Genomic DNA, 116,616 nt, shown 5'->3' with positions numbered 1-116,616 from the left:
AACACTCATACGAGATTTCGGATGAGTCACAACAAATCGCATCGGAGCAAAGCAAAAACAACCGAGAGTCATTCCATGTTGGTACGTCAAACGGACAACACAGTGCTTTCAAATCAAACGTTGAACGAGTGATACAAAAAAACGATCTTGCAAAATGGTGACGAAGGACAATACCTTCAAAGTGGATTTCAATCCAATGCCACAAAGGCCGAGTCCGGGCTATGTGATACAATTTATTTTGGAAAAAATTGGAATAAAAAAGGAGAGTTTGCTGAAAGTGCAACTTATGACGACAACGGCTATTGCAGTGGTGCAAATAAAAGAATCGGGAGAGGCTATAAAAATAGTTGATAACCACGATGGCAAACACGCGGTGGAGTACAATGGGGAGAAATATTTCATACCCATAAAAATGGAAGACAACTCGACAAGAGTAATAATAAAAAACTGCACGGATCAGATAACTAATGAGGAGATTAAAAAAGCCATGATGAAATTTGGAGAAGTAAAGAAAGTCATTGACTGTGTATGGGAAGCGCCATCCCCGATAGCGGGAATAAGAGATGGTAACCGAGAGGTAACCATCGTAATAGATACACCAATACCATCATTCGTATCTATAAAAGGAGAAAAGGCGCATGTACAATACAATGGACAGCAGAGAACGTGTAAGTACTGCGAACTCAACATGCATTTAGGCATGACCTGTCTCCAGTACAAAAGAACGGTGACAAATAACAACGAGGATGAAGGTACGTATGCCAATATGGTACGGAAGGAAGGGGTAAAGAGTTCGGTACAGAATAGACTACAGTTAGAGAGAGAAGTAGAGGGCTTGAACTTAGAAGGAAAAAAACAAGATAACACTTTGTTCAAAAAACCGGTTAACACAATAAAAGAGCGACGATCGTATGAGTGCGTAGAAGAAGCTCCTAGCACTAGCAAAGCTAATGCTCAGAAGCGCACAGGAATAGTGGACAGCCACACTACAACAGAAACTGAGGATGAAAGTTGCATGGAAACAGAAACCGAATTAAAAAAACTAAAAGGAAGACCCAAAAAAACAAAAACTCTGTCACAGGAAACAAAACAAGATATTAACACAAACTAATAAACTAAACAATAAAGAAAAATTAAATGAAAATAAAAATGGCGACGATAAATCAAAAGGAAATTAGTCTATTACAGACTAATATAACAAGTTTAAAACGAAATAAAGAAGAATTAGAGAGGATGATGAACGCAAACAAAATTACTATCGCGTGCATTACCGAAACATGGATGCAAGAAGAGGAAATTAAAAAAGTAAACGTATCAAATTACAATTTAGTTACCACCAACAGGGAAGATGGATATGGAGGATCAGCCATATACATTAGAAAAAATTTAGCATACAAAGTTATCAAACATAACATAACAGATAAAGAAGTTCAAATTACAGAAATAAAATTAACCAGGGAAAAAATAAATATAGTAAGTGTATACATGTCACCTCAATTAAAAATTAATAGATTTAGAGAAAATGTTAGTAAGTTACTACACAACAGATCAGGGAATCAAAAACATATAATAACAGGAGATTTGAACTGTCATCACAAAATATGGGGGAACCCAACAAATGACAGTAAAGGGAACTTTTTATTAAATGAATTAAATGACTCAAATTTATGCTTATTACACAACAAGGAAAAAACACTAATACCCACCGATAGAAACAAAAGAGAAACAGCTGTTGACCTTACTATCATATCAGAAGATATAATAGATAAGTGCCAAAGAACAGTTACAGAACATCATATGGGTGCAACAAATCACAAAACCATAATAACAAAAATAAATGAAATAATACAGGAACACACAGTAACATACACAAATAAACCAAAATTGTTCAAAGAAATAGAAGCAATAGAGGTAAAAGAAACCACAACAGCATATCAGGTAGCAAAACAAATTCAAAAATTAATTAAATCTAACAAAATAACATCGAAAAAAAAACCAAAAATACTGGAATATAGAAACAGAAAAAGCATGGAAAAACAAAAATGAACTTAGAAAAATTTTCAACAATGACAAAAGCACGGAAAATAAAATTAACATGAATAAAGGAATAGCTGAATTTAGAACGAAAAAAAGACTTAATAAAATAAAAAAATTGAGGACAAACTAGAGAAAGTAGATTTCAACAGAGATCCAATAAAACTATATGAATTCTTACAAAAAATGGAAGGGAAATTCAAGAGTAAAACAAAAGCAGGAAACATAATAGAAACTGACAGGAAAGCAGCAAAAATTTTCTTAGACAAACATTTTTTTAAAAATAAAAAAGGAAACAAGAAGCCTTATAGAAACTTTAAACCTAACAAAGATATCATAGATATACATAAATGGAATCGCTTATTAAAAAAGAAAAAAATACAGCACCAGGTCACGATGGAGTATCATATGAAATACTAAAGAAAATAAATGAAAAAACAAGACTTGTAATGGTTAATGAAATAAATGAAATGTGGCACAAAGGAATTATAAAAAAACATTACAAAAAAATGAAAATAATAACATTCCCAAAAGCAAACCTAGATAAAAACGATCCACTGAATTATAGAGGTATTGCTCTTATACCAGCTATTATCAAAATGGCCAATAGTGCAGTGTTGGAAGAAATGAACAGGTATTGGAATATTAATAAAGTAATTCCAGGAACAACATTCGGATTTATCAAAAACAGGTCTATAAACAATTGCACAAATTACATAACGAATCGAATAGGACAAAATAAAAGAGATGGAAAAGCAACAGGGATAATTTTCTTAGACCTAACGAATGCATATGATAAAGTAAGGACAGATATACTTATCTCTAAATTAGAAAAATATCAAACACCAAAAGAAATTATTAGATGGATAGGAGCTTTTTTGAACAACAGAACTATAGAATTAAACACAGAAGATACAATAATCAATAAACTAATATCAGACGGACTTCCTCAAGGAGATGTGCTATCGCCAAGCCTATTTAACATATATACTAAAGACATACATGACAAAATAAATAGGTTGGGAATACAAATAATTCAATATGCGGATGATTTTGCAATTATTACACAAAGTCATAGTCATCACATACTACAAACAAAATGCAGGAGATCATGAAACAGTTTTCAGACATAACGGATGAATTAAAACTAGAAATTAACACAGAAAAAACTAAATTCATGATTTTTGATACGAAAAATAATAATATAAAAATAAGGATAAAAGGAAAATCAATAGAGAAAGTTAATAACTACAAATACTTAGGATTATGGTTAGATAATAAACTAACATTCAAAAAACAAATAGATGCAATGAAAACAAAAACACAAAAAAGACTAATGACAATAAAAAGAATTTGCAATTACCGCAATAAATTAAATCCTAACAAAACAATACAAATTCACAGAAGTTTTATTAGAAGCAATTTAGAAATAGGAACAGCATCAATAAGAAATGCAAAAAAAAGAACTACTGAAACAGTTAGATACAATACAAAATCAATCTCTAAGAAAAGTTACAGGATGTACCAAAACAACTCCTATACCCTCACTAATGGCCATAGCGGCAGAAATTCCTTTAGGCATAAGAGCAAAGTACCTCGCGAGCAATGAGCAAGCAAAAGAGATTGCACATTCAAAAATTCACAGAAATCTACTATGGGACACAAACCAAAATCACAACACCAGAAACAACAATAACAAGTACAAAACATATTACGAAAAATTGTATGAAGAAAACAAAAACATCATAAACAAAATGGATAATATAGTAATAAATGATAACACTAAAAGAGTAAAGATAATATACAATACCCGGATAATATAACGAAAAATCAACATACAAACAAACAAATCCTCAAAAGACATTACCAACAAGAAATAGAGTTTTTAAAAAAACAAACACAATTATTTACACGGATGGAAGCAGAACAGATGATGGTTGTGGTATAGGTATATACATCAAGCCACACAACAACAAAAATATGTACTGGAGCTACAAATATAAATTAAAAAACAACACACCCATTACCTCAGTAGAACTGACTGCAATAGACAAGGCATTACAAATAGCAGTGGAAAACAACATAATAAATCCTATACTATATACGGATAGTAAAGCGGCTTGCAGCATCATAAAAAGGGAACAAGATAACAACAACATAGAGGAAAGTACATACAATATTATTAAAAACAGTTTAAAAATAAATGCTCAAATCAGATGGTTACCGGGACATATTGATATCGAAGGTAATGAAAAGGCGGATGACTTAGCAAAAAAGGGAGTAACGACAGACAACATTATGGAAAACAAATTAAGAAAAAGTGACATCAAACTTATGTTTCAACAAAGAATGATTTTGGAAACGCAGGAATGGTACACAACGGAAATACAACATAAAGGGAAAAAATTCGCAGAATACCAGAAAGAATTCAAAAGAGATAACTGGCATAAAACGATAAATATAAATGCAAATGAAATAAAGACTATGAATCGGATACTAACAGGACATGACTTCTCAAAATACTGGCTAAAAATACTTAAAATTGAAGAAAATGATATATGCGATGTTTGCCAAGTACAGGAAACGGGCAAACATCAAATATTTCACTGTACAAAATACAACAATGAAAGACAGAAATACCCCAACATCCGAGAAGATCTATTTAGCAAACACTGGAAAAATAATGATGGAAAAATAATAAAAGAAATAATTAGATTCATACAAGACACAAAAATCTCCCTATAATGAAAAAAAAAAAATAACTGCAAATTTGAACAGCACACAAAAACATAGACAACATGATCATATGAACTTTGAAAGATAAACCATAAACACAACATAGAAATGTCAAAACCATCAGCAAGTAAACAACACAAATACAACGGTACCAACATTGGAGAGGTATATGACTAAGGCAGTCGAAAACCTAAGAGCGGTACGTCTTTGAATGTGGCTTTATTAAGCATAGGCTTTATAAAACATAGAAGACTATATCCTGCTCCACAAAAGAAGAAGAAGGAGAAGAAAACAACCGAGAAAATACGGCAGTGATTCAGAAAAGTTGTGCATCCGGAGTGGATTTCCTCACAGTTTGTCTTAGCCACAGCTAAAACACATCACGTTCCTCAACGATGGAGTGGCTGTTCGGGAAGCGCATGTCGCCGGACGAGATGATGCGGAAGAACCAGCGGGCGCTCAACAAAGCGATGCGCGATCTGGATCGGGAAAAGATGAAAATGGAACAGCAGGAGAAGAAAATCATTGCCGACATTAAGAAGCTGGCGAAGGAAAACCAGATGGACGCGGTGAAGATCATGGCGAAGGATCTCGTCCGGACGCGGCGCTACGTGCGGAAGTTTATGCTGATGAAGGCCAACATCCAGGCGGTGTCGCTCAAGATACAGACGCTGAAATCCCAGAACGCGATGGGCGAGGCGATGAAGGGCGTCACGAAGGCGATGACCAACATGAACCGCCAGCTAAACATGCCACAGATCCAGAAGATACTGCACGAGTTCGAGAAGCAGTCGGAGATTATGGACATGAAGGAGGAGATGATCAACGATGCGATGGATGACGCGATGGAGGACGAAGGCGACGAGGAGGAAACCGATGCCATCGTGTCGCAGGTGCTGGACGAGCTGGGCCTACAGCTGAACGACCAGCTGTCCGGATTGCCTCAGGTAAGTGCTCGCCCGAAATGGTTCCACTATCTCCGCGGGTTGCGTTCTAAACCGCGCATGCATTGCATTCTTGCAGGCGTCAGGTTCGTTGGCCGTGTCCGGAGCGAAAGTTCCTCAGGCGGCAGCAGTGGGAGCGGCTGGTGGATCGGGTGGAGCTGGATCTCCCGTGTCGGACGCAGATGCCGATCTACAGGCACGATTGGACAATCTCAGACGAGAGTAACCGTGTTTTCGGGCTGGCATGAGCGATCGTTACGTCTCAAGTGAGCGCGACGCGCAGTTCGCGCAACGATCACGTAGCGGATTGGTGAATATACGCTCCCGTATGTTGTAAGTCATTAAGGACGATAATTTTGTTTGAGCTTGTTTTATTTTCCTTTAAATCGTAAGTTGTACTCCCCTTTTGATGCTGCTTTATTTGGTCGCAATCAACGCGAACGTGAATGTATATATGAGAATAAAGTACCGAAAATGGTTTGGCGCGTCCCAAACCTGGCAAAACCTGTTGCTCTCGTAATTCATTAGCGGTACGTTGCTCATACTGCTCTTTAGATGCAGTTTCTACTTCTATTTCCATACAATTTTGCATCGAAACGTGTTCACAAAGTGCTTTATGTGAGTTTGAGGGGTTACTTAAATACTTAAATACTAGAAAAAGAAAACACTCCCACCAAATGGTTGATTGTGTTGCAATGCAGAACATTTTATTCGTATCCTTTCTCTGAATGATGCTTTACCAATCGCACTCGAGTCGTAACTGGAACCTGAAGCCGCTTTCTCCCCCACTCCCGGTCCAGTTCTGCTCACCAGAACACTCAACGCGCTAGCAAATAAAGTATACAATAGTTTGAACGCGCCAATAAAATATCTCTATCATAAAGTGGAACAAAAATAATACACAAACTTTAACATATTTACCTAGGCTGAACGAGAGTAAAAATAATGTGTTTCATCTGTATATTTGCGGCTTTGCGCGTGCTCTACTACTACTAAGTGGTGTTTTGTGTTGTAAATGTAAATATGAAATATGAATGTAGTAAACGCTATTCGCTTAGGTTGTACCGTTGTCTTACAGGACTATGTTAACGATTGTCTATCCTTGCCGCGTTCTCCTGGCCCTGAATCCACCCCCTTGTGCGGCAAGCGCAAGCGGAGGAGTGGTCAGAGGACGGATTTATGGTTTTAAATAAATTTGAACTAATGCGAAACGAAACGATAGCCTTAGAGTAGATTGAGCGCGTGTCCGTCCGTCCACACTGCGACGACAGGATACACGCTAGGCTGTGTTTTAGCTAATGGTCCCAAAAACACGCACACACATACACGTATTTACAGCTGATTGTGGAAGCGTTTTGTTTGTTTGTTTGTTAGTTAGTTAGTGTTTGAGCTTTGAGACAACAACTCAACAGAATGCTTACAGGAAAAACACAAAAAAAAAACAGTTTAATCTCTTATAAGACATCACACTTTCAACGGATGAAAAGCGTTGAACTTAGCTTTCTTCTATCTCCTATGAATTTGATTCCCTACGAACTAATGGCAAATTTTGCGCTCGATTGCAAATAGCTAGCAGTAATTGGGTTATCTCATCAAATAATCTCATCAAATGAAGATTGAACAACGTAACAAAACGGAGAAACAAATCAACAAAACACATAAATCTCAATCCTAGTGGAGCTTTCTTCTAACATTACTTCTAACACACAGATAATATCGGTAACAATCTCGTTTTTTGTCTAGTTTTGCCATCTTTTTTCATTTTTTATAGACAAACAATTAATTTTAACAAACAATTTTTAACAACCATTCTGCTATTTCTTCCAAAAACACTAAACATTTTGGCTCAACAAACTAAAATTTGGACAGTGAAGGAAAGTTGGGAACTAAAACATAAAACACTTATGGGGAAGGAAACTGAGGCAGGAAATGGGGGGGGGGGCGAGGGAAATTGTTCTAAAATAAACAAAACAAAACACGTCTAACGAAACTCGTTGTCCAGACAAATAAGCAATAATTGTCCTAAGAAGAAAAAAAACATTCGCTAACCTTATACATTACAGTATCCTAAGCAACTACCCTTACAAGCCTACTAATTCGCTGCGTACGTAAATACAAAAGTAAGTTTCCGCCAAACAGAACGGATTCGGCGCTTACACACTATACACTTAACGGCTCCCGCAAACTATCCTTGTACGTGATCAACGGAGAGAGAGAGAGAGAGAAAAAAAAACAACAGTAAGTACTCTGTGGCGGCAGTGACCGTTTCCGGCAGCGTCATTACACTCGGGCTTTACACACTTAAACAAAACTACAAAAAATGGCAAGAATGTCGAATGATAAGAAGAGTATCTCTGCATTTCCGGACTGTGTTCCGGACTGTCTTCCGCGTGCTGCCGGCATTTTCCGACCGGGGATGGGAGGGGCTAGGCAGCGTTTATCATCACAGGTAATTTTGAGTTGCAGAGTTCCGAAAACAAAACAAAAATGGCCCCTTCATCTCCCCCCCCCAACCTAATAATCCCAATGCGCTATCACATTCCGACGATTGCGTCCGCAAACGCACCCACACACACACATACACACTTGCGTAAATACACATTAAAATAGGAACAAAGTAAAATTTGTTTAGTAGGCGGCGACGGCAATGGCGGCCGGCTGAGTGTGCGTTCACCTGCTGGCGACAATCGTGGCAGTGTTGGTGTTGTTGTTGTTGGTGGCAGTGGCGGTGAGCAGCATCGGCGGTGATTGTGCCTGTGGGATCACCATCGGTGGCAGCGGTCCGGCCACGTTCACCACGGACAGCGTGACGGGTGTGACGGAAGCGACCGGCATCGATTGTCCCGTGCTCGGGTCGCTGCCCGCGGCCGACGCCGCCAGTGGCGTTGACAGGCGGCTCTGCTTGCTCTGCTTCGTGACCGTGCCGCCGGGCGGGTTCTTCTGCGCCAGGTGCGTCTGGTAGTGTTTGGCCAGGTGGGCCTTCTGGCGGAAGCTTTTGCCGCAGAGCGAGCAGGCGAACGGCTTTTCGCCCGTGTGCGTGCGTATGTGCACGTTGACGGAGTACTTGTCCTTGAAGCCTTTCGAGCAGATCGAGCAGTAGTGCAGGGAGCGCTCCTTGCGCTGCCCGTTGCCGCACTGGGTCGGGCTGGTGGTGGCGGTGTTTGTCGTTGTGCTGGTGGTTGTAGTGGTGGCCAAGGATACGGTGCCGTTCGCACTGCCCGGACTCAGCATCGCACCAGCACCACCACCACTGGCAATCGTGTTGAGGTTACTCATGCTCGTGTTGTTGTTGTTGTTGTTGGTGAGACAGTTCAGTGTGGAACCGTTGTTGTTGTTGTTGGAGTTGGCTGCTCCGGCCGCACTGTTGCTGAGAGATCGCTTGTAGGACTTCTTCGCCCGGGGCGCCTTCGGCTTGGTCGAGGAGGTCGTCGTTACTACGTCCGAGGAGGTGGTCGAAACGGAGGGCTGTCGGTTGAGGGTCGAGCCGACGGTTCCCGTGGGAGACAGTACGCCCAGCGTGTGATGTTGATGGTTGTTCGCACTCGGCATCAGGGCGTTGGGAGGGACATTGGCACTGCATCCGTTGCCCATGGCGGGCGCTTCCACGATGATCTCCGTGTAGTTGTTGTTGTCCGTGCAGAACTGCTGCACCTCCGTCGCTATCCGTTTCAGCTTTTCGTAGTCCTCCGGGAAGGTGGTATCGAGCGTGAAGAACATGTCGTCCACCACCACTGTTCCGGGACCACCTGGTCCACCTGTAGCAAGATCCGTCACCTGTCCAGTGGATGCGACCAACTGTTGCTGGTGTTGATGCTGTTGATGCTGCTGCTGCTGCTGCTGGGAGGTGGCCGATTGGTTGGTGGAAGCGGGCGAGTGTAACACCGACTCGTCGTACATGGTGCTGGCCAGCGTGGAGTCGGCATAGGCGGCGAGCGAGTCGTTCGGATCGCCGCCCGAGTACAGCACCCGTCGCAGCTCCTCGTCCTTCATGTGACCGGTGGCGGGTAGCACGGTGATGGTCCCGTTGGGCAGCGGCAGCCCGGTGCCCTTGGTGTAGCCCTTGCCCTGTAGCGCACTGCGCAGCAACGACTCCGCCGTGTCCTGCTGTATCACGTTGTGGTCCGACATCTGCCAGTCGTTGTTGTTGTTGTTCTGGTACGCCAGCACACTGTTGGGGTCAAGCAGCTGGCTCGACAGGACGATGTTGCTGGACGTAACAGGCATCTGCTGCTGCTGCTGTTGAGATTGTACTTGTTGGAGTTGAGGTTGTGTGTGGGCGTGGTGGGCCGCATGTTGCTGAACTAGCTGAAGATGTTGATGTTGCTGCTGCTGCTGCTGCTGCTGCTGCTGATGGTGCGGATCTTCCTTTGCGTGATGATCCGTCCCGAAGCCACTGTCGTCGTAGGAGAAGCATTCCGTCTTGACGTAGCCCGGGAATCCGCCCAGAATGGTGTCGAGATCGAGATTGGAAGCGGGAGCCGCTGGTTCCGACCCATTCGGGTCCTTCCGTAGTACCCACGGTTCCGGCGCTCCATTTAATACTGTTAGTGTGTAGATCTGTAGTGGATAAGAGGAGAAAGGGTCGTTTGGTTGTAGCGAAGAAGGTTGAGAGCGACTGGCAGTGTGTTGGAGAAGTGCATGCCTCATACCTGTCCATCTGTATCGGCAACTTGGTTGTTGAGTGCTCCATTGTTGCTGTTGTTAGTGTTGCTGTTGGTGGCATTGTTGCTGGTGCTGTTGCTGGCCGGTGCGCTGGCAGTGTTGCTCTGCTGTATCCAGCAATAGCGATTCAGATCCTCAAACATGGCCGGATCCAACCGGTTGGCATCTTTGTCTGGACCCCAGAACTGGTAAGTGGAAACACACACAAAAAAAAAAAACAAAATACATAAAACCGTTATTAGTTTGATGGTCAGGCGGAGATCTTAATCTGAGAAACATTTCCAAGTAGGGAAACAAAACCATGTCTTGCGATTAGCGATTGTTTGCGGGAAGGATTGAATTAATTAAAAACGAACGCCACCAGGTCGCAGGTTTGATCACTTATTGATTTATGACCGTGCGAGATGTACCTTGAACACCTATTTATTGCACATATGCCGGATGAGCGATGCATTCGCTGAAACTAAGGGGAATAACGGAAGGATTTTACGACGATTGGTGCTGCAGGTTGTTGCATTGCGAAACGGTCACGATCGAGGCTCGTATAAATATGCTGATGAGTGTGGTGTTCGGAATAAAATAAAAACGGCACATGGACTAGCAGGTCGTGAGCATTAGCCAACCTGGAAGATGGCGATGATCGTACACGTGCAAAGTGGTTGCAAAGAGCTTAATTCGGTCGCTGGAAAAAAGCAACATCGCTTTGCAATTTCAACCACTGCTCTATAAAGCCCGTGCATCATACAATTTGAGCAATATGTAAAATTAAACGTGCTGCTATCTATTTTATTAGGCTTTACCAGGTTCTGACCAGCGATCGTGTGCAACCGAGAGAGTAGCAATTGGCTTGAACGGCTTAAGACAGCTGCAGACCGTTTCGGAACTACCGCCAGACTGGTCGTGGAAGCGGTAAATTACAGACCCACTGGAACCGTCCAATAACTGGGCGCAATTTTTACAACCCGCGTGCAAGGCAAGGGGAGGGATATCGCTTTCGAAAGGCTAGAAATTGAGCTTCTTAGTGGGAGGCATGGGGCGGGAGTACAAAAATCGGGACTTATCGATCAAGATAGAGGTCGGCTCGAACCGTGGTCTGGCCTTTCGTTGACGGTGAAAATGTATACTAAAACGATGTTATCGCTGGCCACATTAGGCCTCGGTGGCAGAAGAAACCTCTGTCTTCTGTGCGTGCGTGGAGGAAGTTGAGATAGTTAAAAAAAACATAGTAAATCAAGTTAAAAATAGCAAACGCTAAATCGTTAAACTTTAACGACAATTTATTCGCATTCGCATTCCACACATTGGTGTAGTAGGTGTTTGCGGGAGCAAGGTAACCTGATGCCTCACTCACTACGAGGGTGGTCGTAGCTGGCCGAGCGCGGAGCGGTGCGGGAAGGAAAGTGCTTTAACTATCCGCCCGCCGTCGGCAAAGCGCGTTTCCTTCGAAGCTAATGATCGCGCGCACCGGTTTGCCCCGACGAACCCCGCGTTTAGTTTCGCGTTGCTGATTTGCTAATAAATCTTACCATCCTGAGCCTCCACACCACCCTCGAGGGCACCATGGACTCCGGACGAGTGGTCGAGAAACGTCGTCGAAAACGGTCCACGGACTTTCAGTTTCATCCAAAAGTCATTTCGCGCTGCCCGGAGTGGAGCGGCGGAAGGCAGCTCGAAGGGGGAAAAAACGGTCGCAGGCAGGGGGGTAAGGGAGGACCGCTCTCGGCAGACGATTATACGGCGGTACAGCAACGCATACTGCGCGTTAATTGATTGACGAATGCGAACGGATCTATTTGGGAACGGGTTTGCGCGGAACGAGGATGCTCTCTCCTGCCGTGCCGTGCGTCGGCGGTTGATACGAGGCGGCTGATTAGTTGCTGGTGCCGGTCCCCCTGTATGCTGCCAGTTGGACAGTTGGGCAAAGAAGTCGTGCACTTGCAGCGCCGCATCGGCTAGTGGCCCTGTGGCCTAATGGCACTAAATCATCATCACTCAAGCGATCTGGGCGGGGGAAGGGACAGGGCGAGAGAGTGAGTGGCGAAGACGAGCGTGTAGATAACGTCGCTGCATTGCGTTCGAGTGAGGATCGCAAGACAACAGAGAGTGAGAGAGAGATAGAGAGGGGGGGGGGGAGAGGATGCTAAGAGCCTGTTAGACCTGTTGCTGGATACTCAGTTCATCGTAAACCAACATCATTAAGGGCAAATAAAGCCAAGGAACCACGGTCGGCACGGTTTTTGCGGCCCAAAGGACTTGGGTGCGTGCGTGGGCACGAACCCGGCCATTGCCGGGGCGTCCAGGATTAGGCGTTTGGGTGTACATGGCGAAGAACAGGGAGTTGATAGCGGCAGATACAATCGCCAAGAAGCGCCTGTCATACGTTTCGGGGGATACGAAGGGGAAATGCCATGCAGTGCGCTTATCGGCGATCTGCGATCTCCGACCCATATCTTGCTCACCGATCGCACGGATTTGTAACGATCGGTTGACAATCGGTGGCACCGTGCGGCGGTCAAACGGGAAGATGTCTTTACTTCAGTTGAGGCCGGAGTGACACTACACGGATGGGTCATTAAGTGATGGTGGACATGTTAGGAAGCGTCATTTGAAGATTGAGTGTATGTGTGTGTCCCGTCCAGAGAACGGTGAAATGGAGTCCAGATGGTTGATGGTTGGGTGTATTAACTGTTTGACGTTCGTTTAGGGTTGGCTGGAGCCTTCCAAGTGAAACAAATAGCTCCCTTACACTCACACACTGTTTGTGCCACACGGAGGGCATGGCTTTGGCTTTTTAAATTGGCAAATAGCTCCCCCGCCACACGCGTCCGAACCATGAATTAAAGCACAGCTACGGAAATAATTAATTTATTCATTAGCAGACACTCTCAATCAGCTGCGATGCGAGTTTTGCACCGCTCGCGAACGCTTGAGCGTTTTTGATGAAGATGACATAACGCGCAGATGCAATCGGATCGGATGGTTTTCCACCGCTTCTGTCATTTTCCGGCGAATCGATGCGTTCAGTCGTAAAACGGTGCCGAGGCCCTATTAAAGCAAACCCGGAGCGGCATAATAATAACGATCGTTTCTGTTACGAAAAGCATTTGAGCCCCCCTTTGCGGAGCGGTACACTGGTCAATAATGGTTTCACTGATGAAGAGCCGTCGGGAAAAGGGAGGCGAGGTGAGTTTCGTTTCAAAAATCGATCACACACCAACTGATCTTATCTTGCACTGGCCGCAGATCGCCCGGGGGCTTCGCTGGACGCACGCGCGCGTACCATGAAAGCGCCTCTGGCTCTGGTGTGCGAGAAGCGTTGGAAAAACCTTGTGCGTTGTTGTTTTTTTTTTTGCTATGTTTCGTGATTAAGATTAAAATCGTCGTGCCAAAAGAAGGGGAGCAATTCGGGCATGCAAGACACGACGGGGCTCTGCGCAGAGGAAAAATTGGCCACAGCAACGAAACCTCCAAGGCAGACTGTTTAATTCCGTCCCGAACGGCGGACGATGACGAATGCCCTGATGAATTTGAATCTGCTCTGTGGCCCACCGAGCTGGAGGGCTTGGGTAGCGAGTGCCGCCCGGGTAGTGAGGAATGGAGCAATAATTAAATTAATTAAACTGTTAACGATCGGCCCGAGCGATGCGGCTCGGTGCGTTCTATACTACGCGGCCGCCGCGATCGAGACGTCCGATAAAGTTCGGAAAGGGTCGGACGTGTGGAGCATATTATACAACGCACGCACGGCTCTAGAACGCATGGCAAGAAGAAGCAAAAAAAAAAACGCACCGGAGAGCATATTTTATGCTCGCAGGTGTGAACTATGCGCTGCCGTACGTTACAACGCGATCTAGAACTCGAACCCGGAGCGTACTTTTTATACGATCGCTTGTGAGCGAAGCTTCGTGTTGTGGGCCACCGTTTCGTGCGCTTCCATCAATCAACGCGTTCGTGCACATTTCGTGACTGCAATCCATCAGGCGGCGTACAGGTTGTGGGCATCGCAACATCTTCATTGCCTTTACTCTTTACGAGCCGCCACGATCGTGCTGCCATGGTGCGGCGGTTCGTTGCTGCTGCAAGCTGTCTGGTGGCCAATCCACCCACCGGGCCGCACTCAAACAAATTACATCGCGCGCGGCATGTTGGTTGATCGTGTAATGGTCGTCGGTCCGCTCGTTTTTTTTTTTTTCGTTCATTCCCATTCCCTGAGCCAATTATTATATTAGTGTGTACTATTGGGAAAAGGAACCACAGCCGCAGCCACAGCCGCACTCCCGGTTACATGTGGGGTAGAAGCGAACTCATCCTCCTTTCACCGGCACAAATCCGCGAATTACACGTGTATGGGTGTGTGTGTGTGTGTGGGTGGTAGCGGGTGGATGAGGCGCGTGGTGTTATTAAGTTTCGCTTTCGTTACAACGATCGTGTTCGGGGCTGTACACGGTTGGATTGCGCCGGATCGCATGTGTGATGGGAACGAATGTGATGTTTGGTGCGCGCGGGATAGGGTTAGGGAATTTTATTTCACCGCGAAGGAAAGGGATCATAGCCACCGCCACCACCACCGCCACCCGGTGCCTTCTAAATAATAATAATTTCTTTATTAACGATTGATCATTAAGCTGTGGTCAAGGGGTTTGTGAGACCGGACCAGTAGCAGTAGCCACGGCGTGAAGAAGGCTTTACGACGATGCTTTGCCGCCAGGCTCTATGGCAGAGAACCCCCTTTTTTATGAGGGATGATGATTGCACTCGCAGGCCTTATGAATGCAACATTTTACATTGCCCGAGCGCTCTCGGTGAGTTTATTATTTACCGTCGAGCAAGAATATTATTCAAAGTGGTCGAGCGGCTGGAGCGGGCAGCACACGTGAAAGAAAGGGAATGAACCGTGCACTGGCTCTGGACGCAGGGAAGGTAACTTTCAAACGAGCGGCAGATGCTTCTTTTTGGCCAATAACTGTTGGAAGCGAGATACGATGGAGCTGTTACAGCTACAAGGGTAGTTCGCGGATGAATGTGGTCCGAAAATGCCACTACAAGATCCAAACTTGTTCCGTAAGATTAAAAGATAGATGAAACTTTGCCGCGATGTCTTTGGGACATCTAATCAAGATCATCAGTATGTGAACAGACCTTAGGCGATCCTGAAAAAGCTAACGAAGACATCTCCCAATATCTTAACCAATAATTGATAGTCTGAAAACTATATGGCGAATATTGTAGTCAACACCTCTTATCTGTTTTTCAGCTTAAAACTAAACCGGGAAATTTCTATATTGTTGGCCACAAATGTGAATTTGTATGATACGGGAAAATGCAGTCCGAGGTCACGAGGAGTCATAGCATGTCCAATCGCACGTGGTTTAATGTCCTGATTGAATCAGCTGTGATGTCTGAGACATTGAGTTTACAAGGAAAGTATGAAGAAAGTGATCTCTCACCTGATCGAATCCCTGCAGCGGTTGATCGTTCGCATCGGGCACGGTGCTGCCGGCCACTCGGTTCGCGGGTGCTCCATCCATCGGTGACCCTTCGCCTCCATTTCTTCCACCGGGCGGTCGATCGGGCACTCCATTCACGCCCATGCTGGGCAATCCACCCGCCAGGACACGGTTGCAGGTATTGCTGTTGCTTGCGGTGTTGCTGCTGCTGCCGCTGCTGCTGCTGTTGTTGGCACCACTCCCGCCACCGCCACCTCCACCGGGGCCGCCGCTGCCGCTGTTGCTGCTGCTGCTGCTGCTGATGGCCATGTCCGGTGCGGAGCCGGTGACAAAGTCGAAAAAGTCCGTCTTGGACAGGTCCTCCGTGCGGAAGGGTTCGCTGATCTCCATCGGGCTCGACGACGACGCCATCGCGATGTCGGTGATCAGCTCCAACATATGCATGCGCTCCGAGGCTTTTCAGCACCGCGTCCCGGGACCGTGTGAGCGTGTGACCACCAACCTTTCAAGGGGGAGTGAAGCAGGGCTGCCCTCACACACACACACGGTTAATGCGTTTCCGATACCACTGGTGCGTCGGGATGTTTGAATGATTTTTCTTTTCTTTATCTCGCTGTGTGCGAGTGCTGTTTTTGTGTGTATGTCTGGTACACTGCGCGCGGTCCCGTCGAAAAGGGCGTCGCACTGGCGTCACGGGATCACGCCACAGTGGTTAAGCTTTGCTGGCTTTGGCTTCGAGCAGTGGTCCGTCTGTGTGCTTCCTTCACCCGAAAGTCGATTAACACGCACACACACACACACACGCGCGGTGCAAACGCCAAACGGCGGTTCAGGGCTTGCGGTGGCAATTTAGTCGTGCGCATCAATCGACTGTCGATCCAACGACGCGTTTTTCGGTGCGCGCTTCGAAAGGGTGGCGCGGGGTGAAAAGTGCAGGTGCATTCGGCGTCACATCGATGGGTGTTGCGTGGTAGAGTGTGCGTGAAGCTCGTCGCGTCCAACCTTTGCCGGAATGTAGTGCAGCCGGGGTGCCGTGTACCTCAGGTTATTGACATCTGGAATGAAAAATCCCAACAAAGTAGGAAAGAATCACACACACAGGATGCAGGAGATCAGTTAAAAAGCGAAATAAACACATTTGGCTAAATCGAGGGCTCGTTTGGGGAATTTAAATACGGAGGCACAACAGAAGAAAAAGAAGAAGCAGTGCACACGCATGCGTCAAAGGCTCGTCGGTGCGCCGACAGGAAGAGGCGAAATGTTAATGGAAATGCTAATGAGAATTTTGCGGATCGATAAAATGCCATTTCTTCTGCGTCTTTTCGCCTTCCATCGGTTGGCTTTGGTGGTTGAATCCCGGACCGTTTATCCTTAGCTTTTGAAGTTCAGTTTTTTATCGGCAGCTTCCGTTTGTAAGGCTCTTAATGTCTTAAGCGCTGCCGGACTGCTGGTTGCAGTGCCCGATGCACGAAGAACTGAACTTTTTGATTGAAATATGATTGGAGGCAATGAAGAGGGTAAAATTTGGTCGTAAACATAATCCTCTTTTACAACCGCGATGAGACGGCCAAAAATGGGCAAAGTGCAGAATGACTTGGGGGAATTCTATGGCACCAAGCTGCTCGGAGGGCTTGGCAAAACCGATATCGGCCATTTTTGCTGCCAGCAGCGACACAACGCATTGCGTTATCGCGTAAGCAGGGAATAATTTCATAATGTAAAGCAGCGCTAAACAGCAAGTGAACACTACTAATCCCCTGACAGCATTGTTTAGCGCCTGACATTATTACGACATGCGGGCCCGTGTATGTCACTGTCGCGCACATGCATTGCCGACTCGCCCAGCGCAGCCGATCGATAGAGGTGCAGAAAATCATAAATTTCATGCACCAAACTACCCCAACACACTCCCTCCGGAATGGGGCGTGCGGAACCAATGAAAGCCTAACAAAGCGCTTGGTGTGTTGCGCAGCGCCGCTTTTTACCTCATGGGAAGGGCCGCGGCACGTTAATCCGACCGCACGTTCGTCCAGTGTGTGTGTGCGGCGCACGAGAACGTTTGCAAACCGTGCGCAGCACCGTGCGGTACGTAAAGCATTAAAAGTACCTTTTAAAATAGATTGTTAAATTCGAGATAAAGTTATAGAAAACGTAAATTATGGCAAAAGTATGCACATTCTAACAAGGGGCAGCAGCACGAAGGACACAATTAAACGTAGATCACACGGCTTTAATGGATCGTCTAAGCGTCGTTCTGTGCCATTTCCAGTGCGAGTCAACCGAGCTTTTGCGGGCTCAGCCGACGGCGGTCCGACCTGTCGATGGCTTTTGAGACAAAACGATTCATAAATTCGAATCGATGTACACCCCATCGTTGTCTCCCGGCTCGACCTCAAGATCGCTCGTACCAATAAATGCGATGCAATTGTATGCCTGCCACAGAGATGGAGGGAGAGAATGAGAGACAGAGGGTTCATGTGTGTGCCTGAATGTGTTGATTGTAAGTACTAGACATTGTTATGCACCCTTTAGCTGCCGTTTCAGCCGCAGCACCATAGGCACCACTACCCAACAGCTAGCAAACACATCCAACTAGCAAACAAACAAATCGAGAACAAATGAAAACAAAAGTCCCACCAAGTGGCGGAGCGAACCGTCGTTGGCAAGTCGTGCCAACCTGCGCTGCCCTCTTGAGGAGTCCGCAGCCGCCGCTCGTTTGGTGTGCACGTGGGAGCGCCCCTCAGCGCAATGCAATGCAATGTGATGATAAAATATTGCATGCAAAGTAGATGCACTTTGCGAGTTCGCGTACCTCTGCATCATCATCATCATCATCATCGTCGTCGTCATCCTCTTCGGTTTTCAAGAAGTGCAGTGGATGTGCAGTGCGGTTTCGCCTGCGTGTTGCGTTGCGCCTTCGATTGTGCAGCTTTTGCTGGTTTTGCGCGCACCTCTTGTCGCGTATTGTTCGTTTCATACACAAACACACACATTTACACGGCCGTGTACGCAGTCGGAAGCGAACGAACTAACGCTAAATGCATAATTTTCCGAATGACATCGCATCGCATTATGATAATTCTCGTGTTCGTGTCGCTCGCGTGAATCGAACGCGCGAGTTTGTTTTCGTTCCGGCCGAGCAATGGTCGTGGAATGGGGCGCTCTTTTCCACAGGCAGCTGGGGCGCTTTTCCACCGCGAGAGGTAGACGCGCGAGCGTAACAAAGCAAAGCAAACACGCGGGGAAGATTACGCGCCCGCGCCAGTGACACCTCCATTCGCAGCGTTGGTTTCCATTCAAATTCAAATTTCGGAATTCAAACGACAAGAAAGCGCATCCGACTGGGGTGGAAGCGAGTCACACGGTAGATAAGAAAGCACTGCTGGCAAGAGAGGGTGTTGGGGGATAGGGGGAGCTTAAACACGGGATGTTTTGAGTGGCTGGAGCTCGTCCAGGTGCGAATGCTTGAGCAGGTTCAGGCTCCGTTACCCACGGTTAACCCGCAATTGACCCGAACGCACGAGGGGGTCGTGTGGAATCTCCATTTGTGGTGGCCATTCTTGGCCCGCGGGCTCGGTTCTTGAGGGATGAAAATTGACACTTTACCCCCTTCTGCTGCCGCATGAAGCGGGCAACAAAGCAACCAGCAAACCCAGACAGCGCATGGAGGACTTATTTTGGGACACCTGACCACCACTCGAGGCGGCCCCCGTAGCACTAATTCACAAATTAACTAATGACCTCCATCGCAATCACAGCTGGCCGGCCCAGCCACAGGGGTCTTCGGTCCGTTCCGTCGGGTCAACTCACAGTCGGATGTCATTTTCTCACTCTCCCGCTCCCGGAATGGGCGCAATAATGGGTAGCAGCGGGCCCGCAAAATCGACTACGAAATGGACGAAACTACGACCGATTAGCTGCATTGGCTGTAATTCATTAAAATAACAATGGCCCGACCCCGGCGACTACCGGCGACTACCCGAGGCCCGGGCTAAGCACAAACGTTCGCCATCGCAGCCGGGTTCGTCGCTTGTTGCTGCGTCGTTGAAGTCATTCGTTCTCGGCTTGTGCAATTTCGAACGATTAGCGTGAGCCGCTGGTCGTGGAGGAGAGAAATTTTGGGACGACACGGCATGCACAAATTGATATTTAATAACAAACATGCGCAAGCACAGTTGGCTCGATTGACCGCAACGGATAGGTAAATGAGTCGCCGGACGGGGGCGATGAGTCGCAAAGCTCCTCACTCGCCGTAACAAATTAGAAAGCCCCGTTGCGTTCGGCACACGCACACACTTCCCGGAACAAAAAAAGCATAAGTTAGGGGAGGGGTTCGAGCACTGTTGAAGCAAAGGATAAGAAAGTGGAGCAAAACAAACTCTAGACAGGGGCACGAGCGCTCGCGCTCTTCTCATGCCTCAAATGAGCAGCGACTAAATGTGTGTGCGATCGCGATGCACCCGGCACTGTCCGGTGGACAATCAATCATTTCATCGCGGGACACATTTGCGTGGTGGTCCCCGCGAACTCCCCCCAAAAAAAACCCCTCAAAACACCAAATGCTCCACACGCATTAGAGCACAGTTTTGGGCTGGCGATGTCGGGAGGTGGTATATTTTTTCGTCGCATCGCGCCCCGCATCAATTTGTGGTCGGGTCCATTTTTCATTCTCTACGCAAACGCTCTCGGTCGCATTTTCCTCGGACGCGTCGCTCGTGTGGAGCGGTCAATAACAGGTTGGCTGTCGTTTAGAAATCAGTCACAAGCTGACAGGGGGACAGCAACAAAAAACACACGGTCGAAAGGAATATTGTATCCTACCAAACCTAGGCCTGGGAGGAGAAATTGGGTCCCCACCAGCACCACCCGGTCCCGCTGCCTTTTTCCCGCGCACATAATGGGGGTTGCGGGCCATTGTTCGTCTGTTCTGGAAGCAGAAACGTCAACAACGCATCAATAGGAGGAGAAAAATTGATAATTATGCACATACACAGCTCGAGCCGGGCGGACTGCGGACCCAACCGCACAACCGCACTGCCCCATGGCCAATGGACAATGTTAATCTCATCGCCTTCCTGCCCCGGATCAATGGACACTTTCGTTGCGATACTGAAGGAGGAGGAGAAGGAGGGGGAGGAGAAAGGGTGAGCGAAGCAAAAACACGGCCACAGAAAACCCACTCGCGGTTGAATAGAGGTGAAATTAGATTCATCAAAAATTATGATTAATTACACGGAACTTGGTCCCGGAGTTGGCGGGGTAGCATTTTTACTTCTTCTTCATTTTTGGGTGTGCTCGTACGTGCGAGTGTGTGTGTTTGAGTGTGCAGACCCTGGTTCAAGGGGGGGGGGGCTTTGGCGACAGGGGGTCGTTCTCTGCGGGCGTAGGTCGTACCGTTGCAGTGGAGCTATTTTTTATTGTCAAGTCACTCACTCGGCAGCACGCACGCACCACCCTGCCCGGCGCAGTAGTAGTGGTAGTAGGAATTCCATCACACCAGCTTAACCTAGATTGGACGGTCAAATTAGCCTTGACCCGGTCGACAGCGTCGTCAGGCAATGGCAACGAGCGGCAGCAGCCGAAATCGCCCAAACCATAGGCTACTTTGATTGTTTAGTGGTTCTTCATGGGGGCGTTGGACGCTTGGGAGAAGGATTTCGCATCAAATCTGCCCAGTTGCTGCTCCAGTTCTCCAGTGTGTGTGTGTGTGTGTGTGTGTGTGCGACCTCTAGCACATTTTGGGCAGCGGCGTTGTTGGAGCGAGCCAGTGAAACCGTCCACCCCCAACTCGGCAAAGCGGACTTGGCGAATCGCCATTTCAAACTCCCTCTGGCTCAACAAGAGAATCGCCGAGAGTTTGCGTTTGACGGACGACGCCGTATGAAGATCGCTGTATGGAGCGGGAGGCCACACAGCGCAAAACCGCGGTGGGGTGAATTATGATGGGCAGCTTTGATAAGCGAAGGCACGCAAAAGGTTAATGGATTTTGTGTGCCAACACCCACACCCACCCACCTTCATTGCGATGCGGTGCAGTACGATACGACGGGCCACTACGGGAGGCGAGAAGAAAATTCTTTTCAATTCACTCTGCACCCGCCACCCGGGATCACGAATCACCAAAAGGGGAGGTTTCTATTTTCCCGGCGGCTCCGTCCACCGGTCATCGGCACCGGGGCTTGGTTGTGGCAAATTATCGCAAAACTCATAGCGGCACTAAAACCGGGAGGCAGATTGGATTTAGGACTCTCTCTCTCTCTCCTCCTTCTCATCCTGTCCGCTGCCACCATTGCGGGTCGAAAATTGACGTGGCGAAAAATCGCGCGTTGCCGCCCGGGCCGTCGCAACAAGCGGGACTCGTCTGCCGAACGGTGCACACACATCCATCATCATTCCGTCCGGATGGGGTCGGCCTCACGCGCCACCCGCACGCTCACTTTCTTTCGATCAATCATGGCGGTGGCGACGGTGGTGGTGGTGGTGGTGGGTTTTAATATTGTTTCCCTCCGGATTGTGTACGCCAACCGGGCGGCCGACGGGATGGTTCGCTCGTTTGCAGGCTGCGTTTTGGACGCGGACGGGCATAGATCGCGTTATGTTTTGTTCGAGAAATCGTTTTTCAATTAATAATTCTCCTCCCATCCACCCCTTCCCCCACCCCCTGGGATGCTTTCGGAAAGGTTTCGGTTATGGAGAAACAAATGTGGCCACCAGCTTTTGCCAGTGCCATGTCGTCCCACGTGAGGGAAATGGCGCATGTTGTACCCGTTCGGCTGGGGATTAATAACAGCACCAACCGATCGAATTGATGATCGCTCGCACACATACACGCAGCATCCCAGAGCGTGAACCGATGGTGATGGCAGTTGGTCAGGTCTAGCCTGTACGGCTGGCAGGATCCCCCTGGTGATGATCAATTTCTGTTCCCGAGGGACACATACCTCACGTGGGTGATCGAGCGATTGGGAATGAATTTCAATTCTCGCACCGTTAGTGAAGGAGATTAATTTAACCGGATGTACACGCCCGTCGGGGGGAAATTGAATCCCTGGCCGCCTCTGACTCTGACGATCGGACATTCCAGTGCTAATGATGCAGTTGGCTGGACAAACTACGCGATCGATTTCAATTTTCGGGAGTCCTATTGATTGATCGTTGGACAGAGTTTTTCGGGCGAGAAGCTTGTCCAGCCATTGTTAGACCCAAAATGAGGTTACCCGAGGGGCTAACCGACACCGAATTTGGGACCTTTGTTCAGGGCAGTTGCGGTTGCTGTTGTTGAAAGGGCCGCTTGTACCGCAGTGGGCGATAACATCAATTAAGAAGGTGGTGGCAAAGTGTCAGGCGCGTATTGTTCCACGGGCCGCGGGTATTGATTTTGGGAAATATTGAAACATCCTCGCTAGAAGAGAAAGTGTGTCGCTGGCGGTGATGCAGCATTCACTTCCTCAAAAGGGCAACCGTTTGAACCGAAACCGTTTCAAAACCAAACAACAATTTGCAGCTGGACATTCACGGGCCGCCGCGATGGTGCCGAAACCTAAAAGCCGAACCCGTTGATGAGAGTAATTTTGTGTTTTATTTCGTTTGCTTCCCCTCCAACTAAACATAATTGCAGCACGGGACGTTCGAGATGGTGGTGAAGTGATTTAAAATAATTTTACTAAAGCACCTCACCGCAGCGTCCGGAGCGTTGACATTTGGAAAATTAGCAAGCCGTTACGCGGGCCAAACAATGTGTTTTCAATTTAATAAATTTAACCGAAACTAAATTATGCCCATTTCATGGACAGTCTGGCTTGAAACAGACAATCCCCGCTGCGACATTTCCAGTCGTGTCACATAATGACACGGTTGTGGCCAGTTCGGACGGTCGCTTCATTGGAGCGGGCATTTGGGCCAGCACTTAGACTTGGGGCCAAAAACATTACAAACGATGGTTAGAGCACATCATCGCGGTGGAGGATGGAAAAAAGCGAAAGCCTCGAAATAAAAACGAGAGCAATACCCAATTTACCCCATCTTGGGGGCCACCACACGGGTTGCCCTCGCGTCCTAATGCGCATCTGACGCGGCCAGCCGAGGCAAAAGCAGGGCGAGTATTAATAAAATCAACAACAGCGCGCACTGACTGCAGTGGGCCAAACGGGCGCGTACGAAATGGTAATGGCTATGATAATTTTACAACCCGATCCGTTCGGCTGTGTCTCGGTGTGAGCGCGTGCTTAGGTGCTTATGAGCGCTGGTTGCGGCCCTCGGCCCGCTCGTTAAGGGCGTCGCGAGCGGTGGTCCGAGCGCCTGGTCGGAGGCGGAGGAGGTTTGGTCGTGATCTAGAAAAAAAAGGCATCACCGCGGTGCGGCTACACGTGATGCCCGGAAGGTGCGAGTGCTCTCATTATGGCGAATCTCGGGCTGCGTTGTGTTCGATTTCGTTTGTGGGGTGGATGAAGCCTTTGCTCCGTTTCCAATAGGTCCTCCCGAAAGGGGCTCGTAACGGTGTGTGTGTGTGTGTGGAGGAGCTGCGTGTTTAATGTTTGAACATTTCCACCAGGGCATTGCGACGAACAACGAAGAGAGGGAACTAGTTGTGCGAGCTGGCCGCGTGCAAGATTCCTTCACTTGAGTGGAGTGAAATTAAAAACATTGAAGTCTGTCTAACTTTGAAAGGGAAATTAGAACAGTGCACCGTTCTGTGGTGTGTCACGATTTGGCCGTTTAGCGCAGCTCGCCGAAGAAGGCGTAACGAAAGCAGTGAGCCCCATCTTTATCTCACGCAAATTCGCTGTGGGGACGGGGTTTTCACATGCTCCCTGTGTCGAAATACATTGTTGCACATGCACTTGTTCCAGGCGTCCCCAGCGCGCTGCATGTGTTGCTTTCGCAAGGAAGGCATGCAGATAACGCGGAACCGATAGCTCGTTGAAGCTAGGAATCCGATCAGCCCATGTAGATAATGCTAGGTTTTATCGCAAAATCACTTACCGACAGCAAAGCCGGTCGCTACTTTGTAGAGGTGCAACGAAGCGATCGGGCGAAAAAACTGATCCTATTCATCAATGAGCCACTTATTAGAGACCCCAAAGAGGCTGTGTGTGTGTGTGTTTTTGCGCATCACAATTTTGCCATGATTTTTTATCGATCGCCCGCGGCAAAGGATGAACTTTGCTGCCGAAGCGACGCGCGGACTCGCTTTAATTTATGGTCGTGTATTAATGTCAAAATATGACTTCGCACATCACGTTCACGGGGTTGCGGGACGACGGGAGGGGGATGCACCGGCGCTACCACACATTCTTGCCGTCCACCGTGAACGCATCGGTGGTGGCAAGAGAAATGATGCAGCTTTGCCGCGAAAGGCTGAGCGCATAAATTATGAAACATTTCCCCCCCCTCCGATGGGTTCGTTCGGTGCGCGTAGTGCGAAAACCGTGACAAACATTAAACCTACTCCCTACGCCCCTCGGGTGCGCATCGTTCGGGCTCCCGAGGGCTCCGCTCGCAAGACGCTTCTAATTAAGCAGCTCTCCCACAGGACCTAGACGAGCTGGTATTATCGAAAATAAATCTCTATCGACTTCCGTGCCGTGGTGTGTCGCTGGCTGGCACGATCGGTTGGGGTGCTCTCGTAAAGCAGATGATTTAGTGCCACCTGATTGCGAATGGACGGTTGAAGAGGAAACCCCATCCGCGCTTCAGCCGTGGAAATCTTGGGCAGTAGATAAAACGCTTCTTCTCCCTCGATTGGCAGAGTTTAGCAGCAATGGATCCGTCAGGCGATCGATCACCGATTGCAGGCAAATGTCGAGCAAATGAAACTGTGTTCGGACGCTCATAAAATGCAAAAACCGATCATCATCACATCCGATCGCATCCGTTTGGTGCGGTGTGTTGATGTGACGGCGAGACCGCACCGATTCCGATCGCTGGCAGGACACGAACCCCTGAAACGGTCTGCCATATGCAAATGAAAGCGTAGTTAAGTTCGATGAGGCATTGTTGTACTACTTTGGAACGCGGCTTTTGACACCTCGCGATCGGGAAGCGTGGTAGCCCGGATTGAAACCCTCCGGACAGCTTTATATCACACTGCGAGCTAATAAAACCGTCTGATAAACGGTGAGAAACCAACACCTAACGGGACATTTACGTGCCCGTTTTCGAATGGAGAATGCGAGTGGGAGAGGAGGGCGTTTGACGATCGAACAAGGGAAACGCCGAACCGAACCCAATCTGTGGAGTTCCTCCCGAAAAAAGCGCTCCCCGTCGGCCCGGGGTCGCTCTAATCAACTCGAACTCTTCGGGGCTTGGGAACGCGCGTAGCGATCGAGAAACGAAACGGCCGGGAAGGACGGGACGATAAAGCGGCTTGCCCGGGGGAGTGGTAGGCCTCCCGGGGCCCGTTTGAAATGTGACAGCTGAAGCACGATTTGTTGGGGTCTCGCACGTCGCACGGCGGGCGAGCCGCGCACTACCGGTAGGCGACCGTTTTGACGGCGACCAATTAATTATGAGTATTTCTGCTGTTTACAATTTCTTTATCTCTCTCCCGAGGTTCGTCGTGGTGGACGTTGGACGGTGTCGTGCCATCGCCGGTTACGGAGCGAGGTAGGCAGGGGGCAGCCGGCCTGTTCGCTGCTGGGAAACCAGCGTCCGATACCGAGCGACACCGACGGCACCAACGGAAGCGGGCTGGTGAAATATGGTGACGCGTACGAGTCCTCCGGTGCGCAAATGATTAAGCCGGCTAGCGCCGTGCGCCGTCCACGCCGGGAAGAAGATGAGAGCGTGCCGATAGGGCCGGTGCGGTAGCTGATAGCGCCGATGAATTATTCAACGAACGGAGATGTGAATGAAGTGGAACCAATTTTACCTGCAGCATGGGGAAAGATACGGCAGCTCGCGCAACGAGATTCTAAGTGGCGCCATTTTCAACACGTACACCGACACCAGCGCGGACATGGTCGCGTGTAGGTGTAGGACGTCTCTGTACGCCTCCGACAGCTGGGTACGTTTTGTCTCCGTAATCGGGTCGCTGTCACGCGATTGGCAAACACAGCGCGAAACGTACGCGAATCTGGAGCTGATCCACGAGGGCCGCCCCGAAGAAGATGGCCCAGAAGCTGCCGACAGGGGTTACGTAAATCACGCTCAGCAGTGTGCGATCTGATACCGGCAACCGGGGCCTCCTTCTTGCGGAGCATCTCTTTTTGTTCGAGGGCCTCGCTGGTATCATTAACCATTGCGACTAATAAGTGTCGAGTGCCATAAATAAAACCAACATCACGATCTCACATCACACATGGCGGTGGCTGCAGAAGGGGCCTGGAAGCTGTGTGCCTGGAGTGTGCGCGCACCGAGACAACTTGCCGATTCGTTGTGTGGCAGTTGTAGAACGACGAATCTCGATTTGTGTGTCGTGAGGAAGCGCGGGAGCGCCATCCACACACACACAAACACAAACACGGACAAACGCTGGTTGTCTGGAGGCCGCGCGGGGTGGAATTGTGCAATTCGGGTGTTGGATTTCGAACGTGAGGCAGTAATTTGATTTAGGTTCCTGCGAAACACTCCACCAGCGGAGATCTATGGGAACTTGCCGGGGTCTTGCGACCTCTGGTGGCAGCTCGCGAGTCATCGGAGGTTCACGGTGGTCCCTAAACCGTAACTAGACAGGCTGGCATGTGTGTGTGTGTGTGTGTGTGTGTGCAAGCGCCAGAAGCAAGGTATGCGTGATTTTCTTCCACTGCTCTCCCTCCCTTACGTGTTATGCCTCTCCTCTGTCCTACCGGTAAACATCTCCGTGTCATGCCCTCGGCAGCGGGCAGCCCTTAACGAGAGGAAGCGGACACACGACGATCTTTAGCGCATAAATAATGTTGCGCCAAGTGTACCGGCGGCCTGCTCGGATGTGCAAAAGTGGGTTGGTGGGTAGGGAAGCAGAAGAAGAAGAAGGGGAGGAAGAGAAGAAAAAACAGACGCAATTACTGCCGAGTTCCTCGGGGCTGCCTTGCCAATTGCGCTGCAGCAGAGCAAGTACCGAGGGTTCCACTACCGGATGAAATGAAATTGATCTTTGCTGACTTTTTCTCATCGGCGAGCGGTGGGGAAGAAGCGGGCGGCCGACTAGAGCAAGGTCATAAAGATGCACGCACATGATTATCGCGCGCCTGCAGTTGACTGCAAAACGACCCCGGCGGTGATGTTGCCCTCCGCGCGCGCATTGATGCGTGTGCACTGCGTTTGCGTTGCGCCTGTAGCCGGTGGGAAAACTTTGCCGCCTCTCTCTCTCTCTCTCTCTCTCTCTCTCTCTCTCTCTCTTTCTAATGCATTACAAGCCGCCATCGCCTTCAGGGGTCGCCAAGGTAGTTAAAGGTGCGGGCTAACGATGTCGAGCTCCAAATGGTTTGGCACATACCATTTGCAGTGACTCACAGATAGAGAGAGGGAGAGAGACATTTTCAGCATGTTCTACAAAATGTGCGTGTAATGTATTGGAGCTGGGGCGTTGCCGGTCTGGAAAAATGGTCTTTCCAGTTGTCTGCGAGGGCTTGACCATCGTACCACCATCGTACCGGTGGTTGGGGCGATTCCGATTACGTATGCATCAGCGTTCACGATCGCCATTGATCGCGGCCAGATTGGATCGCGATCGCTCCAACCCGGGACCACCCTGAAGCCCCGAGAGCGTACGAACAAGAGTGAGCTGTTGGTGCAGATCAAAATAAATTGATCTCACAGTCGGTGGTGGAGGAGGAGGAGAAAAAGGAGGAGAAGGAGGTGTTTCGCGTACTACCAACGCCCCTGCGCCACGTTTAGAAGCACGGGTAGAAGTTAATTAATAATGAATCATAACTAATGTTTTGGCAAGTCGCTTGATCGCTACCAGGGCCACGCGGTGAGGAGTTGGAGGTGCGCGGGCATGCCATCGGGATTGTTTCTGTGCAGTCAACAAATTGCCCCTTCATGCCGAACACCACATGCCCAGCTGGGACCGGAGGGGAGCCGCCCAGTCTGGGATGCTTCTGGGCGCTGGTTGGACTGTCAAAATTGTCGTGTTCGGGTAAATACCAAACAATTTTGTACACCGCGCCCAACCTGAGCGCGGTCTTGGGTGCATTCTTGGTTGCATGTACTAATTTAACCCCTCCCTTCTCCCCCCCCCCCTTCCCCCCGTTTGCTGCAGCTCCAATGAGTGGCAAAGGTGCCAATCGCACGTCACCTACCGCGCTCACGACCTTCCTAATGAAGCATGACTTTTTGACATAATTGGAGTCACCACCCACACACACCCTCACAGTGCCTAATCTGCGATCCGAAGGGCGTGATTCACCGTCGTCTCATTGACGATTCGTAACAGCTCCCAGCCTGCTCTATCGGATCCTCATCCTTCTGTGTGGGGAAGCGCGCCAAAAGGCACGCAAGCGAGCGCAGGCGACGAACCCCGCTCGCGTCGATTGTAAATTAATGTTTATTTTATTCGGTGTGAAGTTGAAGCGCGCTTGGTCAACAAAATACGAGCTGCCGAAGACGAACCTCCACTCAACCGGATTGGAATCGGATTGTATTTACATTTACATTTCATTTCCATATGCTACCGATCGGTCGGTGGGGATCGAGGAGCGTGGCTTTTTTTCGGGCCCCTTGTTAGCATAAGCATGAATGGGGAGGCTCGGCATGAATGAAGCAAAACAGATGATCTCCAGTGAACGGGGGGAGCAAGAGCGAAAGAGCTAGACATTTTCCGGATGGACGAATGGGGATGTCGCTTTATCACACAGCAGTTCTTCTTCGCTCGTTTCTCTTTGTGCAGCGTGGAAGCGGAAACTGGCGCTATTTATCATCACGGTATTAATGTCGGTTGAGTGGCATTCTGCGTGGAGTTGATTAAAGCTGGCGATACCTTAAAGTAGACCAAACCACGGGTCCGTGTACTAAACCGCGCTGTTTATGTTTTCGCGTGCAAGCGCGACTGATTTAAATCGTTCGATCGATCGTCTAATGAAGCAGTGGAAACGTTTGTTTCAACCGTTCGGCAGGGAAATAATTCTTTCCCTTGATGGTACATGCTTCCCGGAGCAGGGGAAAGAGAGCGAGAAGGAGAGCTGCTGTATATCAATGCGAAATTATTTCATCGCAGCGTTCGATCGCAAAAGCGTGTTTTTGCTAATTTTATTCGAAAAGCAAACGAGGTTGCCCTTTGGCAGTTCGTCTCGTGCTGCTCGGTGCTCGCGAGCATTCCCACGCTTCCCCGGTTCAATCTCCGGTGCTAATGAAAAACTCCACAGTGACAGTGACAGAAGCGAGGCGGAGAGGGCAGGCAAGCGCGAGATACGATCAAGCGTTTCAATGTCGCCTAATGAGGTGGCTTCTGACGGGGAAGCTTTTCACCCTGTTTTGATGTGCGTTTGCGTTTTCTCCCTGCCAAGCCAGGCCGGCTGCTCACTGTCACTGGGCGGTTGGTGCCCTCGGGCGGGAATCTGCAAAACAAGGCGAGAATCTCGCGGGGTTGGGTGGTTGGGCGTTGGGAAGATGTGAACGCTGTGTTGAAACATTATTACTCTGCGAAAATTTCGGCTGCCGTCAAAAATGATCATCCGCCACCACCACCACCACCACCGATGTTGATGGGGCAGAAATAATGTTGCATGCACAGCAGACAGGATTAAAGCGTTCACCCCTGAGGGGCAACATATTCAGAAGCCATTTAATCTTCTCCCCCCGCGGTGTTGGACATCTTTTCGTGAAGGAGCGCGAGGAGTTTCGCATCAACGCCGCATCCATCATTGTCTGGGGCGGGTTGCATGTGTTGCAAAGGGTCGGGATGAAGTTTATTAACTGAATTTCCCGTCTTTTTCTGATGTCTGTGATGCTGTCAAAGTTTGGCGATGATTTTGGATTGCTGATGGTGCAAGTGATGGTGGCGGGTAATAAGCTGCCGTCGGGTTGGTTCTGCCTGAATTTCCAATTAATACATCACCAGGCTAATAGTTGTCGGATGGCGCAAGTTCACGCATTTATCATTCCGTGTGCCGTGTTGCCCGCTGTTGTTTGCACACATTTGCACACATAAAATGTAGTGAAACGCCACCAAGCCTCTTTGCGACGCGCTGGGAGAATCCTGTTCCCGCGCGGATGTGCCGCATGCATGTTTGGAGGACATAACAATATATCATATTTGCTTCTCCACTTCTGTACAATCCGCCGCGTGGGTTTCGGGTTTTTGGCTGGCTCGGTTTTGCTCGGTGTTTTTCGCTTAAAATGAGACCACTTTTCACACTTATTGGACAAAAAAAAAAGAAAACGAGGCCAGGGAGGGCCGACGAACACCGCCAAAGCGAGCGCGTAAAACGCAGATGCTCCAACGACACATTCGTGACTGTGGTTTTTTTTTTTGTTTGCCGGTGCATCCGATCCCAATTCTCGGTGCACTTTCCTGCTACCCTTGGCTGGCTGCGCTTCCTTTCTGAAGATCTTATTTATTTTCGATGTTTGTTTGTTTGGCCGTAAGTTATTGCCACCGCCGGCCGCGGAGCGTACCGTGGCGTGTGTTGTTAGCTTTTGTTAAATTGATTGCTTTTATAGCGTGTGAAAACATGCATAAAGAAGGCAAATGGAGTCGCTTTTGTGGGCCACAAAAGGAAGGCAGAAGGAGCCAAAAAAAAAAAAAACCGCACCCCAACACGCACTAAATAACAACTCAAATGCATTATGACACGACTCGTTGCTTGTTGTTTGGGTTGGTGGTGCAGTTTGGCGCAGGTGCAAAAAGGAAGCCAGAACGAATTGATAGCCCGCAATGAGGGGGAAGGGGACTGTTTCGCAACAGCATCGTTTCGCGATTCGTGTATCGATACTGCCAGCGAGCGACAAAAAGGGAAGGCGCAAAGTTTAAGCCAGACTTTCGGTGACAGGTTTGTCCAATTAATCATCGCGCGCCGGCCAGACCGCGCAAAGGTGTTTGTTTGCGCAGACCGCGCACCGCGCACCGTGCCTGCTGGAGTGCGGCGTGCGTACAATAAACTTCAAATGCAAATGAACATGTTAACTTATAATAATTACATACCGCCCGCCGCACACAGGCGCGTAGGTGTACATTTCGAGCAAGCGAGCGCGTGTTTGGTTTTTTTTTTCGCTTTTCGAGTGTCACTACCCCGTTCTCGTCACAGCTTGTGTATTATTTCTCCGTATCAACGCAGCGCCAAATCGAAAGCATTGGGCATTGGGGAAAGGGGCATAAGGATGGAAGGGTGTGTATCGACGATGACGACGTCGTATCGCTTAATAAAGTGGGGTCCGGCTGCTGCTGCTGCTGTGCAGGGCTTATTTATGGCATGTAATCTGAAGGTAATATTTCATAAGTAAAATAGACACACTCAGCATCTAATCGACCACCGCATCGGAGAGGGCTCTAGCGGCGCGGGTTGGTGGTACGGTGCAAGCTCCCTTTTTTCGCGTTGTTGTTGCAGCAGCAGCATGCATGGAGACCGCTTTGCGCTGCGCATTGGCAAGTGCGCAAGGTGTGCATTGCTAAGGGCAGTTTTATAAATCATGCCGCATGCCGGCTCATCTAGCATTAACTCCTTCTGTTCTGTTCGGGATCTTTCGCAACATAGTTATGTGGCGAGCCGCGTTCGACCAGCGGCAATGGTCCCCAGGGAGATAAAGTTCATTTTTATTAACCTGTCGGGTGCGGGAGCTCGACCAATGTCGATCACAGCAAATGGGGACAAGTGTAAAAATAATCCTACACAGAATGTGTAACAGAAATGTTGCGCAATGTGACGATTTATTTTTTTGAAATTGATTCGAAAAATGTTGATACGAAGGTAAAATGCATTCTGCAGTGGTAATAATTCTTCTTCTTGACCCCTTGTTCACCCTTCAAAAGTAAACCTCCGACAAGGGGGATAAATCGTAGCAGCATTTTATGAATATTGAGTTTTGATGTTCGCTGGATAGCAAGGTCGAGGGCTCGCAGCGTCGTACGATTAAGACGCCGTAATGTGTTGCTGCGTCGCGTGCATTAGCCTCGATACGATTTTTATACGCTCAACCGCTGCGATCGAGATGCGAATGAAGCCCCTCGAGCCACCGAGGGGCAATATACGCACACGTACACACGCGGAACACACGCGGAACGCTTCGGGTGATGAAAGAGGATGCACCGAACGGCCGGCGAACGAGCTTTGCGCGCACGAATCCCGGAGCCTTAATAAGAGATGCAAAATAAAATATTGTCCGGTGGTCACTAAATGATCGTAAATTATTGGTTTTGACGGTGGCGGCTTTGCCGGATGCTTATCGGATGTGTGTGTGTGTCCCCGGATGCTGTCTTCTCAGATGGAAGATGGTAACAGCAGCAGCAGCAGCCGCAAAAAAATCAATATTATGATCGCAACCGCACTTTTCGTTAACGATTATTGGCACTGTTTAAGCGCAGCACAAGCACAAACCAGTAAGGTAAGCAGGAGCAGCAGCAAAAAAAAAAGTTTTATAAATTCGAAAATAATTGCCATCATATTTCCTCGCTCTCCTGCGTGTGTGTGTGTGTGCGTGCTTGGATATAAGCGATCAGAGGCAATCAGTTTGTAGCCGCCAGTCAGCGAAGACAAACAACAACGCATTCCTTTTTAGGTTTGGAGCGGTTTGCGTCGACCGACGAACACAGGTGATAATTCGATTTTTGGAGAGGATTCATTTCAAGGGTGCAGGAAAGCTGCCATGAAGGGCTACCGATTTGAGAAGCTTTTATCCGTAATCGGTTTCTTCCATTGGTACAGCGAGGCAGCGAAAGAGCGAGCGAAGTGGGACCGAAAATTGCTCGGCAAAGATTAAAATAATAAGTCATATTTCACGCGACCCGTGTTACCGTAGGGGTTACTTATCGCGCGACGCATATCAGGGAGTTGCTTGCTTTCCACCTGCACTACGGGTAGATGAGTGATTTGAACCTTGTGTGTGTGATCGACGCCAAGGAACATTGCGCCATAAGTGTCATAAAGAGATCAGTTCCGCTCGTAAATCATTTCAACTGCGTTTGGTACCAGCTGAACACACACAAACACACACACAGTCCCTTGAAGTAGGCCACGATCGCATACGGTGCAACCCTGGCGGGCCTCTTGCGGGGTCTTGCGCAGTTCCAGTGGCGCACAACGCAGCATAATTCAGATGCACTTTAAAAGTCCATTTAATTAAAATTCACCAGAACACACACACACACACGGGGGAGGGAGGGGGAAAGAAATTTGTCCATTCGCAGGAGGTACGAGAGGATGGAGGGCGGGTCAGGTGGTGACCATTTCGCCAGGAATTGCTATAACCATTCGTTTTAATGCACCATGCGGTCGGGCGGCGAGGGCCAGGGTCGTTTGTTTTATCTTTTGCGTGCTTCCTTTGAAGGTTGGGCCGCGGTCGGCGATGTGTCTGGTTGTCTTTTTTGGAGCCAGTGTGGTGGCAGGACACTTCCCGTGCACACCGCCCCGCCCCGAGGCGGGGAAAAGATTTAGTTGTATTTCTGCGAACCGAGAAACCACGGCGAGATATTCGCGTCCTGTCTGTGGGTCCGGCTGTTCAGCGAGTCGCAAAAAAGCAGCATGCCCGTACCGCCCGTGTGGGTCGGTTGCAGGTTGCAGGTGATTTTGTGCCGACCCCCGCAGAGTTTACGCCACCTTCCGGATGGGGTGTTGGTTTTGTTTTTTCGGTCGGTGCCGCCGGGCATTCGGTGCGGGGACACACCGTGGAGTTGGCAAAATTTATTGACCCGTACCGGTACCCACCGACGAGTCGATTGCACACGCGCCACCCAACGGAAGTCTCCATTGCGGCATGCTTTAATTGGGGATGATTTAACGAAATCGGAATGAATTGGCTTCTGGTCGTCGTGGTCGTCGTCGTCGCACAGCGTGTTTTCGTGTGAGTCAGGTGGAGCCATTCAATTCGCAACCGAAGCTCCAAACTCGTGACCGAGCATTGTGCTGTGCAACAAAGTTTCGAAATAGATTAGAGGTCATTAATGGTGGCCAAACGGAGCCAATTAAATAGAACCCGGAATGGTAGCGACTCATTCTTAACGACACACACACACACACACACACATACGTAGACGCAAACGTGTAAAGGCCATTTGATCCTGCCAAGAGGTCCCAGAGGCGAATGGAAAGAGCTTTCGGTATCGATAGATCGGGCAACGCAAGCAAAACGGGCAACCAGCATTGGGAAATGGTTTTAATTGAATTATCAGCACCGAAAATCGTTTACCCACGGAGATTTATTTCGCGTCACTTTTGGGGACGGTTCGGCCACAAAGGCCACAAACTGCAATTGCACCTTTTTAAATTCGATTCGGTTGGCAGCCAAATCTCCCGCTCCGGGTCGAAACGGACGGAGAAAACACATTTTGACATATTGCCTGATTATTTTGATTAATATCACCGTCCCCAGGGCAACGGTGGCAGCGGGGCAACGGTGAGGGCCCGTCGGGCAGTTGCCCCGGGGGCTCATCCAACCGGGGGCCAGTGCGCGAATGTCGTCGGGTGTCGTTTGCACATAGGGCAAAGGCATCGAAACCTGATACATTTTTAATTACGAGCGCGCGCAGTTTTTGTGTGTTTGGAGTTCGTTTTGTGCGTTTTGGAGGGTTGTGGACGAAATGGAATCGACGATTGGTGGATTGCGATGAGCGTGTTTTGTACTGTGCTGGTCTGCCGCTGCCATCCACCACTCCCGAAAGGACCTGGGGGGCCGGTCGTTGCCGCGCCGTTTGAAGCGCGCAAATCGCGCTCGGGGAGCGCGCGATCCTTTCCCGCAGCACTTGCGAAATAATTAATTTTAATTAACGTGAAAAACAATTCGCGAATCGTGAAAGCGTTGCAGCGACGCGACCTTCGGCTCAAATTGGTCACATTCCCCCCCTCTGTATGGGGCTGTGAAAAATGGGTGCCCAATGTCTTTGCGGGGCTTTGCCAAAATCTCGCCAGAATCTGATCGGCCGCAAAACTTATTGATTGCTATCGCAGGTGTATTGCTTCCTGTGGCCATTTTATGGGACAGCGATGCGTTCTCGGTGTGCTGATTAATCAACGGCAATGTTTTACTTTACGCCGTACTGTTCGGTTCGGGCGCACTGCGACTTCGGCGCGCAAATGAGTGCTACCGAATTTTCAATTAAAAATGAGAATTTTAATTATCACCATCGATTTTACATGACCGTGATCGTGATCGCAATGGGAGGGCAGGGCAGGTAGGTGCGATCTCGACGGTGAGCCTTTCGACCACCTGCAGTTTATCACAATCGCGGGCTTTAGCATGCGGGGCTGTCGATCGGAGCGGATTCGTTTGGCAGATTAATGAAGACAGAAACTGTGCTTGGCTTCTGGCGTTGCTGGGGAGGGATATTGTGTTTGCTTCATTTCGAGATCGTTATCAATCGGCTCTAGCTAGTTTATGACTGGTGAAGGATGGTAAGCTTTTACATGTTAACATGAACTAAATATTGCGCAAGTATTTCCCTTTTCATTAATGTTTCTGCCAAGCGACGAACCTGCCACAAGATCATGCAAAACACTGACGGAATACAGTCGGACCATTTTTTGTTGCTTTCGTTGCCGTTGACTGCTCCCCATAATCGAGCATAGAATGCGGAATGCGACTAGACCGACTGGTTTCAAATGGCATCATTCCACACCGATGGGTGCGTGTGTGTGTGTGTGTGCACCGTCAGCATTTGGATGCAAGGGTGCGTGCGATGTTTTTTTTTTTTTTGCTACGATGCAGCAAGTTTGTGATTCCATTCCGAACGCGTCGCCTCGAACGTATAAGGAGGCGCAAGAAAAATAACAGACTCGAGCAAAGCTCTTCTCGAAGCTCACCGGGAGCGCGTTGGCGGTGCATCGCGCAAATAGAAAAGCAATCAAATGGGTGTACAGGATGGGGGAGACGCGTTTGGGTGTTGGTGGTGGTGGTGACCCGAGTCGCTCTAAAAGGTGAGATGATTAAAGGCCGCACCGGTGCCAGGCTGCGGCTGCATTCGCTTGCAGTTAGCCGCACGGGTACATCACTTAATTAACACAATATTCCAGTTTTTTCTCTCTCTCTCTGTCTCTTCACCCTTGCTCGGTTTGTTTGCCCTGGTGTGCGCTGTTTTTTGCTTCACCGTGTCTCGTGTCGTCTTCTTCTTGGCGCGGGACGCGTGCGATTCACGCATTTTCTGCGATTTGCGAAGATTGAACCCCGCGCACGGTCAGTCCGGGCCGTTTTATTGCCGTCTGGCGATCGGCTCTAATCGATGTTCGATTTGCTCTTTGCTCTCGCGGGCCGAGGAACTGTACATAAACCGAAGTGTAAACGAAGGGCGAGGGAGCGTCTATCGGGTGCATCAGATCGAATTGCACGACTCGGGGAAGATCGCAGGCCCCGGCGTGGAATGTTGCTACGATTTTTTGCCCCACTCCGCTCTCCTGTTTACTGTTCCGATCAAAACGACGATTAAATCGACATTTAGATGCATAATTCATGTTTATGTTTCTACGGGACCCGATAGTTGCTGGTGCTGGTGGTTGGAGGGCAGGCGGGAAATGAAATGTTGTGGAACTATTGAAAGAAGAACACATTTGCAAAGCGCTTATTTCGTAGCTTGAACCATCAAAACGGTTCTTACAGTCGTATTCAAACGACCGATATCGTTTGAAGATTGCAGCGCGATGTGCAATGTTGCACTTTTAACCTCTAGCGAAGCATTACTGAATGTCTCTTTCTTAGCTGGAGCGGAGTGGAAACAGCAATCAATCAAAAGTCCTGCAAGGGGCCAAACGGTGCGAAAGACGTCGGCTTGAATAAATTAAGGTTCGTCGCTCATCCCTGTGTTCTTGCCAGCAAATCACTACCGATAAAGAACGTCGGGGCTCATTCAAAGCGAATCATTTGCTGTCGGGTGGCGTCCGGGCAAAGCAAAGGCACAATTTTGCTTCACAAAGACAGAGGATGAAGAGAGGATTTTTTTAGGCAACGATTTTAGTTGGGAGCTCGAATGATAAATGAGAGTGCCGTTTTGCAAGGAACGGTTTGCAGCTACCTTAAAGCGATCCGCAACATTAAGGGAAAGTGTGATCGAGGATTTTTGTTTTTGTTATTTCCAGCCGTGTTGGTACTTTCGTGAGGCAACCAGAGCGCTCGCGCTCCCTTTGAACCAGCGTGCGACAGGGCGCACTCACAGGAAATAACTAATCGACCACGTTCAATCATCGCTCCCTTTTGCTCCAATTTTCAAGGACCAAATTTTGTGTTTCAATGTTTCGCAATGACATGGCAAACATGGGAAGCATCTCCATGCTCGAGCCCGCGGGGCGTGAAGAAGCATTGTACCGACGGCACCGTTGGCGCGCTTAATGCAACGCAAATCACTTTTATCACGATCGAGCGCGATTTCGGAAGGCGAACGATAAATTGTGGAACGACAGCAGAAACGATCGCGATAAATCGTGCTTAGGGTGTGCGAGTTTTGTCGCAACACGCCTGTCAAAGGGTGAGGGTGATTGGTCGCACACTCCCGGTAGTAGTGATGCGTCGTGCTGCTGCTGCGCCTGCAGTTTGCGCTCGACGGGTGCACCCCATGTACGATCGCCCAAACGATGATCTACTTTGTATCGACGGTTTGAGTTTGATGCAATCGGCACGTTAATTTGGCGTGCGGATCAGTAATCGGGGACCGTTTTGGGGCAAATGGAGCAGCTTGGCGATACCGGGGGCATGTTGAAACTCACGAAAGACTTCAACGCAGGTAGCATGAAACGAACCCCGCGCTAACTGTGCTAAGAGTTTACATTGGAAGTTTGCTCAATCATCCGTATGTGATTTCTCTTCCCTGCTTTAATTGTTGATCATGGTCGAAAAAGGAAAATTAGTCGCAGCTTAAACATTATTCATTTTAAAGCAAAACTTAATAGCTGACTGTGTTATTTATGCTTTAGTGTCAAGAGTGACACTTTCTTAGGATCATTTTAAATTTTCCGTTTTCTTTTCAATCAACCACTGCCCCGAGGCGCGCATCGTCCCAGCCCATTTGTCACGACGTAAGGACCCATCCAGTCATTCCGTCCGGTTGGGATCGATTATCGAAGAATTAAGCCTTCCTCCAAACGGCCGATTCGGGAGTATTTTTTGCAGGTTTTATGAAGGCCGTTAAGTTTTACTCCGTTCCTAAGCTGTCGGCCATTAGTCCCCATCCGCTCGCAGTACCACGAATTAAGACCGTAAGCTCGGGCGACGACATTATATTACCTATCATTTGCCCTCCCCACATCGGTTGCCAATTTCTTCCGCCGTACTCGATGGCAGATAAGGCTTCCCCGAAGATGAAAATTAAGAAAGAGGGCTGAAATGCCGTCACTTTTCACTCCCCGAAACCAGTTCGACCGTGTTGGCGTGGGACGAAATTGTCTGATCTAAAGAATTGTGTGGTAGAGGGGCGGGGGTCATTTTAGCGCACATTTGGATATATGCCGTTTGGGTGGCAGCGATAACCATTAAAAGTAAATGAAAGACCGAGCGGAGTAGGTAGTGAGAAGGCCAGCGAAAATAAGTCCGACGAAAAAAAAAAAACTGTCATACAAATCAGGTTGTTTTTATGGTGCAAATATCGTAAAACTCCGCATGCTTCCTTGGGTCTGTTGCAGGCTGGAGACGAAACAGAAACAGAGGGAGCGCAGGCTCGGTGGGCGCAGGCGCAGACTTGAAGGCGTGATGACGACAAATCTCCAGCGAAGATTTCATTGGCCCGAAACGTAATCGACTCCTTGAAATTCACCGCACAGTGCGAGTGGGGCGGGTGACGATTAAATTCCACTCAACATATCGAAAGATATGCTTTCGTGTGAGTTCGTGCCGCTAAGCGCTTTTGATACGGCGCGATAAAATGGCAAAACTTGATATCTTGGTTGTGCTGGGTGATAACCTCCAAGCAAAAGCTCTCTGCCCTTTTCACTTTGCCAGAAACCGGGAAACACACATACACACTCACACACACAATTGGAAGCATACATTGGAGAGCAAGTGATCCACTCAAAGGGATCGTCGCTGTGGTTTGAAGCTTGTCGGCCACAAGAACCAGTTCCTGGCTTGTCGGCAAACGAAGCGTCTCGAGCGAGTGATTTACGGAGCAGCAGCCCGGCATTGCTCGGTATGTGTCTATCTGTTTGTGTTGTTTTTTTGTGTGTGCTGTTGCTGTTGTGTTTTTGCCGTTTGTCTACTTGCGCAAGCGTGCGCGATCTAACCCGCGGTGATCGGGAGAATCGATCGAGCGACGAGCATTAATTGTGGCGTCGTCGTCGTCGTCCTCCAGCCTAGATGCACCGACCGATTCCGAAGAGGATCGTGTGCTCTCGATCAGAATGCGATAATCTTGCACAATCGGCCGTTCAATCATGCTCATTACACACACTCTCTCGTGCGAAGGGCTCACACAAGCCCTCGGGCACTGCACGCGGCCGTTTCGTTGCGCCCGTTGTGTACCGTTGGACGAACGCTAGGTGTTCCAGCGCGGGGCTAGGGTGCAAGTGACTGGGACGAGGGGGGGGGGGGGGACAAAATATCGTTTGCTCCCGTTCACCGCTAGGACCAGTAGACGAGCCGGTCTAGACGGGTGCAAGATCGAATGCGCAATTTTCACTCCTTCTCCTCTTTCTCGGCAACGGCAACCGAGCGGGGCAAACGTTGATGAGAGTGCGTTTTTCTCGCTGCCTGGCTTCGCCTAATGCATCACCGCTGCTACTGGAGTCTTCTGCCCCGACGAGGTTGTCATCGGACGTGTCCGAGTGCTTACCGAGCTGCCTTGCCCGGTCCATCTGGTCAGTCCGTCCGTCAGTCAGTCAGTCAATGAGTCAGCCAGTCAGCCACATAAACATCCGGAACCAATTGACCCGCAAAAGTGGCAGCAAAAGACCGGGGGAGGCAGCCAACGGTCAAATTGACAGAGTGTTGAGGTGGCAAAGAGAAAAGCATCGGCATGATAATGATACCTAAGCATGTGCAAATTGCTATGCAAATATGTATTTTCACGTTTGGCGTTTGGTCTCTTGAAGGGGGGGGGGGGGGGGGGGGATGATGGGTTCTTTTCACACATTTTCTTCGTCACCGGAGAGCTCGCACCCCGGGTCGAGCTGTGTGTCCTACGGTCGCGGGCTGCGTTCTAACTATCTGGAGACCGTGGGAAAATGGTGACCATTCACAGTGGCTTCGGTGTGATGATGAATGAATTGGTTCATTCATTTATTGTGGTCCAATTAACGCGTTTGAGCGGTTTATAATTTCCTGCATGCTGGCAATGGGAGCTGGCAGCGTTGGCCAAGCAACATGTCATGGGATTGTTTAGGCAATCCCGTTCCCGTTCAAATGTGTAGCTCTCCTTCAATAACATTTGTCTGTGATTGATTATTACCAATAGCTTGTACAATTCGGGTTATAATTGTTCCATTCTTCACTTTTAGAAAGTTGCGACCTTCGCGCGACGACAAACCTTTTTGAAACGGCACAATTTGTTAAACATCACTCAAAAAGGAGGCTGTAAAACGTTTCAATTTTAGGGCCCGATGCGTTCTCAAAGGTCACAATTGTTCGCAGCGACGCACGCGGAATCGGTACCCATCCGTTTAATTGAGAAATTTGTCATGAGTCGTCCCTCGACGTCTTGGAGAGGGCTCGTGTGCAGACTTTGAGCCCGCGTTTCTGATGGCAAAGGACGGAGGTTTGGAGTGTCCCGGGGTCCCTGGGTGGTCAATGCATCACCGTCATCAGCGAACAATGATTAATGGAGTCATATCGAACGCTCTAGTCACCCGCGTCACTAGGCGGGCTGCGTGTCTCACTCACCGCTGGACGCGATGTTTCCGTCCGGCTCCATCTCTGCGCGGACGGGCATTTGGTCACTTTTTACTGAGCGTTTCGGGCACGCGGGAATACCTCCAAAAACCCCACAGAGCGCGCGCCCGATCGGGCCCCGAAGAGATTTGCGCCATTTGGGGCTATTGATTGACTTCGTGCGGGTCAACAATTTGATAAATGACGGAATAATTGAAATTGATTATGATTTTTCCCACCACCACCACTGCCACGAAGGATGGGTCGATTCCGGCGCAACATTCCACATCAAACATTGCCTTTCCCATATTATCGTCCATTTCGAAGCCCAAAAAGTACCGACCCCAAAACGGGGGGGAGATCTTCCACTCCTGACCGGTGATCGACGAAGATCATTTGGAATCAATCGATGGATTGCAAGCTACCTCGAGCCGTGAGTGTGTGTGTGTGTGTGTGTGTGTGTGTGTGTGTGTGCGCTGTAGCAATCTGTTCGGATAGGTCCATCCCCAAGGGAGGCCCGCTTGCTCAGGACGGGTCGGGATGGCTCGCGAACCGAAATAGCCAATCAGTGTACCATCAGCTAGGCCCAGTCTCGATCAAGGGCTTCGATCCCATCCCATTCGAGGGAGAAAAGTTTGGTTTGGGAAAGCAGGAACCAAAAGGGGGATGAGGGGAGAGTGAGAGAAAATGTCATAAACAGTAATTGCGACATCGTGAACCGGAGGCACGCGCGTGATTTGCGGACTTTATGGACGGGATGTATTTTTTTATTATTATTATGCTGACCGGAATTGGCCGTTTCGGTGGGCACACGCGACCCCGCCGACCGTTCAAGCACCTTCGATTGGGCTGGCTGGCTGGCTGGCTGGCGTTTGCGCGAGCTTTATCAAATTATGGAAATTAGGAAAATTAATAATAATCATAATCGTCTGCTGATGATCGAGACGGCGTACGGTGGCCTCCGCAGCGACCCGCCGCTGAAGATGATTATTAACAACTTTATTGCTATCGAGAGCTTCGAGTGGAGTGCGAACCAAAACGAGGTAGGTTCTGTCCGTTTGTGAATTGCTCGACGGTCGGACGGTTTCAGATTCTCGCCGTGCGGGAAGATGCATTTGAATGGTGGCACTTTGATGGCACAGCACAAGAGGGTGCCTTAGCTAGTCAACTAAGTCATAGCGCATTCAGCCCAGGTGCCATTCGTCTTCCACTCCTGCCTGACAGGTGTGTGAGTGAGTGTGTGTGTGTCCGTACTTGAGGTGTGCATAATCGCACCAGTCCCGGAACTTGCGCGAATGTTTGAAAAGCAGCTCACATATCCATATCCGTCAGCTGGCAGACGCGCTGGCAGACGATCGATGGAGCCAAAGGGGCCAACAATGTTGTGTGCCGAGGTCCCGGGCAACTACAAATTGATATTCGACCGGCGGGTACGGCGGGTGTCATCCCGGGCAGCGTGAGAAAAGTATCGTCTCGCCGCCTTTTCAGCACGTGAATCGACACGAAAGATAAATGATGCCCCGAGTCAACCCGCGATCCATCTCGGTGTCGGCCGTGTGTGTGTGTGGCTGTGGGTCGTCCCAGTGTGCATGTCGCACGCATCGTGCATGCCGTCACGTTTTTGTGTCTCCGCGCGGGCTACATCCCTCGTGTGCCGCTTATCGCCCTTCGATACCCCCCCCGAGAAACCGGATCATCCGAGGCGTCAAAAGCCATCATAAATAGTTACAAATCCTGCGGCTCAGGCCGGGCCGGGGCTGTCGATCAACGAACGAGAGCAAATAGATGGGGGGGTCCTTGGGCCGACCCGCTGCTATTAACAGCAGTTTGTAATTCTGCTCCTCTAAGCCCGAGTGCCCAAGGCCCGACATGTACCTAAAAGTGTTTCCGATCTGCTGTGCCGACTGTCGGGGGCCACCCCTTTCAATCCCGACTCGAGTATTTGTCCAGCTCTTCACTGTTCGGCCGAGGTCACTTATGCAAGATCGATCGAGATCTCGGCTCGCTCGGCCGGGGGAAAAGGCAGCCGTAAAGGTGCGCTCGCTAACATAATTCGTACTTACCATCATCATTACGGGCTTAATGTTATCGCTCGCTGTCGGTGTTCCAGCTCGATCCCGCTGATCTTGCATCAGTCGGAATGGTTTGTGCACACACTGCAGACCACCGGCAGCCGGTCTCGTGCGAAGTGTTCTGCGAATGAAATGGTGGGGGAAAAGAGCGGAGAAGAGCGCAATGGTAAGATTTTAATTGAGCAAAAACTAAAACCATACAAACCCTGATCGGGCAGCACGGCAGATAGCGGGAAGGAGAAAGAGCTGCATAAATTCCCTCCGTCACCGATGGTGACAGTCTAATTAAATTTTATTTCAACTATCATCTTCATGCGATCGCTGCTCGACTATCGCGTTAGGGATAGAGCGGCACCGCGAAGAAGGTGACTTTGTTGCGCAAAAAACAACCGACAACAACTGCAACCCGAAGGACCCAAACGGGGTTCTTAATTTATGGCCGCAACATACGCAGCTAGAGAGGGCTTCGCCGCTGAGAATGGGTTCGGGGCGGCTTCGAGCCTGACTGGAGATAATTGATGATATTGCACCGACGATCTTGTTCGATCTTATCTGTAAACACCCGTTCGGTATTTAGCAGAGTCCGATGACCACCGATCGTAGATGTCACTGCGAGAGAGAAATGAGGCCAGAAGGAAGGGTGATTTATAACAAGATCCGATCGGTTGGCTACTATAATTAGTAAAACTGTAACTTTAATAGATTAGTTTCCTCTCCGCATCTCCTTGCCAGCGAGCGTGCCGTGGACGATGCATGGTGGAGGAAATATAAATTCCATGTGAACTGGTAAATACAGACTGGGATTGGTTGTGGAGGAATTTTCCCGACTTGAGATCCACCCAGCGACACCAGTTGTGAGAGAGGTGTGTTTCGTTTTCATCTAATTGCTACCCAATACGGTTTCCCTTTCATTTCCATCCGGTTGTGGCTGTGGCGAGGTTTCATCACCATCATCATAATAAGATTCTCCCGGGCGCTTGTTTGGCCGGCCGGCCGCAGGAAAACATTTATTTAGATGTTATGCGTGTTCCGTTTTGGGTGTGTTTGATTTCACTCGTCGTCGGATGTGGGCCCGCAGAAGACTTCCGGCGGGGAAAAGCTGCACTGCCCGCTGAGGTAACTCGCGGAACGGAACCGGGCCCGTCGTTAGCTTGTAAATCAAAATCTAACCAGATTAGAGGGCTCGGCCGCGCTCGTAATAAAAGGATGATCGATGGAAAATTATAACGTTTCACTCGCTTACTCTTCGACTTTTAGCGGTCGAATCTTGTTAGCGCATCGAATGAATTCAAATGACTGCTGAATAAAATGAGACAACGCAGGGGGGAGGCCAAGCCATTTGCGCCGGTTCACACCAGACCACCGATCGATAGAAACCGAAAATAGCGCTTGCTTTTGTGTCGTGCCTGAAAAAGGTGTTTGGGAAGCATGTTCGTGGGCCAATTCTCACGCAATTTCTCCCTTCCAGTTCAGCTTGTTGCTCCGGTAAAGATGTACGCAAAAAAAACATCGCTTTTATTTGTTCATACGAGCCAGGCGAGCTAATTTACTCTTCGCCATTTCGGATGATCGAGATTTATGAGTGGCAGAGCGCATGACATGCTCCACTGATGAGCGCCGATGTCTCTCGCTAATGGAGCAGAAGATCTTCACCATCACACAAACAGACACACACACACACACACACACACACACACACACACACACACACACACACACACACACACACACACACACACATTACCCCTAACGAGTCGAGCAAGAGCTCCGAACTCCCACCCGTTTTCCCACCTGTTCAATCATTCGGCGTCCCACGAGTGTGCGAATGTCGCTGCACCACTTACCACCTTTACCTTGGGTGACTTCGACCCGATGGCGAGCAAATGGAGACAGTTGGCCATCGGCACACGATATGCACTTCCTAGATCGTCCTCAGCGCAGGTTGTGGCAAGAGTTTATGAGCTTTTCTCCTCACCGTCGTTTGCCGTCGCCAACGTCGTGCGGTCGGGAAACCTGTCGCAATGCGAAAACATAAATTTCCAGCTGATTTAAAATGGCATCCAGTACGCGGCATCAGCCGGATCGGATCGGCGTTGTTCTTTGCCCATTACACTGGCCGTCCGGATGCCGAGGTTTATTGGTCGGGAATTCGTTCGCCTCGTTCGTCGGCTGCTTTATGACAACTCGTAAATCGTCGTACGGGCTGCGGCCTGTCCACCCAACGAACGGGCGGCGGCAGGGACTGACCCCAAACGTTAGGTGTTTCAATTAGGTGTACTATTTCCGCCATCGGAGCACGGCGTATGCAAACGAGATGGCCACCGCACGATGCCCAACAAATGGACGGACAAGTACGCAATCAATTAGCTCGTCAGCCAAAGACGGGCAGCACCCAGCGACGAGGCGTCCGGGGCCTGGGCACGAGAGACCTCGCAGCCACGACCTGGTTACGCGCACTCCCGGGTGCAATAAATTGGACATGCTTTCCACCTGCCACGCCACGGGAACAGATGTTTTCACTCCGATGGTTTGGTGCGATTGGATGCGATGAGAAAAGTCATGTTCGGTTAGACTGGTCATTGCAGCAATGCGCCCGTCCGGGTCGGGAAGATCACTATCGAGCGTTGTTTCTTTATTGTTCATTTGACAAACGAAAGCCACTTTAGTGAGCTGCGACAGTAATGTTTTTATGATGAACTAGTAAACGCGCGCTGTCTGATTCGCTGGATGTCATCCTCCACTTATCGGTTTTTTTCTTACAAAAAACAAGGGTTGTAAAGTAAAGTGAAGAAAGTTGTTGAAATGTATTCAGCCCTCGGCTAACCTTTGCTAGGATTGGAGAAAAATTGTGCAGACGGCATCTGGGACGAGTTTTCGCTGCCTCAAATCGTACCCAATCCTTTAAATATCATGAAGGCAATCTGTGCCGGAATGATGAGCGAAAGGGGAAATAAATATCTGCGCGTTGATTGGCGAAACGGGAACGATACTGGTCGTCGCTGCATCTTCAATTCCATTAGGCAGGACAGTGCAAAGCCGGGCTGATCTATTCGCAGAAAATAAAAGCCATTTAAGAGATAGCAGCCGACAGCCGACCGAGCGAGCGAGCAAGCGATTGTGCATATTCTCCCATCTCGACCCGCTGAGTTGCCACACCGTGAGTTGAGGGCCATAATTTCCTTCCATTTCTCGTCACCTGGCAGAACACGGTGCAGCTGTGTTGAGCGTTGATGACGGGGGCCCAAGCTATCGCCAAGATACCGGCGCTCGCCGGGCACAGATCATCTAATCGCAGCGAGCGAAACATGTTTTATCATTCGCTAGTGAATGAAAAATGATAAACAAAACAATTTAACATCAAATTACCGCAACATTAGCTAGCGGACTGCCTGTATTTCATCGTGCCGGACGAGCCGGACGATCCGCGACGGGGAAACAAAACGATCGTGTTCCATAAAGCACCTTGTGCGATTGGAAAACGATTGGAAAACGTGGAAACCATCATCCTTCCCTCACAACGCCCGACGGTCGCAACGTTTGCTTTATTGAGTATGTTCTTACGAACAGAGCTCTGCTCTCGGGCCCGCGCTCGATTCGGCGAGGGAACAAATAATCATAAATCGTGATTTTATCATCAATAGAAATTGCCTCCTAATGTGCGTCCTGAGCAGGAGGCAGGGAAGGAGAGAGAGAGAGAGTGCGGGGCAGCAGCTTAACGGAATGAATACATCATAATCGACGGTTTGTGTGGTGGGTCCCCGGAACCAATACCGATCGAATGTCATTATGATGTAGCGGCGGTGGCTGGATTTACGATTGGCTTCGCTCGAATACACGACACACACAAACACACACACACACACACACACACACACACACACACACACACATCCACCAAACGAAAAGAAACAATCAAGCTTTCGTGCCCAAACCAAACCGGGAGTGGAGTATAATGATAAACTTCGACCGGATCGGCGTACAGGTGTGTTTGGCCGGAACGAACGAAACTCCCGGCCTAACTATCGGGTTGTCACCGCCGAGGTTGGTTTTGGCATTTCGCCTTTGTCCAGCAACATTCCTCCTTCAATGAATCATCTCCGCTTGCACGGTTGGTGTGGTTTGTTGGCAGCTACAAAACGTGAACTCGCTCTTTTGAGACCATTTCTGACCGGATCGAACGCGTCCGGAGCCCCGGGGCGTAGATATTTGCATTATTCATGAGGTGGTTGGCTTTGGCTCGGTTTGGCTGAAAAATCTGGAGCAGCTTCGCGCGGACACTTCCTCGACGTTGGTTGCCGGAAGCCATCGGTTTGTCGCGATGCCTGGAGGTATGGGACGACGTTGACCGTATTTCGTGGTCTCGTGGAGTTGCCTCGGGACAGAGCGACGACAAAGGATGTCCGGAAAATTTGTCGTAGCTCAGACAGATTGCGGGAAGTTTTGGCAAATAATCTAGATGGAGCTTTGAAGCACAGAAACGGAACATCAAGATTGTCCTGTTCGATTGGATGGGTAATTGAATTATTAGCAGTGGCAACAATCCAGAATGCTCCGTTGCAATGCTACTCGAGCTAGTACAACGATCGCTCGGATACGAATCGTACATTGCCGCGCTTTTCACGTAGCGATTCGTTTCGGGAAGCAATGACACGCAAACACGAGGCACGAAAAATGACTTCCGACAATAACCCGAGGCTATTCGCCGCAAACAGATCGGTGCACCAGGGCACAAATGTGGTAGAAATAAATGAACGCTGGATGAGATCATGGATGCGGTATGTGTAGGTGCGGGTTGTTTGCAACCCGTCCGCTCCCAGAATCGAAGAAGGAGTGTGTAAGGTCTACTTCCTTTTATCGTCCCCAATGCAGCCAGGTGTGTTGGGGATGGGACGAGCGGGAGGCGATGGGGGGGGGGGGAACAGTTAATTTATTTAATGACTTCACAAACCATTATAATTATGATTGTTACCGACGAGGCGCGGGCCCCGGAGGTGGTTGCGCCGATTGTATGCAAACGCGCGCGCCACACTCGACAGGGACGTTGGAATTTTGCCATGAAATTCTTTCTCCCGTGGGGTGTCCTAGGTGCGCGAGTGCTGCGGCTTGCATAATTTTTTGTCGTCGACGCCGCTAGATCTCCGTTTCGGTTTGGGTGCCATTTTTTGTTGTGTATGTGTGTGTTGGTACCGTTTCGCGGAATGATTCCGAGCGGCAAAGGAGCGCACCCCGTTTGTCGCTATTAGTGGTGCCATATTTGGTGTAGCAGCAGCAGCAGGCATTCGATCGCGCGCGCGAGCTTGCGAGCAATGAAAATGCACCCCGACTTGAGCGCCGTCGGTATTTCTGCGGGGGACCGACCAAACTGCACCCAAACGACGCAGAATTTCTACCACAATCGGGGTTTGGTCAAAATTCGTCCCAGTCGCCGACGAGCGGGGACGGTGCCGCGCTGTCCAATTACTCCACCGACCTTCCGGGGCTCCTCGCCGCGATGATGCTGGCAAAGTTGGCAACAAAAGATTGCACGCAAAGGCGCAACCGTATTTACATACACGTTGGGGTCGCGTCGGACTTCTGCCCAAGTCGGGAAAGTGGGTAGTCGAAGTGGACTTCCAGCGATAAGGAGCGCTACAGTGACGCTACAGGACGGCTCGGCAGTGCACGCAAGCGCACGAACCGGTGGCCGATTATCGAGTGCGAGCAGCTCGGCTCGGTGCGTTGTGCGGTTTATGCAAAGCAGCTTGCAGCGTGGAGGTTGAGGTTATAAATATTGCATGAGTCATGAGTCTGCAGTCGGTTGCCAACTACCTGCCGTACTGGGCGGCAGGTGAATATATACGTCGCGCCTGTGGTTGTGCTGCGAACATACCGTGCACTGCATCTGCTGGATCCTGTTGCCCCGCATGACCGCAAACTGGGTTGACCTCTTACCGATACAAACCCAAAACAAACCACAAGTTGCGAGTTGCACTGCGCCATCACGACCCAAAACGGTAGGGACTCTGGCGAGCGACAGTTCTCGGAAACATTGTAGCAGTTCGGTGTGGTCTTCTTCGGGCGTAGTGGCAAGTTAATTACTCCGGCTGTACGAGCTTTCACGCTTCACCGGATTGGTGATGTGATCGAACAGTGGACAAGTGAGTTCACACCGGCCCAATGCGATGTCGGTTCGCGTCAAGTGCGTGTGCTCGCTGGATGAAGCAACGGACCCTCCACCGAACGTACCGAAAAGTGCATCGAACGAGGTCGTCTGAAATGCTGAAACGAGAACTGCCCCGGGTAATCCAATATCGCAGGATCCCGAGGGTCCTCGTTCGGCCCGAGAGTGATCAGTCACAAAATTTTGTCAGTGTCATGTGCATTTAGCCGGTTTTTCGCTGGATGGTACCTCCGGCTGGCTATGCTTATGCTGGACTTATTCCGCCCAGACACGGTCCGTTGGCAGGACACATGTTTTAACGCTCGGGGCCGTGTTGTTCCACCTGATTGCATCCCGGACGCGCCAACCGTACACATCAGGGGAGAGAGACGGGAGAGGTGCATCGTGTTGCATGCGGTTTGTTGTTGGCAGATCGTCCTGCATCCGCAAAACGGCACAAAACCGCACAAAGGACAAACTCCAAAAAGTAAAAATGCATCAACCCCACGCCCCGAGGCACCACAGCATCCCGGTAGAGTGCCAACGGGATGCGGTGGAGTTGTCCGAATGATGAACTCGTGTAAGATGACTCCAAATTGGTCTTGTCAGGCCGAGGGGTGTCGAGGGCGAAGAGGGAAGTGTCTTGGGTTTTGGGAAATCTCCGCATCGGTCCGGTGTCAATCTACGTTACCATTTCTGATCCACTGCACACACGGCAATCGCGGCCGGAGATGGTCGCCTCATCTCGCTTTGTTTGCGCCGGTGAGTTGGGCGCAAGGTGAAGCGAGGAACGGTTCACACGCTGCACTTAGCATTGGTCAATAATTCTTTGTCCATTTTCTTCCCCCTCCAAGAGTGGCCCTTGCAGCTCCATGTGCCTTATGCCGTGAAGTGTGACCCAAGCGGACGTGACGCACCGCAGCGTGCCATAAGAATTTATGACCAGTGAACTCTTGCGGCGGCAGGGCATTTCCCAAGCTCCCAAGTCGGGGGTGCATCTCCAATTTTTTCTCCAATCCCGCGACCCACGACCGTGACGAATCATTGCCGGCGTGGCCGGTTGACCATTCGCGCACATTTGATTGATTCTAATTTACCCGCGCTTGCGAGCGAATGCGTGTCCGTCGTATGCAAACGAACCGCCGCAGTGCCGTGGCGTTAGAGAGATAAGGCTACGCCGTCTCATATCACTTTCCGACGCGAAGCATCTTTTCGCTTTCCCGCTGCAGCGGGGGAAAGTCCGGCGAAAAGTATGGCACTTCACGTGCGGCAAACGCAAGGGAACGGGCTGGGACATACACAAACTTACATGGGAGGGATGGTGCTAACACGGCACGATCTCATCCGCAAGATTGATCGCCGCTGATGATCAAGTGCACTACAGGTTTTGCGCCCGAACTTCATTTCCCTTGCCGCTCCGCTCCGTGTGAAAATGCGCCAATGCGGAAAGTTCGTGCAAATATTTACATGCACACGCCACCTCCGCTACCCTCCGCGTACGCGCATCATCTTCCCATCATTCCCCATCGCACGCTGCCAGCACGGTTGAAGAGATCAAAGCAGCAAGATTATCGGAATATTTCGCCCAAGCAGCCGCCCCCCCGGGAGTGTTGTCCGTCCGTCGGTGTGCGTCTGAATGGGACGTGTTGTTCGTTTGGCCAAACCGCTCCACACACCGAGGTCCACTTAAGCTGACCTGAATGTGGTGGCCTCCAGCCAGAAACAACGGTCCCAACTATGTTGCGCGCCTAGTAGCCGCTTCGGGGGAGGGAAATGTAGTGTTTCTGGTCCGAATATGGGATCCTGTCCGGATGATCGTCGTGCGCTCCGCACGCTGAAGATCATCGCTCCGCCATGTCGCGGGATGCCATCGAGATGTCGCAAACCGCTGTATGCCGCTTGTCGAGCTGTCGTAGAGGCCGCCTTCCCAATTCTTAGCCGCGGGCATGAGCATCTAACATCCTCCTTCCCCTCGCTGGACAAAAGGCGAGGATGGTCTGTCGTGCACTGATGAGGATAGATCTCAAACTGTTTGCACTTCCCAGGAGAACGATCGTCATAGTTTTACAAGTGGTCATTAAGCGCTCCCCGTGTGCGTGTGTGTGTCGATGTTCTATGCGTGCCAGAGAGCGGGACCAGCAAAGCACACCAATCGTGCGTTTGTTGCGAGCCACGGTTGCTGTTGCTAACACAGTAAGATCACTCGGGATGAAGGTGCGCTCCGAAGGACTCCTTAGCCTTTGACACGCACCAGCGTGCGCAATTCGGAGCGCGAAAGCGAAATCAGAGCGCCACGCGGTGGCCAGGGCCTATGGCATGGAGCTCCGGTGCATGGTGCGCATGATGCATGGGTCGCAATTTGAAATCGTGATTACGAAATAAATGTACTTCTTTCATCATGCCCTCGCACTGCGTCCAATCGCATGGGTGCCGCTGCTCCCTGGCAAACCGGTGGTCCTTTCCATCGCACCGGCGGGAGGGTCGCGTTGGCAAATAAATCGACACGGGCCCGCAGTCTGATGGCGAACCGGTGGCCAATGAGAGTAGGCCGCCAAATCGGAATGTCCGGCCAGCATCAGTAAGTTGCGAGTGATGTTTTTTTTTTTTGCACTCTCCTCCCTTCCATTCCCGTGGTGGTGCTGTCCGAGTTGGTGCAAAAGCTGGTTGAAATCTGCAGTACCACGCCTCAGTTTTTGTGGTTCACGCGTGGTCCACACCGCGCTCGGGGTACGACACTCGGTGCAATTTTTCTTCTTTGTTGCTCATTAGTCACCAGTCATATCCAGTTGCGAGAGTTCGGAAAAACCCCGACCCCGACGGCTGGGGGAGAAGGGGGATTTCTCGGTGCGATCCGCTTCCAAGCGAAACATCACGAACGAAATGCGATCGGTTTGGCTCCCGTTTGGCTGCGGGCCCGCGATCGATATGGCCCCCCGAAAGACCCTCCGAGACACTGCGGATGGAAACTAATTAGACAATCGTTTCGGAATCAGCTTTGCAAATGATAAATGCTCATTGCTTGATACCTTTTGCCATTGCCCTCGTTGTGTCAAGCTCGAGTGGGTTCGATTTATCACGCGGGTAATTGATTTTTTCGGAGTGCACACTTTTTAAAAGGCAGTAGAAACACACACACACATACATGAAATCATCTTGCACTGGGATGTAGTTAAGGATTTTCGTAAACGATTTTCCTCTCCACTGCATACGCGTGTCGTCACGCGCATTGAAATATTTCGGTAGCTAATTGAGGTGAAGGCAATTATCGCACCTGTGGATGTCCTTTTGGGGTGATGGCAACGATTTACTCTGCTAGACGAGCTAATCGAAGGTGTTAACAAGCGCATTTACCAAGCTATCAGATATGATGGATGGAGGCAGGAAAATGGTGCATAATTGTAGACCTCTTCGGAATGCGAAAGAACGGTGCTTTTACTTGTTCGTGAGAAAGGTTGCAAGATGGAACATGAGGTTTGATAATACAGACACAAAGATAAAAGAATTAAACGCATTATATTTTGTAGACTTTCAAAAATGAAGTGTCGATGAACAAGATCAATGAAACAGAATCATTTTCAATTATAAATTGACTCTTTCTGTGAAGAATTCCCATTTCATATGCTTTGAGACAAGTAAGATGCAGCGACATAAGTACAGCCAATAATTATACCTTAGAGCTGAAATTTAAGGTACAATTCTTGTCGGCCATAAAACTCCCTTTGTTTTGGCACTGGTTAAAGCACTCGAGGCTGTATATTATTAAATTATTTGTGTTATTGTGCGATTGAGCTCTCGAAATCATGTTTAAGTATGATCACGAAGAGCCTGTAAGTAAGATAATGTTTTGTAATTAATACTAGTAAAAAGATTCTCTTTACGACAATAGCTTGGTTAAAACAATATTTTAAGCTAAGTAACGCTATCATCCATTTTAATGACCATTTCCAGAGCAAAAGTTCAACATTTTCCCTTGCGGGCCATGTGATCAGCCATTCGGTTTGCCCTCCAGTGGTGTTGAGATGTTCACGAATCAAATGCAAGTCATTTGGTGCCCGAAACAACAATCACAAATGGAACAAGGGAAAGGGGTATGCAATAGCAGTCTGAATAAAAGTGAACACGAAAAATCAATGCCAGATCGGGTGTAGAGCACGCAACTCCCGCCAAGAACCACACTCACCGTGACCTTTAACACCCGAATGCCCTGCGGGATGGCAAGGGTCTGTCCTTTTGTGTTGTTTTGCCAGCTGCAGCCGAGAAACTGCCGAGGCGTGGTGGATACAGCAGCACGTATCCGCGCTGTTGTTCGTACGTAAAACAAAACAAAACCAGCGCCGTGAAAGAATTAATGGAGCTTTAATACACCATCGATTGCGCCACGACCGGAGAAGCGTTACAAATGTGGGAGAAAAAACACGGGACACTACGCCCGTGTTCATTAATGTTTGCGGAAAGATTACCACGACGGAGGGAGGTTGGAGTTGGATAGAGGACAGGACGGACTACATAAGTACGCTGCAGGAAACGTTCCGTGAGTTAACACATTTGCAATATTTGTGCGAGCGATGTTGTGAAACAAGCAAATACATTCGTTTCTTCTTGTAGATGTTTGTTCGTTTTCTAATGAAGGAATGGTTTGCAATATGTGTGTGTGCTTTCAAGGCATTTTCTTTTTGGGAAGAGCAGTTTTGAACACTGATCTTAACAGCAGTTGTACACTTTTTCTGGGAATATTTGAAGGCACACGAGCTCATCTTCAGCTCGCGTTGGCGCAGGTTAAAGATCACCGTTTGAATCAATTTGTTTATCGCGAGCAACAAAAAAAAACAACCCATTAATCCAAGATGGTGGAAACAGATTGCGGATTGATCGATCGCACACGAAGAGCAGCGGTTGTTTGGCAAATTAAATTCCCATTAGACACGTGTCGGACGGGTTAAACCCATTTCTTCTCGTAGCTTCTTCATTGCGCCCAGCCGTCAGTATCAGTCGCACGGAAGCTTTAATTGATTGTCGTGTTTATGGTCGGAATCGATTGGACATGCGGCAAAGTTCGCATAGGACGCACAGGTAGCAAAGCATCAGCGAGCGCGCCAAGGACTTTGGACCGAACCAGGGATCCTAACGGTGCGATGCTGCGGCTCGATTCCACTGTCAATCCCGGCAATTGTCCCGGCTGACAAGTGACCAAACCCTGAACAGCCGCTTGATCGGCCTCTTTGCGACTCATTCAGCTGCCATTAATCTTGCTTGCCGTCGCTAGGCCGCTTGCCTAGGCCTCGCCGGACGATCGTCGAATCTCGGCCAGTTGATCCGTGTAAATGGTTGAAATCAATTATTGTCACTTAGCGAAGCGTCGTAATTTATGTACTGCTGTGGAGCGGTCCTTTTTGCATTCCGTCCCCCTTATGTTCGCGTCCCCTTGTGCCATCCATCTGCAGACAACCGGTGGACGATGTGTGTAGATGTTGTAGGGTCCAGCCGCACCGTACACGACACACTGGACGCGTTAGTCTGCTACGGATTAGTTACGGCAAGAGCACTAAGCGCGCTGAGCGTGTGCGCCGATTGTGCCCGTCGGCGATGCACAAAGACACGCTGCCCTTATGCTGCTGCTCTACAGGCTCTCACAGGCTGAAGCTCTCCCAGCCGTGGTGCCGTTCGTGGGTCAATCTCAAGTGAGGTGTTCGATTTTATAGGGGGGGTACACCATCGGGTTCGCATTTGTCACACATTTCTAGCGGCAAAAGTTCATCGTTTGCCAACAACTGGTGCAATAACAGTGTTCCGGGTGTTCGGTTGTGTTGTTCGCCGGTTACTATAAAGCGCTACCGATGGGCGACCGTTTTACGACGGGGTGCAGCGGCCGTTTGTAATCGAGCTGAGCTGTCATAATCGATTAAAGCGTTGATATCTTCTTCGATTTTTATCACTCGCTCGGTGGTGAAGCGAAACGGATTTACGACCTGCAGAGCCGCGGATTGTAGGCTACCGTTTGGCTTTGGCTTCGGCTCGGACGATGAAAATGAAGCGGGAAATTATTCTTTCGCACCCGACCGGTGGCAATCGATCGTGTGCTGTGCGGTGTGTTAAAAGGGCATTTAATTTACATTTTAATTGAAAATTATCCTCACACCAGCTTCGAGTCGAGGTACCGCGCAGAGTGTCCTGCTTGATTAGCGGCAACGGCTGAGGGTAAATTGAAAGACGATTTGTGCGTCGCACGTGATAGAGATCTCGATCAAGCTCCTGTATGATTGAAAAAGTGAACATTGAAAAGAGTTTTAAGAGGTTTCCACTCAGTTAAAACTAGGAGGAAGGACTTGATGCCACCGTTTCAGTCATCTAGATCGTTGCCACAACACTGCTCGATCAGGCGCAGGAGCACGATCGAAAATGGCGCACGGTCACCAGTGCCCAGGACGCAATCGAGACCTGCGAGAAGTGCATTACATAATGCGTGTGTGTGTGTGTGTGCGACAAATAGTTTATGCGAACGCGCGAAGAGTGCGAATGCGAAAACCGTGACCACGCGCAAACGGTACGTTCGCACCACATTCGAGATGGAGTCAACAACAGTGTCCGCCTACTTTTCGTTCGCGGCTCGTAACGCCGGCGGGAGAAGTAGTAGCAGCAGTGGTCGTAGCAGTAGTAGTAGTAGCACTCGGGCAGCATGCAGCAAATGACGGATAGTGAGGACAGGTCGGCCGGTTGACAGTGCCGCAGTGCCGAAAGCGAAAGCGACACACTGTGAGAGCACTGTCGAAAATTGAATAGGCGGATCCGACCGGCTGCTACTGTGAAGAGTCGACCCCCAGGTAGGAGGTACTGGTACACTTGAACTCCTCCCGTTTTTGTTGCAGCCGGTCGCATCTCTTGAATTAGCATCATAATTAATCCATTGTATCTGACACCCTCGGGCGGTGGTTGGTGGGAGGTGGGAGGCTGCGGGATCGTGAAAAACACTTTGCGTCACACATCACATTATGCGTGCGTGTGTTTTTGCCTCCTTTTGTGGATCAAACACAGTCGCACGGCGCATCAATGGAGCCTCCAATTGAGAGCGAAATGAGCCAAGACCTTTCGGGCTGGCGGGAGCGGTTTTTGTTGTTTTGTCTAGTTGCGCTTTTTTTCGGAGCAGCGATCGGGTGACGCGATCTTCCGACACGTTCGCCTGCCCGTTGTGATCTTCGCTGGCGCTTTGATGTGGCCGCCCGGTTTTGTCTTGCCAGCAGCCGCCACACTTCTGGGATGCTGGTGCGGCCAAAGAGCTTTCTCGTCCGTATTCTAGTGTTGGGAAATGGGTGCTCGCTTTTGGAGGTTTGGAAGGGCTCCCCCAAAATCAGAAGCGATTGTGCGACGGGGTGTTTAGGCCCAGAAATGTGACCCTTCAGACACATACAGACACACACAGACACACAGGTAGGAACATCTCCTGCACACATAATGAATGGCGTTGATGCCGCGATGAGAAGGATCGGCTGTTTGATCGTGATGCAACCCGAGGACAGTTCCAAGGTAACCGTTGGAGGTTGCCTCGCATGTGTGCCCACAAAATGGCACAGCATGCTTCGTCGAGGCAAAACAGTGAAAGAGCGAAAGAGATCGAAACCGAGCGATTTGACTTGAACCGATCGCGCGGATCAGATTTGTGTCTCCTTCGAAGGTGTAGGCCGCTTTTGGGGGCTCCCGGGGCCCGAGATTGATGACTATCAATCTCAAGTTTCGCCGCGACGAGGACTGTGGCGTCCACTTTGCGTGGCCCGGCGCTGGCACGCAAGCATGACAAACACGCACATGTACGCAGCGCACCCCCCCCCCCTTTCGGTTCGGCGGGGTCGGGGTTTTGCGTATTTTCGAGGTTTGGTCCAACGCTTTGTCACAGCGAGCTGGCGGCGGGTGGACGCCGTCGAAATAGACAAACACTCGAAAACGGATCCGGAGCTACGGGGACAGCGGATTAGCGAGTCGCAGAGCTAAAAGGAACCCATTGTGCCGGGCGTGTGTCCGTCTGCTGGCTGGCGACATGTCGACTGCGGATTTCGGTGGTCTGCGACGACGACTGCTACGCGATTTGCGAGATTTCAATTGGTGAAAACAGTTTTGCCATCATTAATCTCGTGATTTGGCAGAAATGTCGTCCGCCATGGTTGAGAGAGGGGCCTCGAGCCAGTGAAGTGGTTCGCAAAAATCATTGACCGTGGTTAGTGCTGATCGATCTCGAGGCGATCAGTTTGACGAGTCAGCCAGCTAGCCAGTCCGTCAGTCAGCCAGTCGGACTGTTTTCGTGCGCATGGCGTACGATTCGTGGAGTTTGTCCACTCGAGGGCAACCTCTGCAAGACTCCAACAAAACACACTGCCCGAATGCTCAAGAGGGACAGATGGAGCGAAAGACTAAATAACTAAAAACTCGATGTTGTGCAACCCGAGACACATGTCCGAGTGTGTGTGTGTGTGAGTTGAGTCGATCGTGGAAAATTGGCAAATTCTATCGATCAAAAGCTCGTTAGACGATTGATGACTTTGTTTTACGGTCACAAACATGCCACGACACACACACACACACAGACGGTCGTAAGATTTACATCGCCCGAAACATGAAACGCGTTTGTCCATGTAGTGAATGAAACACTGTTTTGCATCGTTTGAACTGGATTGTTTGCGGGATGTCGTTGGTGCAAAAGTTATGTAGGTTACGGGTTTGGAAAAAAAGACGCAAAAATGTATGCAAATTAGTGGCACGAATGTCATTAGCGCATTGATTAGGGAATGCGTCATTAGTTGTGCGCTCTCGCAGCGATTACAGCCGTCACAAATGACAGATCAATCGTTGCAGATTATGATCGGTCGACACGCACGAAAAGCAAGGCAGGAATCTGTATTAAACTCGCTTGTTGCTCAACAATTACGCACCGCAGGACATTATTCATCATTCGCATCGCTTAAAGGTCCGTTGTTGACAATCAATTACCACCACGACCACGACACAACCACAAAGGGATGAGGAGGGAAAAGGGTTGAAACAATTGCAACATGTCACGCCGCCGCACATTGATCGACATTACCGACATTCCTGCGCAGGGGTTTTTATGAAAATTTGAATTGTGGGCTAATAAAATTAAATTCCAATTTACGCCGGGACCATCATTTGCCGGCGAGTTGCTGGGTTGTCCTCCCCCCTCCCGATGCTTAATTGACCTTTACCGAGAGCTTCCAAAAGCCACAAACACACACACACAGCCACATGCACGGTCGGAGCTCCGTGCGAGATAATCCTGTTTGTCACGTTATAATTAGGCATTCTTGATTGATTCTATTGATTTGTGCACCCGAGCCCGAGTGTGTGGCCTTCTGTCTTCCTCCGGTCGGGCCAAACGAGCGGGGCCTGGAGCACAGGGCAGGAGCGGAGGTAAATTAACTCATTACTTTCATCCACAGCGCGCCGTCCTCCCTAATAATATGCTTTTTACACAATTGTTGTAACTTGTTGCATCTGACATTTATCGCGGCGCGGACATTGTAGCACAACGTAAAACCTGCTGCATCGTGCCCTTTTTTTGCTCTCTCTCTCTCTCCTGTCCCTTCTTCGCACGCCACCGCAATCCAATCCGCTCGCCCTTCCACCCTGTGGTGGTGGTGGTCAGAGAGTGCGAGCCGGTTCTGGAATCTAAATTGAATGAAAAGTAAAACAACCATCTAAACACTGAATCGTGCTGCTCGTTGGATCGATCGAATGCGACCGATCGAGGGGGGTGGGGAGGTGAGGGAGTCGACTGTTTGCAGTGGAGTGAAAAACACACACACACCCAGCAACTTGAGGCACTTACCTCTTTGGACTCGCACCGTACTCCAGTTCCCCGGCTGCTCGGGCGTATAAATCTTTCCCTCCCAATCTCGTGCGCACTTGCGCGGTTGTTGTGCTGGGCTCGCGCGCGCACGCCCGTAGTCCTGCTGGTGGTGGTGTGTGTGTGTGTGTGTGTGCCCTCTACAAAAGGCCGATCCGCCGCGCCGCACAACTGCCAAGCGAAAAGCTCATAAATCAACCAAAAAGCCCTCCGAACACACCAGAGCACCAGTCCGCCGGGTCCATCTGGGAGAGTAAAAAAAGTGCACACACCCGGGCACACTCCACCGAACCCCGCGAGTGCAGTCCAGCGTCCTCCCAGCGCCCAAGCCAATGATGCTGGAGGCCCCGGTTGCTCTTTAGCGTAGCGCTTGGATTGGAAAACGGGCCACACCCCGAAAGCGTCGCATGAGAAGCGGCCAAGTGCGAGAACGTGTCTGCGTACGGCGAGGGACGGTTTTGCACGGGTTTTCCCGAGTTGGAGGGGCTCTTGGGCTGTGTGTGTTTAGTCCGAGTGCGCGTACATTGCGATCTTGGGCGTGCACACGCTGCATTTTGCTTTTCCCGATCATCTCGTCATGATGGGCCACGCAAGGGAACAACCACAAGGGAACAACACCGTCCGAAACCATCACGCCCGGCACGGTTTGGTGCTGGAAATGGGATCGAACGAAAACGAGGGAAAAACTGAGCACCAAAGTGTGGTAAACATCGAACAAAGTGCGTACGGCGCAGCAGCAGCAGGGGCCACCGCTTTGCAGTCTAATTGATAAATAAATTAAAATTGGCTACGAATCATAATTAAACCATTATGTAATTACGTGTCTGTGTTATGTGTCGTTTCGTTTTTCTCCTCTTTGGAGCTGCAGCGGTACTGTTGGACATACTGCTGCTGCTGCTGCTCCTTTTTGCTGTGCAGGAGTGAGTTGTTCCACCACAACCAGCGGAGGGCGTTTAGTTTCGATCCGATTCGATTCGGTGGTGCGTACGCTGTTCGTTAAGGCGATCGAGTTTGGCGTTTGGGCGTGGACCAACTTGCATCGAGCAGGCCGTACAGGACGGGGGGGGGGGGGGGGTGTTGGAGGAAAACTGTGTGAAAAACGCGCACGACTTTGCCGGGACCGATCGCGCGCTTGTTTGTTATAAAACCGTCCGAGGGAGTCGTAGGGCGGATTGCGTGACCGATCGCGTCGGCGGTGGTGCAAGGTTTGGCTTGGGCAAGTGGAAGAATGTTTTCCTCATTAGTACATTTTTAAGGGACCGTTGTTGAAATTCCTGCCCTAGCGCTAGGGGCCGTGGGGTTAGCGTTGGACAGTGCGACCCGCCGCACTACCATCCAGGGATACTACAATTATCCCATCTGTATTCAACGCATTTTCACCGCGAAAAGTGTGTTGCAAGTTTGTTTGGAAAATGCTTTGTAAATGCCACGGGCGTCTTTTCTGTGGCCTCTGGTTGAGAATTGAGAAACCGTCAAAGTTACCAAAACTTCGCTTCGCGGGTGCGATTGATTGACAGCTTGCTTGCGGGGAGCAAAAAGCAGCCAAGTCATTAGTACTCGAATTAGGCTTCTTCTTCCTCCTCCTTCCGTCCCTCGCTTCCCATCTTGTACCAATCAGCGATAGATTCATCAAAACACCTAAACAGTTTGCCGCCTAAATTCATCCGTCTGGTACGATAATTAGTAATTTACGTTGCCACAGGTGGGTACTGCCCTCCCACCCCCAGTGCCCCTGCCCGAAGCAATTCGCGTCCCCGGTATAGCATGTGTGTGTGTGTGTATCGTAGAAATGGCGACGAATTCCCACTGATTACCTTGAATTCCCATAACGAAGCAAATGCCGGGCCCGCGTCGCGCAATCTCCATCGGAAACGGGTATAAATTAGCTTGAGCAGCTCGGGGTGAGCGTCGGTGGGAGGATGGCACAGTTGTCGCCCGGCCCCGTGCGATGGCATGTGGCAAATTTCCTAAAACAGCCAGCAGCCGCCAACAGCGCTCCGATAGCCTTTGCGCGAGTGTGCGCGATGGGTCGCGCTTTTTTTCCATCGCTCAGTAGGGAATGCTTGCTCTCTCTGTCTCTCTCTCTCTCTCTCTCTCTCTCTCTCTCTCTCTCTCTCTCTCTCTCTCTCATTCTCAGTTTGTGTTTCTCTCGGGAGGAGCGCTGGGTGGTGGCCGCATTTTCCACCATCGCTAAGGGGAAAACTGCGAACCGGTACAGATCGAACCGCTGGTAGCACGATTGGCACCACCGCAGTCAGTTTACGGGCACATTCCGATGGCGCGCAAGGAAGGGCATGCGGAATTCGTCTCTTCACAAACTGCCACTCTCCCCTCTCCCCCGTCCACCCCGATCGTGTCAGTTTGGCCGCTCCGGACCGTCGTGGACGGTTGATTTTCGCCCGCTTAATTAAGTTGTACCGTGATTAGTACATTCGTAAATTGGAAAGTAACAGGTTTTAATCGATTTTTTATTTGAGAGCCCTTGCGGTGCTGCAGCCGATGCACTGCGGCGGATGCGCCAAGGATGCGCCTGAAACTAGTCCGTCTTCTAGGGAGAAGGTTTGTGATGGTTCATAGCCGTTGGATGCATGAAAAAAAAATGCGTAAATTAGTTTACGAAAAAAACATATTTCTGTGTCATTTCGTGCCTTGGGGTGGTCCTGTTGTGCTGCCAAGAAAAAATGGTATTAAACATTTGATGGGCACTTCGTTTCAACCGGTTAAACCGCTGTTCTTGGCAAAGTCGGGTCGGTTTTACGGGCCTGTTTTTGATGGCTTTGCGCTTATGGAATCGAAGCCGGGAAGAGTTGGTCGTAAATTCTAACAAGCAATTAATACGTGTATGACCCTCGAGCAAGATACGGTGCGGCGATGATGATGATGATGATGAACTGAACGCTCCGATGCGTTTGGTGTGATTGTAAAAATGAAGTCTACGCCCTTTTAAATCACCCATTCAAATCCGTCCCGTAATGCAGCGAAAAACAGCTACATCATGCAGTGATAAAATTAGCCCAACCTTACCGATCGGGAAAAGCGCCCATAATTCCTCGCTAGCAGCGCACACCATCAGCCCCTTCCCAGCCCCCCCCCCCATCTAGCAGGAAATGTATGCGCCGTGTTTACACAGATGCTAATCAATGTGCAGCACGAACTGCTCGGCGACGGCGGCGACGGCGGAACCAAGCATCGTGGCGCATCCAACGGCACCGTCATCGCCGGCTTGGAGGATGCGATTGCCGTTTAAATTAAGATTAGATATCACCAATGCACAAACCCCACGGCGCAAACCCATTACGCATGGAAAGCTGTTCGCCCGCCGAGCCTCAGCAAAAGCGGAGAGGAATTAGTCAGTCCAGCTGTGAACCATTTCCCTTCGTGCGTTGCGTGGCTACGCTACCTTAACCTGCTTCCCCGAGCAGAACCGATGCGAGAATTAGCAAATAAATTAGAAATATTAACGGGGCGCAGGTATTAGTGGCGGGGCGATTGCCGGGCGGAAGCACGAACCACGACAGGGCGGGGAGACATTAACGCGGAGACGTTTTCATTTAAATGCAACGATGAGTAAATTCAACTTTACTCGAGTCAACCACCGGTCACACTGCCCATTCATCGTGTGTAACTGGGTGACTTGTGTAACTGAGAGCGCATGTGGGGCCCGAAAACAATGATGCAAAGACGGACAAAAAAAACCCCCGAAAGCACAAGCAGTAAATACATTGGAATCATTTTATTTAATCGCTCGCCACACATAAATCATGCTAGTGTTAGCATAAATCAAAATCGATGACACACGGGGGTCCTTCGACGGGCTTTTGAGATCGATGGGCTAAAGTGGGTTGGCAGGAAGGGGGTTGTGGGGCGCCGATAAGCATCTAGGCTTTTGTCACAGTCGCATCATAAATCAAAACAACAAGGCCACATCACGGTGGGGAAGGCGCAATCGCTTCAAGGCGGTGTGTTTTTTTTTTGCCTTTTCTACGTCACAGAAGAGTCACATTTTTGGAGCTTTTAGTGTTAGTCACACTTGAACGATGGTGAAGCGCATTTTTTTCTCTCTTACAACGGAAAACAGTCCCTAAGTAGATCAGGCATACTGCTACCATTGGGTAGGGGTAGGGCGCTCGTTCGTCTCTTCTACCCTCCCGAGCACTTCTCACACACAAGTGGCGCGTCTGCGTGTCGGATGATGGGGAGGAGGATGATGATGATGATGAGCGAAACCCGATTGCAAGGGTGCGATAAGCACGAATTTATGATGCCATGTTAGCGAATTGAGTCGTTTCCATTTTTCATCTCACCTATCCGATGCGCCTGCAATGTGAACGAGGAAGGTGGCGGGACCGTGGCGGACCGGATTGGAGCGTGCTGATAAGCGGAATGCTTTCGCGCGTTTTTCGTTGTGAAATCATTTCTCACTGCAAAGCAGCCGCGCACCGGTGCGATGGGAGAGGGCTGCTTTTTATCTGTTTGGGTGCATTTTCTACGTTTTCTATTTGTCACTCGACGGGCCGGGCCGGTTGATTCCCACGCGTAAGTTGATTCGCTAATTGTCAATGTGGCGTCGATCGCGATCGCCAGTCGGTGGTGGGCAAAATATGCGTCCGCAAACCAGGTGACAGAAACGAATATCGCGGGCGTTCCCTCCCCATCCGAAAGCAACTGTCCGGCGTGACGTACGTATTTCTTTTAAAACAATATCACTCAACTGCTCAGCTGGTGGAGGGGAAAGGGCTGTAGGAAAGGGTGTGGGCTGGGTTGTGATACCACGCCGTGGGTTAATCGCGCAGCCTCGGCGAGCAATCTTGATAAGGGGTAAAACCCTTCGGGGGACAAACGTTTTCCTTCACCCCCTTTATAGCCGGCGGGAGGGCGTGTGTGTGTGTTTTTCTGTGTCCAGCTTGGAGCGTGGTTCATTTTCTATGCAGAGGGGGCTGGCCCCGGTACTTTATGGTTATGGAGCAGGCATAAAAGGGAGCGTGAGCGCGTGAAGCATAATTCCATAATTTCCCGTTTGCATTGTTACCGCTGCACTTCAAGATCCCCATGCAGCAGGGCCCCCGTTACGCTCGACACAATCAACCCTATGGATTCGTGGGGAAGACAGATAGAGCGAGAGAGAGAGAGAGGGAGGCTTTATCGTACCCCTTTTAAGACGATTTCTCATCGCATCGCGGAGAGGAAAGGACGTTTATTATGATTCATATCAACGTGCGGACAGGGATCGGGGCCAATCGCGCACCGCGAAGGGTCTCCGTGCTGACTCATAGTCCTATGGTGGGGGCCCTTCCTCCCAGCAACATGTCATGGTTGCTGTTCTATTTTACTGCCTCACCCATATCCCGGGTGGAGAGTGCTGGAGTGATTTTCTGTGTACAATACAGTTTTATGCGCAAACACAGCGGCAACATGTACGTGGGGACGGGCGCTGAGCAAGGGGCAGGGAAAACGCAACTTATGCTGCATGGATGGAATGCAAACACTGGCGTTGTTTTATAATTTCCATCTGATAGCAATCAAACATTCTGAAGCGAGAGCGAAACCCCCGCGACAGGCGGCAGCAGCATGAGGAGTTTTGTGCAAGATTTCACGCTTTCAACCAAACGAGCATCGAGCACGCGGGAAGGAAAGGCGGGGGGAGTGTAAATCGTGTACACCGCGGGTACACCAGGTCAAACAAATGCTTGACCAAACTGTCCCCTGTGCTTGTCCGTCTGTTTGAGCAGCAAAACCCCCGGTCGGGAGGGTGTGATATTGGGTGGGTGAAATTAAATCGTACCGAGCAAGGGGGAGTGTAAAATCGTGCATCAAGAAGCCATTTCGTTGTGGATTGAGCATTAACTGTGTAAACGATTGTGATCGTAATGGAAAACGTTTCGGACGCGGGGAAACATGCTTTGTGGCGGGCAGCTCGTACCCACTTGGGCAGCACTTGAAATGTGCCAGGTCTCCCAGCTGACTTGGGAGTAGTTGCAAAATACACTAGCTAATGTAGCGCCTTGCAGAACACAACATATTGCAGCCTATAAATTACAGAACCTCATCACCATCATCATCATCATCATCATCATCCTCATCAGCGCAGTGTCGTTTTTCAAAACCAGGCCAGAGACCTTGTGGCTAACCTTCGCAGCTCGGGAACGCTACGCCACGGTTCGAACGAGCTTCCTTGTTTCTTCCAACAAACTACAAACGATTTCAACGCACACCAAGGCAACGAACCCGCGTGATGAATGTTCCACTTCTAAGTACATCAATTGATTGCCCAGCGCAGCACCGTTGCTCCCTGCTGATCCCGGAGATCCATTTCCAGACCCATTCCTCCTTCCTTCCACCCGTCCTCCGTTAGCCGCCCTCCACCGCACGCTACACTGACCGATCGCAGAAAGAAAAGAAAGTGAACGAAAAGCCATCGGGGTTTGGCGAGCACGCGGTATCAAGGTGGAATCGATGCGATGAATTATAAATGGTATCAATTAAATGGTCTCGCGAATGCACCGACCGCATAAACGTTGCCATTTCGTCGAGCGCTCGACACGGGTCTTTCAGCGCAGGACGACGCAGTCGTTATAATTTATCGCCGTTACGCGAAATCGGTCCAAGCATTCGATGCCCGCTGCTAGACAAGAAGCTCTCCAACGAGGCGCTGGGTGTGCATTCTGGGTCCGGGGTTGCAACTAGGCCATCATCGCCTTGATCGGGCCTGGACTTTGTTGCGTTGCAGCGTTGGTTGCAGTGGTTGGGGCGAGCGATATAATGGACCCACCGTATCAATCGCCGCTGCTTGTGCAAAAGGGACCCGCTAGAAAGAAACCGTTTTTCCTTCCGATTCCGATTTGGGATTATTGCTCCTTTGTTTCGCAGTTATTACTCTTACTGCCGCAAACGAACCATCGTACCTGGGTCCGCCCTGAAAAATACTTTCCCATTCGATCGTCCATTATCGGTGCCATTTCTAGTCGCTCTACCTCCTTCGATACGGCTATTTAACACATCAAAGAGCGTCCAGAGTGCTTCCAGATTGGGAAGCATGGACAGACGAAGGGCTTGGCTCTCTAATGCTCCCTCGGGGCTCGACACCGACCCAACGGTGTGGCACCTTCTCGCACGGCTGCGGGAAGAGACACGTTGGAGCTGGACGGGTCTCGTTGCAGCAACGTGATAATTACATTACGGTAATGGCCGTATAATTCTGGAATTGTTCCGATGTAAACAAACATTTGAGTAATGGGCCCGCAGGATGGGCCCCTTGTGCCCACTGTCGGCCCACTATCGCGCGTAGGGCAGAATGGCCCGCGGGTACGTTTCATTCCCATTTTAAGCCACCGGGGGGAGATAAACACAGGGCGAAAACGGGGGTAGGCGTACTACAGCCTTTTGCGACTGTAAATAGCTGAAAGCAAATTTTCCTCCGCATTCTCAATGAGCTCCGGGGGGGAACGGGAGAGTAGAGTAAAACCGAGCGGAGCAAGCAAGTGGACCGCCCGGAGCTCACGATCACGACTGAATGGCCAGACGGGGGTTTTGCCCGGCAGGTCCCGTTAGTTTAATTAAAGGCAACAATATATCCTCGTAATGGCGATTTCATAGAAATAAACTAATCATTAGCGTAAGGGCGGGTTGAAGAATACTGCGAGGTTATCGGTAGATGATCGCAGCCGTAGTTTGTGATACGTTTGTTTTGTTGAGCGCTGTGGAATGCAGCTGGGGAATAATTCATACCAACACAAGAATGGGTAATTATCATTGTCAAATCGTATCACAGGCCGGCAGAGGCCCGGCGAAGATGGATTAGCGAAACGCGATCGAACGGGCGGCGACGGCGGGGCGGCTTTAATCGATTGCACATCACGTAAGTGAAATTTCCCATTCGCCACATACTCGATCATTGCGCGTGGCTTACAAATCGCTTCATTTTCACCTCGGTAGCATGTGGTGCAGTGCTTCACTTTCTACCACTCTCTTCCGTGCGACGGTTCCGACGGATTGCTGCGATCGGGCGCCACCGAGACTCATCTTGAACATCATCATCGGTAACGTGACTGTGACACGATCGTGATCGCGTCTCCGGAATCAAACATTGCTCCGGCGAAACGGGCGATTTGGGATTGGGAGAGTGAAACAAAAAAAGAAACAAAGTAGATTTAATTACTGTATGAAAATTTATGATCGCAACCGATGCAGCGCATTCGTTATCGTCGGCGACTGCGCAAACTCGCGTGCCATACGGTCGTTTCGCGCGCTCGAACTGAAGATCTATTCGTCGGTTTCGTTTCGGTTCTTTGTCCCGCAGAGGAAGCCTAATGCGCCAAATGATTCGCGCCGGCTAGCGTTCCAGTGTCTCTCGTCGGTCTCGCCGTGCAGTTTGAGCTGCTCCGTAAGGAGCTTCCACTGGAGCCGGAGGTTGACAAAGAGTAAACTATGCGCAGCAGCATGCAAGTGAGCCCTGCTCGTCCGAGAGCAAGCGTCCAGAGGGTTTGCAGTTTAATTGGTTTGCAGCAGACGCCACCGGCGCAGTGCCCGCGCGCTGCTCTGCTCCACCGCGGGCAAACGCTCGGAGGAACCACGTTTCGCGCTCGTTTGGTGTCGTTGGGAACTCCTTCTCCTTCCTCTTGCCTGATGCCAGTGAGCTATGGTGGCTATGGTGGCTACCGTTAGCGCCTCCCGTATGTGTGTGCGTGTGTTTGGTGGTGGTGAGGAGTAGAGTTTCGTTGACGCAGTGTGCAGACTTTTGCGCAGCAGGGTTTCGGAGCATAATTGATTGCTTCTAATGGAGGCAGGCCGTAAATTCTTAGAGCGTGTGAAATTCATTCGAGCGATCGCGCTCTCCTTCTCACTCGCTCACACTCTCAGCGGAGCGCTCTTACGACCGTTACGGGTTGACACCGCGGTGCACACTGGCAGAGCTCGCGAAAGCGAAAGAATTTTAATCGGTTTCCGAGTTAATTGAAACTGAAAACAGTTTTGCACCGCGGATTGCGACTGTGTGCGCGTTTGCTGTTACAGTTGCAGTTGCATTTGCGCTGCCAGAGGGCATGCGCTTCTGACACTGTGTCGTTTCCTCCCCCCGTTTCGCCGGCTCCGTTAGGGGAAGGGAAGCGTTCGAGTGCTTCGAGAGGAAGGCATGAACCAATTTACAGTAGCTCATTTTGCGACCACTACTGCGACTGCGGTGATTCAGGGTGATAATTGTGACCCTTTTTTTTCGCAAACCCTAAAGGTGGCTGGGGCTGGCGTGAAACTAGCTCGACAACGAGCTAGTGCTCCTTGTTACCGTTTGTTCCGCGAGTGGCAGCGATCAGTCAGAATTGTCAAAAGTACGTCAAAACAGCAGCCCGGTGCTGGACGCCAGTAAAATCAGGACGAGGTCAATGGAAATGATACGCGTGTGGCTTTCCAGCGGGGGGGCTTCAACTGGAATGAGCTGGTGTGTCATAATAATTGCTTCCCATTTGCCACCCGAACCGGAGCGACCCCGCACGCCACTGCAGCCGGCTCCCCGGCTCCCGGATGCAGGTGCACGAGGACGACGCGAAATGAAACTGCAATGTCAAAGTAATGACTCGATCAAGTTGATCGACTCGAGTGGCTGGCGAATGGTTTGCACACCTTCCTTATGTTTGCATTTAGGCCGCAACTGCTTATCAATCAAAGGCAGCGGGAGAGACAAGCGTCAGCAGGGAGTGTGTGTGTGTGTGTGTGTGCCCGGCAGGCTGTGAAAACAAATACCCAGTCCTTTGCTGCGATAATGATAGCGTTTGGTTTGCGGGATGGGAAAACAAGGGTTGCGTTCCTCGCTTGCCGTAGCATTGAAGTCTTGTGTGATTTGCGCCCCAGAGCCAGAGTCTTTACAATATGTGCGCGCATCGGCAAGGCTACAGGGTCCTGTATGCTGCTTTCCGCTCACTCTCGCATCACCTTCACTGTTCCCGGTGTCGGCACAATTACACCATTTGATAAGCCACGATGGAGGGGAGGCAGGATGTGGCGCAGCGGTAACGCAATTTTTCAAAGCTCATTTCATGACCGGCGGCGATGGGAAGCGATTGTTTGCAATCAATACCAGCAACACCCCGTCCCATTGTTAGGACAAAAATTGGCACTTGCACTTGTCCGCCCGATATTGCCAAACAGTTTACTTTCAATTACGCAACCGCGGCAGTCCCTACGCACCGATTACAGCGAAAGCGCCGGTGGGAATAAAATGTGTCCGTTTTTGTGCGAATTTCTTCCCCCCTCTACCCAGCTCCTGCGTGTGAGAGGTGGTCTTGCGGCAGGATATTTATCACGCCATTAACAGTTCCAAAAACAGGCAACAGTGCCGGCAGATGGACACGATAGGGCGCGCGTCGGTATCAGCTTACGCAGCGCACACACCGCCTCTTAAAAGCGATGCCGCCGATGGCGAAGGTTTTTGGGGTGCAAAAAAAATCAATTAACTGAACTTGCCGCAAAAGGCAAACACATAGCCCGGCAACGCATAAAACGCTGTAAAAAAAACCCCATCGGCAAAGAGAATCTGTCGGTAACATCTTCTCAGAAATGCGCTTGTGTGACGGTGGCGGGAGGATGCCGCCCGACAGAGGGACCGCATTCGCGCTGGGAGATCATCCTGCGGAAATGCGCGTGGCCAGTCGCATTCTCATCGTGGCCGTGTTTTCTCATGTCGCGCGGGTCGGGGCGAGACTTTGGATCTGATCGAAGAAAGCTGATTATTCATTTAGCCCCTGGGAAATGGAGCTCTTTTACCTTCTTTTTTTCGGGCGGGAGCGAAAGGGCGGCATTTGTTCACGCAGCCACGCAGCCGAGCGGTAATGTATCTTTTGGGCTCAGATTTGGAATCGGAAAAGAAAAACCCTTCGAGGCGAATTGCGATTCGCTTCCGACCTTCGTCTACGCGTCCGTCGCAGGTCCTAAGCTGCGATGCAAAACGAGCATGCTTTTACACACATCACACACACACACACACACACACACACACATGCCTCGGAGCGTATGGGACGGAGCGGAAACAGGGATGCCATTGTTTCCATTTGCGTTTATCGCGTGAAGCGATAAATACCATCGCAACGTTATGTGCGTTTGGTGGGGTTGCGTTCAGGGCACTGGCGACACACACACACCGGTCGGTATGGTTCGGCGGTTGGGCTGGAATGAGGTTTCCTTCCACCACCGCTCGCGGCCTAGACGGGGCACTTTGCGCGGCAGGATGATTAAACGATTAAAACCTTTCTTTTTGCGAATAAAACAGGTCGCTCGCGAGGGGCTTTCACACGGAGGTCTCATCGGCTGGCGGCGTTTCCCTTGCACACACCTGTTGCACTGTTATGCGATGCTGTCCTGCCACTATCTTAAGATGATGTGAACGTGAACAATAAACAAGGAACCAAGCTCAAGAGGCACGTCTCGCTGCAAGCATCGGTTTCATAGACCCAGTTGACACCGGGAGATTAGTTTCGGTCGTCAACACCACACCGCTGATGGCAGTGTTGAATGATCTCCTCCCCCTTCCCAGGTAAAAGGTGCATTCCCTTTTTCAAACACCGATCAATTATTAAAATTTAATTACTTTCCCATTAACGGTGCAATTCCGCTTGCGTGGCCGCTCGTCCGATCTCGGTTGAAGGTGAAACCGACCGCCGAACGCAATCTGCAGAGCTGGAGGGCAAAGGCCATCCGTCGGAAACAAAAGGCCTGGGTGGCCAATCGCCAACATGCCACCGCCTCTTCTTGGCACTCAATCAAGCGTGGCGGGGTGGATATGCACAAAAAGAACTCTTGTCCTCCAGCATTGTCTTTCGCAAAACTGACCCAGGCGCTGAAGGGAACGAGTTTTGCGAACCGGCGAGCTCAACGACAACGTCTTTATCGTAGCGTCGTCTTCTTGGCCGCCCGTATGCTTATTGCCTCATTTCACGCTGGTCTTGTGCAGTCCGGCTTAGCGCGGGATCGAGATGGGCGAACCAGCATTTATCACACGGGGGTCGCACAATGCGCGCACACCACCACCAGCTGCCTCAATCAACATTATTCACGCTTTTCTAAATTACGATTATCCCTCCGCCGCACGTCGAGCTGTCGAGCGAACGGTCAACAGGGAAGAGTGTGTTGGGTTTACATTTTTTTTATACTGGCTCGGATTGCGATTGAACATAATTTCTTGCTGGTTTGATACAAGCTTGGTTTGGATGGTGGAATACAAATATTTGGAGGATTATTTTACCCGTTTCGTGTTTTGACTTTCGCTCTGAACATCCTTTTTGAGTGATAATAGTGATGAGCAAATCCAAATTATCATCTTAAGGAACTTAAGCAATCTGTTCATTTACAAGACTTTTGGCGTTGCATCATGTCCAGCAGGGCACAGTTAAAATAACATCATCAATTAACGTGCCGAATGTTTCCCTTTCTGTAGAGGACTTTCCATCACTAAAATCCCAAACGACTGCAAACAACTAATTGATTTCCCATTAAAGGTGTCATCCAAGTGAGCCTGGAAAACCCCATTGATAAACCATCACTGTTTGATGCTAAAACCGGTTTGAACATAGAAACTAAACTTTCGTATAGATTTCTCACTAAACGAACTTATCGCCCGCAGACGATTGTTAACGATTCATTCCCATAGTTTGGAGAAAAAGTGCCGGAAAATCCCAACTTTTACGATAATGGTTTGAGTTTGCCACAGGCAAAAAGTTGGAAATATTCTCTCTATAAAATTTGTCTATTTGATAGCCAAAGTCCGAAGCACATTTAACAACAGCTTTTTGTTGTGCTCTCTTCGCTGGAACAGATCACTCACAAGACAGATAATTATCATTGAAACATGACTAAAATTATGCATCTCATGTTTTACCATGACTGATTGCTACATGAAACCTAATTCCCCAACAAATCTAATCATTTATCATGCGCTCAAAGGCACCACGGGCACCATCACCTTATGCACGGGCGAGGCAGGATTATATCGGAACCGCTCGAAGCGGCCGAAGCCGCGTTTGGTTTTGGGCATGCCGAGAAGCAGACACACCGATAAGTCCATTAATTATGCAAAAATGATAATTATGACCATTACAAACACCGGGAGTTAGAAAGTGGCAAATGTAATGACAGCCAGAGTGGACATAAATATGCCCTCTAGTGGTGCGGCGTGGCGGCAGCAGAAGGAGCGGGGCGAACAGGAAAAAGAGACAAGTTGTTGTACCACAGCCGCCTAAGGAGGTGCGCGATATCGGACCAACTTTTCCTCCTCATACCGATTCGTGGACCTAGTCGACCGATCCAAGCCGAAGCATTTCAACAAATGTCTCTGCAGCTCACTGAACATACGCATTCGATTTGGACATGAGTTTTCTCCCCGAAGGTCTCGCCTCCCCTGTCGTTGCTTCTTCTCCGTCCATGTCGCCGGCCCGGTAGGTTCCGCTTACTTTGTGTTGTCCCGTTGGAGCGCTGTGGACGGTTATCGAGGAGTCTTTCTCTCTCTTTCTCTCTGTGTGTCTCGATCGGGACGATCGCTGCAGAGCCCCGCTGGCTGTCGATTCGCAGGTGATAATTACATCGTTTTCTAGACTTGGATCCAGCAAGCAAATCCGCAAACACCCGTTGCACCCGTAACGAGATTGACTCGTTTCCTCGTTTGGTTCGGCAATGGGGCCCTGCCGAGCATGCGCTGTGTGTTGTGAGCTGCGGCTGCCAAGTGAAGCTAATTCCTTCTTCTCTGGCTGCCGAACGGCTTACCGCCCTCCCGTAGAAGGCCTTGCGCTGTTGATGGGGTTGCGGCCAGGGTTTTGTTTCGGTCCTGCTGAACCGATCCGGCGCTTCACCGAATCCGGCGACGGTTGGTAATTAATTTCGCTAGCCAGCCTTGGGCCGAGGGCCGTTCAGCCAGATAATCATCAGCATGTGCAGAGCCAGTGCGACGTCTGTGCATGTGTGTGTGTGTGTGTGTGGTGTTGCTGCTAGCGATGGGCACCATTTTCGGGATGCATTCTGGTGGCGAAGGCTGCACAGAGTTATCGATTGATCTGGAGATGAAAATCGGTGCGATAAGCTACGCTCGGAGTCGGGGTCGGATGCAGGCATCGCTGCAGGCGACTGTTCATTCGATATGGACTGGTGAGGCAGGGGGGCAGGGTTTCGATTCGATTTGTTCAATAGTTTGCTCACTATTAATGGTTAGTCTTTCGGTACGGCAATGGGCAACAGATAGTGGATAAAACTATTTTCCCATCGCATGGGCAGCGAAACATTTTCCAATCGCTTCGTCCCTGGCCATAATGGTTTTGGCACGCATTTTGCAAAGCGTTACAAAAATTACGAAAATTTTCCAATCAGCTAAAACTCATCAATCGAACTCTAATGGCTGCTAAATATGTAGTTCAAAGTTGAAGGCTGACTGGGCATCGGGCCATTCCCAGGCGAAATCAGCATCATTTGTTCGGAACGCTTTTCTTAATTTTCCAATCAATCAATCATCGGTTTCCTTTCGTGTTGTGGCATTTAAATCACTCGTTTCATAATCGCATTAGCTCGCCGTGGCTTCTCCTCCCCCGGTGTCTTAACTGCACGCTGGCCATTATCAATAATTCACCTTCCAAAGAAACAGAAAAACAGCCCGATGTTGTGATGATTTGATTGTGCTTTCCGCTTTTTCTGGCCGCCCGCACACACGTCCTGCAACCAGCCAGGCTGGTGTGCAGCTAGAAATTCCTCACAGCGTCAATCATATAAAATGAGAAAATCAAACGCTCACTTCTTCTTTTGTTTTCTTGCTTCACTTACCGGAAAACGGAGCGGCGCTGTGCTGGCGGCGGAGATCGGTGTTGAAAGAAACAAAGTGTAATAAGCTTCAAAACGATTGCTTAAGCTATTGTTTCTTCCTCTCTCACGTGCGCACACCTTCGCCCCCGGGCAGCAGCGTTAGTTTCGGCTAACACAGTGTGTTGCTGGGTGTTTGTCGAAATTTTAATTTGATTTGATCATCATTATTCCAGCTCGTGGCGTACCCTTGTCCCACCCCCCCCCCCCCCACGTTCCTTCGCTCCGCTTTATCGTTGTGAGGTGAAATTCCAGAGGCAACTACGGATTTGTAAATATTTGTACTTATCAAAGAAATTACTTATTTGACTTTAATTTCCCCCCTCTCTTGCCGGCCGGGCGGTAGCATGCGGGAGCACACGGGACCATTTCTCGGTAGTTTGCACATTTTGTCTCCGTGAAACTTTGCTCGTGGGACATGCACAATTAGTGCTTGGGATGGTTCGGTGGGTGTTTTTGGGAGGAAGAAGTAGATGATGGCGATAGAGAGCGATCGCGAACGAAAGACAAAAAACACTCCATTCGACAGGGGGGAGAGGTGGAAAAATTCATTAAAATTCATTCCATTCATTCATTTGTTGCACGCTGAAGCGTTGGTGCTCTCTGGCGGCTCGCGCGAAGGGGCGGGTGTGTAGGGCAGCTTTGGAACAAACGGAATCTTAAGAGTAAAATAATGCGTTCCGGAAAAATGCGATCATCGTTGTTTTGAGGGACGGGGGTGGAGAGTGGGCACCCCAAACGCACATACACGTACGTACGCGTCCGGCGCGTCCACTAAAGCATGACGGTGTGAGAACATTACGCGAGCGGTTTGGGGCGTGAAGAAGGTCAGGGGCAGGGGCGAATGGGAGCCGGTGGGCAAGGAATGGGAATCCACCCCGACAGTAATTGCCACTAAACATCGCCTTTTTATACGCGTCCGTCAAAATTAATCTCTGGACGGAGGATGAGCGCGACCCGATCGCGGAGTTCGCGAAGCAGTGCACACACCCGTGCGAAGGTGTGAAACGGTCGGCCACAGTAAAGGCCTATTACCGGAGCGGTGGATGGAGTGCCGACGGAGGGGGAAGAGAAACACCACCCCACAGAACACGGCCAACGGTAATTTTTCGTCAAGGTGCCAGTCAGCAAAAGGCAAAAAAAGAAAGAAACGCCATCATCATTGGGCCGGCGCGCTAAAAAAACACACACACACACAAAATAACGCACACACCAAATCAGCGGCATCTCACAAACAAACGTACTGAAATGGTCGTTCGGCAAGAGTAGTGAATGAAGCCCCAACCAAACAACAACAGCGAAAAAGAGGCGAGAGACTACCATTCTGATCTCCACCCTCCCAACCAACGGGCGAGTGAGAGATTTTTGTTTCAATGTCCAAATTTCATTAAACCATTCGGCTGGGATGGGATGAGACGCCGGGGACGGACGGTGGGCTGAAGAAAGCTTAATGCCTTACCGCCTTGGGTGAGAGGTCACAGCCGAGCGACACCCGAACCCGAATGGCCAAAATAGCGGCTTTCGATGGATGATGCGAGCTTTTGGACAATTTTGGGCTGCATCAGCAGCGTATCAGCCGGATCAGACGTGTGCAATCATAATAAAAAGCAAGATATTATATGTACAAAACGCGCACAGCCCGGGACGGCATAAAATGGTTCAAAAAATGCATTATCACTGCTCACCGGGGGAGGCTGCACATTGGGGTCTCCGCGGTGGGATAAGTCCACATTAAGCTGGAGTGGCCCGCACACACCAATCGAAGGAAGGGGAAAAAATAAAAGAAATGGGCAACGGGTGATGCTCCGATAGCGAAAAAGGAGTGATCGTCCGTTTGGGCCAGCGAAGACGCACCGGCGAACGAAGACGAAAGGAAGAAATGCTTGTCTCGTTCTCGGGGTAAATGTGCATACCATGTTGCCTGCCAGTCACCGCCGCTCCGGTGCCGCACATTTTGCATTCGAGATGGTAGTTTATTGATTTTCACGCTCATCCGGAAGAAGCGGCCGTGGACGACGACGACAACGACACAACGATACCGGGATATGCCTTACGCCTGTGCGCTGCCGACGCAGTCGTACAGTTTCTGCGGCCACAGGTTGTTGTTTATGTGGGAGATCTTTAATTGGCTCCGAAATTCGATGCACATATCGCGCTCCGCAGTCGGGCTGGCGTGTCGTGCAGCAGCGAACGAGCTTCTTCATTGTCAAGCCCGTAATCTTGCCATTGTGCCACCTTCCCCCTGTTGCGTTGGTTCCGAATTTCTCAGTTTCCTTTCCTTTCGCTGCAATCTCTTCCTGGTGCGCGCTTGCGCATTTGCATTCACAAAGCCCGACCGAAAGCGTGCACGCGCGTGGGAAGCGCCTCCTTTGCAGCTTTCGCTGCATTTCGCAAATTTGGACAGTTTTCTCAAATAAATAAAAGACCCCTTCGGTACCACCGGCTGCTTCCAGAGAAGAGGGTCCGTCGCTTTACGTCCTGTTGCGCTGTATGGTCAGCGATGATGAGGAAGCGATGCTGATCATGATGAAGATCATGCCGCCCCGTGCTGCATTGTTGGGCGGGCGTGTGGCTTGCCGTCCGTAAATGGGTTGTAGTGTGGCTCATTTTTCTCCCTTTCCCATCTCCCTCACTCTCTTCTGATAGCTTTGCTTGCGTAGATGGCAAATGGTATGCGAACGGACGTACACGAGCGGTGACATTTTACGGCGCTCGTTTGTTTGTTTTATTTTGGCAATCAACGCATCGCGGCTCGATAAGGATCGTGCAGATCGTTACCAGAACCTTAAACGAGGATGTCGCCTTGCAATCGCCGACGAGAGGCAATAAAGTTGCATAAAGCCAGCCTGCAACGGCAACCCCAGTCAACGGCACGTCAACGTGACTGGGCGCTAATTTTAACAGCTTGTTTTGCGATTTCCTATCGCCCCGCACGGGCGCTTTGCTTAGGTGGGCCCTATTTTTCCCGCAACAAAGTGTCCGCCTTTATCCTATTATGTGCGCCTAATAGGCCGCTTACAATGTAATAAATCTGCGACATTTGATCAGAGCGTGCGCCCAGCGGCGGTCCCTGGGAGGTACAGTCCCCAGTCAGCTATCGGGTAAAGTCGCGCGTGATCAATGGCACACTCGGTAAAGTGATCGTTTCACTTGTCTCGCCGACGCACACACACAGTCGCCGACGGTTGCAGAGGCGACGGAACAGCGCACTATCGGTCGGCAACAAAACTGCGCACCGTAGCGGCTGTAGCGACCTCTTATCGTGGTGGAACCATTCCGGTGCGATCGGCGCAGTGTCTTGCGCGTGGTTGAAACAGAAACGCCGGAGCCACGACAGGACCAATAGTACCAGCAAACGGTACCGTCCTGTGTGCTGCCGATCCCTACCCACACACACGCACATACACACACGGGCGCGCGCCCCCATACGTACGGTTTGAGGTGAATAATTTATTTAGCATTTGATAAAGCGTGTCCCAGCACGCCACAAAGAGGTTAAACCTCGGGGGTGCAAACCTGGGGAGTTCCGAGCGAGAAATTAGCTCTGCATGACTCCCCGGCTGCGATTGGGACGCGTGCGAACTCCGAAACAAACTAACAGCGACCGATCCGGGGGCCACACAGTTCCGCCGAGGTTGACACGTCGGTGTTGCACGAAAAATTGATTTCTCTCGGCGCGGGAGGCAGTCCTACATCCTCCGAATGTACTTTTGGGCGCTGAATTGCGACGTTTGTCGTTGTGTTTGCTTCAACGGACCCTTTGCGAGCTGCGCAAATGCATCGAGCGAGGTGGCGAGACAGAGGATACGCCAAAGTCATACGAAACCTTCGTGTCTTGCGCGGGACTTGCAGCCGGGGTCGGGGCAATGGGTGAGCAATATCTAGGTCGAACACCTGCAATTTGAGACCTTTTGCAGACACGATCGGTGAACAACGTTTTGGGGGGATGATGGGAGCGGGAGAGAGGGAGAGAGAGAGAGGCAGCAGAGCCACTTGGATGTCGGCGCGAAACCAAGTGGCCGCACCGAACGATGAAAAGAATCCGACGCTTGGGCGACGCTCCCCTCTGAACACATCTCTATGTGCCGGAGTATCCGCAGAGATGACGATGAAAGTGTATCATTTTACCGTATCGACTCCCTCCCCGAAGAGCTCCCGCTGGGGCGAGGAAAATTCGACGCTTCTATCAATCGGTTCGCTTTCGTTTTCCCTGTTTTCCCTTCCCATTCCTCGGTGCTGTTGCCGTTGGGGTTTCGTCCCCCGTTGCCCGACGAATAGGGTCAAGCGGTGGCGAATAAAAGGCGGCTTTCGTCGAACGAAAGAATGTCAGCCCAAGTGCAAGCAAGCAGGCAGTGGTGGTGGTAGGTTTCGTTACTTGATCCCACTTCCCGGTGAGCTATGATGTGTCTCGGGGTTGGGTTGCGGGTTTCACACAAGGCTGCTGCGGTAGCTTTCTTATGGCCGTTCGTGGCGGTGTGTGTTTGTGTGTGTCGGCAAAAGATGAAACCCTGTTTTCCCTGCTGCTAACACTTGCTTTCTGCAGCCTTTTGATTAAAATAAATAGCATTTAATTGAATGAAGTAACATAATTAATCTTTCCATTTGGAGGCCCTTCAATAGCGCACGAAGCAGTGTGCGAGTGGTTGTGTGATTCATCGCCACAAAATCACACACACACACACACACACACACACACACACACACACACACACACACACACACACACACACACACACACACACAATCAACCTAATCCCCATACCCATCAAGCCTTCCAAAATCAATCATCCATTAGCATTGATCTGATTCCGAGACGAAAGAATGCAAAACGAATCAGGCACAGCGAAAGAGGGCGTCCATGGAAGAGTCGACGCTACGCCACAATAGCCTCCACCTGCCAAATCCGACAGCTTCAATCTTTGGCTTGTCTTCCTCCCAAGGTGCACCCCTTCCCCAGCAGTGCGACATTGAACTAGGGAATTTCCCGGTCCTAGACCAACCGATTGCGGTGCGCAACGGGGTGAGGGAAGCGAACACATGAGGACAAATGGTAGGGCCTAGGCTAAGCTTGAGCGCGTCCAGAGGAATCGGTGGGCCCTCGCGAGCACCACCAATCGTGGGAAATGGACGACAAAATATTTGAAATGTGTCGCTAATTGTTGTTGACCTTGTTTGCCGAGGCGTTCCGTGCCGTGGAGTGGTTGGAGTTTATAATTTCGGTATTTCTACCAGCTCTCTTTGTGACTCGCAGTGTATTCTGCCGCTGACAAGGGGAGGGAATCGGGGAGCTGTGTGCTGCTTAAAAAATCATAAATTGTTGACAATTTATGTAGCGGGTTGCGAAATGGCACGCTCGAGATAATGTACTTGTCAGGCCCAACATTTCCATCTCGTCGGATCGTACAAGGTACAGGCGTTCCTTTAACCTCAAAAAAGGCAAACACAAAACTCACCACAATCCGTGCAAAACGTATCGGCAATTGGGATCGGGCAGCAGATTCGCCGGGTGGAGTATGGCGTCTGGAATTTCTTTCCGCTCCATTGCCCACCCAAGAAGGTGTTTGGGGAGCGGCACACAAAAACAACAAAAACTGTCGCTCCACACACACACATACATCGAACGGGGCCCCGGAAAGCCAGCCACACAAGTTCGATCGTGGCAACGGATTAATGAACTATCATTACGCTGATTGCACAGGGCCGCAGGAGTGGGACCGCGCGCAATTTTCGAAACCTTTCTATTTCCAGTAGTGACGTCTTTTCCGCCCCCGATAGAGAAAAGCGTTCGATGTGTGTGTGAGTGTGTGTATCGAAGGGCAAAACGCGACGCTGGAGGGCGACTTATGACGGTGTGGCCTCAACCTCGGAGCGGTTTTGTTGCTGTGTTGTCTGCGTAGTAAAGATGATGAGCACACTTCACTGATTGGAGTTTCAATCGTTAGGACCTACGACATTAGGGACCGAAATGATGTCTGCTGGTAGGATCGGTTTTCACAAAACAAGACAGAGACTTTGTTGCGGGATCGCATGATTGGGGTTTATACATGAAGACATTATTATCTTACCCAAAAGCCACGAGACACACGGCACAAGAAGATTGCGTTTATTTACCTGCAAGAAGAAAGAGAAAACGCAAATTATTATTTCTTCCCACACTTGAGGGCCGTGAAATGCAGCTAAACGCGTCCTAAACGGCCAATGTTTACCAGCGGCAATGCCACTCCAAACACCAGTAGCATAACGACGCACAGATCGTGTAATTAAACAAGCACTTTAAATCGCAACACTGGTCCCGCGTGGCGCGCGTGTGACTCACTGCGCCAAACAGCAAACCATCGCGAACGCGCACACTCTTGCCCGGTGGATCTACAAATCATCCAACTGCAATTGCAGTGCCCAACCCAGTCAATCGGGACCGTTGTGGCGTAATAGTGGTGGATAGACCCTCCCGACTGCCAGCTCATTTACGCCGGGGCCGGATTCTGGGCGCAAACGGAAGGCTCGTTATAATGGTTTGGCCGACCCGAATGCTGATGGCTCGTGATATTATCGTAAACATTCGACCACACTAAACAGTGTGCGCACGTTACGTCAATCGGAGCAGTAATGTCTCTATTTCTGTTTGCGGAGATCTCACTGGCCCCGTGTAAGCCCCTCGTTCCCCGGTGTCCGCAGTCGTGTTTGCACGGTGAAATAAAATTTTATTATCGTTCGTAAACATATCGCTTCTTGCGCTGGTGTGTAACCGCTCCGTCCCTGTCTTCCATTGCGTCGTTTTGCTCCCGTTTTAAAAAAAAGCGCACCACCGAAGCGTACGACACGATCGATCGATCGGCTACTACAGTGTGCCAGTTGCGACCGCGTGCGGCTAGTGCGTGGCCACTCCTTTTCGGAGTTGAATCGTTTGAAAATCGTTTACTTACGCCGGAGTCATTTATTTCGCCCTGCTCCTGCGAACCGGGGCACCGGAGGTACGTGCTTTATCGATCGCGATAGCTGCGGGCGTAGCGTTGTCGCAGCTACGTAGCCGGACTGTCTTTGGAATGATTACCCCTGGGGACAAATGTCCCGCAACTGGACGCGTTTGGGGTGTGTGTTGTGGCCTGGCTGGCTGAGATGTTGCGGAATGTGCCAACCTATTACAAAAGCCTGCAACTTATCCTTCCACCTCGATCAGGAATGTCGTGAGAAATATTGCGTTTTTAAGAAAGATATTTAAGTCCATTTTGTGTTTTGCCCGCTGTCCCTCCCTGCGTGCCACAAGCGAAGATCCCGCACACCATTGTTGTGGCTGCCAGCCCGGATAGAATGTTTGTATCCAATATCCGGAATAATGATCGACCATAGCTCATAAACGCACAACATAACGGTGTTGCGGAGGCCTTTTTTCTAGGAACTTACGCGTGGGCTCTGGCACAGCTTGGGCTAAGCGGGTTCGTCGCTGGTGCGGACGTACAATTCATGCTCGTGTGCTCACGGCCATAGCGCAGTCCTCTTCCACCCATATTCGTGGCTGTTCGATTGCCCATGATGAAGCACTGAATGGAAATACTCTCCAAAGCCTGCCGGGGGTTACCACCGTCGGAGCACTGCCTTCGATGTCCCAATGGCCCCAAAAACCGAGCAAAACCTAGGGATGGCCTCGAGAAAACCTGTCCACCCTGCAAAGGTTGTAAATAAGGTCCTGCATCACATGGGGCAGGGTGTAGCACAGGGAGCGGGGTAGGGAAATATAATACACAACACATTTCCCCCGGCTTGCAGCGGTGCATCCGAGCCGCAGCCAACCTCACCCGTACCGTTCGAAGGCGTGGGCCGTCGAACAGCGCACGGGGTGGAAAATTTTCCCTCTGCTCGTGACCATATGGTTAATGGGTTAACATGCTTTTCTTGCATTGCCTCCATCGTGCCGCTTCGTCTTCCAGCTGGCTGTTTGGTGTTGTTGGTCAATCGGCCCACTAGAACTCGTCGTTTGTCTATTGGGTTTCAAGTGAAGTTGTACGGGCTGAACGATCGACGATGTTCTGCTGCTCTTCCTTTACCGGGCGTACAATCGAGCAAACGATCGCAAGATCGTTCCCGGGAAGGGATGCATTCGTAGATGGGCCTATGTAGTATGAGTCTGTGTATGTTTGTGTGAAACATGAGTGCATAATTTATGCACGAAATGCAACAGGTAGCCATGCCCACCTTTTTCCCTCCTTTCTTCCTGCGTCACACAGTGATCGTACCGTGTTGTTGGCTTTTTTTTGACAAATAACATCAACCAGCAAACAAGCGACGAACCTTCTGGCAAACGAGGCAGCACAAGTAAAATGAAAAACATCTTTCCTGTGACATCTTTTCGTCGCAAATGATGACAAAAATCGTTGTTTTTATTTAAAAAAAAACATGTCCGTGTTGGAACGAGCTCTGGCTCTCGGTTTGCAGAAAACATCCCGACATGAGTCCGCGCTGGCTGATTGGGAGACCTTGCGCCCAGCAACAGGACGCTGGGCATGTCGAGTTGTTGGCGCCCTTGGGCCGTTGCTAAGGCCCCAACATGTTGCTCGCGACTCAAGGAAGGCTAGTGCGAAAAGGAACGCGATAGGAATCATGCGCTAATTGACGCTCGATACAGCGAGGAAGCGCACTGTTCCCCCTCCTCTCGCTGGAATGCATAGGACAAACCAGATCAGAATAATTGAGTCGTTTGTGCGCGGGACAGTCACGGGCAGGGCTTGTTTAAAATATGAAATTATACATATTTTCTCTTTCGCTCGCAACTTTCCAACCATCATCATCATCATCACCATCATCATGATCCACTGGAGCAAACAACAGTGTTTGGCCTCAAATACAAACAGAAGCTCGCTTCGCCATTGATAGCAATAATAGATCCAATAAAGAACGCCAGCCGTTGCGGTCCCGCTCCGGCAGGGGATTGGCGGTCGCGAACGATTTTATAATGGTTCAAGGCTACTTCTTTCTCACGATTACCCCGGTGATCGGGTTTGCTGCCGCTGCCGTTCGGTTGACGTAGTAGTACCAACCGGCGTTGTTGGTAGCCGCGTCAGCTCGCCCCTCGGGGGCAGAATCTGTCATATCAATCGCTGCGGTCACGATTTCTGTTTCCGTGGCTGACGCGGGACGACTAACCTGCGCAAAAAGGCATCCTCCGTCTTTTTTTTTTCGTCGATCTGTCCGCGTTAGTTGTTAGCCGGGGTTGGGTTAATCTTAATCTCGCTTATCATGTTGCACAGCAGCTCAGAACTGTTCCCCACCCACCTGTGCAGCGGCACTCGGTTTGCGCCGTCGTCGGGCCCGACTAATCCCGACCAGTGTGGGCGACAGCATAGAGCGCCCGTCTCAAGCCATCGTTAGGGCAATCATAAATCATTTAATTATGCAATTATAATTAATCTTCCTTCCCAGCCCGGGCCAGGCGGCGAGGATCAGGTGGGGGAGTGGAAATGGCATCCATTTGTCGCTCGAGGGGCTTAAGCTTAAGACACAGTACAGCGTCTCTGGAGCCTGGCTGTGAGGAGGAGGCACGATTCTTCGCCGCGTTCGCCGACCGCTTCCGGGTCCTATGCTCAAGAACGACGGCGAAGAAGATCGCGGTTTGGTGTCGTTATTCCGTCCACCCACGCGGAGGTTCGCCGTCTCTTCCGATTAAATCGATCCCAGTCGAAAGGGAGTGGAATTCCCGCCAACCCTCCTAGGGTGTGTGTGTGTGTGAGTGGCATTTTTATTCTTACCCTTCTTTTCGCTCGAGTCGATCTACTGCAGTGCTCCTGATCGGTATGCGAGCGGAATTGGCGCGTTACTGCTTTGCCCTTGAACGTGAAATTATCCCTTCTCCAATAATGCGATTTCCTCCGTCTCGCTCTCTCCCATTGTTGTACCCAGTGCACCCGTGCTGCCTTGTCGCCCCGAGGACACGTACTAATCAGTCTCGGCTTCTGGGTGTACGATTTTCTTCCCATTTGCTGCCGCGCGCACCGCCACGTTCCATGGGGAGGCTGTGGTTTTCTAAGCCAGAAAGTAAAAAAAACCAACTCTTTGCTAAATTCCCTCTTGCAGCCAGGAATGGGGGCCGTTTTTCCACCTCCGCAAATGCCACGAAAGTGACGCCTCCGATAAATCACGCCTTAGTCTGCCGGGCACGCTGGGGTAGTTTTTGCATTATCGGTCAGGGCAGCCAGTGGGGTATTTATTTCACTCCGGCTTCGTTCGATCGACCAGCTGGTCGCTCACTTTTTTGTCTTCGCTTCGTTGGAAACCTTTTCGCGATCACTTAACCACCACCGGGCACTGACTGACAGGTGGTGGTCCGCGTCGGGTCGGTGTTTCGCTTTTACGTGAACGGCGGGAAGGGCGAAAGGGTATCGAATACGGGCGTCAAATTTGTTCTCAAACCCCCCTACCTTCCCTCCCTGGGATAGATTCCGCTTGGTCCGCTGGTGGCGGAACGTTTCTTCGACTTCGATTGGATTTGCTAGACGTAGCGGGTGCAAAACGGTTTCCCCTCCTCCGCCCTGTTTTATTGCCATTATTCGCCTGAATGCGCTGAACTTGACAGGCAAAGGCGAAGGTAAAAGGGCTACCGAATTGCAGTACGCTTGAACTTGACTTTGAACGTTACTCGGCGCTGCTGGCGCTTTAGCGGTGGTTTTATGTCATTGGATACGTTAAACTCTCCGCTGGTGGAATGTGCGAAGGGCGATTAGCACTGCTGCCGTGTGGGTGGGTAACGATTTACTTTGAATTAGAAACCAATGCATCGGTAGTTATAGACTATAGAGCGGAATTCGTAGTGGTCCTTAGTTTCAGGAAGCAATAATGTTTCAAAATAAGCTAAAAAACAGTTCTTTCTACAACGATCGGTTAACATTTAATTAAAAATTAATTACTTACTTTGCACGCATACACAACCACACGCGCTGGCACGTCCATCAGCAGCGCCCTTTTGTACATCCCTTCATTGGAAACCGTGTCGCCCTTAATGGCGTAATGGTTGTAGCAATTATTAATTTTATCGCATCGAACCGCCTTCAACTGATCGATCGCTGACACACCCGGCAGATGCAGAGGGATAAAACGAGACAGAAACAGAATGAGGGTTTTCTTCTGCGGTAAAGGAAAGAACTGCTACATCGAACGAAAAAAAAATCCGTTACCACCATTTTGCCTTCATTCTCCCGCCGTCGATGATGACCCGCATGATGAACGAACTTTCCACTGACTCGCCATGTAATGGTGACGATCGATGGCCGATTGACTCAATTTTAATTAAGAGATTAATCTGTTGCATCGGGAAAACCGGCGCCCAGCGGTTTCTTTTTGTTTTGTTTCTCCTGTGCTTCCCTTCCACTGGGGCCCTTTGAACTGCGTGCCTGTACGTGTGTTGCGTGACATGACAAATGGTATTTCGCCGCTCGAAACTGGCAACGCGGACGGCTTTCCCGGTACCTTTGATCCTTTGCGCGTTTGACGAAGAAGCGCGACCGGGGCCGTGTTTTGCGCCGCGGCCTTCAAAGACGGTGAACTGCGCGAGGTGCCTGCGGGCTTGATGAAAAATGAGACGTCTTCTGTCAAGGCCGCACGACACGGTTTCGGGACGAGCTCGCTCGCATCACGAGCCCTGCAGCTGTACGAGATGGAAATCATCATCAGCCGCATCCTTTGCGGAAGCTGCAGGATGCTGGTGCGATTTTTTGAGCAAACATGTTTGCGTTATGGATGGAGTTGCCGAGGTCCTTCGGTCAGCCAGGAACAACAGCTACGTTGAGCTGAACGTGCGAGAAGAATGCAACGCGCTTCGGCATTCGTATGCGCTGTCAGCTTTGATTACTCGGATTTTAATCGATTTTTGATGACCGTTTTGCTTTCCCGCGTGCCCGTCCGGTTTCGACCGATCCATCATGCCACTGCACGAAACAAAGCGCGCGCACTAAAATGTATGTTTTAAAACAGTCCACGTCCCCGTCTGTCAGTTGGCTTATATCTCGCTTTTTTATTTTTATTTTACCGCCGACTGCTTTACTGCTTTAGCCAAACATTGTCGCTTAAGATCAGCCATCCGGTGGTACGGACTAGCCTGTGAACTATTTATAGCTTTCCGTCCCGCAGGAAGACGGTATGATTTATGCCATCCTTCCGACGAAAAACACTGCGGGCTGGGGGAGGACGAAAGGTGTGTTTGGTGGCTGCTCTCTGCCCGCACAAATCACGTCGTAGGCAGAGCAATCTGATCGAGCCATAGAGAGAGAGAGAGAGAGAGAGAAATGGCTCAGCGTCCAAGAAGCAGAAAACCAAAACAAACGAACTCTTGAAATTGAAAGACTCTTGCAGGCGGCGAACCCGAAATTTCTTTCCCCGGCTAAAGAAACGTATCCCGGGCGGAGAAATCCATCATCGCTAATTTTTTTTCTTCTCTCCCTCCTACCCTGGAGCAATTTGTTTGGGGTGACGGAGATTTTGAATAAAACTCCACCAACATTGCGATGGAGCCCGTTGCATGGGGTGGGTGGGGGGAGGGGGTTGTTTGGCTGCAGGAAGGAATTTCGAAATCGAACGAAATGAAAATTACCGCAGGCGATGCCGGTCAAATCTAACGACGGTGGCGTTAGCTGCGGCCGCACGGTGCTATAACCTGTTTTTGGGACGGTTTTTTTTTATTTTCCAAAAGGAAACTGACAAGCCTGGCACGCAACAACGGCCTGACGGACAGATAGCGAAGGTTGAGCCCTCGAGGAAAAAGTGACACCGTTAATGCTTGGATAATCGAATAAGCTCACAGCAGGCCGGGGTTGTCATCGGTGGAAACCTTTAATTAATACTGCGGTGGAAGTTTTTTTTCTTTCTTCTAAGATCTCTTTTAAGGTGCATTCAATCAGTGTTATTCAAAATCAATTTACAGTAAACTTATATTATATTACGCAGCTTCTTACTTAACCACTTTTGCCTCCCGCCGAAACGCATCGTTTATTAAACGCTTACCCAAAGGGGGCTGCGGCAACAGCTTAAGCACACTTGACATAATGACCCCGTAGAAATGGCTTCCAAATTGTCTTTCATGAAGCGCTGGGCACCATTTCACCTACCTCCAGAACGCTCTCGTCCGTCCAAAGATTCTCGGACGCCATCAGAAAACACAGCGCCAAAAGTGGTCCATTTTTAGCAGCCTTGAGAGATTCCACTCAGCACTGTAATTGCTTTTAATAACACTTTATTACCCGTGCGGTGAATTTATTTCCGCCACCGTTTGTTTCACCCGTCCACCGGCGCTGGCACCGGTGGATCGTCCTCCTCTGGCTTTGAGCATTTGAACCACTCCCCCACGAGCTGCGGCCTGAGCGTCTTGGTCGTCGCTGTCCGTAACCTTGTCTTTAGACCGTGGCAGCGGGGCTCAGTGGTGCCGTTTGCTTTCGCCGCCACGCCACCACGGTGCCGCGCAGCTTCCGAAGTTCAAGGGAAATAAATCAAAAAAAGGGGGCTTCATAAAACTGCGCGCGCTGCCTATTTTTTTGTTTTCTGCCGGTGCATGAAGGCAATAATTTTCAGATGCTTGGGTCAGAAGAGGTTATTTAACTATTACCATCGCTCGCGTACGGACTGCCGCGCGTCGCCCGGCTAGCGATGTCGTGCGCGGCCCGAAGACGTCCAGATGCGTCGATCGCAGAGCGCCGGCCGACTGACTGGCAGGAGCTTCTGGGTCGCGGGTACTGCGATAGCAACTCTGCTGCTGTTGCTGCTACCACTACTGGCAGAGCCTTCGGCTCAAGCGCCACACGTGGACGCGCGGTGGACCCGCAGACAAAGGTCACCGGATTAAAGAGGCGGTGGAAATTAATTGGTACTCGTTGCCCGGCCAGGCTACTAAATAACTACTTGACCCGCTTCTGATTAGCAGCATAAATCATATCGGCAAGAGCTAATACCTTCCTGCGCCGTCGACCGAATGGAGCGACGGTGCCCTTGCGCTGCTCTATCTCGCCGGGGGCATCTAGCAACAGGGTAGAGGAATGGAGGGAGGGGGGAGGGGGGGGGGAATGGGAGACTCTGGCGCTGGCGGAGATGTTTTAGATTTTTCTTTTTCTAATAACTGCCTCCAGCAAATCGGTTTCCTGTTGCGAGCGAACGAAACCGGCTCCAAAGAACACGGCGCTCCGGCGCAACGTTCGACTTCGAGGGCTACGAAGCAAGCAAGCGACGAACCCGTGTCGACAAAACGTTGGGGCTGATGGTTTCCCGCGCCGTCGGGTCATATTTATATGGTGTTTATTTCCGTCCCGACGGTAATTAGCATATTCGTTACAATTGATTCGCACACTCGAGCCAAAGGGCCCGGGCGCCAGAAATGCCGAAAACCCCGATTCGGACTCGGGGATTTGATGCCACTCTCCCGTTTTCCCACGAGCTGGACGCCCCAGCGCACAGTTGCCACATTGTCTTTTGCACCAGATGGGGTCAGCTCACGTCGATAGCATCTGACACGGTTGTGAGGCGTACGTAGGAAAGGAAATTCCATCCCACTGCTCCTGCTCCGTTCTTCACTTCGTCGGGTGGGTCGCGGGTGAGACTTGGACTAGATACGACCGCTCAGCGTGGCGTGGTCCGTGCGTTCCGTTTCGGGCTAATGCACGCACACCAGGCGATCGGGCGCGTTCGATCGCAGCGTCGCGACGTTTGATCGACGCTTCTGAGAGTGACATAATTTGTGGCTACTCTCTTTCTCTCTCTCTCTCTATCTTCCTCTATTTCTCCTACCCGTTCGTACGCCTAATTGACTTTTTCACTTTTCGTCAACTCGCTGCTCGTCAAATGTACCGGTTTCGTGGAACGGGAACAAAGGATCAACGCAGCCGCGGAAGGAATGCGTGTGTGAGTATGTCTGACTTGAAACCCCCGAAAAAGGAAGAAGAAAAAAGAAACAAGAGCCTCAAATGGGAAAAAAGTGAAACTAATGCTGCTGGTAGTGTGATTCTAGCCATTACCAGTCGATGACTTTCTCCACGAAAGCGAGGTAGCGTAAAACGCAACCAAAACAAAAGCTCTCCTCCTTCGTCCGAGAGTCACACTTCAACCCGGTCGATCGCATGTCCCCTCCTCTGCTACACGCCATCGGTTTGGGCGCGCGAGGGAGGTGGAGCGGTTTGAACAAAATTTGGTCTAATTACCGGGGCCGGGCCACTAACCGGTTCAATTTCCTTTGAGATTGAAGTCGTGCAACAACAGTACGGTCCGATGGGGAAAATAATGATTCGCCCAGCAGGCCGTGGATCGTGGACATGGTGACGATGGAACGCTTCGCTTGACGTATCAATACGGCGTGTTCCAGCCCACAAGCGGCCCACCGGACGGCTGGATTGAATTTGGGATTTTATGCTGCCCTGCCGCACCGACGCGTACAAAGAAATCCAATTTAATATTAAATTAATGAGAACCTTATTGCTTTGACCTATTGGGTAGCAAATGGCTGTGTCATAGCATGCGAACGCTTGCGCTCCCGATAAGACGCAGCGCGGCAGACACAACAAATCATCCGCAGCCACATAAAGAAGTATCTGGCGCAAGCCACAAACATAACTGATTTAATCTGATAAAATCCAATCTAATGTCGGCCGCATGCAAAGGCCAGCAGGGCCCGTGCTCGAACTCCCGCATCGGAACGGCGAGCAGGATGTTGTTGTCTTAGAAGACGTTGAATGAAAACGAACCCACTGACAGCTCGAGACCGCAGCCCGCGTAAGGAGAGCCCACAATGACCGAAGAAAAGTCAATGTTTCTTGGGTGTGTGTGTTGGTTGTGGCCGTTTGCTGAGGCAGGCGGGTGCTGCTGGTTGGGTTGGTTGCTCCGTTGTTTACTTGCCTGCTTTGCGGTTCGGATCGTCCGCACGGTGGTAGCGGAATATCAAGTCACGACTTCAATAATATTTACCCTTACAAACACTTGTAAATTATCGATACCGGATCTCGGCAGTGTGGCAGAGGGATCGAGGGGGCTTTTCTAATTCCCACTCTCTTTCTTTCTTCTGCTCTCTCTCTCCTTTTCTCTCTCTCCCGTTATTTCTCTACCTCTTATGCTCCCGATAGCTGATCCTAGTGGGCCTTAAATCCACCTTCCTGCGGGTTTTGTTTTCTCCACCTTTATTCCACCTCCGATGAAGTCACTCGATCGTCATCACCGATTTTTGACAGACGCGGATTTGACGTCGGTCGCTCTTTTTTTGTGTGTGTGGATTTGAAACACGGATGCCTCCAAACCGGATGACAGGACCGTTACAAGTATGTGTGGTCGCATTATATTGCTATTCCTCCGGCCCCTCACACGCCGATACGCGCTAGAATGCGAATAAATAGGGTCGCCGAGGTGTAGTGTGTAAGGCGCAATAATAATAAAGGCTTGTCGAGGGGCCCTCGAAGCCGTTGGCAAACGGCATGTCGCGAGTACCGAGCCTAGCCCGTGTTGGGCCCTATAATTACATAATATCGATTATTAATTTATAGCAAAGCATTTTTTTTTCCTTCGCCTTTTTTGCGTTGCCGTAGCTGTCACACTCTGCTCCACTGATTTCGCCCAACTTCTTTTTATCGCTCTATCACTGTTGCCTTGTGGCTGCGTCAATCAAGTCCCCAGTATCCTCAGTATCCAGACCCTAGCGTTGAGCGTCGTGTAGTGCCGGGATGCTTGCATCTGTACAAGTGTGTGTGTTTAGATCTGCACCCCCATACGATCCCTGCCCGCCAGCATGTATATCAGCACACCAAGTCTCCTTACACTCATGAATATTCAGATCAAGCGCAGTGTTGTACCTCATGCCACGACATTTGCGACATTCCATGCGACATCGAGATGATCGCGAAGCGTGATCCGCCGTCGAATGCACGTACCAACCGCCCGGCTTAGTAGTAAAATGACTGCGATACAACAACAAAAAACTATCAAACATAAGGCTCGTGTCGGGGGTTACCGTGCTGGGGGAGCGGCACGGAACGACGGCACGGCCTATAGAACCGGTTGCTAGTTTGTTGGGAGAGGAGGCTACATCCGTCTGCAAGCTGTTTCACATTGTACGAACTAAAAGTAAGTCGGGGGAAGAAATTATGAAGATTTTGTTAGCAAATATCTCTCCTTGCATGACTTCCCACAGCGGGCCAAGAAAACCATACGGCTCCAGCGCTCCACGCCAACAACCGCTAAGCTGCGGCAATCAGTCAACGTCAGGATCGGCGCAAGTCGTCAGCACCAACGTCAGATTAAATGCCAGAATGCACCGCGTCGTCGTCGTCGTCGTCGTCGTCGCCGTCGTTGTTCCCAGGGCGGCGTGGCGTAGGAGATGGCCGATACCTTCGGGCGTGCCGTTAATACGCGCAGCTTTACGGTAAATGATTGCGAATAAAACACGTCTAAATGGTATGATAATTGTCCGCACACCTCCCGCGCACTCTCGCTTGCCCAACACACACACACATACACGGCGACAGCTACAGTCTAGCAGGCCTAAACCGGAGAAGGAAATTCAAGGACGCACAACTAACGGTAGTTTCCCTCTGCCAGGGCCGCCCCACTGTAATGTATCTAGTTTTTGTTGTTAGAGTCCCTCGACTGGTTAAGGTTCGCATGGCCCACCGTCATCTTCTACGCTGACGATGAATGTTAGCGTTTCTATGGCTGTGTGTGTGTGTGTTTGTGTTTGTGTAGATAGTGATCTATCGACATCGAAAATTAGCGACAAGAACAGTGGAGCGCGGTACTGGAGAATGCGAACACCGACTCAGTCTCTCCAGCGCTTCAGCGGAGAGATCACTTATAAAAAGGGCGCAGAGGAGTGGAGTTTGCTTGTAAGTGTGTGTGAGTGTGTTGTGTGTTTCTATTGGAAAGCTTGCTGCGCGATGCAATTAGAGATGACTGTGCTGTCATCAAACTGACTGTCACGGGTGTGGAATGGTAAATGGATGGCAGCGGGAGTAGTGAGTAGTGCAATTTTCACTCATTTCGCCTGAACTCCCCCCCTGTCTTTGCGCCTTACGTTTTCGCTGGAAGCCATATGACAAATGTTTGCATAAGATACGGAACACACGGACACGGAATTTCTCTCCCCTGAGGACTGTGCAAAGGGGGGGAATTGTTTGTGTCTTGGGCTTTTTTTTCCTCCCTACTTGCTTCTTGTGTTTTGTTTGTTCCGTCCTCTGCGGATTCGTATCTAAACAATCGAGTGCGAGCCTAGTGCCGGGTATGTACCGCCAACACAGACGCAAGATAGAGCATTTTTTGTCGTTGGTTTGGCTTAGTTTGTTTGTGGTCGTGTGTGTGTGTGTGTGTGTGCCTGGTCCAGCCGGCGGTTGTTTGGTGGCGAGTGTGCGACACTTGCCTTGCACGGTGACTGATCTGCTCGTCGATCGACCATCGAAACCTGTCAAACGGGAGATTAGAGCAGCGCGATTAGAGATCGCAACGGGGAAGAGCGCAGAGCACGAGTGGGCAGCAAGAGAAAAGAGCTTATCTACGACGACCGCAAGTGGTTTGGCATCAATCTTCCCCGACCCCGGCCAATACTTGAGCTGCTGCCGCTGGTCCGTCCGTTGCTGTCGCCTTCTCCTCTGGTCCGTGCGATTCATACGACTTCGACGTTTGCAACGACCGTTTGCGAGCAAACACAACCAGCGCCTGACTTGACTCCGGTGACTTCGAGGCGTCCAAAGTGTGCTTCATCGTGACGCTCGTTGATCACTTTCGCTGGGCATTAGGCCGTTTTTTTTTTTGCGAGCATCTGCTGTCCTCCGCTCCTTCCGGTACGGTGCTGCGGGATCGTACTTCGTACTCTCGACGAATTGAGCAGTTTGCGGATCGAGCACACTTCAGCGATGGGGGAGGGGGTTCCCCCCTGTGCCCGGACAACCCAACGGTACGGCGCGCTGGTGCATCGAGTGTTTTGGCAGAACATTGAACAAACATCGTAAGTGTGACTTGGTGCGGAAAATGACATCAAGGTTGCTCGTTCGCGGTGTTTGATGCAGCGAGGCAAAGAAAACACACACTCACACACTGGCACCGAAATTAACCTCACCGTGCCGGCGATATTACCAATTTTATCGTTCATTTTCATTAACCCGTCCAATTACACCATACAGCACGGCATGGCGGTGTCTTGGCATGGTGTGTCTGTGTTTCGACGGTGTGATGTGATGAAATATCTTAACCACTTAATGAGCGGCCCCCAGAAAAGGTTCGTCGTCGTCGCCGTCGTTGTAGTCGTCGTTGTAGTCGTCGTTTGCGAAAGAAATTGTGTTTAATCAGTGCCGTCAAAAGCCCACGATAGAGGGTCCTCGGCAAAGTCACCTCAACACTGCCGTCGCTACCTCCACCACCACCGCGTCCCGGCAGGCTGGTTGGCTGACTCTCTATTGTCACCGTAACGATGCATTAATCGATCGACTTGTTAGCCCTTACCGCTTGCAGCCCCCAGCCGCCACGATACCTCCAGCGTTAGTGATGCAAATCTTGCCGCTGATCCGGTTTCGTTGTCTGTTTTATTATTTCTTCTTTTTTTCTACACCTAACGCCCCGTAATCGTAAATCGCGAACCTCGTCACCCGGACTCCGCCCGATCGATCGGGCGATCGATCGGTGACGACAAACCTTCGCCGCCCCTGTATGCAGGTGACGTGATAACACACTTCTACACATACAGCCCCTGCAGCCACGATGGAATCCGACAGGACCACGCAGGGCTTTGAAGGGTTCTGCATGCGATCTTTCCTTTGTGTGTGTGTGTGCTGATCGCTGTTGTTTTTTTCTTTCACCCCTGTGCCTTTAATTTATGCGCAATTAACCCGTTTTGGATTATGCAATGTTAGTATGTGTGTGTGTGTGTGTGTGTATGTGTGTTTGATCGGAGTTGCGATCGTGTGTGCACCGGCTAACGTGGGTCCGTACGCGCGCGTGTGTGTTTGTCTATAGTGCGATTGGAAAGTGAGAGCAGCAAGTGCACTTAGACACTGGCCCGTTCGTCAACTTTTTCCCACCTGTTGGTTAGCCTGCGGGGCCGCGGACCTCGATCCAAAGGAAGGAAAGTGTTATGTATTATGACCCAGTTATCAGAACCAGAACCGGCGTTTGCCACACATTTGCTGCCGTTGCTCCAGTTTGTGTAACGGGGCGGTAGAATGAACGAAGAGCAAGCAATGGTCCAACAAGGGAACATAATTTCCTTTCGAAACGTTTGCAGATATGATAGCGTTCGATATGATTTTAAAACATAAAATAGCAATTATTGACATGAACGTCGGCTGTACAGTTTTTTGTAGCATTTCTCATCATTCGTCTCAGGCGTTACTCGACCCTTTAGCCGACCACATCACTTCGGGCGTAATTAGGTGCTCTCGAAAAATGTATTTTTTCTTTTCGTGCGAACCAAAGGCCAGACACCCTCGGGGCTCCAAAAGATTGAGCCTAGCTGAACCTAACCATAAGAACCACACACACAAAAAACACCCCAACCGATTGTAACCAAGAACATTAAGGAACAACAAACGAGAAAGGGCAAAAAATGGCACACGAAACAAAAGCTAGAAAGTCGAAACAAAAATGAGACCATAAAGCAAGCGAAACCACCACCGCCACCACGGGACCGGCGGGTATGCGAGCAGCACAAACTCGCACACAAAAACACAACCCAACAAATAGGTCAAACGAGATGATCATTCATCAGCCCGTCGTTGCGATGATCGCGTGGCGCTGTTGCGGTAAAAGTAAAAGTCCCGTCACAAGTTGCTCGTCTAGAATGTGTCATTTGCATGCTCGCGGCATGGAAGAGAACCATCGAAAGGAAACTCCTAGCAGGAAAGGGGCGAACGGGGGAAGGTACGAAAGAGGTCCTCACGGCACACGGTGACAGTACGCTTTTCTTGTGTCGGAAATTGGCCCGCATTGCGCAACCGGCCCAACCGGAGGATCGCGCACACAATTGGCGCGCAATGGAAACTGGAGCTCAGGGCAATCCGTCCCTTTGGCTGGTGATGGCGTTTTGCTGGAGGAATTGCCGAAGCAGTTTGGCAAATTGTTTCATCATGACCGTTCATCAACAATCGCAGGTTGCCTTCGGGGGTCTGAGCGGGATAAATGGGTCTCTCTATTTTGCCCCAGCGCGCTTGCCTGGTGGGATTTCGCTAATGACGCTCGTCGGCCCCGTCGTCCGCGGGGTCCAGGATCCGTCCAGGCAGAGCGTGCACCGCCAAAACCGTGCGGTGATGTATGGTGTGATCTATTTCAGCCAAAAAGGATCATCATCACCAGTGCCGCGGGAGGGCGCGATTGACACACACACACACCGAGGGGAGTGGGAAAATTTGTAAAAGGTCGATCCGTGAGAGATCGATGGCCGAAGCGTTTGAAATGTGGGTCTCATTTTTTATCTGATAATGATGCCCACACGCGATATGCGCTACGGAACGGGCAACGCTTTGCAGCGGGCGGGGGAAAAGGGGGTTTGCGTCACGTTTGCGTCGCTCGCTCGAGCTCCATTTGCGGGACATTCGGTTGGGGGCCGACGCTGTAGGAGCATTCCGATGTGCCCGGGCGCACTGGACTACAAAGTAACGCGAGGTCGGTGGTTTCTTTTCTGGCGAGATTTTACCTTCCCACCCTTTGCGTGCCTTTTGTACGTACACCGTGTGTCTGTGTGTGTGTGTTGCGTAAAGCCGACCGTGCGCACCGGATGCTACACAGCTGCCCGGGTCGATTGCGTTGACGGTAATAACTCTCGGCCGCGACCCGCCGTTGGCCTGCTGGCCAGGTACAGGCACTGGTAGTGCTGTAGGGGCGATAACAACCCTACCCTGTCTTGTCGTTCGATCGCACGCCCGCTAGGTGACAAACGAGAGCGAAACTTGCTCGACATCTTGTGCACCAATGCGGCCCACCGCCGCCACCCGGGCGGTAGAACGAATAATTGGCTAATAATGTTGATTATCCCATTTGGTCATTCTACTTTACGATCCTCGTGTCACCACGGACAAACGCGGATCGCGATTAAACGTGACGTACGCGATTGCAACCGTAAACCGACCCCCGAACCTGGTAGCAGAAAGGTGTGAGTAAACATACGCCCCGCCGTACGGTTCGCGTGTTTGATTTCCTGCCGGTTCCGCAGGTGTTCTGGTGGAATCAAACGCGCGTTGTGTAATTTGCGTGTTTAATTTTCATTTACACCCATTACGCAATGCTTCGGCAGTGTTTTGTTTGATGTTTTGTGGAGTTATTGGACTGTTGTGGCTGGTGCTCGAGGCACTATAGATTGTTCATCATTCGCTTCTTGGATGCAATGGGCCACAACAGGGCCCTCTCAACGCATGAAGACATACAAATGTTTCAGGATGAAATCGTGATGTTACGTGCATAAAGGACGTAAAGAAAGCCCTGCCCTTCCGCCAGCAACAGTGATTGACCTGTTCAAAAGCGACAACCACGCTCGTGTCTAATGCTTCCTCTCCGCCCTTTCCCCCCTTCGTAACAGAATCTTGGGGGAAGATCTCACGAAAGAAGAAATAAATAAACATAAATATAGACCCATCCGGTGCGGCATGTCCGAAGTTCGTCACAATGTTTTGCACTCTTCACAACTTTCGCACAATGCCAATGATCGATTGAAACGTCGAGATAAGCCACCAAAATGGGCTGCCGTGACTTAACGCTAACGACGACGGCCACGACGAGGGTTTGGCGCACTTGGCCTCTTTGGCGTGACCGGATGAGATTTTCAATTACACGCTCCCCGTGGCCGCTAGGGTTGTGTTCGGGTCGGGCGACGCGCATCTACAGCCGCACCCAAACCCAAGGGCAGGGTTCGCTGACGAGGGCCTGAGGACCGAATAATAACAACAGCAAAAAAAACACGAATTCGCCACCTCATGCTGCCACTACAAAAGGCACTGGCCACTACAGCGCGCGCGAGGGTCGTAGGGGTTGGTGGTGGTGGTGGTGGTGGTGGTGGTGGTGGTGGTGGTGGTGGTGGTGGTGGTGGTGGTGGTGGTGTGTGGTGTGTGTGTGTGTGTGTGTGTGTGTGTGTGTGTGTGTGTGTGTGTGTGTGTGTGTGTGTGTGTGTGTGTGTGTGTGTGTGTGTGTGTGTGTGTGTGTGTGTGTGTGTGTGTGTGTGTGTGTGTGGTGTGTATGTGTGTGTTTGCTGAAGGGATTTCGGTTGCGGTTTGAGATAAAGTTTCTTTCAAAATCACGACCATTCGCTAAATTGAACCACGATGAATCATCGGAATCTGGAGGCTCTCCGCCACATTTGCCCCACTGAAGAACCCAGGTGTGTCTAAGGTTGATTTTTGTGTGTGCAGGAAGTCTTCGAACCGGCAACCAGGACAAGCTGGTGCTCTCGGCGAAGTAGCTATCGTTTACAAGAGCCACCTCGCAGCCAGGAAGGACCGAGAGAAGGACTGGGAAGACTGTCAGCTCAATAAGCGTAGATCGTTAGAGCTGGCCGTCCCAGCCGACATCGAACCGCATAACACACACACACACACACGCTCGCTCGCTCGCTCGCTCCCTGACACTGGGTGCGAAAGGGGTAAGGCGACATATTCTTTTGCTCGCTGTCAAAAGTGTTGAATGCCTTCGTGATTGTACTGTCACCGGGGTCTACGTTTAGCGCGAGCATGCATTCCCATCGCCCGCTTTGCGCGCATGAGCATGACGCAGGCCGGCCCACGTACGCGGGGCGAGCTCCCCGTTTACCGACATGGCACCAGTGCGCGGTCCAAACACGAGTGTCATCACTCATAGAAGCATATCTGTTGGCGTGCGGAGCTGCCTTTGCCTAGTCGCACAAGGGCCACGACGGCCACGAGCCGTCAAAACAGCCCCGCAGGCTCTGCTGTGTCGGTTTGCAGTTCGTTTGTGTAAATGCGCAAGGTTCGTCGCTTGACTAATGAACGAAAATTGAAATCATCTCACCGCGGCGCGCGCGCTACCAGCGCAGCGGCACGGTGTGAGCGACTTAAAGGGAGAACGAATAAACGAATTCACTCACCAATGCTAAGGGGTTGGGTGTACAAATCCGTGCAGATCCCTGCTCGTACATGCCAATTGACCCAGCTTAGCTCACGAGCCTCGGTTTTGATTTAGTTCGTTTTTTTTTCTGTGCTGCAGCAACCACCACCGCGCACTGGTCAATGGAGGGCGGCAATGGACAAAGTAGCCTTAGCTGCAGCCTCAAAAGAGGGAAGCTTACCCTTGAGTCCTGGGTCGCTGGCTCGTCAGGAGCGATCCGGCATGGGGCAGGGATGTATAAAATGAGTAGGTCTGCGCACTGTCGAGGCTAGTTATTTCATTCAGGTAATTTCCGGCGCAAAACGCCACTTGGTCGCGGCATGATCTTCGTTCGTTCGGCCAGCACAGCGAACCACAGCGAACGCAGCGGCAGTAATGATCGGATGGAAATTGGATTATCGTGTATGAAATATTAATCTCGAATGAAGTTGCTAGAGCGCTCTCTTTGGGAGAATTTCCCTCCCCGTAATGCATTCTTAAATGGGCAAGACTCGAAACAAAACCAAGCCCCTGAACGCAAGTATCATAAACGCCGTTTGCTTCCGTTTTGCACCTTTGGCTGGAAGTCCTACAAACAGCATGTACCATTTTGCCCTACTAAACCCTGCTCGCCGAAAGGGAAGCGGCTAGCTACGGGGAAGAAATTAATAAAATGTCAACACAGTCGTTTAACCGATTATATGCATTAGTTTCATGCCGTGGTGCGCTGCCAAAGCTCCCCCTAAAACCCCCACACTGTACCCATTTGAACGATCGATCATGGCGCGAGATGGAACTGCTCGTTCCCGGCTGCCGTTTGTGTCGCACATCATTCGCCAGAACCTCCAGCTCGGAGCAGGAAATGCATTCAAGAGCCATGTGCCGCGTACACCACCCGTTAATGGTTTCTTCGCTTTAATGCTTTACCCTCTTCGGTCAGTTGAAGGCAGCAAAGAAACCAAAACCCCTCTTCAAAGGGAACTAGCCCAACGAGTTGCTGCAAGTGCCGTCCGTTCCGTTTTGTACAGTTGACCGCGCGTCATAGCGACACCACTTTTCACTCTTCCAACATCTTCGCCCGAGCGTCCAAGCGATCCTGTAGCGGTGGTAAAGCATACACTCACAGCAGCGCACGAGAAGAACAAAGGCAGACCAGCAGACTCGTCGCTAGGTGCTTTCGTGCTATAAATGTAGATTTTACTGCCCATTTACTAGATTAGAGCCGTAGCTGCACGTTTCTATTCTCTCAGCGCTTCTGTTCCCCGTGCTTGCTTGCTTCCTGCGGGTGCGTCCCGTGCTGAGTGTATTTCTTCCCGGACCCCGGAGTTTTCAGCGAGCCCTGCCACCTACCCCACTTCCGACCATCGCATCTGGGTCGGGGGAGCTTTGTATGCAGAAGCACAAATTAAGCAACGCTCGCTGCTTCTTGTCTCTTGTTGCCCTGTCCCTATATTCGTCCAATTCTGAAGAAATGCAGGTCGCGATCTTTCGAGGGGAATTAAAATGTTGTAGCTTTATTAGCGTACGAGCATGGCTCATCCGCCCGCTGGCAGACAAATCAGGCAATCTAAATCCGTGTTGTGGATGAGCGGGAAGCAGTTTTCAAGCTTGAATGGAAAGCAATATTAATATCACACCTTTTGGGCTAGTTAAAACTGAATAGAAGTACAAAAGCATTTAAGCAAATCGCTACGTGTTTGTAACTGAATACCGTGCCCAACCGCAAGCCCATCGCAGGCGGGCAAGTGATTCCGCTAAAGGTGGGCTACAAATTGCACACCTTCTCGATCGCTTCCAAATGGCAAAGGTTACGCTTCAAGCGCGCTCACAGCAATGCACCGGGACCGATCGCAACAACCGGGGTACACGGGTGTCTGCACCGACACACAGACACCGAGGCCGAGGAGCGATCAAACATGCTCCAGTTTGTTATTACGGCATTACAAGCACACGGTGCATTACAGCGCCGCGGACACGTCCGGCTTGCAAACGAAAAAGGGCCGCAATGCGGGAGAGCAGCCACACGGAGGGTGCCAATTTCAGACATGCCAGACCAGCGCGACGAGCCCGTCCCGACACAGCGCCCCCTGCCTGAGCGCATAATTCCCCCTGCGCCCCAACGCCCCGAACGCTGCCCCGCTTGCAAACCACTAATTAATTGTAATAACAAATTATAACAATTTCACCAATTTGTAGTACGCAGTAGCGGCAGTGCGATACGGAGGGGTGCGATCCGCTGACTGATCGCGGGGTGCCCGCGCGCTCGCGATCATAAACTTAGCTCGATTTGCAAGTTGATTATGCGCGATTAACAACATATGCCCGCGTTGTCTGACATGAGAAAGAGCGCAGCGGCAACGAAAATATGCGCCCTTCAAGCCGCACGCCGCCCCGTCTCCCCGTCTGTGTAGACGCTTCCGATTGAGCCATCACCGAATCTATCAGCGCACAGCACCAACCGTGGAGGGATTGGAGAGAGAAAAAAAACAAGAGCACACACACAAACAGGCTGGGGCGCGTGGCGGACGAGTGAATTCCAATTATTTCCACCTAAAACAAATAATCGCAGCTTCGGAGTGAAATAATCACCCTCCATCCCCCTCCCCACCCTTGGAGCCGTGCCGGGGCAGACGGACCACACGGCGCACGGCCGTCTGCGCTCGTTGAGTTTCGCGTGACATACAAAAATCAGTAAATTTGCATAGTAATTGAAGAAATCCTGTTATTAGCGAGCGCGCTGGTAGAGTCGCGCTGGAGGATGCCGGTGGCTTACCTTGCTGCTCTTCCCCTCCGCTCGTCCGCTGCATGCGCGCCCGGGTGTTACGGGTGGGCTCCAAGCACGTTATCTGCAAATGAATTACAAAGATTAATTAACAAAATGCCGATCAGCAAATCATCCCATCAAACGCTCGAACAACGCGCCACGCGTAGCCATTGCTTTTCCCTCCCGGGGGTTTGTCTCAATGCGCAATGCACTGCTGCTTCCATTAGAGCGAATCGCCATCAAATCTGTCCGACAAATGTGGTGTAATGCGCGGGCGATTACTGTAAAGCTGACATAAAGAACTTGAATGCCACCGTAAAACACGAACCCCCTCGTTCCTCATGCCGTGGAGCATACATTTTTTTTTGTTTTACTGTCGTTCGACACAAAACATAAACTGGCTGGCTGGCGGACGTAAAGTTTTGATGTCTGTTGCCTTAATCCAACAATAATTCAAAACCACCGTTTTGTTTCCTAAAACTATTTACGATATGAATTTTTAACTATTTAAGCTGCGGGAAGTTGCAATTAATGCAGCTTATGTTTTGGCAGTTTAACGACACGATTGCCAATAGAAATTCCGACACGGCTGCTCGGATTGCCTATTTAAAAGTCGTAAAACGTTGGCCCTTTGCTTCGCTCTATTATGTTTCCGCTATTGCGCTTGCACGAGTGGTGCAGCAATCCCACTCATCCCACCAGTTGATTGTGATTTTTACGATCAAAAGATCATTACGAATGCAGCGGCGGTGAAGTGAAATGGTCAATCTCAAACGGGGTGGCGATGCTACCGCGTCGATGAGTAAGTTCCTAAGACAAACATCTTGCTTCCCCTTTGGGCTGCAGAAAGCGAACGAAGACGTCGCAACGATCGCAAAGAGACATTCCTCCGACACAGGTCGAAGCGGAGCAGAGGTCGCACACCGGGCACGGTAGCGTTAAATACGTAGTAATTATCACTAAATTACATCTCACCATAGATCACCGTTTTCTATCTCTTCTGTCCGGTGGGTCCCTCCCAATGCATATCCCTTCCCCGCCCGGTCCGACGGTGGCGACGATGGGGATCTCACCGTGGACGTGATGCGCGGCACAAAAGAAGGAAGAAATTTAAAGTCAAATAAAAGCCTCATTAACATTCATTTTTAACGGTTGAAGAGACACGCGACCTCACGCCGGCACTGCTACTAGGGTTTTTGTAGCGCTCTGCGTGGTGTAGCTGTGTGCTTCTGTCTGTGAGTGGTCAAGTGGGGGGGCCGTATGAATTTTGTTTTGTTTACGGTAGAAAGGGAAAAAACAACACGCTTCTCTCCACAAAAAGGAACGCTTCCTCGCGGCAATAAAGACACACATTTTTCAGATCGCCTCAAGAGCGGAGGACACGCGCACGGTCGCGCGTTTTCCATCCGCCGCGTTTGTGCGAGTGCAAATTGAGGGGCCTGCGGATTAATGTATATTTATTCCGCCATCAGCAATAATTATATGATCAATTGTGTGAACGCTCGTCATGGAAATGATGCCATTTGCAAATGTGTTTCACTTTTCACGCTGTCCTAGTTTAGTTGCAGCTCTTCTGTTTTTCTCTTTGTGGCTGTGCGTATGCATGTATGATTGAGTGTTCTGTAGTCTCCCTTTGACTGACGGACCTGATCATCTCTGGGACCGAAGCTGTGGACGCACCGTGGACAGAATCGATGAAGCTTATTATGAAAACAGCCGTTAAGCCGTCTCACTCCCTTTTGTCCAGCGGTCAGCTTCTGGGGTTTTGGTTTCCCGTGGCCACTTGTTGGGTTTTTTTTTTTGTTGTTCATGCTTTGTTTGCCTTGCATCATCGAGTCCAATTTAATGTTGTTGAACTTGGAAATACTTTCCTCCCCCTCCCGCCCGCTGTATGTTTCCCATCCCATCCCTTTTTTGGCTCACTTAAACACAGCTTCTTGCGCGTTCCTTCGAGCGCGATCATCGGACCTTGGACAGCGATAGCGTCGCCACCGCAGCACCGCAGCTGAAGAAACAATCTCAGCCTCAACAATTTAACCACACACGCACATACACAACAATATTCGCAAGTTTGCAATCGCAGGCATAATCAAGGTTTATTTTATGGGCGCTGTAAATATCTCCGACGAAATGATTCGTTGTCGAAGTAATCAGTGGACGACGGGACGGGCCCGGGGAATGGGAAGTGGATGGGAACGAAACGAAACCGAGGGAGAAACAGATCCGATCAAACTTGTGCTCCGATTACTTGATGTGTGATTTTTTGGTTGTTGGCTGTTGTGTTTTCCCGAGGCGCACTTCTTGTTCTCCTCTTAATGCTGGCTTTATTTATTCGTATCCGTTTTGTCTCTCCTCTCTCTCTCTCTCTCTGTTGCTCTGTCTTCCAGTGTGTGTTGTTACGCGTTGCTGTTGCGCATTTTTATTTGCTGACTGATATTTGTTGGCAAGGTTTTGTCTCGTTTCGTTGATTGCTGGCTGTTTGATTTTGTTTGCTCCATTGCAATGCCAACCGCGGCTATAGTTCCCACGCGGGTGGCTTCGACAAGGATGGGGGGGGGGGGGGTTTGCTCTGTTGTGTAAAGGTTGAGGGATGGTTTGGGGAGCTTTTTAGGCGTTTGTTCCCTCCGCGAGCAGGGTCGGGTTTGATAAGCAAAGGAGGGCAGAAATTAATCCTACCATCTTTCAGCGCTTCTCAATTAATTGGGTCATGTAAAAGGAGAGAGAGAGAGAGAGAGAGCCGGCAACAAAAAGGCAGGCAAACACGGTCGGATTCGCTGAGACCCAGCGTGTAAAGGTCGCCCCACACTCTGCACGGGTTGGGCTTGATAGTTTCTAGGAACGAGCCAATTTTCAGCCAAGGGCCTAGCCTCCGACGGGGCCCAGCTCGTCGTGGCAACGCTGCAATTGCAGCTCGTTTGTTTGCTCGCCACCGTTGCACACGAACTGAACAAACGCAACAGCCCCGTCCTAATGATACCGGCAAACGATTCAATCCAACCACCTTTTCCGTCCAATAAACACAATGAGCCACGACATGAGAAAGCCACGCAAACACCGGCACACACACACACACACACGTATGCTCGGGCAGTCGTCGTGGCAGTGGGAGAGTAAACACGAAATAATTGACTATTTTCCACGACTCCTCTTATCGTTATCGTGATAAGTAATTTTTCAAGGTTATGGATTTCTTCGTCGGCATCATTCAACGGAGGAGGGTGGCGTGCGCCGAGTTCCCGGGTGCCATGTTACACCGACACTTTCCCACATGCGACCTCATCCTCGCTCCCCGCACACCTCTCCCCGCGCAAAAGAGGGGAGGGGGGGGAGGAGTGGAATGTGAAGAAGGAAAAGCTTCGGTGCTGAGGAGAAGTTTGAGTTATGTGCAACGATGCGACCGCACGAAGGAAGTGGCCAGCGGTATGTATCCCCGTGGCTTCGTGACTGCCGTTTTGTATTGTCTCGTTCCAGGAAAGCAACGGTGGTTTGGGGGTGATGGTGGTGGTGGCGGTGTTTTTTTGTTTATGAGTTTTCCACATTGCAATCTTGCGCGAGGCAAACAACGCATGTTGCCATTAAACCGGAACGGAACTGGCGGGTGAAAGGGTGGCGGGGGAAGCATGATGATGCATCGTTAGCAGCCGACGCCGGTACGCTTCAAACGAACCGGTGCAAAATAGACAAATTGCATCTCTAATATCTTATTTTAGCCAGCCAGATTCCACTGGAGTCTCATCGGCATGTACGGTAACGGGTTTCCTGGATTCGCATTTTGTACCTCTCGCATGGTGACACATTCCCCACCGGGTGACGATGGTGGCGGAAGGCAAATGAGGAACCATTTTCTATCGGGCGCTTCAATCGGTGTGTGTGTGTGTGACGTACAATCAAGATGCAGTTATCATAAATGGCATCGGGTGTTTGTTTTTCGTCTCAGTTTCCATTGTGGGAACAAGTGGGCTCGGCGCCACCACTCCACTATGACCGCCATGCACCGCTGGACGACGCATACTGGTTGCCGTTTGGAGATGATTTGATTAGGAAAGGTAAACCCTTTCACACTGAGCAGCTGGGCGGCGATTGGCGGCTGGGTGAACTGTATCTCGAAACTAGATCACGCACAGCCGACCTTCGTGATCCCTGGGAATCGCTCTAGCGCTCGTGTTGCGTTTGGTTTTCGGCGTTCGGAACGGTTTCCAAATGGACGGACGCAATTTCGAGGTGAAACCTTTGCGTTTTCCTAAAATAAAACCAGCGTGATCTCGTACTACCGCACACCTACGAAATGGACGACCGGCGGCCTAAGGGTCGGGCGATTCGGTCGAGAAATGTCGAACGCACGTAAGTGGCCCGTACTTTAATTGTACTTTTTACCGAGCGCTTGCGCAATTTACCGAAGTGCTCATCGCGTTGCGAAAGGACGCCGGACGACCGGAGGCACTCAGCGGGAAAAGAGCCCTAAAGTATTGAACTTCACTCCTTCGCTCCTTCCACTCCTTCGCTCACTCGCTCGCCGCGCAAAAGCCCCTTGGAATGTGTTTGGAGACGATCGTCGTGACTGCGTGATCGCCCCGGAGATGTAGCGCCTGCGTATTTTGCTCCAAATTCTGGGGCGGTCGAGAGTTCACCCACAAATTGATGACCTTTGAAGCACAGCGCCGCAACGCAGCTGGAGCCTAAGCCAATTGAATCTAACAAAACGATGATCGAGGAACTCCGAGCGTCCGATTGTAAAGATCTGTCTGCTCCCTGCTCCTTCTCCTCCTCCTCCGATACCGCACGTGGCCGAATGGCCAAAGAAGATCACGAGCAGGTCTTCGTTCAAGGCCTGCCGAAAAGTTGCAGCCATCGCACACCACACGACCTCCAAAAAGTGCGTCTCTCCGACTGTACTCGGAATTAGCAGTACGGGCTGTTTCTATGCGCGAACTTGAAGCGCTGAAGCAGCAGCACCACCACCACCACCATCACAACAAATCTAGCCGATGAAAAATCAAAGCCCCGCGCGCACGAGATGCGCATTACGAATCGCGCAAACACAGAACAATCACGATTTTTTGTGCTTTTTTGTGTTAGCTGGGAAGGAAAATGAAAAACGAACAAATAACGAACCGAACGAAAAACGGAGCCCCTCGCGGCAACACATCCGCCACTTCTGCTGCTGCTGCTGCTGCTGCTCGATTGTGCAATTGTTGATGCTTCTTCGATTTGTTTTACTCAGCACCACCACCACCACCACCAGCATTCCCTTGGCAGGTGAGGCCGGCCTCCGTGTCACTCTCGCTCATCAGCTCGCTTCGTATTAGTTATTGTGCCGATGGATAGATTCGCTTTTCTCTAACGATGTTTCGTTTTGATTTTGGTCATTGGCTCTTTTTTTCCAATTCCCTCCTTCCCTCGGCCCCATCCGTTTTCGACTCTTAATTTCGGAGGCTACTTTACCGTGCCTTTTGTCTCGACTACCCTTTGCCTCCCTTGCCTCCCATTCATTGCTTTTAGTAGCTTCGAAGTTTTAAGCGTAAGCACAGCCAAAACGAAAAGAGTTTCCCTCTCGCGTGGTGTGCACGTGGTGGTGAGTCTCTAGCCTCACAGTTACACACGGCATTTTATGGTGCCGTCATGTGGTACGGCCCTACCCTTTCTCTGCTTCGCCCTTCCCTTGTCTACCCTTACCCCTTTTTCGATTGGGTGAATTCGAACGAAATCGAATCTGGCTACGATTGTGCGAGTCACGTGGAGCGCGCATAGTTTTTGGGGTGTAATTAAAGCGCTCAATTGTTTTTCGTATTTTTAGAGATGAGCACGCCGTACCACCACGCCAAAGCACCATATATGAAGGTACAGTTTACGGTGTGTGTTGGTTCCCATTCACCGCAGCAAACGCGCTCTAGGATACACTTTCCTTCGAAAACAATTGCAGCACAAATGAACCAATAAATCCAATGCGATACGCTGTCCAAATCCTGTGCGTCCGCGCTTGTTCCGTATTTAGCATGAGGGAAGGTCGCCTTCGCGCCTTTTGCGGTCCCATCTATTCATCCCGAACAAAGAAAAGTGGAACAGGCGGGCACAGGCTCGCGATAAATTAAACTACCTTTTTCGCGCGAACAGCTGTCTTCCGATGGTGTGTGCGTTGATGACGGAGACGACGGTGGATGGCGGTCTTTTGGTCGGTTCGGTCCAAAGCAAAGGTCACAAGTTAATCCTCACAAACTCACACACACACACTCTCACTGACACCGGGCACTGGCACAGACATAGAGCGGGGTTTTTTCTCCTTTTTCCTTCTTCACTGGGGGCCCCTTTCCGCTGGGGGCTTAGAAATTTCCAAAGCTACAACTACCACTACTATCCAACAATTTCGGCCAGCGGCGGATTTTTCGCGATCGCTTCTTTACGGTCACTCCGGGAGTGACGAAAACCGAACCAATGACTTCATCGTGATTGCTCGTTTCGTTCCGTTATCGGCCACCGGGAGGAAGCTGTGGCAGCGTCACAATTTGCTACGCCTCGCGGTCACACGCACTCGAAAATGCACACACACACACACTCACACACATACGCACAGCGGACGACACACCTGCAACTCGCACAAATCACACACTTGCACACGGTCAAACAGTGCGGCAATTTTTCGAACCGGCTACAAACGCTGCAAAAAAAAAATACAAAGGCAAGAGATAATTACACACTTTTTCCCCATCGCGAAAAACCAAACGGATCATCGATCACTTTCTTGGGCCGTGGGCTGGGATACTGGCCCGTACGCATTGCCAATTCTCACCGGTCGCGGCAAAAAGGCTTTCTTCGGAGGCTGCCCGTTTATTTGCTTTTCTTGCTGGCAAGATTTAATTTGTATTTATCACTGTTTGAGCGGTCAATTTTTTACTCTCTTTCTCTCTCCCTCTCTTTCTCTCTCTCTCCCTCTTTCGCTTGTTCAACCCTGCGCGTATTAGAAACTCTATTCACGGCACGGCAGGAGCTTTGTTTTTACTCGCAGCGAGCAATCTCGGTTTGGCGATCGTTCGCTAACAATGCACCAACAATGCAGCAGCATGGCACCGATGTTCCGCATTTGTATTAATATTCATTTTCTCGAGAGAGAGAAAAGCCACTGCTAGCTCCTTAACTTCGCCCCATACCTCACGCCAACCGAAATGGGGATGTTTAATGATCCACTTGCAAGCGCTGGGTTGGAAAAGAATGGCAATGTTTCACGTTTGCGCCTTCCACTTCGTTAATTTTTCCCTCCGTGTTTGCATGATAAAGATCACACTGCACAGTGACACCGTTCGCAGTGCTGCTGGAGGTGCACATCCGTCTTGATTGCTTGTCAATTTGCTTCCAGACTTTATCACTCACTCAAACTCGCACATTTCACTACCGCACGAACTAGATCCGGAGGAAAAAGCTGTCACACATGCTCTCGAAAATGTTTACTTCATTTGCACTGCGACGCGACGCGATGCTTTGCTCGATTTGCCAGCAAACAACAAGGGCCACAATGCCGTCGGTGATAATCCATGCGGAATTTGGTAGGAATGTACCGCCACTGGCGGCACTGGCTTAGCAGCGGTGACCCAGTAAGACGACAAGTGTCGCACAGGTATGCACAACCGTATTTTGCGCGTGTCTGTGTGTGCTTAGATTAGCGTCCGAGAATGTGCTTTTCATCGCCGGATTGGGAAGACGCGCGAATAAACGATGATCGGTAGCACCAGCAGCAGCACGAGCGGGTGGGTAGGGCGAGTAATAGAAATGAAAGGGGCAGGTGGGAGTGGGGTGGGGTTAGGAAGTGGTGGTGGTACGAGGATGCGAGGCAACGGTGGGGGCTGCACACCAACAAAGAAGACGACAACAAACGGCGCACGCTAGAAGAGCACGAAGAAGAAAGGAAGGAAAAACTATGCACTGGTGAAAAAAAACGTTATGTTGATGTCGTACCTCCAGACCGACTGACCGAGTAATACAGTATCTCGGCGTTCCCAACCGAGGACACGTTCGCCCTCGCTCTGTTGCAATGGGCGCCCGAACAGGTTGGGTACCGCGGGCACTCACCGAGGCGGCAGCAGCCAGCAGTAAACCATCCGAACGTCTTCGAAACGGCGAGATCGTGTACCCCGTTACTGAGAGCAAACGGCCGTATCGAGAGAGCGAGAGAGAGAAAGCTGGCACACGAAAGTCACCCATCGCCATAGCAACGCGGCTCGATCCCGGTTAACGGCGGCGGTAACTCGCAAAGCAACGAAAGACTTCAACGAGCGAGCATGAAACGAACCTTTTGCGCACAGCACGATCGGTGGAGCTTTCGCAGCGCACGGCACGGGCACGATGACGATCGATCAGCTAGGGCAGTGGTACACCGCACCGAACAAAGAAAATGTCCAGCGGCCTGGACGGGCGTGTAGAAGCGAGCAATTTTAATAACTGTTTAATAAGCGGCTTTGGGTCCGAACCATGCGAAAACATGCTTAATGTTCGTTCGAGGTAAAGTAATGAGGCTCGAGTGCAGTATGGATTAAGATAACATTGGAGTGCACTGATTCGCCCTCGACTCGGTCATTACGTGAGGAAATCTATTACTTTACGCGCGCAGAACAAACGAAAACGTGTGACGCTTATGAAACTGACTGCATTAGAAACCATTTTTCACTTCACAATAGGTTGTTCTAGAAAATCACGTCCATCATACGTGCAAAGACGCACCGGTTCCAAAAAACTTACTCTTTATTTGTATCATAATACCTTCTTCGAAACAATGCAATGGAAAAACACACCACAAATGCATATTACGAGTAACATTCAAGCTCAACCAGAACGATTCAAACACACATCAGCGAGCGCATAAAAGCTGTCCCTGCGGACCACCATGAAGTCACCACCCGGAATGTCACCGGAACTTTCATCGTCGTCTTTTATTACCACCGAATGGTCACCCCTGGGTGGCGCGACCATCGTGCAATTGCACCCGGCAATATGTGTAATAAATCTTTCTTTCTTCTCGAAAAACTCGCCCTTACCCAGAATGCCTTCCCGGTCCAAAGTAAACAAAACCCTGCGCGCAGCCGTTATCGGATGCCGCGACGTACGCAATTAAATAATTGACCGAGATTGACCCCTTTTGCCGCCATGCCCGGCGTACCCGGTATTGCAGGAAGAGAATTTGATTTATCCCTCGACCGCTCATGCCTCATGCCCGTGGGATGCGAGCAAATTCAATGCAGCGTGTGCTGTGTTTAAACGCAACACCACTGCCGATCAATCGGGTGCGCTGTTGCGTATGCAATGTGCGGCCGATCGATAAGCAGTCTTACCATTACGGCACACAAATACCGATGGATTGCACGCTGCACTCCCGAACACCCGAAATGCAAGCAATGCACCCGGCCCCACTGGTCAGCGCAAACGAATGTGGCTGCGGCGGCGAATCATGAAACAATAATCATAAACGGAAATTTCTGTAATTTTATGCAATAAAATGAAAATACGTTTCTCGCTTGATTGGCATATCATTGGGATGGGATTGGGAACTGCGCCTGTTTGGCGTGTTTCGGCTTCCCCCCCCCCCCCCACCACTTGTGCATTGCCAATCTCAACATCAACCCGGTTTTTTTTTGCTTTCGGATTTTTGCATCGATTGGCCTTCCCGGTATCCGCCTGCGGATGGCTGATTTGCTCGCGCATAATTGATCGAGCGGCCGAGCTGCGTGCGTGCATGGTGCAAGAATTTATCACTCAATTCCTGCAAGTCAGTTGTTCGTTTATCACGCCGTACAGGCAGGTCCAGTCCAGGCAGAGCGGACAGGATTTTCGTCCAGCCTCCCCGAGGGCGATCCAGTCAATTTTCGTCCAGTTCTAATGCTCGTCGCCGCCGATCGCGCATCTCAATCTTGCGTTCCCGGCCCCGAATGCTGCTCATCAAAATTTGATCCGCTTGCAGGCGTCCGACAGTCCGAGACAACACACCATTAACGCACACCGTTCCCTCGAGCAGCTCCAAAACTCCGGCGTCCTCCAAACGAAAGAGCATCGTAACGCAACGCAACACTGCATCGCTGCAGCGTCTGCGAAATAATGGAAAAACAATAAAATTTTATTGTTTCCCCGGAATCATGCACAATCGGCATCGGCAGCTGATCATTTGTCTTCATTTCGCAAACAAGAATCGAACGCGAAAATGACTCCAAACAACGGCTCGCTAGGCAGCAGAGGGAGGGTAGGGAGGGATGGACCGGGTACAGTGCTTACCGAGCTCATAAGTAAGACATAGTTTACCCATGATAAACATCGGCCCTTGAGTCGGAAGGCCCTATCCTGCACCGTCATTGCTCGTGCAGCGCGCAGGGGAGCGGGAGCCCTGGGCACGGGGCAGGGGTGCAATTTATTTTCATCGCCTGATCGCATTTTTAGCTGTCATAAAATATGATTCATTACTCCGTTTTATTGATTTTTGACGCTTCATTAAGGAAACTTTCCTTGTTTGGCCATTGTTGAGTGCGAGTCGCGGTGCTGCTGCCGTTGCCATTGCCGGTGTGGGAAGGATGTGTTGCGGTGCAGCGCAGGCAGTGGCGCGTCACGGGCATTGCAGGAAATCGAAAGAAGCAAAAATCACTTGCCAGCAGTTCTGCAAACGGCCGAGCGTACTAAGAGCTGGGAACGAAAACGAGTCGAATCGTTAAAATTCGACCCGATCGGTGTTCCTTGCTGTTGCGGGCGCGCAAGTCGCTCCTGCGCTAATTGGACTACTTAGGCTGCGCAAAGAGTAGCGCTGCGCCCGTTGGCCGCTTGCGCAAATAGGTTCGTTGTCGCGCTCGCAGTGAGCCTTAGGACCGAGGTCGACGGGTGTTGTCGGGCGGGGTAATTGCGTGCCCCGTGCAAGGATGCGATATCGAACCTGCGGTTAAAGTTGATCCTGTTTTGGGAGGGCCCGGTACGTCCCGGCTGGAATGCCGACAGTTTAAGGGCGGTTGTCGCCTTGCGGGCGTCCCCCCCCCCGATGATTTCGGCAAATCATTTAGAAAAAGCCCTATTTTGGGGCCTCGGGTTTGCCATCGGGAATGGCTGCGAACGCCATTATCGGGGACAACGAGCTTCGGTGTGCTTGTAAGTGTGATGTTTGTCCCGGCTGTAAATGGTTGCGTGCTGTAATAATCATATTTCTTCGCCATCGCCTGCCGTCCAAAAAAGGGATCCTCCGTGCGCCGTATGGAGGCCGTGCTTAAAGGGTACGAAATGTTTGCGTACGGTGCCGGTTTCGAATTTATACTGCGCGCTTGCCGGTTGTGGTTGTTTTGTTTTTGCTGCCGCGCATGACCCCGCGGGTACTGGTTTTCGGTCTTGTCGGGAAGGCGTGCTCGTGCGTGCTCCTTTGCGTGAACAATGATGACTTTCAACCCTGATTGGTTCCTGCACGTCTCGGTTTTCGGTTTGCTTTTATTGCCCGCTCGCCCTCCAATTGCAGGCTCGGGCGGGTGTTTTGCACTTTTTAATATTCAACCCCCCTCCTTTTTTGCGTTCCTCTTTCCAGCAGCGACCACTTACAATGCCGAAGCTGCCTCGACGTATTTTACATTTATTTTATATCTTTCGAGCGAGGAAATTTGCACGGGCTGTTTGCAGCAGTGACCTGCTGTAAGGCAGGAGTGTTCGACCACATACAAAGGATACGCGGGCAGGGATTCAAGGGACCAAGTAACGATCACATTCGATCGTACGTTTTTGCGCAACCGCCGTGCGCGAAGATTTATTCATGAAGTGCTGTTTCCAACCTCCCCCCCCCCACGTACAAGAGTTCGATATCTTGGTGGGTTGAAAAGTGGAACACTAAAATGTTCGATGGGTTTTTCACCTTTCAGATAACAGAATCGACCGCGCCTGCCCTTCTTTGACCGTGCTCGCCTTATCTGGCTTCCTCCCACACTCACTCCCGCCCCACTCTTGAACGGCCAAATTTTGGAGCTCTTCTGCACGGCCGCGGATACGGATGCATCCTTCACCCTCGCAGCATCCGTGCCTCCCCCTCTGTTACTCCCGTTTTCCACCCTCGAAATTCAACCCAAACTGTCGCGCGGTCAATGAAGAAGAAACAAGATTTTCGGTGCAGATTTTGTTGTTGTTTTTCATTTGCTTGTCGCATTGTATTCAGCACCAGATATAGTGTGCACCAGAAAACCAACACACACACACACTCGCACACATAGTCGCACACTTCTATACCTCTCTCTCTCTCTCTCCCGCGGTCTGAGCGCTACTACTGCCACGGACGAGCAGGCGTCGCGGCCACCGCGTACCGTCGAAGGAAAAGCGAAAAGATAAACGCAGTCAATTAAAACTAAAATAATGCAATTAAGGTTTCCAACTTGCATTCTTTTGTTTTCACATATTTTATAAGCACCAGCAACGGGGTAGCAGTTGGACAGTCGGCACTCTACTACGGTAGCGCGCGCACTGAGTCTTAGTGTTTTTGGTGTTTTGGTTTTCGTTTTTTTTTTTTGCTTTGGTCACTGTTTGTCTTTTGCTGGCCATAGGCCTAACCTTTGTTCTGGCTTTGTTTCCTGGCCATCGCTTGTTTTGGCTGACTTTTTTTCGGGAGTGATTTTTTTCGACTTTTCGCCCAACGTGAATGTAATCGGAATAATATTTCATGAAACTTTGTATAAATCTATCCACGAGACAAGCCTTCGAGGGGAAGGGGGCACTCCTTTCCCCCCGTCGTGTGGTCGACGGAGTTGTGTCGCCAAAACAATGTCTCCTCCCCCAACCCAAACCCCTCAGACGGCCAGACGACCGGGAAGAATGAAATTTCTCTCCTCCGATGTTCGGCCTTTTCTCGTCACCTTTTGGTCGCTTTTTGACCTTTCGACCACAGCGATGGAGCAATGGAGGGCGGGAGAGGAAGGGCCCGAGAATTCAGTCATCAAATAGTCAAAACAAAACCAGGCAAATAAACATTCATCGGATGCCGGACGAATGTTACGCCCCTCCACCCTGCCCCAGTTCCAGTTCCCAATGGCAGATCAGAAATATGTCAAGCTTCGTGTAACATTTTGAACCTACCAGCGCAACAGAAAGCGCTCGAAACAGCCGGTGTCATTTCAAAAGTGCATTCTTTACATTAGAGTGCGTTAACAGTGCGAACGAAGGGAGCGAAGGGCTTCTTTATTTCCAGCATAATTCGAACAATGTTGATTGCCCTCGGTTTTATGTAAGCGCTTTTTTTGTGCGAGGGGGAAAACCTCCGAATCTGAGCCTCATTTATGCTGCCCCCGCTGTACTGTTCGTCGCTTCGAAACCCCCTTTACGATTCCTCACGCCAAATGGGCTCGGCTGTCAACTGCCGAGTGATAAGCTACGAAATTTATGTTCGCTTTTTCATCGCTCCGGGTGTTTTTCGTTTTGTGTTCGTTGCACACATGTTATTTACTTGTTGCACTTGCGGGCTTAATTAGAGAACAGATCACCCACTAACTGTTGGGGCCGGACCGCCAAAAAGGATCAAATGTCTTGCGCCGCATCCTTGGCGTCGTAATTTTCCCGCCGCTAAATGGTTCGGCTTTTCCCTCGCTTGCAGCATTAACCCCTCCCCCATCCCCGTCAGCTGGTTGCGGGTTTTGATTGTTCGCGTACGAAATTGGTGCAATGATCGTAAAGCATTCGCTGCTTGTTATCCTTACGAGCAGTAATGATCCTTCCCGAGGGGGAAGGCGACCGGCACATTCGGTCAGTTTGGCCAGCTCGATCAACGCTTCGATCGCTCTCGAGATCACGTTCGATCGAACCAAAAATCCGGTAGCTCTGAGGTTGATCAGGAAAAAAAAACCGCTCCAAAACCACAAGTACCAAATAAATACACACAGACTTCCTCCCAAATGATACGATCATGTGGGCCTGTCGGGACACACACACACACACATAGGGTTGAACGAAAAAAAATCCACCAAACCAACCGGTTTCCCCAAAAAAGTCGCGAACCTCGCTAAAGAGGCAAAACGGGATTTTGTTTTATATGTTATTTTCCCGTTTTTACTTTTCTCGTTCGCTGCAGCTTCGTCGAATGCAACATTTGCTTTATTTCGGTGCCAATTCTTGCTCCTCCACATCATCCCCCCTGCCCCGCGCTTCTACCTCACCATCGTTCTGTCCTGTAATCGCCATTTTATATCGATCAACTGCAGAATGCATTTGCCCCACTCCGGCACCATCGAACGCCCTTGCCGAAAACGGTACGTCGTCGGGGCGAAAGACGAATCACGGAGGGAAGTACCAAGACACCAGCAAGAAGCAACATGGTCACCACCACCACCACAAAAAAGTGGTTGTCGAAGCAAAAATGGTCCTTCCCGGGTTGCTGATGGGTGGACAATGGGGCAGAAGGATCCCGCGAGGAACAAAAGGGACGGACATTTGAGTCATTTTATGCTGGTGGCTGCTCTTTATGTAACCATCTCGCTCTCACGTTTGTCACTCGAGCAGGATCTATAGCGCGGGGGCACGACGGCCACCAGCGCAAAACGGAATCTTCAATGCCCGAAATCGAACGACACGCCGCTCAATCCTTCTCGCTTCCTTGCTTCCCCGCCCGGTGACGAAAGGTGACGAAGTTTGGAAAAATGCCTCTCGAGTCGCGCGTTGTCAGATTCGTGGGTTGTTGCTGCTGCTCCTGCTGCTGCTGCTGCTGCTGCTGCCGGTGCAGTTGCTGAAGCAGCCACACAATGCCGCTGACACGAGACCACGAATCTTCTCCTGCGGTGCGGTTCGGGCGTTCGTTTGCGCGTTGGTTTGGTTTCCTTTTTTAAAGCTCCCTGCGCACTCCGGGAGAGAGAGATTTTTTCCGCTGCTTTATTTTCTGCTGCTTCGTGTGTCATTGCTGCTGCTGCTGCTGTTGCTGCACTCACTCACTCACAAGCTCATGCGGGCTGCACCACACAGAGTTGTGTGCGTCTTTTAAACTGCATATTTATTTTTTATTGCGAGCATTTTGATGTCTTCGCATAAATTTCTGTTTTTTTTTATAAACTTTCTCGTTGCTATCGCTATCGGCCACGAGGGTTTGCTGCAGGTTTGATTGCTTTTGCGCTGGATTGGGTCGGACTTTTCGGTGGCGCACAGTTTGTTCGAGCGGTTGCGCTGGGCGTTTTGGGACAAGTTTGGAGTTTTATTGCACCGTAGCTGGTTTGTTCCTTTTTTATTTGTGTTTTTGTTTCCTTGGTTTTCGTTTTGCACTTGCACTCGCTTGTTTTGTTTTGTTTCGTTTTCGGTGCACCCACACACACACTCACACAT

At 50.4% G+C, this 116,616-nt stretch overlaps 2 protein-coding genes across 7 annotated transcripts; one reads left to right on the top strand and one right to left on the bottom strand.

The window, feature by feature from the left end:
- Positions 1–4,896: 4,896 nt before the first annotated feature.
- Positions 4,897–6,200, top strand: LOC121589347 (charged multivesicular body protein 2a-like). The gene is made up of 2 exons (XM_041908185.1): positions 4,897–5,717; positions 5,794–6,200. The coding sequence occupies exons 1-2, from the start codon at positions 5,166–5,168 to the stop codon at positions 5,938–5,940; spliced, it is 699 nt and encodes a 232-aa protein (XP_041764119.1). The 5' UTR covers positions 4,897–5,165; the 3' UTR covers positions 5,941–6,200.
- Positions 6,201–6,378: 178 nt separating this feature from the next.
- LOC121589346 (myb-like protein Q) lies at positions 6,379–109,338 on the bottom strand. 6 transcript variants are annotated; one of them, XM_041908183.1, is made up of 7 exons: positions 109,279–109,338; positions 107,429–107,986; positions 101,344–101,416; positions 43,738–43,867; positions 15,824–16,878; positions 10,364–10,561; positions 6,379–10,271 (listed from the first exon to the last, which is right to left on the bottom strand). In XM_041908183.1, the coding sequence occupies exons 5-7, from the start codon at positions 16,265–16,267 to the stop codon at positions 8,385–8,387; spliced, it is 2,529 nt and encodes an 842-aa protein (XP_041764117.1). In that variant the 5' UTR covers positions 16,268–16,878; positions 43,738–43,867; positions 101,344–101,416; positions 107,429–107,986; positions 109,279–109,338; the 3' UTR covers positions 6,379–8,384. The 6 variants fall into 6 exon arrangements, with proteins under 6 accessions (XP_041764117.1, XP_041764115.1, XP_041764112.1 ...); XM_041908181.1 differs by having other exon boundaries at positions 109,205–109,282; XM_041908178.1 differs by having other exon boundaries at positions 109,175–109,279.
- Positions 109,339–116,616: the final 7,278 nt, after the last annotated feature.

This window comes from Anopheles merus, chromosome 2R, assembly GCF_017562075.2.
Source record: "Anopheles merus strain MAF chromosome 2R, AmerM5.1, whole genome shotgun sequence".
Lineage (NCBI taxonomy): Eukaryota > Metazoa > Arthropoda > Insecta > Diptera > Culicidae > Anopheles > Anopheles merus.
The sequence above is the reverse complement of the archived record's forward strand: the minus strand, read 5'-3'. Positions and strand labels throughout refer to the sequence as shown.

What these genes read in the sequence shown, in the direction of transcription:
- LOC121589347 (XM_041908185.1), top strand. Translation starts at nt 5,166, where the DNA reads ATGGAGTGGCTGTTCGGGAAGCGCATGTCGCCGGACGAGATGATGCGG. An exon ending in AGCTGTCCGGATTGCCTCAG is followed by an intron (nt 5,718 to 5,793) that starts GTAAGTGCTCGC and finishes GCATTCTTGCAG; the next exon opens with GCGTCAGGTTCGTTGGCCGT.
- LOC121589346 (XM_041908183.1), bottom strand. Translation starts at nt 16,267, where the DNA reads ATGCATATGTTGGAGCTGATCACCGACATCGCGATGGCGTCGTCGTCG. An exon ending in CGCTGCAGGGATTCGATCAG is followed by an intron (nt 10,562 to 15,823) that starts GTGAGAGATCAC and finishes TCCACTTACCAG; the next exon opens with TTCTGGGGTCCAGACAAAGA. An exon ending in TTGCCGATACAGATGGACAG is followed by an intron (nt 10,272 to 10,363) that starts GTATGAGGCATG and finishes TATCCACTACAG; the next exon opens with ATCTACACACTAACAGTATT.